Source organism: Podarcis bocagei (genome assembly GCF_964188305.1).
Source record: "Podarcis bocagei genome assembly, chromosome: 12".
Lineage (NCBI taxonomy): Eukaryota > Metazoa > Chordata > Lepidosauria > Squamata > Lacertidae > Podarcis > Podarcis bocagei.
The window spans coordinates 37068541-37178303 of record NC_138137.1 but is presented as its reverse complement, the minus strand read 5'-3'; the positions used below and the strand labels follow the sequence as shown (position 1 = coordinate 37178303).

General features: G+C 41.6%; 3 protein-coding genes and 1 long non-coding RNA gene across 7 annotated transcripts; 2 read left to right on the top strand and 2 right to left on the bottom strand.

The window, feature by feature from the left end:
* Positions 1-228: 228 nt before the first annotated feature.
* LOC308569354 (macrophage mannose receptor 1-like) lies at positions 229-49261 on the bottom strand. Its single transcript, XM_081163136.1, has 30 exons — positions 49106-49261; positions 43483-43884; positions 41077-41250; positions 39303-39467; positions 37940-38053; positions 37241-37387; positions 35218-35400; positions 30450-30607; positions 30229-30342; positions 28202-28317; positions 26345-26493; positions 25198-25397; positions 24208-24332; positions 23307-23394; positions 21568-21712; positions 19502-19543; positions 18966-19129; positions 18142-18209; positions 16503-16603; positions 16192-16334; positions 13917-14031; positions 12730-12887; positions 11956-12058; positions 10829-11058; positions 9251-9416; positions 7248-7397; positions 5977-6093; positions 4495-4662; positions 2589-2630; positions 229-772 (listed from the first exon to the last, which is right to left on the bottom strand). Exons 1-30 carry the CDS (start codon positions 49164-49166, stop codon positions 522-524), a joined length of 4359 nt encoding a protein of 1452 aa, XP_081019262.1. The 5' UTR covers positions 49167-49261; the 3' UTR covers positions 229-521.
* A 12410-nt stretch (positions 49262-61671) lies between these two features.
* Positions 61672-84943, bottom strand: STAM (signal transducing adaptor molecule). Its single transcript, XM_081163228.1, has 14 exons — positions 84716-84943; positions 77208-77292; positions 74161-74236; positions 73972-74067; positions 72797-72943; positions 71060-71150; positions 70582-70774; positions 69897-69991; positions 67560-67648; positions 65225-65312; positions 64934-64988; positions 63888-64041; positions 63183-63358; positions 61672-62872 (listed from the first exon to the last, which is right to left on the bottom strand). Exons 1-14 carry the CDS (start codon positions 84753-84755, stop codon positions 62632-62634), a joined length of 1626 nt encoding a protein of 541 aa, XP_081019354.1. The 5' UTR covers positions 84756-84943; the 3' UTR covers positions 61672-62631.
* Positions 79932-84344, top strand: LOC308569430. The gene is made up of 2 exons (XR_014000725.1): positions 79932-83407; positions 83463-84344. It is a non-coding gene; the product is annotated as an uncharacterized lncRNA (long non-coding RNA).
* A 485-nt stretch (positions 84944-85428) lies between the features above and the next one.
* Positions 85429-108453, top strand: HACD1 (3-hydroxyacyl-CoA dehydratase 1). Of its 4 annotated transcripts, none has more exons than XM_081163300.1 (7): positions 85429-85454; positions 93472-93589; positions 96997-97015; positions 97097-97185; positions 102028-102149; positions 105425-105603; positions 106371-108453. In XM_081163300.1, exons 1-7 carry the CDS (start codon positions 85444-85446, stop codon positions 106451-106453), a joined length of 621 nt encoding a protein of 206 aa, XP_081019426.1. In that variant the 5' UTR covers positions 85429-85443; the 3' UTR covers positions 106454-108453. The 4 variants fall into 4 exon arrangements, with proteins under 4 accessions (XP_081019426.1, XP_081019425.1, XP_081019424.1 ...); XM_081163299.1 differs by lacking the exon at positions 85429-85454 and adding an exon at positions 88424-88662 and having other exon boundaries at positions 97103-97185; XM_081163298.1 differs by lacking the exon at positions 85429-85454 and adding an exon at positions 88424-88662 and having other exon boundaries at positions 97100-97185.
* The last annotated feature ends 1310 nt before the right edge of the window (positions 108454-109763 follow it).

Below are 109763 nucleotides of genomic sequence, written 5' to 3'. Positions count from 1 at the left end.
TCCTGAATGCTGTGAAATCAACCACACAACCATGAAAGAAATTTCTCCAGCTAGTTGAAACTTTTCAAACCCCCATGCACTGAAAGAATATCCCTGTGCCATGAGAACACAGGCATTTAAGGTCCCTCTGCACTATACATGTAAAGCAGTGCTATACCACTTTAAACAGTCATGGCTTCCCCAGTTTGTGAATATGCAGATATACAAATAAGCATAGCCATTTCTCCATTATTATTAATTCAGCATTTATTTGCTGTATCCATCAGCTCAGTCGTCAACTCAGCGCGGCCATTGGGCAAAATACTAGCTTTGCCTATTTTGAATACAAAGCTGCTGAATTGCCACAAATACCCAGCGAAACTATTGCTGCTTCTAGCATGCAAACAAAAGTTCTGAATCAGGTGGCATTTGGGCAACTATTTTGTAAAGGAAAAACCAGGTTTGGATAGAATGCTTGGGGATTTCAATATGTGGCATCGGTGTTGTTTTCCTGAATGACGGACAGTTTGTATTATCCTGGACTAAATGGCAGCGTGCTCATTGCACTCCATGTTCATCACCAAGTCCTTTATGTCGCTTGTTTCAGAGGTGGAGCTGCTATTGAAATAGAGAGAGTTCTCGAAGTTGTCATCTGTGAGGACGAGCCGGCTCCTTTTCTTGTAGAAATAGTAACATGCAATGGCCGCTACCATCACAATCAGGAGAGTCACGACAATCGCAGCGGTAACTTTCCTGTTGGAAGGCGCAGGAGTGTCGTCTGTCTTTCTCGGTTCTGTAATTAATGCACAGCAGTTACAACAACAGAATGGTGGAAATTATTATTACTATTGTATTTTGAACCCGCCCATCTTCCCAGGAGCTGTGTGTGGCATTCAAGGTCCTCCCCTCCCCATGTAACCTTTACAACAACCCTCTCATGTAGGTTACACTGAGACCAAAGGTCACCTATGAGCATCGTGTTAGTTTAAATTTGCTGAAATGGGAATGTTTAAAGTATATTGCCGTGGATGTTTACAGAAAGCCCTTTGAGTTTTGATTGGTTAAATAGCTAATCCCAGTATGTTCTCTAGTAAGCTCTCATGTGATTGGTTAACTTTGGTCACAAACTCCTTTTGTGTTCTTGAGTTCTCTGTGATGAACACAGGGAGCATAGGAAGTTGGCTGTGAGTCAGTAAGATGTTATAAATACTGCTGTGAGAGAGGGCTGTATAATGAACAATGCTGAGAGAAACAGCATTAATGTTCTTTTTCTGAATGAAGAAGACAGAAAGGTCTCTCTAAAGGAATAGAGAGAGAGCAGTGCCACAGTTAAGGAGGTCTCTGAAATTAAACACTGAGAAAGACTGAAAGAAAATGGATTTATTCACACAGCTGCATGGCCTATATGGTAAAGTAGAGGCTGGAAGAGGAAGTCAGAAAAATATAGCTTCTGATTTAAAAAAACTGTCTGAGTGAAACCTGGATAAGCATATGTCTTGCGAATGCATATATATTATTCTTTACCATCTGTTCTGCAAGTAAAGCTTTTGAATATTTAAGGAATGTCTGGACGATAATGTATTTCCTAAAAGGGAATGGGTCTCATAAATATCATTCCTCTGCAACACATCATGGCTGAGGAAGCATCTTAACATTGGTTCTCCTCAATTCTTGTATGGTACTAACACAACCTCCCCCAGCCTGGCATTTGCTCAGTGTTTTGGTCTTCAGCTCTTATCATCCCTGACCTTGACCATGTTGGCTGGGGATGATGGGAGCTGTAGTCAAAAACCTCTGGGCGGCACTAGGTTGGGAAAGTCCACTTTAACCACTATGCAGCACTAAGAGACTAAGAGTCACTCAGGCATAGGAATCATTAGGGCAGGGCTGGCTAATCTGTGGCCCTCAAAATGTTGAACTACCATCAACCCCCGTCAGAATGGCTAATGCTCAGGGATGATGAAAAATTTATCATTCCCTGCATATTCTAAATTAACTTATTCTTTTATTCATCTATTTTGATTATATATTCTTTTGAAACTGCCATTTATTACAGTAATCCTGCCAATGTCTTTATCTGTTTACAATTTGTTTGTAGATATTCAATCAACCATTTCCATTCTTTTATTAAAAAAAAGTTTGTTATCTTGTTTTCTTATTTTTCTGGTAAGTTAGCTCAACAACATTTATAAAGCACAGCTCCCCCACCTCTGCAGTAGGGGATCAATAAGGGAGTCAATTCAGTGTAGGAAAAAGTAGGGGACCAAATATTATTTACTTAGGTCATTTTCTATCTCCAGAATATAAGGTGGTATAAAGGATCACCATACATTTTTGACATTTCATTTTTATTTTATTTTTTTGAGACAAAAAAACCCCAAAACAACAACAACCAATATCAAATGCCAATCTAATTATCGACTGAAAGATATTTAAATTTTAGAAAACAAGTAGAAGTGGATGAAGGGAGGCTGAATTGAAAATGTTCTATTCTGCTGGAAATATATTGGCTTTTTATATAAGATACTCAAAAGATAAATTCCACCACGGTATATCCTTAATTTCTCAATTTATTTTTTCTTTATTTTGATTTTATTTCAAAACCTTACCTTTATTTTCTGGAACCTTCTCAGTAGACACAATTTCAATAACTAAAAATTGGAAGAGAAAAACCAAATGACCATGTGTCAAAAGCCTTTTTATTGCATATTCTGATTCAACTGAATTATTCAGCAGGGTTTGAAATGATCTTGGGCAATGTTTTGTAAGGGTATGGGAGACTCCCTCTGGATTTAAAGCATTGGTTCAAAGCATTAAAAAAATATCATCCAAGTTTGGTATAGTTCATTTCTGGAATCACTCTTAACTTCAGAAATTCCCTGTTAACTCCCACCAGTCTCTCTCACCTCAGAAAGCCCCCAACATTTCCACAACCTCCTTTCCCTTCCCTTTAAACTAGTGATGGGGAACCTCTTCTGGCCATTGGGCCAGATCCTTATCTCCATGAACCCGGTGAGCCAAATCGGAGAGATGGTAGAGTTTCCCACCTGTCAATCTTCTGGCACTACTGTTTGAGCCTTTGGTTTCCCGGGGTTAAGGGAACAGTGTGGGGCTGTTTGAAGGCACTTTTGCAAAGTGCCCCATGCTGCTCTTTAAACGTTGAAAGCCAGAGGTTAAAAGAGCACTACAAGGCTGTCAACGAGCTCCACACTATTCTTTGAACCTTGTTCCAGGAGCGGGTAAGTGCTTTCCACTGAAACTAGAGTTAAAATAGGAGGAAACATTCTCCCATTTCAGCAGCAGTTTCAATGGAAACCATTTTCCTCTCCTGGAGCAAGGTACAACCATCATGATGGGTGGGGGAGCATGACTTGTTCCAGCAAAGAAATGACAGGAAGCTCGCTGCAGGCTCCTGGTTGTTCCTTTAATGCCACACCAGTACATACCCCACCACTGATGTAATATATGACAATAGGTGTGGGGTGAGTGGACATGTTTGGGGAAAACGCCTTGTGGGCCAAAGTGAGAATGCTGGCAGACCAAGATTGGTCTGTGGTCTGGAGCTTCCTCCTCCTTCCTGAAAACTCTTACATATTGGCTCTACAAACTGGCTGAGCAAGCTATGGGGGCAGTGGGGGCAGCAGCACTAGCCCCTCTGTAAAGATAGGGAAGGAGGAAAGCCCACCCCCTGTTCCCCAAGGAGAAAGGTCCCAGTAGTCCTTGGGAAATGGAATTTCCCCAAGGCCTACTGCAATGGAGATGGCACTCCTTTAGATTGCACTGTGGTCAGGAAAAGACCTCCAGTAAAAGGCAAGAATTGATGCTTTTGAATTATGGTGCTGGAGGAGATTCTTGAGAGTCTCATGGACTGCAAGAAGATCAAACCTATCCATTCTGAAGGAAATCAGCCCTGAGTGCTCACTGGAAGGACAGATTGTGAAGCTGAGGCTCCAATACTTTGGCCACCTCATGAGAAGATAAGACTCCCTGGAAAAGACCCTGATGTTGGGAAACGGAGAAGAGGACGACAGAGGACGAGATGGTCGGACAGTGTTCTTGAAGCTACCAGCATGAGTTTGACCAAACTGCGGGAGGCAGTGGAAGACACACTGGCGTGCTCTGGTCCATGGGGTCACGAAGAGTCGGACACGACTAAATGACTAAACAACAACAACAACAACAAAAGGCAAATCTCAACCCCAACCAAGCAACCTCTTGATATACAAGGTCTCTGAGGAAGCCGGACACTTCAGCTTCATTATAGAGTTTCAGGCATGCAGTGAACTCCCCTCACTTTTCCCTGTGGGTGCTTGCCACCTCCACTTGGTTTTTAAGAGATGGCAACTGGGTTGTGGGTGGGGGACAAGCTGTGAATCTTTCTCCAGATTGGATTTCATTCAAGATCAAAAAGAATTTGGGCCAAGGCTAAGGTTCACTGGCATCGCTTTTTGCAATGTAATGAATATTCCCCAGGAACTACTAAACAAAGTAAAGTATAATAACTGTATTACATACTTTTAGGTCTTTTGCAAATATATGCCCTGTAGGAACTGCAGTAAAAATTATTCCAAGTCCCAGATGAAGAATACATTTCCACACAGTCTTCATTAGTTTGAGGAGAGGGCTCTCCTTCGTTCCAGTTAACAAAATCCACTACGCTGTTGTCGAGCCATAACCAATTGCCTACGGTTAAGTTAGAAAATAAATGAGAGAAAGAGCTCTAGCAGGTCTGCTTAGTATATGTTGAACAGGGTTTTCTGAACAAGGATGTGGAATTTTCACTGTGTATAATATATCGGAACTGCTGGGCATGCTCATTGAGAACTTGATTCTTAATGATGTCAATACACTAAAATAAATGGGTGTGTGATTTTCAATTATGAGACTAAAACATGGGAGCAGGTGATTTCCTGGCCTTGTACATATCTGTGCCTGGAGGACATCATGCATGATGCAGTGCTTGGGCTGGGCACCAGATTTTTATATCACTGTGGCAAATTCAGCTGCTCCCCCCACCCCCGATCACTTTGGAGCCTCTTCCTACAGAATTCCTCAGCAGACAACTAAGCAAATATAAAATGAAATTGTGCACAATATTGATTTGCTTCTTCTCTCAGCTGAGTTACTTGCCAGTAAAGATGTTGGGACAAGATGGTCATGATCTCATTGGTATAGGGTAGGGGTGGGGAACATTTTTGGCTCAGCGGGTGAGATTATCTTTTCCATATCTTGCACAGTAAGCCATCCACCTGCCAATCACCTGATGTCACAATCACGTTAGGTGATCTTTTCGAAGCATTATTTTGTGCAGCGCTTTGAAAGCGGCTCCAGAAGATCAGCTGATGGTATAGCCCTTTCCAGGATGTCTGTACACATCCTTTCAGCTGAGCCAGGTTTTTACCTGCTCCGTATCTGGTGACATATATGGCATCAGGTATAGGGCAGATGGGCGCACCCTTTCTAAAACGGCCTCATGGGCCAAATGGGGAGGCATATGGAGGTTCATTAGGCCCACAGCCTGGAGGTTCTCCCACCTGGTACAGGCCTTCAGAGAGCCTAGCATAATTGGTGGTACAGTCAATAAAAGACTTATTTAAATTGTAAACCCAAATGTCTGCTTGTTCATCTTCCTTAATAACTTTCTATCTGTTTAAATTGTCAGTTAGCTAAGCAGGATATACTTCAGACTTGAATTTTGTAACTGGTTCAGCATTAAAGCAGTGCAATTTGTAGAATCTAATTTTTTAAAGAAAAGCTTACATTTTGGGCTGTGACCAGGATGATTGCAAATACCAGGTCATCTACCCTGGTTTCCTCAACTTTCACTTACAAAGGATGATGTGCTGGTGAAAAAGTGGAGTTTTTAAGACGGTAGAGTTAAATTTCTGTCTTTTGAATTTGGCCAGATATGATTAACATTTAGATTATTTAAGTGTATATGATAAAAACATTCACTGATTACATAAGCATACACTAAAGATTAAACAAAAAATTTACCATGTATATTTCTGAACATTCCTGTCCAAAACGTTCGCACTTTACTTTCAAGAGGTTCCACATTTTCTGCCAGAAAATGTGATTCAACTGCATCAACTACTGAAACCAGACCACCACCTGCAAAACATGAGTAAGAATTTAGGTGATTAGAATGGCTAATTTCTAATTCTCATGCTCTGAAGACTAACTCCTGGGTGGGACTGTTACTCGGGCAAAATGAATTTTTGCAATTCAGAACGCTAGATAATATTTTGACATTAAAGGAAAAAAGATCATCTCCTTCCGTATGTTTGATACTATTTATTTTTCAAACACTTACTGACATCAAGATGGGCTGACCATGGCAGATTCTACACACGCCACTGAAGTATTTTTATTAACCCACTCACTGTGTTTTCTATGGAGTTACGTATATTCACAAACCGCTTTTTCATATTCTAATCTCTTTTATGCAAGACATACTCTCTTTCACTAAGCTGAGGTTTGCAATACCTCCATCACTTGTCTCTGGGGGAAACTGTTGTAAACGTAAGGATGGGAAAGTTGGCAAATTAATCACAAAGCTTTGAAAGATGCCATATATACACTAAAATGTTCACCCAGCACCTGCACAAAGCACTTCAGGTTTAGAGTCTGCATTCATCATATTTCAGCTATCCCAACCTTCCTCTGTTGTCTTTCTCTCTACTTATCACTACTGCTGTTTGTTGGGACTCAGCCTTTATAATGGTCTTTGGAATTAAGGAATAGGCCTTAGACAGCTGCTAGAGAACAGTTAGGGCCAGAGGTGCCAGCTTGCGAGGGCAATTGGAGCTGGGGGGACGTCACAAACATGAGCATTGTGCCTCCCTCCCTAAACCAGGCAGAAGCTTCCTGGGCTTTGGGAAGGAGATGCCAGCTTTAATACTTTAATACTCTACTTTACTGGGAACATTTAGGGGACTAGCCTAGTCCCCCTAGTCCACTGATTGCTAATAATCCAAGGTTTTTGGATACTCAGGTACATATTTCTCAGGTCAAGATATACTAAGTCCCACCTTAGGTTGAAGTTTCTGTTTGTACTAGATCTCTCTCTCCTTCTCTCTCTGATCAACAGAACAAAGCTTTCTAAGATGCTACAGTTTAGTGTATGATTTGCTACTAATCTTGCATTTTGTATAGGCCTTTTGCTGCTAAAAGCCAACTCACTCCTAATGGAAAGGGGGAGATTATTGTGTAACTAAACAAGATGTAACATCTTGTATCTTGCATCTAAATGGAAAGGTACTTACCTAATTGTAAACAAGCTAAAGAAGCCTGAGGCCAAGATTTTTTAGTTGACGTCTCAAAGTGGTAGCAGTGGCCACGGAAAGGAATCCACGGTGTCTCCAGTGATTCTGGGCACTTTCCAGGTAGTTGAGGTGGCTCGGTAGGTGCCTTCACTATTTTGGGAGCGGGGAGGGGGAAGCAGCAACTTGTAATTCAATTAATTTTCCATCAGATTCTCTATGCTACATCACAGATAGGTTTCTTGCATGAGGAACTTAATAGAAAGTCTGCTGGCGCAATTGAGACAGTCCTATAACTGGTTATCAAAATGCCATTTTTAAATTAAACCATTCATAGTGCACAGGTACCAATGAATTACTAGTAATTCAGTGAACTGGAAAATCCAAAAACGGTGATTCAAAAATAAAGGCAACTAACATTGTATTTCAATATCTATACTCTGCTTGGGATAGTAGACTTAAAGATAGCTGTAATTAGATTCTGAAAAGAGAACGTGGTTACCTGAAAAAACTAAGGGTACTTCCACACACTGTGTTTTAATGTGGAATTATCACTCTTTGCCTTGTTAAAAGTGAGGAGAGATTGGCATGATACTGAATAGGGGATGTACCTGCTGAAGTGTAGAAAACAATGCAGCTTACAGTAAGGTAAAGGTAAAGGACCCCTGGAGCCGGTGTTTGTCCACAGACAGCTTTCCAGGTCATGTGGCCAGCATGACTAAACCGCTTCTGGCACAACAGAACACCGTGTTGGAAACCAGAGCGCACAGAAATTCTGTTTACCTTCCTGCCACAGCGGTACCTATTTAACTACTGGCACTGACATGCTTTCAAACTGCTAGGTTAGCAGGAGCTGGGACAGAGCAATGGGAGCTCACCCCTTCACAGGGATTCAAACCTCCTGATTGGCAAGTCCAAGAGGCTCAGTGGTTTAGACCACAGCGCCACCCACGTCCCTACACACCTTACAGTGGGAGACCAATGACTGGGCAATCCTAAAAACAAAAAACCCCAATCCCAACCCAGTATGGAAACATTCAGAGTAAGAATGGAAAAGTCACTAACTCAGCTCCTTTCCATGTTCTCTTTGAATGAATCATGATATTTCCCCCTCTGGCTCATGGTAATGAGCCAAGATATGACAGGCTGCTTTCCACCATGTGACATGAGCAGGAAAGACTGGGCACTCGCTTCCCCTACCCTGTCCAACCACATTCACCCAGCCTTCACCCTTGTGGGAACTTCCTGGCCATCAGACTGATGTTGAACCATGCAGGAATTTTTCCCGTACCGGGCCTAGATTGGACCAAGGTTTTATGGAGGTGGTGGGTTCTGCCCCACTGAGTGAGGTGGGAGTTCATTATTAATTCGTTAAAGTATTTATATAAGACCATTCATAAAAAATTATCAAAGTGGATTACAATGACGGTACTTAAAACCACACAATTAAAACCATATAAGAAGCTTAAAAACATGCATCAGTTAACTATTGTGGGAAAATGTATTCTTAATCTCCTATTTAGGCCTGGCAGAATAAAAAAGTTTTCAGCAAGTGTTTAAAAGTTGAAACGGAAGGCGCCTGCTGAATCTCTGTTGGTGGAGTGTTCCACCATACTGGGCTGATGACACTTAAGGCGCCATTACTTGTTGTTGTCAAATAAACCTCGTCAGTTTAGGGAATGGCATGTGATGCTCCCGCAGATGGATCTCAGCGATCAAGCTGGGATATAAGGGCTCACGAGGTCCCAAATGGGTAAGTGGGATAATCTTAAGGAATTAGCAGGTAGAAGAATGCTACAAATTGAGTCCTTTGAAAAATGGCTCAAGTTACACAGGGGTGGACCTTTCAAAATGTTTTTTATTTATATAAATGTATTTTGAAACCTCTGTGAAATGCAAAAGCCATGCTGTTCACTGCAAAAAGGCTAAATTATCTTGCCTGTGAGGCGATGCTTCAACGTGAAAGACAAGTAGTGAATGAGAAGCATTGCTCTTCATTTGCTTACCGTCAGAGTGTTTACAGAGTGGGAAATAATGTTCATTGCATGTTCCTGTCTTCCAGGTGCCATCCAAATCCAGATAAACACAGCCAAAATTTTGTTTTGGTTCCCCTGGAGCCCATTTTGTGAACTTCATTTTGAACTTGTCAATCCATGTATATTGTCCATCGGTCTGAAAAAATTAGCACATTAGCAAAATGCATTGAGTATACAGGTTGAGACGCAGACCATTACAATGGTGTCAAGAGTCACTGCCATCCAAAGTACAGTCTCTAGGTTTGTTCTGGTAGCACATTCTATATATAGAAGGAGAAGATGAGAGATTGTAAACAGCAAAGTCAGAGGACAGGAAATGCAAAGATACAGGCAGTGATAACGACCTTTTTAACAATGACTGTTCTCAAAAAAATCCCCAGTGACTGATAACATAGAACTCCTGGCATTGGTAAGCCACTTTACACATGTAGTATGATATAAATCCATTGTGTCAATTCATCCCACAACTGATAGCATTGAATATCTTGATGTATTGCAATTCAGTGGAACATAACAGATAGTTTGGTGTCAACAAACCCTGTTCTCTGCATGTGATTCCCACTGCATGTGATATTCTGAACAGGGCTTTTGTCCTTGTAGCATAGGACAGGAAAATCTAACTGACTCAGTATATTGGAAAGTGAATTTAATATTAATGTCCTTCACCTAGGCTTCATTTGGATTGAACTTACTTACTTTGCCAAACCTATATTAGGCATTACAAATATAGGCCATCATAAAACATCCATATATACAATTTCAAAATATATACAAATAAACAGCCATGTAAAAATATGTAACTAATGATTTTCACTGGAGTTTCTTCCTGCTAAATAGTGCCATTCATCACCCTAAGAGATACTATTGATAAAAAGTCAGCTTCCAGGTTAATATCAGACAGATAGAATCTGATATTTTCATTGTGCCATGATGTTAGACTATTCAGGAAAGGGGATGGCATATGTTTGCATAGCTGGTTGTACAATGGACAGTAGAAAAGAATATGTTCTACTGTGTCCAGCACATTCAAAAAACATCCACAATGTCTATCATTTCTGGGGATGTTTAAATATCTGTCCTTGACAAAAGCTGAGGGGGAAAGTTTCAGTCGGGCTAACATAAAGGCCCTGTGTTGGACTGGAATTAGTAATTTTGAAATATGGGGTGCTGTTATCTGTTGTGTTTAAATCATAAAACTTGGGGGAGCAAATTTTATTTACAGCTGACTCGTTTTGTTTTTCAATGTCCCTTAATTTGATTTGAATATTACAATACATATATTGGTCACTTGAATTGTACAAGAGTTCCAAGTCAATACCGATACGATTTTGCTATGTAAGAGTTGGAACCATCTGGGTTTATAAGAGTCCTTAAGTAAGTTAGAAAGCAGACTTGAAATGTTGGCTGGATTGAACTGAATGTGTATTGTAACCTATTGTCCTATTTTAATTGCATGCTGATTGAATGACCTGAGATAAACAAATAACTAGAAACAAATATAAGCATCCATATTAAGGCCCCTTCTAGATAAATATGTGATGTACTTACCACATTAGTATTGAGGCCAATCCACACTGGGCTTTTATACTTCAGCAGCCGCAACCAGAGGAATGAGTGGGTGAAAGGGTCTAAAATGCTAGCAAGGTTAAAGCTTTGTTGTTCACAACTTTTCTGAGCATCTTTCCATGCCATTTTGCTTTCAAAGAAGAAGTAGGTATTGTTATTGTAACGGATGCGATATGCTGTTGTGGGTGTTGGAAGAACAGGAGTTTTGGGGTCTGCAAAAGGGAAATTAAAACCAATGCAGTGTTACTTTAATTTAAAGAAAAAAATATAAAGGAGAAAAATAACTTTATAGACATGGGGCACTATCCAACTAACTTGCTCCATCAATTACGTTTTCCACTCATGCCACAGAATACCCCCCTCTCTTCCCCATGCAGCCTCTAAACCTATTCTGGGGGTTCCACCAACCCTCCAGGGCAAATTTGGGGAGGATTTGAGGTACATGTGGAGAGAGGGGAGGGGACAGAATCCATTGCGCAAATGGAAATACATGCGCTGACAGAGTAAGTCAGTTGGATGCTGCCCATAAGCTTGTGACAAGATGTAGATTGGATAAGTCATTGCATGGAGGTAAAGGGATGGAATGGAATGCAGCGGCCACTCCTTTGAACTAGGATATCATATGCAGAAATGTACGTAAGGAAAAGCCACAGCTCAGTGGTAAAGATAACTCAAACGCAGATGGTCCCAGGTTCAGTTCCTGGCACCCCCAGTTAAAAGATCTCAGGTAGCTGAGCACTGCAAGAAAGACCACCACCTGTGACCTTGAAATAGGATGCCCATAATATTTTTCTGTACGCATATTATACAGTATACTATATCACTGGGCCAGAGGTGCAGAAAATGACCATAGCCATGCCTTGAGGTATACCTTGGCAACCTCCAAGATCCAAACTCGATGTGGCAAAAAGTGCTCTAAAACTGTTCCATGTGTCCAAAGGCCCCCTTGCTATCTGGCCCACTTTAAAACCATCAAATTGGAGAACTGGAGATTACCTTCTGCAATGCCCTTTACTGAAGCACAGAGGAAACCATGAAAGCTTAATCAGGGCTTGCATGAGATTTTCTTCTAATGTAAGCAGGGGAAACAGATTAGCAGAAGTACCCACCTGTATCTGTCTGGCAAATGTAGCCTTTTTTCTCAGAACAGTGACAATGTCTCCATTTCCCCGATTCTTGAAGAGGCCTGTTTTTCATTGCGACACAATCTTCCTATGAAAGGAGGAGGAGGAGAAACAAATACTAGAAATAGTAGTGGGATATTCAGAGCATCTTTGATTTCTTCCCGAGCTATATAAATTTAATTGCAGAGAGACACCAGGAGTAGAGTCGGGACATTTCAGATCTGTACGCTGTTGCCCCTTATGAAACCTCTTATTTATTCCCATGCTCCAGGGTGATCCCACTAACGCAACAACCTATTCATTTTCCTTAACATCATCAGGCTTCTGAGTCAGGCTTGGGCTTTGGCCAGGCAAAGTGTCAGAATTGCCCTTGCCTTCCTAGCAGCTACCATAGGATCTTGTTCCCCTACCTACTAGATGTCCCTCTGCTACAATTCCTTCTTGGAACTCCTGCCTCAAGTTCAAAATACAACTTGCAGTCTGTGGTGCGTAGGGCCTGGTTTTATGGCAAAAAGTATCTGAAAAATACTGATTTTCAGTATTATATTTTTCCAATTCAGTATTGCTGGCAATTTTGCTGTTCCTATTAACGATTAACTTACTTTTTGCTCCTTCACATTGCCTCTTTTTTCCTCACGGTATGGTTCTGACTTGAGGCCACGTACTGGAGAAGCTTGTGGAAAAGGAAGTGTTGAGGGGATGATATGGAGCAGTCTCCAAATTAACATTTGCCATATTGTGCATTCATCAAATACCTACCCTCTCTGCATCGTAATTAGATGATGGGAAGCCTTTTGCCCAGTTGGTGTAACTGACTCTGCTTCCATCTGTCCAGAGGTACATCTCTTCTGAATTGATATCATTGAATCCTATCCATGCATCCGTTGGGAAATTGTTCAACTGGGAAGTAAGGAAAGCTAAGGAAGGAAAAGGAAAAGTGGAAGGAAAAGCTGACATCTCCAAAAACTGAGACACTATTCAAAACCAAACAGCCTTGAAAAACACTCATTTTTCACTTCCTTTCATTCATTTTGGAATGAATGAAAGGAAAGGGGAATGCCTTGAAAATTAAATATATACACTATTATTATACATTATTATTATTATTAGAAAACACAGAGGACTATGAGAAATGTTAAAACCACAACTGTAAGTTTTAGATTCTGCTTGAGAGTCCAGAGAAAATTTCAGTGTTTCATAACTTCAAATATTGAGCATTATTACACACTCAGGCATCAATTGTATTCAGATAGTATTTTGAACACAGGCAGACTCAAGCCTACATGCATATATATTTTGTTTGCACATCTAAAGATGTGAAGGTCCTTCCACTCCCCACAAAATGGAAAAATTGTTGAAAAACCAAAAATGGGAGGATGGGGTTTCCCACATTTCAGAAACAAATGGGGGAAGTGTCCTCCCCCCAAACACACCTGGAGAAAACTCATGGTTCCCCCCTTCCTGCTCCCGTTTCCAGGTGTCCCCATCCCTACATGAAGAAAAGAGCTTTGAAGTTTCCGTTTTTGGCTTCTTGAAATTGTTGCCTTCCATTCCCAGGTCCCTGCAAACAACAGTGTTTACAATGTTTGTGCAAACAATATTTGCCTCAGGATCTTAAAGCAGGATCAAGCTGTGATTTGGGATCCAAGCTCACAGGCAAAGTATGGTTTGCCATTATGTCTAAATGAAGTAATGGGCAGGTGCCCATGCTGCCAAAAACGTTTTTGTAGACTTTATTGTATCATTGTTGCATTATACAATTCACATTTTGTTTTGTAATCAATAGAAGATGAGTATCAGTATACGATAATATACAGCCTTTCCTTGCATACTGAAAGAGATGGGTGTGCAGACTGATGGCACATTAGTTCCAGAAAATATAAAACTGAAGCAATATTTTGCAAGTATTACTTGTGGTTGCATCTATAGATGCAAATGTGGAGTACCTTGAACCCTTTCACTAGATATGGTAGCCAGGTTTCCTCGTAAGCCTTTGCAAACTGTTCGTGCAGAATCCCAATTATTTCGGTCTTCATCTGCCAACCCAAATACTTTGTAGCACTAAAGAAATTGAAGAGAGAATGATTAAAAAATAAAGAAATCTGAGTATAATCTAGGTCTAGGTAGGATTGTCATCTTCGAAGTCAGAAAACAGACATTGGCATTTAATTCTCCCTTTACTTTAAAGCTGTGTTCTTTTTTGCACTTGAAATATGAACATTTTGAAATGCTTGCAGTTGCTTTCCTCCCCTATCCCTCAAGCTAGTGAACCAACCATAAGGGTTGGTTCAGATGTCATGCTAAGCCACTGCCGGGCACATAAATAGGACCTCTGTTCACATGCTCCATCCTTCCATTTGTAACTTTCTGGTCCCAGTCAACCATAGTTTGCCATTACTTCCAAATCAGTAAACTGGCTCCAACAAACCAGCATTAGAATCAAACTGTGGCTTTATGTTACATCTGAATTAAGGGTATGTTTACATTACTGCTGGAGAAGTAAGATCTGAAAACATCCAGAAATATTTGTAAGAAGAACCTTCCCAAAACTCAATATGGAATTTGTCTTTTTAATTAAACTCTTTATTAAGCATTTTCTTTTTCAAAATAATTGGTGAAATTAAGTTAATTGTACCACAATTGTGGTTACCTTAAACTATTTGTGATAAGTTATTGAACCTCATATATATAGACTCATCTTAGCTCAAGCATGCAAATGTCAGCTTCAGATATTTAGGAATTCCAGCTTTTTCTCTGCTAGGCTGTTTTCCTGGACACAATAAGTCAGCAAATTAACCTCTGATTTCTTTTGTACACTGTGGCTATTACAACTCAAACTTTAGACATTGTCAAATTGGGGTGAAGACGGAAACGACGATTCACAGGTGACATCACTTTCAGTGCAGGATTGTCAAAAGCAAAATTTCATGCAGAGCCAATCTGTTGCCAACCTTGTGCTGTGAAAGGCACAACCTTCTCACATGCTTCTCTATTAACACAGAACGTAGGAAGTTGCCTTAAAAGGTAAAGGTAAAGGACCCCAGACAGTTAAGTCCAGTCGCAGACGACTCTTGGGTTGTGGTGCTCATCTCGCTTTACAGGCCAAGGGAGCCGGCGTTTGTCTGCAGACAGTTTTTCCGGGTCATGTGGTCAGCATGACTAAGCCGCTTCTGGCGCAATGGAACACCGAAACCAGAGCAGCACACGGAAGTGCCATTTACCTTTCCGCCGGAGTGGTACCTATTTATCTACTTGCACTTTTATGTGCTTTCGAACTGCTAGGTTGGCAGGAGCTGGGACCGAGCAACGGGAGCTCACCCCTTCGTGGGGATTCGAACCACCAACCTTCTGATTAGCAAGCCCAAGAGGCTCAGTGGTTTAGACCACAGCGCCACCCACATCCCATAGGAAGTTGCCTTATAACAAGTCAAACCACTGGTCTGCCTAGTTCAGTATTGTGGCTGCTGAGGTTTCCGGGAAGATTCTTTCTCAGTCCAGCCTTGGGGACACTAGGAATTTAACTTGGGACCTCTTCCACACAAAGCATACCACTGAGCTAAAGCCCTTCCCCTGTAAATTTATATAAACAAAAACTTTGCAATTAGAGAGATAAGAGGGGGGAGGGAATTATTAATATTACAGACACAAGGCCTCTTTTTATTGTGCATTCCAGATGATTTGTGCTCATAATGCTGTAGGAACTGTGACACATGATGCTGCTTTCAAACTTTTGCAGCACTCACACTGCTTCATTTCGCATTAGCACACATCCTATTGAAATACCATATCCTTTTTCTTTTTTTTACCACAAATGTCCTGCTTCATTTCTGTCCCACTTCTCTTGTTCTATTGCAACTTCCGGCAACAATAATGTGGTAGCGCTGGGGAAGCACCACAGAAACAACTGAAGCAGAATGAAGCCACCACTCGTGCACAATTATAGTGTCCATAGCATGTTGGACCACATACCCACAACACCAACCTGGAGGTGCCCCAAACAAATGATAAACAGCGCAGAATGGAAAGTACCAGAAAGATGAGATCCGTGCTCATTTTGATTGTGACCAGCTGCATAAGCAGAGCTCCATTATGATGGGGGTCTGCCAATACACATTTTGAATATACAAAAAATAAAAACAGACAAAGCCATGTGGGGCAGTATTGTACATATTTATAGCTGTTTCCCAGTGTTCCTTTGAAACAAGAACATTATAATGGTACCTTGTTTTCAAACGAAAGCCATGATTCTGGACATCCTCCTGGAACAGAAGGGGCTGTAGGAGCAACTGTTGCATTGATTGAACTGTTGTGTCTTTCACATATGAAAGGATTGGGGTGGCCACAGTTTATATCATTCCAAAGTCCTAAACAAGAAAGAATAAGTGAACTGCCATAAAAGTTAAACCACGCATTGCATTTCGGAATACCGTTCACCCTGTACAAATAAGATGCCTTATTATTTTTCCTGGAAATTTCATGTGCACGATGTGTTGCCGCAAAAATAAAATGTCGACAATCGGCAGACTACCCACCTGTCCTTCTGTAAATGACCACACAGTTTTCATCATTGTTTGCAAAGTTGGGTTCATGCGGTGCCCAGGCTAAATACTGCACGGGGGTTCCGTCCATCCAGCTTAAAGACAAATTATTCGGTTATCTTGATTTGTTTTCAACATGGCTTAAGGTGCAAGGGAAATTCAAGGGTAATCTTTAGGGAGCGGGGAACCAATAGCAGCTTCGCAATAATGACTGCATCTTAAAAATCCAAGCTGTGGCTCTGAGAGCTGAACTAGATACAAAGGAAAAACACTGTGTTTGATGAAGATTCCTTGTCAAACAAATATAAAGCAGGATTGCGGAGTCCTGTGAAGGATGCTCAGGGGTTGGTGTGGATGTGAATCCTTCCTCTGCTTGCAACCCCTTCCCTATCTGCTTCCATCATAATTTGTATTTCAGTTCCACTAAGCAGCCCAAATATGACCTGGTTTGGAGTTTGAGGGCTGGGTGTCATCAGGATGTGAATTCCATGTTAACTTCCTTTAGTCTGCCCATGAGTCAGCTTCACTGGATCAGTGGCAGACTTTGGGCTTTAATATTTCAGTGGTGCCTTGTGCAACGCCAAAATTCACCCCCCTTCCATTATTCATCATTTTTGCTGCACCCCCTGCAGCACCCTCTCGGCTTTGCACCCAGTGCAAGTGAATGGATCATGCTCCCCTAAATCTGTCTCTGGCTGGAACTAGAACCTTAATTCTAGTATTCTAAAAAGAGAGGGAGAAGGACTTCCCTCTACTTTTTTTCTACATCATACATCATTTTATAAACCTTGATCTTGCACCCCCTCAATTCCATGCCCTTTTCAAAACTAGAAAGCCCTGCATGTTATACAGTGGTACCTCGGGTTACATACGCTTCAGGTTACATACGCTTCAGGTTACAGACTCCACTAACCCAGAAATAGTGCTTCAGGTTAAGAACTTTGCTTCAGGATGAGAACAGAAATCGTGCTCTGGTGGCGCAGCAGGAGACCCCATTAGCTAAAAGTGGTGCTTCAGGTTAAGAGCAGTTTCAGGTTAAGAAGGGACCTCCAGAACAAATTAAGTACTTAACCCGAGGTACCACTGTATCTGTGTTTGCACCATACATTTAAAGCACATTCAAAGCATATACCCCTAAACACAAAACTTTCAGTTTACCACTTACACAGCTACCCTTCCCAGGATGGGGAAGAAGGTTACTTTAAATGTATACAGCATACACATTATATACATCCCCACTAAGTTGCTGCAGCCTTTTTCCAGCTCTGCAATATGTGTGCACATGCGCAGAGAAGTTACAGAATATACTGTATTGGGCTTGATTCTCTATATAGTACTACAATGGTACCTCGGGTTAAGTACTTAATTCGTTCCGGAGGTCCGTTCTTAACCTGAAACTGTTCTTAACCTGAAGCACCACTTTAGCTAATGGGGCCTCCTGCTGCCGCTGCACCGCCAGAGCACGATTTCTGTTCTCATTCTGAAGCAAAGTTCTTAACCCAAGGTACTATTTCTGGGTTAGCGGAGTCTGTAACCTGAAGCGTCTGTAACCTGAGGTACCACTGTAAGCATATTTATCTAGTGTTAATAAATTGAGTCACATAATAAGCGCCAATGTTTTCTGTTTACTTACCTGACGTCTTTATCAAGGCTCAGTTTTAAGCCAATGTAGTAAGCGTTGGTCCAGTCGTTTTTTGAGATCTAAAGCATGAAGATGAAAATGCTATGTCTGAGGCAAACATTAAGTTTTTATACAACAAATGGCCATTGTAAATGTAATCCCTTCAAAAACACATCGAGAATAACTAAAGTCCCTAGCTACCCAGTTAACTGGGCCTTCTGAAACTTATTTAAAACACTGAAAAGAAAAGAAATTTGTTATTCCAGGTCTCCTTCTATTGGACTGAACCCTGTGGAGGCCTCTAGGCAGTCAAAACCTTGGGGGGGGGGCTTGTAAAATACCTCCTAATATGTTTTTGATTTTTAGAGAGAAATCAAGCAAGCATCTTCACTGTTCTCTTCTCAATGCTTGCTAAAAACATTCTTGTTTAGACAAGCCTACCCAAATACATAGAAAGCTTAGGGAATTTTAATCTGTTTTAAGTATTTAAACTTTTGTATGTTTGAAAGTACAGTTGTGAATCTTTCTTGATTTTACTGTTTTATCTTTCATAAACTGTTTTGAGGTTTCTTACAAATCAAGCGGTGCATGAATCTTACAAAATAAATAAATACATAAATAAAATAAAATAAAGATGTTTAATTTAAATGGCAAATTGCTGTTACTCAGGGATAACAACATGAAAGGGAACAAAAGGTATGCCGAATTTCTAAAGCCGAACTTCTAGAGCAAGTGTTTCACGAAATGAAATTTCTGAAAAGGCATAGTCTTTTATAACAAAGAATGCTTACTACTCTGAAGTATTTATTTGAGGAAATAATAAACTAGCGCCTTACATATTTTGTTAAGAATCTTCTTTCAGTGTAGCTTTCAATGACTGCAAGATCTCCAAAGTTCTTCTTGCAAAACTCACGTCCTGTTTCCATAGGAGCAGTGTAAGTGCTGAAATAATACTGCTTGTCTCCATTGATGAGCCATCCATCACTGCTATATTGAAATTCTGAGAGAGAGGCGGTATGGATTAGGGGCGCGCATCGCTAAACACCCCTACCTGGGTCACTTCCTGCATCAGATCTGGGCTTTGAATAAACTTCTTAAAGCAATAGGGCACAGTAGGGTAGAGCAACGAAGGGGTGTGTAAAAATTATCTGAGTAGGTCAGATCCATAGATGCCTGCCCCATCGTTTCTAGTTTTGGACTCTGAGCAACTGATGTGGGAGAAGCTGTGCTTGATAACCTTATTCCTGAAGTGCAGCTCTCAAAGAAATTGGAAACCTCCATCTGCCTGGGTGGAAATGGCAACACTCACTCAGCTTCAATCCCTAGTTATTGACATGACATGATTTCTTCAAAGGAAGCAATGCAAACTTACTTGGTAGAGGTGGTTCTGTTGGTTCAGGCTTTGGTTCTTCTCCTGGGGGGGGGGGAAATGTGATCCACACATGCATTATTCTATTAAAACCAATAATTAAGCAATGCCTCGGGGTGATCAAGGAAGCAGGAGCCCCTGTGCTGGTGGAGTTTGGTGAAGAGGAAGTTCAACAATATCTTTTTTAAAAAATATATTCTTAGTTTTTAATTTAACTATTTGTACACATGTTCCATTTGTTCTTCAAAACATGTTATCTTATTCACAAATGCAAACCAAAATAAATCAGTATTTCTTCACATGTGAGTTCCCTCCACCTCCTTGCGACTCCTCACTTCTTTCTTATCTTTTAACTGTGTTTTTTTCCCTTAGTTCACTTCTCTTACATAAAGTATACATTATCTATTATTTACTTTGCAAAATTTAGTCAAAACACATCAAAGATTTTGTTTGAGAACAATGTTTTTCCAAGTACTCTTTGAAGCAGTCCCACTCCTTTTTAAACCTTTGGTTTGGTTGATTCCTGATCACCTCTGTCATTTTTTGCTAATTCCAAATATTTGCACAATTTAATTTGCTGTTCTTCCTTCGTTGGTGTCCTATCCCCCTTCCAATTTTTAGCAACCAGCATTCTCGCTGCTGTTGTAGCATATAATAACACCCTCCTCTTATCAATTGAGATATCAATTTTCAGAATGCTCAGAAGAAAGGCTTACGGTTTTTCCACAAATGTTTGTCTGAATATTTTTTTTTTAATTCATCGTAGAAAATACCCCCCCCTTTTTAAATTATATCACAACCCCACCACATATGGTACATTGTTCCTTCCACCTGCTTATACCCCCAGCATACATTTGAATTTGTTTTGTATATTTTGGCCAATTGGGAAGTTCAACAATATCATCCAGCATGTTGAACTGGGGGTTAGGATTGCTCTGCCCAATTCCCACATTATTTCCAAGTGGTATTTTAATATTATTAAGTTGAATTTGGATTTCTGTGTCACTCATATTTCAAAAGCATCTCATTTTGTAACAAAAATAATAATAGAATGACTCTTCACAATGGATTTTGAATTTGACAAATGGTGCCAAAGAAAAAAATGGCATAACTTTTTTGTATAAAAAAATGAAGTTCACAGCGATCCCTGTGAAGGTGGCTACATAATATGTTCAGGCAGAGTGGGGAATTTGATAGGTTTGATAGACTGCATACAATAACTGAAAATGTGAAAACTGGTGATCATATTCTAAGGTAGTGGTCAAACTATTGGGTTTTATTCTTTTGCAACTTTTTTTAGCACATCCGCTTACACTTAATTCCTCCCTAATGCTTTCACCTTCCTCTAGTTTGGAACAGTGGTCTAAGGATGCTTCAAGGTGGTCTGTTTATTGAGATTTGTTTGAAAGGTAGGTTGGATGGCATTTGCTATTTCATGAGCATTTATTTGTTGGTTAAGGTTGCATCAAAGCAACCTTAACCAACGGAAGCAAAAAGCAAGTCATCTTGCTAGAGCTAAAATGGAAGTCTGCGAAAGTTGATAGAATTTCAATCAAAATTTTGAATTTAGAGTTTGGCTTTTAACTCTGAAATTCAAGAGGATTCCAACAAAAGGGGGAAAGAAATTTTTGACTAGCTCAGCTGAGCAGGGTTACCACCAGATATGCAACATGACCAATACCTTTTTTTTTTTTTAAGGATTTCAGTACAATTAGGGCATTCCTTGGAGAAAAAATATCCAAAGGTTATTCACTAGCAATGTAACCAATATTTCTTTTGTCTCTGATCAATCAAGACTCAGGGCTGATCCCACTCGCTTTGCTGCCGACTGTATTTCAACTCTGCTGACGCCTGGTATGAAGTATTTATGGCAGCTTTCACACCATAAACAGCCACAGATTTATTATTGTCCACATCTTTGAGATATGTGTGTGTGTGTGTGTGTGTTGAATTAATCAGAATGCTGATTTGTTTTAAAAACATTTTTAGTATTGATTTATTTTTAAATACCGTAGTATCACAAGCAATCTTCTGGTTACGTTACAGCTTAATAAGGCAAGAAATCTTACCTTTTTTAATCTGACAAATCCAGTTGTACAAGTCCTCACAGTGTATATCATTCCAGCGCATCCGATAATTTGCATTCAACTCTCCACAGTGCTCAATTTCATTGTAGTTATTCGGCTCTCCATACTCCCAGTTTGTATATCCAAGCTGAGGAGAAATAAGTTTGTTACATTGCTTGTCTGGAAATAAGGTGGTTTCATTTTAATGAAGGGCGCCTTCACACAGCAGGTTATTGCATACTCAGCACTGATCAGGCATGCAAATTCTTTCACAGTGTCCACACTGCATTGTCCTCATCAAAATGCCATCTACAGCCTAGGACTCTCGTACCTATGGGACCGCCTCTCCTGGTATGCCCCACAGAGGACCTTACAGTCTGCAAATAATAACATCTTGAAGGTCCCGGGACTCAATGAGATTAGACTGGCCTCGACCAGGGCCAAGGACTTTTCAGCCGTGGCCCCAGCCTGGTGGAACACTCTGTCACAAGAGACCAGGGCCCTGCGGGATCTGACATCTTTCCACAGGGCCTTTGGTCAGGGTTCAGTTTGACTCCCCTTTCCCCCATAAGAACTTGCATGAAAGTGGCCTCCCAACTTTTCGCACAAGCTCATATAAGTTCAGCACAAACAGCAGGGCCTGGTGAGCATTGAAAGTCTAGGATGATTCTAGGATGTATTTTAATTGATTGCTTGATTTTATCTTGATGTGTTACATAATTGATGTTAGCTGCTCTGAGCCTGGTTTTGGCTGGGGAGGGTGGGGTGTAAATTTATTTATTGATTGATTGTTGTTATTATTGTTATTATTATTATCTCCCCCCATTTTAATATGTATTTACAGTGCAGGGGGTTACACAACAGACGGAAATGTTAAATCCAGATGAAGTAGGAAATTAATATGGGATGGCATTTTGTACAGATGATTCAATGTAAACGCTGTGCAGAACCTGCACAACATAAGCAGCACTAAGTCTGCAATAAAGTGCCATGTAAAAATGCCTATTATTATTATTATTATTATTATTATTATTATTATTATTACCCCACCCATCTGGCTGAGTTGCCCCAGCTCTCTGGGCATCTTCCAACACATAAAAACACAATAAAACATCAAACAATAAAAACTTTCTGATAAAGGGCTACCTTCAGATGTCTTCTAAAAGTTGTATAGTTGTTTATCTCCTTGGCTGGATTTATACTCACTCTTTAAGCATTCTAGAATGATGTTTTTGATATCATTCTAAAACAAATACATCCTACTCTTCCTTTTCTACAAGGTCTACCCACTTATTTCACACGGGGAGAACTCTCAGTGTCCTCTGGTGTATCAACTTAATAATGCATTGTTGATGTCTTAAAATAACATCGTATGACTATATGATTATCATAATTATCCTTAAAAACCACAAGTATAGACGAGTCCCTTGAAATCTAATGGCAGGGCGTTCTACAGGGCGGGTGCCACTACCAATAAGGCCCTCTGCCTAGTTCCCTGTAACTCCTTGCAAACTTCTCCTAATGGAACTGCCAGGAGGCCCTTGGAGCTGTATCTCAGTGTCCGCGCTGGTGGGGGATGGAGACACTCCTTTGGGCATTTAGCATTTTGCAGTATTTGGTTTCAAAACTTTATTTTTAGCATAATTTTCAGGCTCTGTATGTTCATCTGCTTCTCTTGGTTTTTGGCACGTAAGTAGTAAAATTGGAACCACAATATTTTAAAAACAGTGCAAGTCACTCACTGGAGAGCCATCGCTCCACGAAAATCCTTCAGTTGGACTTTGTAAATTTAAGCCTAGCCAGAAATGTGAAGAGCTGAATCCTTGGTCCCTAAGATATCACACAAACATAAGGAGACATGGGTAAATAGACATGTTGCTTTATGAAATCACTTTTAAACTAACCCAACTATGTTAGCTTGTAATTGTAATGCTTAGTTTCCAACTAAGCTTCTTGGCTTGTCTTTGAAATAAGATTCACTTTATGCAGCTCAGTATTCCGCCTCAAAGACCATCTGCTTATTACGACATATGTTATTTGTCACACAGTGTGTTGTTTGCTATTTTTCCAATAGTCAAGTCGTCTACTGGTCTTATTTCTGTCAGATCAATACATTTCCCATCTGAGGCAGAACCACAAATATTTCCCCTTGCCTGCTCTCTGCCCAAATCGAGGTGCATAATGCTCAAGATGAGTCACGTTGTTTAGGCACCTTGATGCAGAAAATCCCACAAACACAAATCTCCCCTCCTTGACTAAAATCTATAGTTATAGTTACATTGAATAACTAACAATTCACCCAATGGCACCCAAAATCAGCTGATTGGAAGGACTTCCCTCATTTGTGGATTCACACAAAACGGTACTGCACAAGGGACTAAATGGCCATTTCCATCTTCTTCTATGTAACATCCACACCATGGATGCACTCTTCTGCCTCTTTAATAGTCATGGCTTCACCGCAAAGAATCCTGGGAACAGTAGTTTACTCCCCACAGGACTACAACCATCAGCATCCTTAGCAAACTGCATTTCCCAGGATTCTGGGGGGGGGGGGGAGCCACGACTGTTAAAGTGGTACAAGAGTGCTTTAAATGTGGGTGTGAAATAGCTATGATAACATGGATAAATCAATTTACTCACGATAAATAGCGCTGCAGTGAACGTTCCTCTTGTGAGCTACTAATGGAGACCAGCTCACCTCCCATGGCTCTACAAAAACTCTGAGAATCCACCCACGATTTTTTATCATCACTCCTCATGAAAGCCTAATGGTGATATATTATTTTACAGTTAGGCACAATAAGATCTGCACATGACAAAAGTAAGAAACATTGCTTCATAATAAGGGAAGTTATAAATTATGTTCATTATAACAAAATAAATGTAATATAATTTAGATATTTTCAGTTCAGCTCAGCCAGTGCTTTTCTTCTAGAAAAAAAATGGTGATGGAACTGTGTACCCTTGAGTACCCTCAGAAAAAGAACCACTGAGTTCAGCTAACGTATTGTTATCATCATCTCTCTTAAACCAAGTCAGATGATTGGTTCACCTAGCCTATTATTATCTATTCCAGCTGGCTGCTGCTTTCCAAGACCTCAGACAAGTCTCTTTCCCTCTAACCTTTTTTCAACAGAGAGGCTGGGGATGGAAGCTAGAACCTTGTGCATGCAGAACAGATGCTCTATCATCAAGTCATCTATGGTACTTCAGCTATATCTGGAGTGAGAAAGGAGGACCACCTGTGTTACTGAGCTAGTCCAAACTTCACTTGCAATTTCTCAGGTATTTTCCCTCCAAATTGTATCCAAGCTTTTGCTCTATACGTTCTTTAATGGCCCCATGGCAAAGTTGCCAGGCACAACCTTTCGTTAGGGAAACTACAGGTGCTGTGTATATCCGTAAATGAACACAATTGTTACAAAATGGCAATAAGCCTTCAGTGACCTCTTTCCTAAGTGCTGTATCTCTGGACTCTCCCCACTGCTTGGAAAAGTGGGAAGAACATAAGGATGAGGGAACACAACATGTTTTTAACAAACGTTTCCTGTGCTAACTACAAAGACAAATAGATGTAAACAAACGGCAGTACATATTTGGTAAGATTCATTAAAAAATTGAATGTCATACTTTGAAGCACAAGTTCCTACTGTCACTTGGACTCCAGCCGTCAGCGCATCTGGGGGCAGCAGTTGTCGTTGGTATCGGCGGAGGAGTCACTCCATCAGCAAAGCGCTTGCAGAGGAATTTTGCCTTTGTCTCACATTTCAGAAGATCCCATAAGCCACCTGTGATTCCAGTCCTCATGGCAACACAGCCTGCTTTCCTCCCTTCGTGGGACATGAAGAGAGACACACAGGGCCATATAATTGACACAAAAAAAGGAAAGGGAAAAACACATCCACTGCCAATTAGCAACTTAACCCCTAGATTTGTTTTAGCATAAAATCTCAAGGGCTGAAAAAAACAAATTGTACAATCAGCACAGCTCTTTTCTTGAGATCTGTGCTGGAGGGGTTGCTCAGAGGTGCCCAGCTGTGGAGATCCTGGTTTGGTGGCTCCAGTTGTGGGACTCTGCCTTTTAAGAGATTTGGCAGGCCTCATTCCTTGCAATCTTTGAGAAGTGTTTGATGTATATTGAGGGTCTTGCGTGAGCCTCTTGGATTTCAATTTAATGCGGTTTCATTGTTTTATTTTGATAGATTAAATATAGAATTATTATTATTATTACTGCTGTTATTCATTATTACTATTTCATTAGCCACCATTTATGAGCTGATCCCAGGGTAGGCTACAACTATTTAAAATGCAGAATTTGTAATGCTATAATTTTAAATATAGTTGTAAGCTACTTCCTAGAGAAGTTTCTCTAGGAAATTCTCAAAGAACAGGGAATAAATTTATGAAAAAAAATTGAGAAATTCTCAAAGAACAGGGAATAAATTTATGAAAAAAATAAATTCCTTTTTTTCTATACTGCAACAAAGCTGAGGTTTAAGCAAGGGGCTTTCAAAAGTAATACATTTTCAGATCTAACCAGGTCTGCAAAAACTTAACAAAGCAACTTACTTATACCTTGAGCAAGCAGAATGGAAAGTTTAAATGGGGCAAGGTAAGTTCCAAAGGACAAATATATTTATTTGTTCTTATGTCTGTGAGCAGTTCTGTCTACAAAACAGACAGAACATTCTGTGTAATAAGGAGAGTAGTCAGAATTTTGCCTTTCTGCGGAAAATCCAGGCATTTCACAGTATCTCTATAGAATAGGTCTACAAACCTGGCATTTCAACATTCCAGTGGGTATATTCAACAGTTTCCCCACTGGCCCACAGGAATGTTCCTCTTTCTTGTATGTCAGAAAGACCAATCCAGAAATATTGTTCTGGCCTGAGCCCAATCAGACTAGTAAAATACGCTTGTTCGTATCTGCAGAAAAGGAATAAAAGGCAAAAGTAGCATTTCATGTCTATGAAATGTTTTGTAACAAAACCCCTGCAAATGTAGCCATGAAGTAGCATGGGCTTGTATATCTATCTACTGTACAAATAAACGTGTTGGCTCCACTGAGATGGCACATTCATCCCTATGGGAATAAAATAATGTCTTTTTCAGGAAGGAAATATTACAACACCCAAGAAGGTGCAAGGGACCAGAGGAGGATGTTCAATGTTCAGACACTGCAGAATTAATGCTCAGAAATAAGTCTGGATCCTGGGGGCATGCTCTGCCCTAAGCCTCCATATGCTAACCATCTAAGCCTACAGGGCTTGGATCCTAAATTTCCATTTGTGAATTGAAGATTTCATATTTATGGAATGGACCTTTCCCACATATCCTTTCCCTTTGAAGCCCTCCACCCCATACCCCTTAAAAATGTTCTCCTGGGGGTTAGAGAACAGAACCGAAGATGTTGTGGGTGCAGGGGTCCTATGGAAGAGGGAATGGGCAGAAATTACAAGAATGGAGGAGCAATTTTAAATAATAATAATAATAATAATAATAATAATAATAATAATAATAATTTATTATTTGTACCCCACCCATCTGGCTGGGTTTCCCCAATCTAAGGTATGGGTTCTCCAAGTTTGAAATTAAATGTTCAAGTTGTATACCAATGACTTCCTAAGTAAAACAGCATAACACTATCACTTTGAGTGGATGCAGTTAAACACACCTAAATTCCATGCTCCCACCTTTCTAACCCTTCCCTGGCATGTTCCCGCCTACCCTTCTCTTCCTGGCCTTAACAATAGCCAAGGTTTATGCTGCTACTGCTCTAAACTGTGGTTAATAGACACCACAACTACCATTTTTTATCTGTGATATAGCAGGGTGAGCAACCTCTGGCCTGTGGGCTAGATACAGCTCTCTGGACCGTATCCTGCCCATACAGCCCTCCTGGTCCCCTCCCATCCATCAGTTTTTCAGAGGAGAGTAGCTGAGAGGGAAAAGAGCTGTGGCGTTGTGCAAAGGGTACAATTGCAGCTCCTTCCTCTGCAAGAAGGTCTTGCTTCAAGAAGACCAGAGCACGGAGAAAATATTTCAGCAGAGACGGGTGTTCCCTGCAAATACGCCAAAAAGTCATCCATGAATTTTGCAGTTGCGTGCATGCATACAATTTTTACAATGCTTTTCAAAAGCCCTAAGACTTGCAGTTGAGCTTGCATTTATGCTATGTACATATTTTTGCTGGGATTACTGAATTATTTTTGACTTTTGCATATTCAGGACAGAAAAGGGGCAATGCAGTGCTTTTGCATTTTATAACCTATAAAAAAATGATGTAAAAGACGGAATGTGCAACTTGAGTGAAATTACTAATAAATCAATGCCTCTGTTTCCATGAGAAATAGCTTTGTTGCATAATATTGAGGTATGGTGTATGAATCTGGCTCCTCCCATTTTTATGTCTAGTCCCACCCACTATCGGCATGTAGCCACTGGCAGCTTTCCAACAGAATTATGTGGTCGTCCACCTGAAAGAGGTTTTTCATCCTGCCTTAAATAGAAGACGTTTTAGGGAAGAAAGAATCCTGAGATTTCTGCATGATGGCACCAGGCCTTACCTTAACAAAAATGTCATATTTTCACTTCAGACAATTATTATTATTATTATTTTAAACAAAATAATTACCTGTCTGCAACAGAAGCTAAATGAGCATTGTCCTTTATACATGTTTGATTTGCTTCTGCAAATGTTGAATATACATTTCCAATCATGTAGCAGTATAAACCGTGTCTTTTCCAGCCCTGTTTGGAAGGAAGAATAATGTACTTTACAGACAGCCTGTGAGGTCAAGTGTGCATATTATAACCTTTTAAAAACTCTGTTGAAGACTGATGAAGGTTGAGGAAGACACAAAAACAGAATAAAAGGAACAAAAACTGGGTGAGTGCAGAAAGTAATACAGCTAAAATACTTCCTTAAATGAAATAGGATATTAGGAATGTTTAATCAGTAAAAAGGCGCTTTCCTGTAGGGATATCCGTTTCATTAAGAGTCTATTGTTTTATAGGGATATTAAACCAATTTAACTTATTATTGTATTTGCTCTGCTCCCTTGTGCAATTATGTTTGTTTGTTTTTAACTTTCTAAGCATGAATTCTGTTGAAATTATTTTTTGGTAGATCTGACAATTGTCTACTGTTGATGTTGGAAGATGGTCAGTTCCAGCTAATCAAGACTTTATTTTCCCAGATTAAGGGTTCATCCAGACTGCCTTCTGTGCAGCTTTTCTAAGCACACATCTGGGATTTCCTTGTCTGTGCCTGAGAGGGTTTGGGTTTTTTGCCCCACCACTTTCCCCGGGAAAGCCCATGTTTTACCCCTGAATCAGAGCAAATAGCAACCGGGTTGAGAACTTGATTTTATTTAATTATGCCAAGCGAATAACAACTGTTTATTCCTGTGTTTTACTATTTCCCTTCCAATAAAATAGCTGAGAGAAAAAACTCTGTACAAGAGTGAAAAAGACCAAAAAAGGAGGGGGAAAGGTTAGGATCCTGACAAATGCCTGGCGCATAAAACAAATTTACAAAATACCACTAATTCAATCTGCATTTTCCTAAATTAATGCTTCCATGGCCAAAATACAAAACTTACAGTGAGATGATTGGTTTAATTCCACCACATTGATAGATATGGTTTTGGGTTGTTTTTTTTAAAAAAAGAAGGCTTACAGTTACAAAACAAGTAAGATAAAATGGCACATAAAGACACATAACTAAAGACACATAACTAAAAAAAGGGGGGTAGCAGGCAGATAACATCAAGACAGTTAAAGGTCTCAGATTCCAAAAACTTCAGCCAAACAACCACCACCGTAGACCAAACATTAAAAGCCTGGATGAATAAAACCATTTTTACCCTTGACAAATATCCGTAAGGCTAGAGGCCAGGAAAATGGACCTGAGCAAGCCTCAGACAAGAGGATGTTGTGCATGTTTGTTGCATGTTTGTTGTGATACGCTTTTTTAAAGATAGGCTGTTCACTTGCTATGGTTCTGCAGAGCATTTCGGAGGTGGTTGGAAGAGAACCTGAAGAGAAGGGGGAGCCTGGGGGATTTTTTTCAAATGAAAAACCACAATATACAGTAGCTACAAAGGGACGCGGGTGGCGCTGTGGGTTAAACCACAGAGCCTAGGACTTGCCGATCAGAAGGTTGGCGATTCGAATCCCTGCGACGGGGTGAGCTCCCGTTGCTTGGTCCCTGCTCCTGCCAACCTAGCAGTTCGAAAGCACATCAAAGTGCAAGTAAAGAAATAGGTACCACTCCGGCGGGAATGTAAACAGCATTTCTGTTTTCTGGTTCGCCAGAAGCGGCTTAGTCATGCTAGCCACATGACCCAGAAGCTGTACGCTGGCTCCCTTGGCCAATAAAGCGAGATTCACGCCGCAACCCCAAAGTCGGTCACGACTGGACTAATGGTCAGGGGTCCCTTTACCTTTTTACAGTAGCTACAAGGTTTCCAGAATAACTAGTTATTATGAGCACTGACTGGTGGCAACAGCAGATGACCACCCAAGTGTTAGGTAAGCAACCTGCAGAGGACACAGGAATGAGGTTTTATCCCTTGTTGCATTGTAGGTGCTGCTCACTGAATGTGAGCACAACAGTGGGCCAAAGAGCCACTGGGAATTCTGTATTGATCTACTTACTTTCTGGCAGCCTTCTTCGACTACATCTGCATCTCCCGGAGTTTCTTTTAGTGGTTTGCTTTTGCAAATGTATCCATGTTTCACATCGCAAGGTTGATCTGCCCAGAACCCTTGCTGCATTGGACAAAAGGAGTTGCTTGGATAAGATTTGTGACATATTTAGACAGGAATATACTTGGTATAGTAGAAGCACATTGAATGAACCATCTGCTTCACTTTACCTTTCCTTTCATAACCACACAGTCTTCTTGTCTGTTGTTAGCATGTGTTGGCTCTCCACGCAGCCAGTTGGTGTATGTTACAGGAGTCCCATCCGTCCATTCAAAGTACATTTGAACCTTGCGGTCATTCAGCCCAATCCACAATTCATCAGATGAGCCTAACAGGATGAGCATAGGCAAAAATGACACTCCGTTGGATGCAGATGAGCAAGGGGAAATGTAATTTCTGTGCAGAATGTCTAAGGTCCAGGCACTTTGCTATTGAAGCAGCACCACTCAGCCACTGCATACCTAAGAAGAACTATTTTCTCCAAGGCCAACCTGCTGGCAATAAATGTTACTCTGGTGTTCAATAATGGGATCTCAGTTTCCTCTACCCACACATGAATTAAAATCTGCCCATTATTCTTAGCTTGCTGTTCTGAACTATTTCCTGTAAACTACTCCAGCTCTCCCCAAAAAGGAAAAGGTTTCTTTAATAGTGAAAAGGGACATTACACCTCTTCTTTAATTAACCAAAGTGGGGGGAATGAAAAAAATGAAATGTCCTTTATGCCAGCTTTCACTAACTTGATGTGCTGGCTGGGGCTGATGGGCATTGGGAAAGCAAGCAAACTGAGAAGAAATACAATTAGGTTTTGGTAATTACCGTATTACTGTTCTTATCCTTTGAATTATTTGTTCTCTTTGGACCAAGCTTCCTATGAACATCCCATGGGATGCGAAGCAGAGTCTCTCTTACAGACTTTAACATCTGGGCATGTTAAGTACATAAGCATGCAAAAGCAGATCAGTTCAGTTTAGTATCCTGTTCCCCACAGTGGTTAAATCAGATACCTCTGGGAAGCCCACAAACAGGGCATGACAGCAATACATCCCATTTGCCACAATGGTCCTGTAGTAGCTCGGCTATCCAATGTCATTTCCAGCACTTGGTACTAAGTAGCGCACTACTTCTTGTACTCAGAGACATATGCCTGACCTCATTTTAGATCTTCAAGGATTTGTGCTTGGATGGGAATCCAGTGGAAGTGGGCAAGAATTGCTTTGTACAGCCAGAAGTGCCAGCAACGAAAGCAGAACCCGCCTTCTGAGCCAGTGCAGCTCTCAAATAAATTTTGAAGAACAGCTGCACATAAAATTGTAGAGTTGAAAGGGACCTAAGGGTTACATGCAGGTGACCCATATGGGGAATCGAACCCACAACCTTGGCCTTATCAGCACCACACTGTAACCAACTGAGCTAACTTTGGGGACCCTAGACAAAGTGTCTGCTATATCTCAAACCTATTACTGATAGTACTTTAGTGTGGTGGCATCGTTCTTTAACTCTGAAATCTGCCTTGGGTTAATGAATAAATCAGAATATAGATTTCAAAAGCAGTAGCAGTGGCGTGCAGGCATTGGACTAGGGGGACTAGGCTAGTCCCCTAAATGTTCCCCTGGCACCTCCCTCCCAAAGCCCAGCTTAGGTAGAGAGGTGTGATGCTCCAATGGGCCCAAGAGCCCTCCCGCCACCTTCCCAAAGCCTGCCTAGCTTTAAGAAGGAGACAGCAGGGCTCCAGCATACTGCCAGAGCCCAGGAAGCTTCTGCCCAACTTAAGGAAGGGGGCACGATTCTCACGGGCATGACATCACCACACACACCCCAATCACCCTTGCAAGCTGGTGTCTCTGGCCCTAACTGTTCCCCTATGAAAATTTTCACCGCACGCCACTGAGCAGTAGCAACAAGGAAAGGGAAATTATAAGGAAGGGGAGACAATGCTCTGGGACATGAGAATTTGCACAGAGGGATGAAGGGACACTGAATGGGCTGGATGAGAGACATGCAGAGACAGCTGATTTCCTGCAATGATCTCTCACCTTCTCTGTGCATATATCCATGCATACCCATAGACACAGGAGCAGAGATGAAGCGGGAAATGTTGGAACTGGTAGGAATCTTCCACTCATGGGCCCTAGCACATCAGTCATAGGCTGGATGGATTGCTCTTCAATGATAGTTTCCCAATATTTTTTTTAAAAGGCTACATCCAGCAATATTCAATTGTCACCATATTATTATTTTTTTAAGAACCAGCGGCAAGTTAATAGCTAAAAGTGTGCTCATGGAGTTTCTTGCCCTTAACTGTAAGAGATGTCACCACTGAGGCTGAATTCTGAACCCGAGCCCAAACATAACAGGTGTTTCCTTTCCACTGACCTGAATCACTAAGAACAAGATGGTGCTGCCAAGATGTGTACACAGGACTTCCTCTGACTAATTCAACATTCAAGCAGAATGTAGTACACTGTTTGGTTTTTCTGGCACCTACTGTCATTATAACCTCTGCTTCATGACAGAGATATTGCTTTTAAATGAGATTTTCCATTGCTCCTGGTCCTGCATTCCTGACACTTACATAATGTTTTTCCCCCCTGTTTGTTCCCGCAACAAGGTCTTCTCCCTCATTTTTCCACTACAGCACATCTGCATTACGCTGCAAGACACAGGATCCAGCCAGCTAGCACAGAAAGTTATGGCAGAATCCTCAAAACATCACCTCTCACTGAAACAACTTTCTAGACTGGTTCTCAAACAGCTTAGTTGCCGAACAAATCAGCTCCTGAACGCCTTAAACCCAGAAGTAAGTGTTCCGGTTTGCGAATGTTTTTTTGAAGCCGAAAGTCTGATGCGGCTTCCGCTTGAGTGCGTCTTGGTTTCTGAATGGTTTCAGAAGTCGAACGGACTCCTGGAATGGATTAAGTTCGAGAACCAAGATACCACTGTACACACAGTATTGACTAGTATCTACATACTTTTTAAAAATCCCAAAGGTCTGTATTGAAATAATCCCAGTTCTGCAGCAAGAAAAGATGTATTTTGTGATCTGTGCAAACCACACAAATTTTAAATTTTGTTTTGTTCTACAGTGGTACCTCTGGTTAAGTACTTAATTCGTTCCGGAGGTCTGTTCTTAACCTGAAACTGTTCTTAACCTGAAGCACCACTTTAGCTAATGGAGCCTCCCGCTGCTGCTACACCGCCGGAGCACAATTTCTGTTCTCATCCTGAAGCAAAGTTCTTAACCTGAAGCACTATTTCTGGGTTAGCGGAGTTGTAACCTGAAGCGTATGTAACCTGAAGCGCATGTAACCCAAAGTACCACTGTATTATTATACCCACGAAGAATGCTAACAAGTTGTTCAGGGTTTCTGATGTCCCACCACTGAGCATGATATCTTATTCAGCAATCCCTTCCAGCAGGCTATCTTATACCAGGTCAGACTGCTGGCCTATCTAGCCCAGTATTATCCTAACTGACTTGTAGCAGCTCTCCTGGATCAAATGAAGTTGTCTTCCTCAGCACCTGCTACCTTATTTTTGTTGATGGCAATACCAAGCTTTGAATCTGGCACCTTTTTCAAGCAAAGTGTTTTCTCTACAGCTGAGCTAGATAGAAAAGCTTCCTCATATTGAGTCACACCACTGGTCTACCTGGGTCTGTATTATCTGCATTAGGGGTGAGGAACCTGTGGTTCTCCAGATGTTGCTGGACTACAACTCCCATCAGTCATGCTGGTTGGGGCTGATGGGAGTTGGAGTCCAACAACATCTGGAGGATTATAGCAGCTCTGCATGGTTTCAGACAGAAGACATTAGACATCTCCATACTTGGAGATGGTGGGATTAAGCCTGGAATGATTTGCATGCAAAGCATGGACTCTGCCACAGAGTGATGGCCCTTCACTGCCAAGCCTTCTCTCCCAGCTGTACTGCCTGCTGTGCATTTTCTGCCCTTGAACAAAATCATAGCACTGGCACAGTCCAGTCAAAGCCGTTATTCCAGGGGTTGTCAACCTGGTCCCTACCGCTCACTAGTGGGTGTTTCAGGATTCTAGGTGGGCGGTAGGGGGTTCTATGACACAAGCTGAATCCTCCTTCCATTGAGCACTGGTGGGAAGTAAGGAAATTTTACCGTCATGAAAGATGCATTAGTGGGCGGTAGGTATAAAAAGGTTGACTACCCATGCGTTAGTCCTTGGAGCCTTCTGAGCCAATGCCTTATCTTTTTCCCACTGGCTTAGCATTGACATTTCATTAGGTCACTACAGATAACAACAACAACAACAACAACAACAACAACAACAACAACAACAACAACAACAACAATTTATACCCCGCCAATTTGGGCAGCTCCCAACAGAATATTAAAAACACAATAAAATATCAAACATTAAAAACTTCCCTAAACAGGGCTCCCTTCAAATGTTTTATAAAAGTCAGGTAGTTGTTTATTGCCTTGACATCTGAAGAGAGCGTGTTCCACAGTGGCTGGGTGCCACCACCGAGAAGGCCCTCTGCCTGGTTCCCTGTAACCTCACTTCTCACAGGGAACTGCCAGAAGGCCCTCGGTGCTGGACCTCATTGTCCGGGCTGAACGGTGGGGGTGGAGACGTTCCTTCAGATATACTGGGCCGAGGCCATTTAGTGCTTTACATCTATTGTCGTACCTCAAGCAATACAACCTCTCCACAGATGCATCTTAATTCCCACAAGCCTGAGAAATTGCTAGGCTGACACATATGAAATCAAAGACAAAAGGAGGCACACTAGAGAAGAAAGCTTTACTGAGTTGAAAAATGCTGCGAAATAGCCACTAAAATTCTTGATACCGTTGTAATATTTATTAATCCTAGATGGAATGAAGCAGGTGCCAGTTATGTAAACTACTGCTGCTACACAAACATGCTAATTGTTAAGATACCATGTACAAGTACTCACTGAACCCAAGCTGGGAAATTGTAAAGCTGTACTCTTCAACGTTGTGTATACTCGCCAGATCTCCACCTTCCTTTCTGCATGATGCTAAGGCATCATTCCACAAGGCCGTTGTTCTGTGAATCTTGTAACAGTGGCCTGCATATGATATCCATCCCTCAGGACACTTAATATTCACATTTGTTTCTGGGAAAACAACAGCCACAAACAATGATCAAGTAGGCACCTATGCACACAATGCTGTATAGATTCCACATAATGTTAGGGGCATGCACATCAGAAGGTTGGCAGTTCAAATCCCTGTGACGGGGTGAGCTTCCATTGCTCTGTCCCAGCTTCTGCTAACCTAGCAGTTTGAAAGCACGCCAGTGCAAGTAGATAAATAGGTACCACTGTGGCGGGAAGACAAATGGCGTCTCTGTGTGTTCCATCACAGTGTTCCATTGCATAAGAGGTAATTTAGTCATGCTGGCCATATGACCCAGAAAGCTGTCTGTGGACAAATGCTGCCTTCCTTGGCCTAAAGTGAGATGAGCACCGCACCCCATAGTTGCCTTTGATTGAACTTAACCATCCAGGAGTCATTCACCATCTTTTACCTTACATACACACACCTTTTCCTCATCACTTAAGCCCCATCTTCCTCCAAAGATTTCCTTTTAGTCCCCAATCCAGCACACACACGATATTGGTGATCGAAGCCTCCTTCACAAGTTTGCAAACCATCGTAAATTAAACAGGTGCATCAGCAGGGAAACTCTGCTAAACAAGCTCCCCACTTTAATTAATAAATATAATGATTGTGTCGCTAAAAGGAGCGGGGAAATCTTTTAAGTAATGTAGAAATGCATTTAGGAAACACCTGGGCATGTTTGCGTCGAATGCTGAAAGGGAGTGGAAGGAAACTGTGACAACGCTTTGGCGTAGCACACAGGGATATTTATCAGAATGTGCTTTTAAGAGCAAAGTGGTGTTTTCCTGTCTCTCAGTAACAGTGTCTCTGTTACAGATAATGGAATTTGCTGCCATAGCTGTCTAGAATATGGATGCTTCCTTCTCACACTGAAATGTAAATACAATGTTTTAAATTCAAACTTCTGATGCCGAGGACATACACGTTCTTACATTTCAGGTGGGCTCTACCATAAAGGGACCCAGAATTGTCTCGTCAACCGCAGACTCCTTTAAAATAAAATACTTTGCATTCTGTTTCCTCTCATGTTCTCTTTGGATAATACAGCAATAAATAAACCTGAAGCCATGGGCCAGTTCATAAGGAAGACTTTGAGCATGCAGAACCCTTTGGCTGCCAGCACAGAGAAGGAGGCACTACTGAAGGAGAATGGATTATTGAAAGTGGAAGCAGCTGCTACTGCTGAAAGGGCAGAAAAAGGTTCTTCATGGACGGCTGCAGGAGCTGTCAAAGCTATAGTTGAGATGCTTGCACATACTAGGGATGCTGACTGTGTAGACGCCTCTGTTACGCAGCCAATAGACCCTTTTGAAACAACAGAAAACAACACTATCCTCTTCAATAACTGGGTGTTTTGAAGACTCCTCTTCACGGAGCTTTTTGAAAGAGCTCCAAAATACATGTGAAGCTTTCCCTTTTTGCATCAGCCTACTGCCACTGCGGGTGGCGCTGTGGGTTAAACCACAGAGCCTAGGGCTTGCCAATCAGAAGGCCAGTGGTTCGAATCCCCGTGACGGGGTGAGCTCCCGTTGCTCGGTCCTTGCTCCTGCCAACCTAGCAGTTCGGAAGCATGTCAAAGTGCAAGTAAATAAATAGGTACCGCTCTGGCGGGAAGGTAAACGGCGTTTCCGTGTGCTGCTCTGGTTCGCCAGAAGCGGCTTAGTCATGCTGGCCACATGACCAGGAAGCTGTACGCCGGCTCCCTCGGCCAATAAAGCGAGATGAGCTCCGCAACCCCAGAGTCGGCCATGACTGGACATAATGGTCAGGGGTCCCTTTACCTTTTTACTGCCAACTTCTTAAGTACACACTGTTGTATATTCATCAACCTACCTGAAGAAATAGTGATGGAATTCAGACTGGAATTCTCTTTTTTACAAATGTAACCAAGTTTCTGACTGCATTCTAGAGTTTCCCATTTGCCATTTTTACTGGGATTAAATGTTCCACAGGTTTTTCCAGGCTCTGGAGAAGGACTCCCTTTAAGAAACGGGCACAAATAAGAAGGATATTCACTTTACAGAGTTCAAGGTCTTCGTTACAAAATTCCAATGTAGCCAACAAGCATGTAAGAGGCGTTTTCTACATAAAGTCAGCTCAGTAATCAGATCAGCACATTGAAGTGATCCAGGCTGCAATTTTGCTCATGGCAAAAGTGCTCGGTTCAGTGTTTCGCCTCAAGATTTCAGGCCTTCAACCTATATTTGTAATGAACATATGAATGATTTCTCACAAGTCATCATGGCCAATGATAGAGATGATGGTATGTATCATACATACATATGTTCATATCTGGAAAGCAATAGCATATTGGACCCAAGAACACATGTTTTGGAAATCTAAACAAAAATTTCAGGATGAGAAGATGAAATGGGGCATCATGAATTGCATTCTTAGTGGGGAAGGGACATTTGAAATTGTGTGGTTTTTTGCTGTTGTTGTTCTCTACTGCAAAAAAAGAAGAAAAACTAACAGAAAATTGAAAAGATAAATGCATTTAGAATATATAAACACCCAAACAACAGAGGTTACCTGGTGCCCAGTTTAGGTATCTGAAAGGATGGCCACCACTCCATTGCCATCCACGGTTGGGGTCCAAACTGTTAAGACCAAACCAGAGTTCAGTAGTCAAAGTGGAAGTTAACCCTAAATGAGCATGCAAAACACAGCAAGGCATCAGTCTCAGGAATGCGGACTCCACAACAAGCAGTAGTAATTACAGGTAAGTGGGTAAGGATGAGCATAAAAGTTGCAGAGCGGAGGAGAATTTCAACAATCGAAAACTTATTTTACCACTGCAGCGTTAAGAAGGGAGAAGCACCATCTGCCAAAAGTTTCCTTTGTGGGCACAAGAACAGCTTACTGAATTTGGTAAGTCTACCTCTAGACCTGCCTTTCATGCTTACGACAAGAAGAACCAGACAAGATGGAGCCAAGTTCTACCAGGCTGAAGTTTAAGACTTGCAGAAAATAAGCATTTGCAATCAGTCTCATGCACCCACTCTCCTGGATCGTGGTTATCAAATACATGAAGTAAGATTTAAAATGTGCAAAGTGCTTTTGGCTCACCACTAAATCTCCATAACCTGTTCCTATATATCTGGTGTCAAGAAGTGTGACTCCCGTAGCAGAGGGTATGAAACATTGGCTGGTTGGACTGGGGCATCCGTTTTCAGAGATTAGGCAATAAATTTGATCATTTCACATTGAAATTGAAAATGTGAAAAGAGGATTGAACAAATAGTTCCTGGTGAATGAAAATCAATTTTTCAGTATGTGCAAGAGAGTCAATCAACAAACAGGACTCTATAGTATGAGTGCATGAGTTTAAATTTCTTCATTGCTGTGATAAGGCAGTGCAAAAGTAGGATTCTTGGCGAGCTTGCTTTTGACATTTATGAAGCAAAGCTACAAGATCACTTTTCAAATGTTACCTTGCACACAGGGGAGGCAGAAAACTTAGGAGTGCCATTCTCACACATTCAGCTTATTGTGTTCATGTCTAGATATTATATAGAATCATAGAATTGCAGAGTTGGAAGGGACCCTGAGGATCATCTAGTCCAACCCCCTGCAATGAAGGAATAGGCAGCTGCCCCATACGTGAATCGAACCTGAAACCTTGGCGTTATCCGCACCACACTCTAGCCAACCCAACTATATGGATACACTTCTTTCTGTGCGATTGGGAATCCTGCTTTTTCAGAGTTCTCAGTCATAAAGACAAACAGACAGGCATCGTAGAAACATAAGATCTATGCACCCGTTAATGCAGAGAAATCAGGAATGGGGATAATGCAAGTTCTGTTGTGCAACTTTCAAGTCTTCCACTTTAATTTATTTGGGATATAATATATGACATGCTACAAAATATCCGCGCACGTGGATAACTTACCTGTTAGGTACATTTGCTCGTGTAACTCAGTAATTCCCAACAAGCGTGCACCTTGTTGCTGACAACTTTTACTCGCTTGGTACCAAGTTAGAGCAGCGTTTGAGTTTATCTGGTACTGAACATTGGTCAAATGGTCTGTATTCCACAGCTTGTCCATTCCGTCAGCTATAGGGGGAAATAAAGACAGGCTTCCAATGTTCGTTACGATGAAACAAAAAAAGCATTATTTAGTTATAGAGTCTAAATCCATAGTCCTGAAATTAACATAGACATATGTTTTCTGAACTGAACTAAGGGACCTCAGAAACACACCATTTGTGGTAGGTGACTTCTGCTTTGTTTTTTCTAAGGTAGCTTGGACATGCCCTCTCAAACAATGGATATCTAAAGTGTATAATAATATTTTCCTGTTTCTGTCTGGATGTTTCTGTCAAATCTTCACCTCCTGTGGTCTCTATTGAGCCAGACAGTTTGTGAATTACTTCTACTCAGTGACACAGACTGCTTTCTGAGCTGGCTGGATCTATAGGTTTGGCCATTCCTGTTAGTTTTAGCTGTTATCTTTCTGCTTTAAACATCAATAAAGATTTATTTAAAATGGAATGACAAGCTACAATGCGACCCCAAGCAGTGGGACTGTAATAATATAGTGCTAAAATTCATAGGAAAATTCCTCCCGAGTTGTTCTTGGGCTTTGTAGAAAAATGCAAAGTTTTGACATTGGGACAGTCAGACATGTGATCTTCTTTGATTTTGCCTTTATGTGTTTCTTTTCTTTTTGTTAAATGTGGTGACTTTTAACCCTTTGCCCACACCATGGTCCTGATAGAAACTGCCACATTCCCCCCACCCTTGCTATCCACAATGGAAGCTTTTCTCCAATTGCAGATAACAGGCACAAGGACACCCTAGCTCCAGTCAGGACCCCGGCCAGAACAAGCAGTTAATGTTTGTTAAATCATTACATCCCTGCCCTTTTCAGAAAAGTTGCCTATCTTCACAGTTCGATAATATGCACATTTATGTATGTTTTATTGACTAAATGATCAATTAAAACAGTCAGTGGTTTTAGCAATCCACATTTAGCCATATATTTAAGGCACAAAACTTCCACCAAGGAATCATGGAACTAGAGTTTGTTAATGGTTCTGAGAATCGCAACTCCATGATGTAAACAACAGTTCTCAGGATTCTTTGGGAGAAACAGTGTACAGTGGTACCTCGGGTTAAGAACTTAATTCGTTCCGGAGGTCCGTTCTTAACCTGAAACTGTTCTTAACCTGAAGCACCACTTTAGCTAATGGGGCCTCCCGCTGCTGCTGCTGCGCCGCTGCTGTGCGATTTCTGTTCTCATCCTGAAGCAAAGTTCTTAACTTGAGGTACTATTTCTGGGTTAGCAGAGTCTGTAACCTGAAGCATCTGTAACCTGAGGTACCACTGTACAGTCGCACCTTGGATCCCAAATGCCTTGCGACTCGAACGTTTTGGCTCCCGAACGCAGCAAACCCAGAAGTAAGTGTTCTGGTTTGCAAACATTCTTTGGAAGCTAAACATCCAACACGGCTTCTGCAGCTTCCTCTTGAGTGCAGAAAGCTCCTGCAGCCAATTGGAAGCCACGCCTTCATTGTCGAACGTTTTCGGAAACCGAACAGACTTCTGGAACGGATTCCGTTTGACAACCCAGGTGTGACTGTACTTTAAATATATGATGTGTACATAGCCTTAGATAGTGACATTTCATGATCCAGGCTTGAGAAACAACTACAGAACTTACATTTCAGTGGGCAAAAGCCATATTTCCTGTCTGTATCATATTGTCTAGTAGTTGAACACCACAGCCAGCTATCAGACCTGCCAGCATTTGTACACTCTGCGTACCAGTTACCATCATACTGGAAAGGGAATACACAGGGTGCTCCATTGGCATTGCCGCTCAGAGTGAACATGTCTGGAAAGAAAGAGGAAGAGAAAAGTGTAAAAACAACAAAAGAACCAGTAATAAAGTAATCAAGTATACCATTACTCTGGTATACTTTAAGACAAAGTGTTAGCCAACTAGCCATGGCTTACAGGAGACATGGAACAATAATCGTGTAATACTTTAGAAGCTAGCAGATGCATTACAGTGGTACCTTGGGTTACATACGCTTCAGGTTACAGACTCCGCTAACCCAGAAATAGTACCTCGGGTTAAGAACTTTGCTTCAGGATGAGAATAGAAATTGTGCTACTGCGGCGGCAGCAGGAGGCCCCATTAGCTAAAGTGGTGCTTCAGGTTAAGAACAGTTTCAGGTTAAGAACAGACCTCCGGAACGTATTAAGTACGTAACCAGAGGTACCACTGTATTCCATAAGCTTTTGTGGATTATCAAAATGATGCACCTGATGAAGAAGACTTTAGCCAAAAAAAAACCCACTTATGCCATAATAAATTTGTTCCTCTTGAATACCTTACTACCTTAGTCTTTGATACAAGCACTGTTCTCTTTGTTGTTTTGCTCAAATTGTATCATGGTCTACTTTACAGCATTGTCACAAGGATAAAAAGACTAAAACACTTTGGCAAATGTAAAAAGCTATTCCACAAAAATGGGATAGTGCCAGAAATGGTTTAGAACAAAGTGTGCAAAGTTCATATGTAGGATGGCAGTTTACATATGCCTATGCAACCCAACCAGCAAACATACCATTATAGGCCTGAATATCCTGTGTTCAATATTCTTATTTCTTTTATTTTTAGAGTTTTTTATGATTTCAAACATGCCTCCTTGCCCTAGTTCAAAACCAGAGACAGGCAGACTGGAGGGAGACATTTCATTTCATTTGTTTGTTTGTTTGTTTGTTTGTTTGCTTGCTTGCTCTTTATTTATGCTTATATCCCTTCACTTTATTCCACATTCTGGAAAAAGGTATAGAAGTGAATAAGCTGGGAGGGAAATAATTTTCTCCCCTAGGGCTGGACTTTTAGAAGACATCTGAAGGCAGCCCTCTTTCGAGAAGCTTTTAATGTTTGATGGATTACTGTATTTTAATATTTTGTTGGAAGCTGCCCAAACTGGCTGGGGAAACCCAGCCAGATGGGCAGGGTATAAATAATAATTTATTATTATTATTATTACTTATTATTATTATTATTATTATTATTATTATTATTATTATTATTGACAGGCATGTGTGGGAGGGAGCTAGGCTACAGTTCATAATAACATGAAGATGGTGCGGCGAGGCGGGGGAGAGAGAGGATGGCTGAATATGGCTTGGATGCTCTTCCTGTCTCCGTGTTGTCATGGTTACTGGCTGGTATGCCCTGGTTCATAAACTTGACACCGAGTTGTCACAAAGGAGAGGAACTGTCTGAGCACTTCCCCTCAATGACACATCCAAGTGCAAACCTGGCATCACTTGCACATATTAAATTGAGTAGAGGTTTCATAGAATTGTGGAGGGGAGGGGATCCCAAAGGTCATCTAGTCCAATGCAGGAATCTCAGCTAAAGCACCCATCACAGACAGCTATCTATCTGTGCTTTGCTTTTTAAAAATGGAATTAATAACATTTTGAACATCTCCACAACTGGATATTTGCACGTTGGTTCTGCCTTACCCTAGATGTTATCTATTGTTCATATAATTGGACATGGCAATTGAGTCATGCTCTAACTCAGGGGTAGCCACACTTCAGGTGTTGCTCGACCACAACTCTCATCCTAGCTGGCCACTGGCCATCAACCAATTGGGTTGACTGTGGCAGATGGGAGTTGTAGTCTAGCAATATCTGGAGGTCACCATGTTGGCTACCCCTGCTGTGACCACTTGTTGCTTATTCTGACAGAAATGATCTTACAGCTTGGCATTTCATTATACTTAGGCATTCGATGTGTGGCTAAATTCACCTTGCCTATTGGGACAATTCAGATAATTATGCTATCCTGGTTGTTGAGCTTTTTTAAGGAAGCCAATTTTTGATTGACTTGATGTATAGCAGCCCTGTCCTAGGATGACAAACCTCTAAAGGGGCAAGTTACTTTATTTGTATGGGTTCTTAGTTCTGTGCATAATAATAATAATTTATTATTTATACCCTAGCCATCTGGCTGGGTTGTTGGCTTATATAACAACATGACTAAAGATTCAAGTAGCCAACTCAGAAGGAAAATGAAACAACAACCAGGAAGATTTACCTTCATAGCCCCGGGAGCACAAATCGTCTCTGGTTCCATAGACCCTCCACCGACTCCATTCGCCAGATCCCCGGTACAGCATAATTCTTTTTTCATTTTTGTTGCCATAGTTGAAATGCAGATCTGCTCCTTGGATGGCGAAAAGTGTGTCATTTTTGCATTCCCATCGCTGGAGATCGCTTGTTGAGTCACATGGGTACAGAGTAACTGGTGTCCAGTCAACCTTTGAAGATACTCCAAAACATAACTTCAAAGACACGCTCATCAGCTGGTGGCTGGAAATCCATCTAAATTTTTGTTCATCGCTTTCATGGTTGCAAGTACTGGTAGTGACATAGCTTGCAGACTGTACATGAACACAAAGGTTGTGGTTTTCGTTATATATTAAAAATTTGCTGGTATCTGTAACCAAAAACAAAAAATGTAAGTTCTATGGCACAGAAGACCAACTAGTCATGTGTATCACAAGCAGAAATCTGGTTCAAGAAGCCCTTGAACCAAATTTGCACATTAATATGGAGTGAATACAAAACACAGCTATTAGGGCTCAGTGTGATCTCTCCAACAGATCTGTCGAAGCTCTATGAAAGTGTTTAAAGGAGAGAGAGAGCATTCTGGGAAATGATATATAATGAACTGGAAAAAAAGTTTAAAATAACTTTTACAAAAAACCCAGAAACTTTTCTATTAGGAATTCTAGGTGCCAAAATCTCAAGGGAATGGAAGAGATTGTTTATGTACGCAACAACAGCTGTGCAGATGCTGCTAGCCCAGAGATGGAAAGAAGACAAAGTCCCCACCAGAGACGAATGACAGATCAAGTTGTTGGACTATGCCAAAATGGCAAAAATGACCAGAGAAATCAGGAAGACCAAAATTTTAATAAGGAATGGGGTAAATTTATAATTTACCTTGGAGACCACTGTAAACAGTTAAAATCGTTAGCGGGATTGCAATAACACTTGTAATGTAACGAGAACTGTTGATACAATGGAGATATAAAAAGATCTGGATTACTATAAAAGATACAGCAGAAAATGTTTAATAACGGGACCCACAGAGGGAAGGAGGGAAGTCCAGAGATTCATGGGAATCTTGTATTTATGGAAGGTGTTGTGGTATGATTGTAAATTTTAATATGTAAAATCAAATAAATAAATCTGTTATACACACACACACACACACACACACACACACACACACACATACGCCAAATAGATGGCTCCACAACTGTTTTAAGATGCAATAGCTAGCTCTTCTGCAAACTGGAAATGAATGTTTTTTTTGTTTCAGTGAAAAAGCTGACCTACACTTATCTAGAAGCTGGTTTCTTCCTCTTGTCCTCCTTGGCTTCCAACCCATTAGGAAGCAGCATAAAGTTGATGAGTACTGGAGACACAAACCCTTGCAGTTTATCAGTCAGTTTTCCTTACAGACAATACAAGGAAATGTACAATTATCACCAACGGTGATAAAACCTTTTACTATATTGTTGTACTAACAATTGCTCTGCGTTTTTGTATGTGCAATGCTTGCAAATTCTTCCTAAATACTTTTAGGGGAAGTCGAGCACAAAGTGGAAAAAAAGAAAAGGCTACTACTAATTGAAACACTTTTTTAAAAAAAGGGGTAAAACTTTTCCACAGTTGCTGGAACTAAGACAGAATATTTGAACCACGTGCTTAAAAACATATTTATACATTTGTATCAAGGCTGCATACCTGCAGTTGTATTTTTTTTTATTTTGTTGAAACAGATATTTGACATTTCCTATGGTCACAACACAAATACGTGAAGAAATTTTTAAGCATATGATTGAAATGTGGTTTTGAGATTTTGGACTTATCATGCATGTGCATTGAAGTATGAATGTAACTAATGCCATTTTTTAATGTGTTTATGTTGTCCATTGTTTATAGCTTCCAAAGAAGGATCATTTGTATTCCTCAACCAAACAAGCTTATGCTTAAGATTGTCCCAGTGAGCATAGGCTTCTCCCCCCCCCCCATGGGAGCTATAATCCAACAACAGGAGGGCCACAGGTTCCCTTTCCCTGCTCTGCCTGCTGCATGCCATATTCCAGGGGTGGAAGGACCTGTGGCCCTCCTGCTGTTGTTGAATGACAGCTCCCATAATCCCTGTCCACTGGCCGTGCTGACTAGGGCTGACGGGAGTTGGAATTCAACACCTTCGGGAGAGTCATAACTTCCCCATCTCTGTTCTGTCCCTTTATTTTGCTTAACTCTGTACTTCATCTGTTGAAGGAACCGGAACTAGAGATGTGAGGAAAAATAAGAAGCAAAATGCATAGGGGTGGGGAATTCAATTCAGTTCACATTTAAAGGTGAATCTACCTAATTCTCACTTTTTGAAATAATATTTGTAAATCACTTTTTATTATTTTGTAAAAATGATTATGATAATAATTTATTATTTGTATTATCTGACTGGGTTGCCACTCTGGGCAGCTCCCAACAAAAAATAGTAAAAACACAATACAACATCAAACACTAAACACTAAATGCTGAACAAGGCTGCCTTCAGATGCTTGGTTTTTTTTTTAAATCACGTAGCTGTTTATCTCCTCAACATCTAATGGGGGGCTGTTCCACAGGGTGGGCGCCATTACCGAGAAGGCCCTCTGCCTGGTTTCCTGTAGCTTCACTTCTCACAGTAAGGGAACCACCAGAAGGCCCTCAGAGCTAGACCTCAGTGTCCGGGTTGGACGACGGGGGTGGAGATGCTCTTTCAGATATATTTTACAGTCAAATGGAGTATAATTTTTTTGAAATAAATAATATGCGAGTTGAAACACAGCCATACTTTGAAATTCACAAATTTCTCTGAATGTTGCAATGCAGTTCTTTGGCCATTTAATATTTACGAAAATGTATGTAAACTGCATAAAACCCAAGTATTACTGAAAGCAACATTAAAAATGTGTTATACTGGGGAAAATACAAATGTTAGGGAAATATGCTTTGCTATAATATGTACATTAGGCAAAACTGCACAGACAAGTTATTAGAGGAAATAAGCACTAAAACGTTGAACTTTCATGAATACTTCTTGTAAAAAAGAATCACAAGCTGGAAAACAGAAATAATGAGAAACCCAGAGAAAGGAAACAACTCTAGACAGGAATGAGCAGCAGCATATAAAGCAGGGATGGGGAACCAGCAGGCCTACCAATGTTGCTGAACTACAGCTCCCAAAATTCCTGTTCCTTAGCCATGCTGGCTGGGGCTGATGGGCGTTGGAGTCCAACAACATCTGGAGAGCCCATTCTAAAGGATACAAAACAGCAAACTACCAATCCCAACACAGTATCTTGCTGCAGAAGCAGCTACTAAAATAAAGCAGCAGGACTGAGCCATAGTTTTAAAACCCTACAAATTTAAGGCAGGTAGGGTAGTATAGCAGCCAGAATAGAGTCACAAGCTCAAGCTCCATCCCTGATATGGCACCCCTGTTGAGCATGGGGCTTCCTGTGTTGAGCATGGAGCTCCAAGGAAGGGATCCTTCTTGTAAGGATCTGCTCATGCCTAGGGGCTCCATACAAGTAAAACACCTGGTTGGCCAGGTGTCCTGCTTGCATAGAGTGGCTGCCCATGCAGCTTTTCTCATCCTTTGGGTTCTATCTGGAGCAGCTGGAGAAGGAGGAGGAGGAGAAGAAGAAGAAGAAGAAGAAGAAGAAGAAGAAGAAGAAGAAGAAGAAGAAGAAGAGGAGGAGTTTGGATTTGATATCCTGCTTTATCACTACCCTAAGGAGTCTCAAAGTGGCTAACATTCTCCTTCCCTTCCTCCCCCACAACAAACACTCTGGGGCTGAGAGAATTCAGAGAAGTGTGACTAGGCCAAGGTCACCCAGCAGCTGCATGTGGAGGAGCGGGGAAGCGAACCCAGTTCCCCAGATTACAAGTCCACTGCTCTTAACCACTACACCACACTGGCTATAGGGTGAAGAAAGAGCTCATACCCTCCAACATTTCTCCGATGAAAATAGGGACGTCCCATTCCATAATGATAATTTTACTATTTAAACCCCACACATCTTACTGGATTGCCCCAGCCACTCTGGGCAGCTTGCAACATATATAAAAGCATAAAAATTTAAACATTTTAAAAACTTCCCTATACAGCAGTGATGGCCAAACTTTTTTGGGACTACAACTCCCACCATCCCTAGCTAACAGGACCAGTGGTCAGGGTTGATGGGAATTGTAGTCCCAAAACGGCTGGAGGGCCAAGTTTGGCCGTCACTGCTATACAGGATTGCCTTCAGACGGCTCAGGGGTCGGATAACTCCATACCTTCCAACATTTTTCTAATGAAAATAGGGACATCCTAAGGGAAAGTGGGACATTCAATCAAATCAGAAACTGGGGTGGCTTCACTAAATCAAGGATGTCCCTGGAAAATAGGGACACTTGGAGGGTCTAAGAGCTGTAAGTGGAGGGTGTCCTTTTTCCCTCATTTGGACCCCCTGGGAAACTCAACAAACCTGCTGTACCTGGAACTGGGTGTGGAGAATACAGCTGAATGGACAGCCTGAGGAAGTACCATCCACTTTGGGCCTGCCCATAAAAAGCAAGCCTAGGGTGAAAGGCTAGGATGATGCTTGCTCTTTCCAGGAACCCTACTCTTCGTAAGGCTTTTGTGGATGAGCTGAGAGTTTTATTTGGATCCTGGGTGAGAACCCGGAGGGTGTGCCAGAAGGAAAATGAACTGATACTGATTTTTATATATTAGTAACATGCTATTAATGTAACATTTTAATATGTATATGTGTATTTTTGTAGTTGTTTTTTTTAAAAAAGTTGTCTGTTGCTTCAGTTTTCTGTACACTGCTCATAGATATTTTTAATATATTAAGCTGTACAGAAATTAAATAATCACTCAATCAATGCAGAGATTCTCTTTTCAGGAATTCATGATCAACGCAAAAATTTAGTATAAGGGTCAGAAGTATAGCCCACAGCTCCTGCTGCACATTAGTGTGCTGCATGCAACTAAATGTGTGAATAGGCCAGGGCATCTAATGTACTAAGCAGCTAGTCACATGAAAAACGAACTATTCTTGCCTTCAAAGCTAACCCCCCCCCCCCACAAAGAGACAGACTTTTACGTAAAACCAGTACATTGCCAGATGCCCTAAATTACATCCTCAGTCCTAATTTATTTATTGCATTTTTATGTGTATTGATTTACAACAACTAGGTAAAACCATGAGCTAATTTTATTTTCGAATCTGCATATGAATATTATGCAACATGGAGAAGCATTCAATATATTCTGCACTCACAGCAACAACAACTCTGACTATTTCAAACTTGCAATTGTTAATTCAGGTATGAAAAGTTGCATATCAAAACTGACAGCTGCAGTTAGCCTCAATAAACCTAATTTGGAAGGTCAAAACACCAAGCAGCAGGAAAAACCCAGTTGGGCTGTTTGCACATGCCGAACCAGATTACAACTCTCTCGTAACACTCAGCATGCACTTCCAGTCGCTATACTAAATATATACAGTATTTGAAAGTTTTAATGATCTGAAATAGAAACCAGATTTGCAATTTAACATTGAAAGCCAGTTCTTGGCAAAGAACTGATTGGAACTTACCTACTAGTGAAAAAACGCAATGTTGTAAGGAAAGGAAAACCAGAAGCAAAGAAACAGACATTTTACGCAAGTTTACTACTGTCTTCCCTTCCGCCAGAATGCGCCATGCAGGGTCTCCCTTTTGTAGCAGATCTTGTTGAAGCCAGCAAGGAGGAAAGCCGTGTTCATTTCTGAGAACTTATAGTTGAGGGAGTGAATTCTGGTTGCCTAATGATAAGGAAATGCCCTGCCACACAGGGCATTGTGAAATAACAGGAATTCACCGTTCAGACTTTGCCTCCCTAAGCTAATTTCACCGCTGAAGGAAAAAGGAAGGAAGAGCTTCCACAGAATGGCAGGTGATAAAGTGATGAATGCTCAGCATTATTTTTTTTTTCTGGGAATGCCTCAGTTGCATGTGGGAAACAGATTGGCTCATCAAATGTCTCCAAGAATTGTGTGTGTGCGCGTGTGTGTCTTATGATAGCTTTTCTACTTGTTGTGATTGTTTTGCCTGTACTTGTTAATTTTTATTTATTATTTCTATCTTGTGTTTCAACATGTGAAACCAAACTTCAACATGCAAAAACAATGTAATTTAAAACAAAAACATATTTAAATAGAAATGCCTCAAAATGGACTTTACTATGTTGACTCATTCCTAGATGCAGCCCTTAATGTAGCATTATAAAACAGCTTAAAGCAATATTGAACATCCCACAGTGGTTCATGTCTTCAAGGGGGAAGATTGGAATAATTAGTCTTAAAAAGCAAATAACAGCAACTCAGCAAAACACCAGAGCTATCAAGAACAGCAAATGAATACAAATCAAGACAAGTGATACCCCATATCATTAGGCAGAGACTGATAGTTGCCTCAGGTGGCAAATACTTTGGGGCAGAAACTACTCAGAGCTATGTCAAACTCAGCCAAGAGCATAAGGTCAAACAGATTCCTCACTGGCCTTGCAGACAACTCCATTGTCCAGAAAGTGGGAGAAGCAACAAGAGGAACAGCCATTTTAGATCTGGTCCTAACCAATGTTGATGACCTGGTTAGTGGGGTAGAAGTGGAAGGATCATTAGGCGCGAGTGATCATGCTCTTCTGAAGTTTACTATACAGCGGAAAGGAGCAGCCAAGCATACTAGGACTCAATTTCTTGACTTTAAGAAAGCCGACTTCATAAAACTTAGGGAAGTGCTGGGTGAGATCCCATGGACAGTAATACTAAAAGGAAAGGGAGTTCATGATGGCTGGGAGTTTGTTAAGAGGGAGATAGTAAAAGCACAACTTCAGGCAATACCAATACCTATCTAAAGAACTTTTAACTGAGTTAAGATTAAAAAAGGATGTGTACAAAAAATGGAAAAGGGGGGAAACCACCAAAGAGGAATTCAAACAAATAGCCAGCACATGTAGACACAAAGTCAGAAAAGCTAAAGCACAGAATGAACTCAGGCTTGGTAGAAAGGTTAAAAGCAACAAAAAAGGCTTTTATGGGTATGTCCGTAGCAAAAGGAAGAACAAAGAAACAGTGGGGTCACTCAGAGGAGAAGATGGTGAAATGCAAACAGGGGACACAGAAAGGGCTGAACTCCTCAATGCCTTCTTTGCCTCAGTCTTCTCCGATAAAGAAAACAATGCCCGACCTGAAGAATTTGGAGCAAATGATTCAGCAGAGGAAACACAGCCCAGAATAACTAAGGAGATAGTACAAGAATACTTGGCTAGTTTAGATGTATTCAAGTCTCCAGGGCCAGATGAACTGCATCCAAGAGTATTAAAAGAACTGGCAGATGTGATCTCAGAACCACTGGCAGTCATCTGAGAATTCCTGGAGAACAGGCAAAGTCCCGGCAGACTGGAGGAGGGCAAATGTTGTCCCTATTTTCAAAAAGGGGAAAAGAGAGGACCCAAATAATTATTGCCCAGTCAGTCTGACATCAATACCAGGGAAGATTGTGGAGCAGATCATTAAGCAAACAGTCTGTGAGCACCTAGAAAGGAATGCTGTGATCACCAATAGTCAGCATGGATTTCTGAAAAATAAGTCATGTCAGACTAACCTGATCTCGTTTTTTGACAGAATTACAAGCCTGGTAGATGAAGGGAACGCAGTGGATGTAGCCTACCTTGATTTCAGCAAGGCATTTGACAAGGTGCCCCATGATATTCTTGTAAAGAACCTGGTAAAATGCGGTCTTGACTATGCTACCACTCAGTGGATTTGTAACTGGCTGACTGACCGAACCCAAAGGGTGCTCATCAATGGTTCCTCTTCATCCTGGAGAAGAGTGACTAGTGGGGTGCCACAGGGTTCTGTCTTGGGCCCGGTCTTATTCAACATCTTTATCAACGACTTGGATGATGGACTCAAGGGCATCCTGATCAAATTTGCAGATGACACCAAACTGGGAGGGGTGGCTAACACCTCAGAGGACAGGATCACACTTCAAAACGACCTTGACAGATTAGAGAACTGGGCCAAAACAAACAAGATGAACTTTAACAGGGAGAAATGTAAAGTATTGCACTTGGGCAAAAAAAATGAGAGGCACAAATACAAGATGGGTGACACCTGGCTTGAGAGCAGTACATGTGAAAAGGATCTAGGAGTCTTGGTTGACCACAAACTTGACATGAGCCAACAGTGTGACGCGGCAGCTAAAAAAGCCAATGCAATTCTGGGCTGCATCAATAGGAGTATAGCATCTAGATCAAGGGAAGTAATAGTGCCACTGTATTCTGCTCTGGTCAGACCTCACCTGGAGTACTGTGTCCAGTTCTGGGCACCACAGTTCAAGAAGGACACTGACAAACTGGAACGTGTCCAGAGGAGGGCAAGCAAAATGGTCAAAGGCCTGGAAACGATGCCTTATGAGGAACGGCTAAGGGAGCTGGGCATGTTTAGCCTGGAGAAGAGGAGGTTAAGGGGTGATATGATAGCCATGTTCAAATATATAAAAGGATGTCATATAGAGGAGGGAGAAAGGTTGTTTTCTGCTGCTCCAGAGAAGCGGACACAGAGCAATGGATCCAAACTACAAGAAAGAAGATTCCTCCTAAACATTAGGAAGAACTTCCTGACAGTAAGAGCTGTTCGACAGTGGAATTTGCTGCCAAGGAGTGTGGTGGAGTCTCCTACTTTGGAGGTCTTTAAGCAGAGGCTTGACAACCATATGTCAGGAGTGCTCTGATGGTGTTTCCTGCTTGGCAGGGGGTTGGACTCGATGGCCCTTGTGGTCTCTTCCAACTCTATGATTCTATGATTCTATGTGTGCCACACAGCCTGTCCTTTGCCCCCAAAGCCAGCCTGCGCCCCTCGGGTGCATTTTACTTCCTGGATTGATATTGCACCTCAAGAAACCTGTTGCAGTCAGCAAACAGCCAGAGTATGTCTATGCTCTATTTTCAAAGTGCAGGTTTAAACCTTTAAAGCACTTTTGTAACCTTGGCCGAGCTCATCTTAAGAGAGTAAGCTTCTGGTCCAAGGGCCACTCACTCCAGGATTTCAGCTGGCCCTCTGTGTCTCCACCCATCAGCTCTTCAATGGAGAGCAGATGAGAGGGAAGTTGGCTTTGATGTTGCACAAAGAATGCCATTTCAGCTCTTTCCTCTGGAAGATGATCTGCCCCAAGTAGAGGGAGAAACACCTTAATAGATTCGTTGCAAACATGCAAGAAGGCATCCAGGCATTTTGCAGCTGCATGTGTACAGGTTCGGGGTGCATCTGGATTTTGAAGTTTACAGCTTTGAATAGTTGCAAGGCAGAGCTATTTCAAGATCAAAAAAGACTGAAAGGCCAGCTCGCTCAGCCCCAGCTGTAGTGTCTTCCCTCAGCCTTGCCTCTGCAGAGATCTGGCCTCATACACTGCAAGGTGCATTTAGAGTGGTCATGTGTCTTATTTTACTGAAGACTGTCCTGAATTTAAAATGTTTTATGGTCTAAGACTCCAATGAGTTCAATGGGACTTACTTATGAGTAGACATGGTCAGGACTGTAGCCCAAGTCTGTTTTAAAGATCAAGATCCCTAGGAACAGAAGGCAACATGAACCCACCTGGACAAGCATACAGATACCTGGCAAGATCTATTGCGTTGTTGTTGTTTATTAAAGCTATATACTGCCATTCATCTGAAGATCACTGGAAGGTTTACAAGATAAAAAGACAGAATAAAACGACAAAATACATGACATAATACCAATACCCCCTAGGCCATCTTTTGTCCTTTCATAGAATCACAGAATTTTAGAGTTGGAAGGGACCCCAAGAGTCATCTAGTCCAACCCCCTGAAATGAAGGAACCCTGCCCACAGCTGGGTGGACTCAAACCACCAACCTTCTGGTTAACAGCCAGATGCACTGACCCATTGGACTCTGATGATTCATTTCTTGAAAGGGATGTTGTGCTGGGCCCGGGGGTAACCTGAGCAACGTGGTCCAGGTCCAGTCCCAAATCCACGAGGAGCCAGTCCGACAGGGCCAAGGCAGGACACGAGGCAGGAAACCAGGCAAGGTTAGGCACAGGGTCTCAGGCAAGTTCTGGCAAACAGCAATGTTGCTCCCGCTACCTGGGGTGGGGTAACGGCCGGTCCTGATCCCCCGGTGACTCACCTCCCTGTCTCGCCCAAAGGTGAGCACTCCTCCTGTGAGTACTCAGGTCTCTCCTTTTCTCAGACCTTAGTCGCTGCAGCTCGGGAGATGTCGGTGGGTTACTAGACCCAGAGGCCGCCTCAGCCTCTCCTGACCCAACTGGTAGTGGAGCAGCTGTGATTGCCCAGCTGAAGGCAACAAGGTAATCCCTGCATCTGGAGCCAGGGCAGGTTCAGGCCCCTGACTCGGCCCAGCTGGTGCTTGTTGCAGGGGAACCTGTGCCGACTGGGACTCTTCAGAATCAGGCCCCAGACTAGGTTCAGATGCCACCTGAGGCAAAGGATCCGGTGCGGACTGAGACTCCTCTGGTTCCAAGTCCCAGGCCATCACAGTTGCAAGCATGCAAGAAGGCATCCAGGCATTTTGCAGTTGCATGTGTTTTGGGGGGCATCTCAATTTTGAAGTTTACAGCTTTGAGTAGTTGCAAAAGAGAGCTATTTCAAGATCAAAAATTATTTGCACTGTTCTGTTCACTCCTGCCTTAAAACAATGTCTCAGCCTGTATAAAAACCCTCCTTCCTGCCACACAAGAGTCATCTGAGCAGATCCTGTTTCTGAATTCCAAATATGCATCTCCTTCTACAGAGATGCCACCCACTTTAATTTCAGATTTTTTTGGGGTGTGTGGGTGTTTATGATCGCTGTTCTAGTAGGCCTTTGAGAAGTGGCACCTTGTTGATAAATGGCCTGGTGCACCAACCAATCCTGGGGGTTTGGAAAGAGTTCTTGCTGTGTGGGGAAGCCTTGCAACAGGCTTCTCCTAACAACCGGAGCCAGAACTTCAATAGCTGTACAGATGTACCTTGGAAGTAGAATGGAATCCGTTCCGGAAGTCTGTTTGACTTCCAAAATGTTCGGGAAGCAAGGCGCAGCTTCCAGTTTGGCAACTGAAGGAAGGCTAATTTAAACTCTGGCTTAAGGCAACGTCCATACACTTTAGCTGAGTGCACAGATTTATTAATTTCATTTGCTTCTCCTTTTAAAAAGAAAGCTTTTAAATAAGAAACTGTATCACCTGTAACATTACTTATAAATGTAATTATGTCTGGGTTGGTATTTTGGGAATCTAGCAATCCCTGAGTCTCAGGAAGTTTTCAAAGCAGATTTATTGGGTTTACAGGAATCAGAGTTCTGGAGAAGTGAATGTTTTCACATGCCTCCAATCAAAACCTACAAAACCCAACATGAACCTTTCCAGCCACACCACATGTCTGTACTCTGGAAGCCTACACGCCCGAAAGGTCAGACAACTGTACAAAACAGGTGCCGTTTCCAGCAACAAATTTGTCCGTTTTGAAAACAATGTGTTCCAGTCAGTGTTGTGCAGTTGTTGATATTGACATCTAGGCTCTTTCAATTTTCATTCAAAACGTGATACTCATTGCTACATAGGAGAAAGCCTCTTTAAATTCATTCCCAACTATCAATTGTCTTGAGATCTTGACTGGTGTGACTGTATACACATTCTGGCTATGTATCCATTCTCTTAGATCTTTAAACAAGTGTGTTTTCTATTAGTGATTTGTGGAACATTTAGAAGACTACGTGTGATGGGAGGCCTCTTCAGGGCTAAAACTGTGTAGGTCAGGGGTCAGCAAACTTTTTCAGCAGGTCGGTCCACTGTCCCTCAGACCTTGTGGGGGGCTGGACTATATTTTTTGGGGGGGGGATGATGCAAGCGCACCACAAACCCCAGTGGCTGCTTACCTGTGACTTATGAGCGGCAGGGGCTGGCAATGGCAAAAGAGCTCTGGAGAGGGGCTGCTTAAAATGGCGGCCACTTAAGTGCTGCTGCTGCTGCTGGCACCAACAAAGCCTAGCCCCCTTCCTCCTCTAGGCAGGGCAGGGAGAAGCCATGAGGAGGGAGGGGGGATGCGGCGGTGCCGCCGCTGTGTGAGGGAGAGAGAAAAAACATGCACTGGTGATCCATGCGGTGATTCCCGGACTGTCCACAGGCCAGATCCAGAAGACAATTGGGCCTGATCTGGCCCGCGGACCTTAGTTTGCCAACCCATGGTGTGTAGATGGAGAGGGAGTTCACACAAGCCCCGTCCCCAATGTTCCATGTGCACAGGCTTTCCTGTGCGCTTCCTAAATCTGTTCTAGGGGTTCCTCTGACCCTCCAGAGCAGATTTGAAGAGGATGCAGGCAGAGGGAGGCAGGGAAGGTCCATTGTGCAAGCAGAAATCAGGAAGCAGAATGAAGCCAGTTGCTTCCACTCACTTCCTTCCTCCATGGGTGGAGTTTGGTACAGTCATACCTTGAGTTGAATGTGCGCATTACTTCCAGGTTTTGCCACTCGCGCACGCGCAGGCACTCAAAATTACGCGCATGCACAGAAGCGGCGAAACACGACTCGCGCAGACGCACCATCGTGTCTTGTGTTCCGTTCGGGATGCAAACGGGGCTCCGGATCGGATCCCATTCGCATCCCGAGGTACCACTGTATTTCAAATTTCACCGGCGCCCTGTGTGAGGCCAAAATTCAGTACCCCGTCTCTTGCCTTTCATTCTGCTCCATTCACTACATCATAGTTGCAATGCCCTGCAACCAGTGTGACAGAAACAGTCATACTGCCCTAAATCCACCTCTGTCCACTACATACCCCTTCCACTCCTGCCTCCCACCCCACCCTGCCCATCAACCTCCGCTCTTGTTGCTGCATTTCTCTTTCTCAGGGAAGAGAGGTAGCTAATGGAAAGGGCACTCAAAACCACCAGCCTCCTCCTCTGCTGTGTGCCTGCTGCCCTGTTTCCTGTTATTGCAGCAGCCCATCAAGTGGTGAAGGAGCTGCAGCATCTTGTTCACATTATAACACATATTCCTCCATGTGCTGGGGTGGTTGGGAAAGACATGAGAATATGCTTTATCTTCTTATTATTTCTATTCCCTCCCCTCCATACCTCTGACATAAATCAATTAAAATTGGTGGAGATGTCAGGCACACACACACACACACACACACACACACTGTCCTGTCCCTTTTTTTGGAAATGGGAGTCTTTGCTCTGACTGCACAATTTAAATGGCGAGTTCACAAGATAAGCATTTTGAAGTACAGCTTGCTTATAACATGTTTCTATGTTTGCAAGAATGCATGTGCCTAAGGCTTGGATCTAGAGGACAACATACATGTTTACGTCATGTGAATACATAGAAGACACTGCTGCATACAATCAGCTACAAAAACAGCTTCATGTTTATATTGAAATGTTTGCACCCAGTGAAGGCAATGATGAATACAAAACACTTTGTATTTATCCCTTATTTCAAAGGAAAATGTCACCAATCCACTTCAAATTCTTTAATTGCAATGGTTCAATATCCTGCATTTTTTTTTTTTTATGGAGCATGTGGAGTGTTTATTCCTTTATTGCAAATTGATCCTTACACTGCAAGCCTCTCTGAGTTTAATGGAGCTTATTCCCATGTAACTGGGTAAAAAAAATGCAGCCTTACACAACAACCCTAAGCATTTTTGCTCAGAAATTAAGTCCCACTGAGTTCAGTAGGACTTATTTTTATTATTACTATGTTTACTTAGATTCCACCTTTTTCCCTGATAGGGATTCAACGCAGCTTGCAGCTAAAATAGAAACAGCTGGGTGGGGGAAGTAATCATTAAAAACGATCTGTCTGTCTGTCTGTCTGTCTATCTCAACAAACAAAGCATTGCAATAAAAATATCACAGCACCAGCCCTTTCTTTAATAAGTAAATTCTTAAAAGCCTGTTGGAACAAGAAAGTCTTCACCTGCTGGTGGAAGGATAGCAAGGAAGGAGGGAGTCAGTTTAATTTTAAGAAACCTAATCAGAAATGAAAAGTCACTGCGATTTACAATACCCCGAAAGCAAGAAATCCTGCTATTAAAGATTTTTTTTGTCCTTCAAGGGGGAAGTTCTGTGAAGATATTTCATAATAGCTGGTTCTCCATTTTTTAAAGAAATGGTGCAATAGCTCCATCTTTGCAAGAGAGGGACTGACTAATATTGTGTTGCAAATACATCTTTAAAAGATTTAATTAAAAAAGGTGTATTCATATTCACAGACTTGAATCTGAACATCAGGAATTGCAATTAGATCAGCTTTTGCCCAGATTTAGAGCTGAACTAATTCAGTAGACAATACTGGGCTGGTTTTCTATGTGCTTAACTTGAACCCTTAGAAATCAATGTAACTTAGTGAATAGCATGACCTATGGATAGCTCCGTTAGAGTGTGGTGCTGGTAATGCCAAGGTTGCAGGTTCAATCCCCGCATGGGACAGCTACATATTCCTGCAACGCAGAGGGTAGGACTAGATGATCCTTAGAGTCCCTTCCAAATCTACAATTCTATGGTTCTGAGATTGATTTCAGTGGAACCCAAGTTCACTTACTTGATCTGGTTCTAGCTCATAGTATTTTTACATTGGGTGGGGGCACTGCAAGCAAGATTTGTACATAAAGAAATGAGTTTTATTTCAAGAACAGGACTCCTGAATTATGCAATCCTGAATCCAATTCTACTTTAAAGCACTTAATCCACTAATTGCCATTTATATGCTGCTGAAGACCACTAGCTAGATCTTCATCTGAAGATCATTGAATCACTACTCAACATCAATACTGACCATAGTTTTATTATGCCATTTCAGAATAACAATAGTATTTTGCAAATGTGTTTAACATTTTGCATTTTAGACATTGGTTGTTGTTTAGTAAACTGCGATAGTAAACCCAAGTAAAAATGTTTTTATTATATATTGCAATAAATTGTCACTCCTGACAATTTGTACCATGCAAGACCAGTATTTCCTGCTCCAGATGGCAGTGGCTCAGAGGTCTCTGGTGCAAGTCTTTCCTAGCTCTTCTACTTGAGTTCCGTAGCCAAAAATGTTTACGAGTGATTTATGGGTCTTCCATCTTGCTGTATTCAGTAGATATTCTCCCAAGAGTCATCAGGCAGGTGTCCTCGTCACTATTCTCCTCCAAGAGTCCTTGCCCACCTCAGGCAGAGCAGATGGTAGGGGTACTGCTAAGTTGTGGTTAGACTGAACACACAGGAAGACTATGTCATTGACAAAGGATCACGACTGCTGTTTTTCTGAGGATAAGAGACAATCCATGGGGTTTACTTGTTCCACATATAAACATAGACCATCACTGAGGAAAGATGAGTTAGACAACAGTTTGGCAGAAGCTCCAAAGCTCTATCTGATGTGATATGATGGGCCTAGAAGTTTATCATTAGTAATCCATTGAAAAACAGGAAGCAGGTGACTGTAAGTGAACACTTTTTGAAATGCAAGACAGACACATATGGACTTTCTAAAGATCTGTACTGGAATCAGTGCTAATTAACTTGTTCCTAAGTCACCTGGAATTAGGGGGGAAATGGACAAGCTTGCACATGACACCAGTTTAGAATGGTGACTGCACAGAGCTCCAAAAGGGCATCTCCAAAACGGGGAAATGGGCAATAATAAGGCAAATGAAGCTAAATATAAATGAAGTTATGCATACTGTAGCAAACAAGCTGCATGTGGCTGTGTGTACAGGCTAATAGGGTCTGAAAGACCTCCGGGTCATGATGAATAGCTCAATGAAAATAAGTGGGCAGCAACTGTGAGATTATTAATATAAAACAGACCATATTGTAATGACCTTAGAGAAATCCATGGTACAACTGCATTTGGAAAATGTGACCCAAAAAAGGCAACCAGAATGATCATGCGATCGAAGCAGATTCCAGATAAAGCCAAACTGGTGTTTGGGGCTTTTCAGTTTTGAAAAATACACTGGGGTGGTGGTGGGGAAGACATGAGAGGTTGAGATTATTATTTGCATGAGAAGAACATGGTTTTTTTTGTTCCTTGCTCATAATACCAGGTGTTGGAAGTAATTGGAAGGATTCAGGATGGACACAATAAAGCACATCACATAATTAAGGAACAGATTGTCCTAGATGTGATGATTACTAGGTTTAAAATAGTATAAAGGAGGGAAGACGAACTAGTGGAGGATCATTTTATCAATGAGTATGAGCCATGCTAGCTACATCCAAACTCCAGGGGGCAAGAGAATATGCCACTGAGTATCAGTTGCTTGAGGATAGCAATGGGGAAAGGTTTTGCCTTCCCACCCTACTTTTCGCTTCCCTAGAGGCATGCGATTTGTGACTATAAGAAACAGGTTATTTGACTAGATGGACCTTTGGTTCATTCAGCAAGGCTCTTAAGGTCTACCTAGTAATGGGAAACCTGCACTCCTCCAAATGCTGCTACACCACAGCTCCCGTCATTCCTGATCACTGGCCATGCTGACTGAGGCTATTGGGAACTGGAGTCTGACAATCTGGAGGGCCATAGGTTAGCCAACCCTGGCCTGCACTTATATGAGAATCGCACTTGGAGGGATAAGGTAACAGTCTACTTTGTTCAACGCTAGGACCATACAACACAGTGGAGGATACACATCAAGAGCAGGAGTAAAGAGCTTTGGAACAAAAGAAGTGGCTACCATAGCAGTCAACAGTGACCTTGGAATCCCCACTGTAGATACCAAGAAAGAGCCAGTTGTTGGATCAGCCAGAATTGGAAGAAATGCTGTGCAATTCTATTATATAAAGGCAAGTCACTCAAGTTCAGTCTTGGTTATTCTCAATGCTGCATCTCTGTAAGGTAAGCAGGAAAATGGTGATGCTTTAGAGGACCAATCCTAGTCAACATCATTGGGATCTTGCTCTTCCCAAGCCACTAATGTGATAGGTGATAGAATCTGAATGCTGATTCAGCATTCCAATTGTGTCTGAAATTTGGATTTGTGGTCCCAAGAGCTAAGCGGAGTGGCAAAGCTCAGAGGTTCCCAAACTGTGGTCCACAAGCTTCATTCAGGTGGTCCATGGCATGTCTATAAAAATACAATTAAAAATCACACAGCACTTAGCACAGCACATTCTAATTGCTAGAACAGATAGAAAATCCACAAGGACTCTCAGCAATGTTCAAATGGTCAGAGTGGGGGGAAGTTTGGGAACCACTGACTTAAACAATATCAGGCAAAAGAGAGACATAGGTGCCTCTGGCCGAGAGCAGGCAGAAGCATTCTCAGCATTCTCCTTGAAGACCAAGATGAGCACATGGACTTATGGAAAGTCATCCTGTAGTCCTGGGGAGGAAAAGTTACTGTCCTCCATCCTGTGTGTAGGTTCCTGGTTAGTCTGAAGGTCATTCACAATCTTTATTCATCGCCTATTAGATATTGCTTTATTGAGGCAAACTTAGAAACCCAAACCCAAAGCAGCTATCATGCTGGCGTCAGAAGCAGATACAACAGCAAAAGGGATAGCAGAAACAGATGTGGTGGGTACCACAACAGGCGTCAAATGAGCCAATAGTGAGCAGCTTATCTCCTCTGTACTCACAGATCGAAGATCCATTGTTTGATCTGATCTCATAATGCCCAATATTGTTTCCTGCAAGGTGGGAAATTCTTAAATGCATACCAGGCACTACTTCTAAAAAGCTATGCCCTAAGTGTGCAGCAAAAGACAGAAATAAATACCTGCAGGGAAATAGCAATACCTGCAGGTAGAAAGAAATAAGTGGAATTTTTTAAAAAAACACAACAGAGAGAGAAAGAGCTACCCACTATTCTATGTTCAGATAAATGCTAAAGTTCGCTGATGAATTCTACAGAAAATGTTCCCCAAGCTGCTGCGAAGAGAGAACTAAGCTTGCTCCACTGCTCAAGGCACGAACAGTTAATCAGAAGTCTCCCCATGAAAACAGAGGGCATAAACACCATTTCCATGGCTATAACTTCAGGATGTACTTGGGAGATGATCTGCATTAGGTGCAGTAGACATACTCTGGAACTACACAGAGACTATGAAGGATAAAAAGGCTACAATATTTTAACACCATACACATAACGAAGCAATCTGACAATTATGGCAGTCCTTAACAAGACTTTAATAAATGTAGTGTTTCTTCTTGTTCCAGTTTAAAAATGCCACTCACTCACATCCAAAGTGCCCCCTCTCTGTCTTTGGTGTGATCTCCACCAACGTACACAGAATATAACTATTCAGCATTCAGGTGACACAAAACTAGCATGAAAATGTAAGTTACATAATTTAAACAATAAAAGATAAAATGGTTCAGATGTGTTTCATGGTCCCATATGTTTAGCAGCTTGCAAGTTATTATTTTGAAACCATTATTCATAAAAGCAGAATCTTTTCTGAATGCAGAGTGTCTGAAGTTCTAGACCCCTTACTTTGGTAGATAGTGTCATCTAGTAGCACCCAAAGGCTACAGGAAGGAAGGACACACTCACATTCAATGTACAATTAATGAAAAAACTAGGCAATTCAGTTTCAAGAGCATATCCATAGCCAGTAAGTATTTGTGATATGCAGGTTAGAGCCTTCTCCTACACTTTGAACAAACATCCTTATAAAATCCATGAACATGTTCCATCTGTTCATGATTAATAAAACAGTAAATTATTTTAACACTGTGTTATATATTCACATGATCACCATAGTAATTCAAAACGGCCACTAACACAAACACACTATATGTACATAAACATATATGCCACAACAGTTTGCCAAGTTGACTCGTCACAAACTAGCCAGTTTCAGCAGACATAAATAACCTTGTACCAATTTTAGGCATTTTTAAAGGAATTAAATGTCCTAAGTATTTTAATTCCTTTGCAAATTAAAAAAATAATAATCCTAAAAAGTCAGTGCAAATAGAATCATTATACTTGTTCACCAAGAAAGATTCCTATTAAGCCGAGGATAACCCACGTTTAAGATATTAAAGGAATAAACTCATAACATTGTAAACTGCCGTCAGCAGAGGTTAGAGTAGATTAGGAATCAGAAGTCCTCTATCCTATAGTAGTGCCTTCTGGGAATAAGTGTTTTGTTGTGATGATGGAGGTTGTTGCTGTGGTGGTGGTTGGCTGCCTGGTGGCTGCGGCAGGGATGAGGCGACTAAGTTATAGTTTGGCACCTGAGATATAGTTCCAGAATTCTGGTAAGCAGCAACATCAGCAGTAGCAGCAGTTGGGGGTGGGCTGTAGACTGAAGCTTGGCTAGAATATGTGCTTCCTGGAACAGAACCAACCATTGTGCTAGAGGTAAGGGTGAGAGGGGAGAAAAAAGAGTAAGTAGACTGAAAAGAGGTACAAAAAAAAAAATTGAAATTGGATCCTTCATCTTAAAAAACAAACAGGTCTCCCCACCCCACTGCACGCCTTGAGCCTGTTTTGCAAACCTAAGGAAAGCAGAGGTTTCTGTAACCTGAAACAGAATGTCCAATCCAAACATACTGCAGGTGTCACAAAGATAGCTTTAGTGAACAAGTTGTCAATTATTATTTCCCTTGAGCATTTCTAGCTAACATTACATGCAAGTTTTGGATATTTGAAGTTTCACAATTACTTTGTGTAAGATGTCTGAACTGGCTGACTAGGTAATCCAGAGCTTGCTGCTGGAGTAATTGTGCCTTGATTCAGAGGTGGTAGCTGCTCTGATGGAAGACTGTAGGCTTGAACATGACCCATCTGTGCATTTCCTGCCACCAAATATGCATTGCTTTGAGGTTGCCCTGGATAAACCTAAACACACAAATATTGGGAAGAGATAAACACAGGAATAGGCTAATGTCAAGTGACGCTTATTATTTTGTTCCACTTAAAGCCATAAAAACAGGATTCGAAACCATCTTAATAGTCACCGCTTTAAAAGCTAGTTTATGTAAACAGTGCTAACTAATGACTCTATCCCGCCCCCAATTGTGAGCACCCCCACACCACTGGGCTTAACCCCACCCCTACAAACTCCAGAAGCCTGGATCAGTTCCTCCCAGAATGCATGGAAGTTGCAGTTTCTTGTGTCTCTTGATCATATACAGTGAATTGGGAGGCATAGTAAATGATGTTTTGTGAAATCTGTTAAATAATATAACCTCATTATATTTGGGTGCAGGAGCCCTCACAAGTTATTAATTTATAAATGTTAACGTTGAAGGGTTCAACTATACGTAACTGGCTTTATCACTTGAATTGTGCATTATCCACCAGTTTCTTGGATCAATGCCACAACACAATTATCTACCTCAGATCTTTACATCCTCCAAATACATACCTGAGAGCCAGAAACACCAGACTGAGCCATATAATATTGTTGGTTTTGTAGTTTTGAGTACATTGAATACATTGGATCCTCATTCATCAACTTGGTATATAATGAGAGTGCCTCCATCACTTTCACATTGAGCTCTGACAGCTCAGAATGTTTCCTGAATGAAACATTTCAATATCAATGAACATTATTTTACACAAAACAGATACTAGCTTTATAGTTTATCATTGGGTGGCTGGACCTCCAGATCCTTTTGGAATACAACTCCCAGTCTAGCCAATGATCAGGGATGATGGGAACTGTAGCCCAACATTGGGATGGCCACAGGCTCCCCAACCTTGACTTATCCATGGAAGGAGGCATCATTTTACTGCAAATGGAGGAAGGGTAAAGTTGCAGTCAGAGTCTTTAAAAGAGAAAGAGCGCTCTCATGCTTTTTGACAGGAGCAACTAAGGCAACTTCCATCCTCTTCCTCCAACCTCCTAAAGAACCGAAGTGCTACACAGAGACAGCGGATGTTTCAATTTATGCAAGGGAACCAGGTATGGAGACTTCATGAAAGGGAGTAAGACTGAGAATTGAATGCCTGCCCTAAAGTAGTACACAGACACTCAAAGATAACTAACAGATAGCTGCCAGGGAAGCCATCCATACCTCCTACTATGAGAAAATGACCACAATTTTTTTTGGGGGGGGGGGGGGTTGGAGACAGGGAATTGTGATCCTTACCATGAAGAATTAGTACAGGATATAAAGAAAGTTGTCTATGTACAAATACTAGTCAAATGTCTGGTCCATAACTTTAAAAAGCTGCATTAGCTGTCATTACTGAAAATGCACAAGACCTTCTGTTTTGAAATAGCTACCCTATCTCTAAAGATAAACCCATTTCATTTTAAAGTTATTTATTTAATTTAAAGGGTTTTTTATCCCATTGTTAATCCAAAGAGTAGCTTACGAAGTTCAGAAGTAAGACACATAAATGGTTAAAACAAAACAATTGCTGCTTTGCAATATCAGGTGTTTCTCTCTTGATATCTGTTCTTACCTGTCAATGTCTTCTAGCTTTTCATCAATGAGAGGTCCCATTTGATGGCACATTGCTAGAAACACAATGTAAATAGAAAAACTATAAATCTCAATAATTTTTTTTAATAATGAACATCAAGCTAGCTAAGAAAAAGTTATACTAAAAGAGAAAACTTTCCACAAAACAAACAAGATGACTTGAGATAATCGAGTAAAGATTTTAGAGAAATGATGAAGTTAGCATCCTGTAGTCCTTAGGTGGGAACTTGTTTGTGACTATGAGGACAGAACAGGGGGAAAGAAATCTTACTTTCAAGGTGGATCAGCTCTGGGAGGTCTGGCTGGTCATCACCTGGATCTGCACTTTGCAGCATCTGCAACAGTTGGTCCATTTTATCCTAGAATAGGACACACACATTATTTATTTGGGTTCAGATCTATGAGCAGTCCATAATTTATGTTTCAAAGAATTACTGTAGGCACTCCCAGCAACTTGAGCACACGCAATGACTTCAGCACAGCCAACAGCATTAAAATTTTTTTTTCCAACAGCAGACCTCCATGACATATCAGAAAGTGCTTTCAAAAGATCAGAAACTTTTAATTCTAAAAGTTTTCTGGCATGTAGCATGTGGGTGGCTGCTGAATCGGAAATATTAAATCCAGGGTCCACTTCAGCATGAGAAACTATTTGCATTTTTTCTACGGGTACAGCTGAAGTGTTACAATAGTTCTAATAAAAACATTACATGAACCATTTATTAGTTGTTAATGTTCTGTCGTTCTATGAGAGAAACAGTGCCAGAACTGACAACACATTCCACAAGCAGGTTTGACAATAGGCATGTTTTCCTCTCAAGGTCTTAACAATAAGGATGTCCCTTCTATGAACAGCCTGGTGGAAGTTTTCAACTAAAATTTTTATAATGCATATACTGTGTACTGGAGTCACCCAAACAAATAATCTAAAATTATACGGACCTCAATTACTTAATTCACTAAACTGCACAGCATTTTAGTTCTGAAGGGGGGAAAACACTTTATTTTAAAAGTGCTGCAAGCAGCATTCCCTCTTCGAAGATGCTGCCTCTCATCCACGGTTTTTGTAAGTTTGTACAATAATAAATAAATGAGTCAATTAATTGGAGACTTTTCTAAATATTTTAAATTGATTAGTTAACTGGAATACAATAGAAATAACAGTCTCTGGAAACTGCACATCTACCAACATGGTTCTTAGCGACTTTTTATATGCAAGTCTTTTGATATACAAGTAAATAATAATACACCCACATCCACAACACACTGTGGAATTAGCTCACAATGTCTATATCCTTCAAACACATAAGCTGTTTTCAACTGTCACTCTGTAAGAATTTCTGAAGTGGAATGCCAGTAGTTAATGTTACTTATACTAGCATCACTGCCACCTAGTGGTGCATCTGCAAATATTTATGAATGTGACAAGGATTTTTTTTCTGGCAGAAATATCACAGGATATGATCTGAAGACACATGAGGCCACTACCTTGCTGAAACTAAGCAGATCTGGGTCTGGCCAATGCCTAGATGGGTGACCAAATCTGGGAACCAACTTGGCTTCCATGACAAAAGAGAGGCAGGATATAAAAATAAGAAAATAAAAATAGAAACTACACAACACAGAACACAGCCATTCAAGCTCATAATCCAGAAGGCAAACACTTCACAAAAGACAAGAATTTGCTATGAATACACTGTGAGAGTAAGCTGGGCCTCATTTAATAAAACAAATACAGAAACACTGTAAAAAAAAGGTAAAGGTAAAGGACCCCTGGATGGTTAAGTCCAGTCAAAGGCGACTATGGGGTTGTGACGCTCATCTTGCTTTCAGGCCGAAGGAACCGGCGTTTGTCCATAGACAGCTTTCTGTGTCCTGTGGCCAGCATGACTAAACCGCTTCTGGCACAACGGAACACCGTGATAAAAACCACTATCAGGTATTCAGCATGTAATATTTGGTGGTCTCTGCTAAGAAATGTTTCAACAGAATTCAAGATACAGGTGTTTTCCTTTCTTTTTTCAAAAATCTTTATGCAGAAAAGTAACACACTGGACTTTTAAGATTTATAATCTTCCCTTTTTTGTACTTCACCTGTGCAACACTACAAAGGTTTACCTGAAATAAGTCTTGCCATTCAATGGGAATTGTTCAGAAGTAAGTGTGTTTAGTATTTCTAATAAAGGGTGTGTCTGTGTCCAACTAAGTTCTACTCAGAATGCACCCATGGAAATGTTAGCCATGACATCCATTTCATTGGGTCCACTGCAGGTATGACTAAAGCTGAACACAATTCAGGAGACCTGGTTACTGAATACAGGAGAAGTCAGAACAAGACAGTTTAAGGAAGTCCAGACAGTAGTGTGGACTACTTCTTTAAATTAAGACAGAAAGTGAAGCACAAAGATGGGGAGACACAATAAAACCATTATATTCTGCTTCAAAATAAAAATATTTGAAGTTATTATAAAAATCTAATCACATTTTAAAAATGAAGGAAAGCATTAGTATTTGTGTAAGTTGAAAAAAGTGCTTCCAAGTCTCAAACTGAAAAGTTTTATAAATATTATCATATACCCCTTGTTGGTCTACATTTTTATACTTACTTCATCAATATAAACTGGTTCAGGCTCCGGTTCAATTGTTTCAACTTGAACTTCATCACTAAATTGCACGGTTTTCTTCTCAGTTTTCACTGCGAAAATATAAGTTGACAGAATACTGAACAGAAACACAAAATTTTAGACTGAGGGAAAAAAATGTAATCGAGGCATTTTGTTTATAAGGTAAAGGGTAAAGGGACCCCTGACCATTAGGTCCAGTCGTGGCCAACTCTGGGGTTGCAGTGCTCATCTCGCTTTATTGGTCGAGGGAGCCGGCGTACAGCTTCCGGGTCATGTGGCCAGCATGAATAAGCCACTTCTGGTGAACCAGAGCAGCGCACGGAAACGCCATTTACCTTCCCGCTGGAGCGGTACCTATTTATCTACTTGCACTTTGACGTGCTTTCGAACTGCTAGGTGGGCAGGAGCTGGGACTGAGCAACAGGAGCTCACCCCATCGCGGGGATTCGAACCGCCGACCTTCTGATCAGCAAGTCCTAGGCTCTGTGGTTTAACCCACAGCGCCACCCGCGTCCCTATTTTGTTTATAGTTTATATTTTGTTTATAGTTTATAAACTATTTTGTTTATAGTTCATGACATAAAGGTATTTGGTCTCAATATGATTCTGTGGACAAGATCCTGCATCATCACCAGCAAGTGGAAAACACTGTTCACACATGGTGGCAAGAACAACATTTATTTCTGTTACAGATAGGTAGCCGTGTTGGTCTGCCATAGTCAAAATAAAAAAATTCCTTCCAGTAGCACCTTAAAGACCAACTAAGTTAGTTCTTGGTATGAGCTTTCGTGTGCATGCACACTTCTGTATCTGAAGAAGTGTGCATGCACACGAAAGCTCATACCAAGAACTAACTTAGTTGGTCTTTAAGGTGCTACTGGAAGGATTTTTTTTATTTTAACATTTATTTCTGACAGTCACCTCTTATGGTGCCACTCTGAAAAGACCTCAAACCTTGGGTGGGTGTGACTTTGGGAGTATAATAAGTGGGACCTCTGTGCATGAGTGCAGCAGTCACTCAGGATCCGGATTCTAGTCTATTGATATTTGTTTATATGTTTCTGTGGTTTTTAACAAATTATCATCACCATCTTAACATTTGCAAGGTACTTTCAAGTATTCGTAGCACTTCACATGCGTTCTTATAATTGTTATAACAGTCTTAAATCGATATCGCTATCTCCTGCATTGCAGATGGGGAGACAGGCTCAGAGGGAGTGTGCTGGGTTAACCAGGTAGGGGATGGCAGATTTAAGATTCAGGCCAGTGAGTTGTAACTCAAGTCTCTTCACTGTTATGCTAATATTGAAGTTTTCAATAACTGGAATCTTCCAAATGGAAAAAGGGGAAAAAAGAATGAGGGGATCATTTTCAAAAACGTATTTCATGTACAGATGTACAATACTGAAATTACATGCAGTACTGCCTCAACGCACATTTAGAATTAAACAAAGGAAAGTAGAAGTACCCACCTAACACACACACCAGTAAAGCCAATGGGGGAAAATAAGATTGAAGATAAAATGGGTCATCGTCACATAAGTTTAGACATTCGTGTTTTATTCATATTATACTCAGACTAGAAAAGACTTATGTTTTGGATATCTAGGCATTCTAAACCAAGGGTTGTAGACAACTAAGTCTACTCACAGTAGACCCAATGAAATTAAGTTTGTCGCAAATAATACTTTCCGTGGGTCTACCCAGAGTAAAACTTATACAGAATACAACCCTAACTTGCCTTTGGACTGGCTCTTGGGGATAGCATGCTAACGTAATAAGATTAAGTGAATGGTGGAAGGAGGAGCCTTTTACAAAACCTGTCTGACTTTGCAAGATGGCACACACGATCAGAGATTCCCACATTAAAAAAATTACAGAATACTTTTCTTTGATATTTCATTTCCCCCTGCATCAAGGGATCAGTGAAGGGAATAGGCCATATCTAGCATAACCCAGGGTATTCTCTTGGAGACAAAAGGCATCCTCTTTGCCTATCTGAATTTGTAACAATATTAGAAAATACGCAGAGGCGGGAATCAAGATTTCTATTACATGAGTTAGCTTCAGAACTCTCACATAACTAGTCCTTCTGAGAGGGCTAAATTATGAAATTATAAATTATTCTAAGAGGACAAAATTATGAAACGTTCCTATCAAATAATAAAGCTAACAATTCAAGAAATAACTATTAAGACTGTTTGTAAAATGATATAATCTATGTAGAGGGGGGTGTAAAACAGGGACTTGCATTTGATGTATTAAGCTTTAATGTGCTAAAAGCAATGCACTTTTCTATGTGAACATTACATTACTCACTCATTTCTGGTTCAGCAGTAAGATCAGCAGTTACAAAATTAGAAGGAAATAATCCTGTCCCTTGATGCGTTTCACCTTTCCACCAGTTTGGATCACTATAGGTTAGGGGAAAAAAGAATTAGACATAAAAGATTGGAAAACATGAGCCTCATATTCTCAGGGTTGTGGGTTCGAGTCCCGCATTGGCCAAAAGGATTCCTGCATTGCAGGAGGCTGAACTAGATGATCTTCATGGTCTCTTCCAACTCTACAAGTCTATGATTCTATGCATGTGAGAGGAAGAGTTCAATGGTCAAAAACATTAGGCCAATTCCATCTCTATCCACCCTGAAGGACAAATTTCAAGAGGCCTTTTCATCATTCTAGCAGCCATTTGGGCCTTTGATTTTTCTTCTGGTTCATTACAGTATGGAAGGAAAGACAATACAGGGTCCACTTTTATGGGAATGACAACATACTCTCGATCCAATCCAATGAAGTTAAGATATAAAACTCCTGGGTCTCTTTGGAAGTAAGCATGCAAAAAGGGCTTCAAGATTTATATCACAATCCTGTACGGTTGACAAAATAGAAGCGATAGTAAATGGAGCTTGCAAGTGTGTCAACTGTGAATTGCAGCTTCATGAGTCTGCCTGTCCCAAGTATCTACTGTGCAAATGTGATTTGTGGACTCCAGCAGATTTACCTGTCATCAAGTACAGTGATAAGTTCTCCAGCTTTAAATGTTAGTTCATTATCTTCAGCAGCTTCAAAGTCATAAATAGCCCGAACCTTTCGGCCCTCATGCTTGTGATTAGTTAAGAGGCTTGAGGTGCTTGGATAAAGAGTGGAAAGCGGCGTTTGTTGTTGTCTTTGTTCCTTAAGTGACAATTCAATAGCTGGAAAAAAGTAATAAATCCAACTTAAGTGTAAGCAAAACAAAATAAGGATTTCTCTCTGAATTTATTCACATGAGGGAAGCCTATGGGACAGCACTGAGGGGATGATGGAAGCTGCAAAGGGCAGGGGGAATCTGCCATAATCACCTCCCTCTTCCGTCTCTATCAGAATGGTACTGTTCTATTCACAGTATGTAGATCCAGCCCATGGGGAGAGGGGTTGAAATCTGGAGCCCCAATCATCAGCTGTGATCACCTGAAGATTCTGATCAAGCAATAACCAACCTTTAGCTAGATCCTCTTCCTCCTTCTTGTTGGCTACTATCCCAGGATCTTTGGCTACTAGAGCTGGGCTTGCTTTTGCTTGTTCTGCAGCCTTACAGGAGCAAAGAGGGTAGATGTTATTTGAAAATTCAACGCAATATATTAAATCCAGCATTTGTGGCCATATCAGAAATATATTAGTAAAAAAAATCAGCTTCTTTTGAGGAAGGGGCGGGGGAAGCTGACCTTTTAAGAGTTCACCTCGCAGTAATGGTTGGTGGTTGCATCAGCGCACACAAATGAAAAACCTTCCTCAAAATGAGCCGTGTAACTCATCTCATGTTACATCTGAATTGGCAACTAGAAACCATGGGTAAATTACTGTTACAGTATTTTCTTGGCAGGTCATAGAACATTTTGTGAATGGCCTGTTAAATTAGCAAGGTGGTATTAGGAAAGGGAACGGGGAACCTCTGGCTTGTGGGTTCCCCATCTGGTTCAACAGCCTTTTCTGTGGCCCTTTTACTTCTCTCCTTGGACACATTGCTCCCAGATGCTGTAATCTTTGATCAGTGAAGAAGTGGAGGGGGGCAATCATGGGGAAGCTTACTACACAAGTTTTAGACATCTGAAGGCAGCCCTGTGTCAGGAAGTTTTCAATGTTTGATATTTTATTATGTTTTTATATTCTGCTGGAAGCCGCCCAGAGTGGACAGGGTATTATTATTATTATTATTATTATTATTATTATTATTATTATTATTATTATTATTATTATATTATTATTATTATTATTATTATTATTATTATTATTATTATTATTATTATTCTTCCATATTCCTCTTCTCCCAGGCCTGTGGCTAATTAAACAATCTATGGCCTTTTAAATTTAGAGGGGAGGCTCCTGTTTTGTCTGTTATCTATTTCTTTGTTTTTATATTGTGAACTGCCCTTGGCTGAATTTAATTATTTGGCAAGCAAGCAAGCAAGCAAGCAAACTTATTTACTTACTTATTTTAAGAAGCTGTAGTCCCCCAGATACTGCCAGACTACAACTCCCCTACCATTGAATATACTGAATGGGGTTGATGGGAATTGCAGGCCAACAGCATTGGAAGGCTACAAATTGCCTACCACTGCTTTACACACACGTCCCCTTGCCATGAAAATAAGCAAGAAAACATGGACTAGTACTTTGCACTTATTGCCTTCCAAGATGTAGGCTTGAGCCATTTTCAGATAACAATTTAAACAATTACAAAGGATATGAACTTGGAAGCCACGTGGATGTTCTTCATAATGATGGGTAGGGATGACATTTCCACCACTCAAAAATTGAGACTATATGCACTTTCAGAATCATGTTGCCCACCCATATATTAAATTAATGAGCTCAAACTTATTTCAATGAAAGCCTTTGACATATCAAAGCTCTCATCTTCACTCATGTAAATTAAGGCTGTAATCTGGCAACACCATTCTGGCACACAAAAGTGTTTGGACCTTCTTCTCTGACTTTTGCAAGGCTACCAAGTGGATTTGGCATTGTAAGGGTCTGCATCAGAAGATGAAAGTTTTAAATTGAGAAAGAGATGTTTCATTGAAAACAATGACTTGGTGTGCATTTCTATGAACAGTGACATGGGAAAGAATCAACAACAGCTATATTCAGGAAGCAAAACAGCAGACTGATAATTCGTAGGCCTTCTTAGTATTACATCTCACATTAACCACAGTTTTTGCAAATTAGCACTTTACCTGTGAACCAATAACTGGAAACATAACACCCTGTTCCTTAAGGTTCTTTATCATTGCAGATATCAGACTAAGCTGGGGATCATTCTTGAATTCGTCTGTCCATTCCACCATGAGTGCTTTCAATTTTTCACAGACTTTTGGATGACCCTGTAAAAAGGATAATGCTAATATAGTTTACAAGTATATTTATTTGTAAGCAGTCATTTATTTATAAGCAGCCAGTCTGGACGATGTCCACTGAATGAGGCAAATAAAATACAAGTATAAAAATAATGTAATAAAATTTGAACATAAAAAAATTGAAAAAACCCTCCAAACAAATCAACTAGCAAAAAACCATTTCCAGAGCCATAGCAACAAAACTGGGTCTAGTCCATGTTAACTGCACTTGGGTCCCACTTAAATCAGTTTGATGTAACTTATAACAACTAACTTTTCACACTGATTTCAGTGCTGTTTACTATAACCCTCAAAAAGAAGCACAAATTGTTTTGCTATGCTTGTTCATATCAACCCCAAACCAGTTTAAAATCTATCCCCCACCTCAAATCATTAAGTGCGCCTTTAAAATATAAATAGAGCCACCATGTGAAATCAATACTGGGATATATATTTAAGTTAGCAGCTTTCGGGATGTTCAAAAGGCTTCCCATTTATTTACCAACTAGGTCTAAAATGGCTCAGATTTCCCAAGCCATAGGTGTGGCCTGCTTCCCTAAAATCTGAGAGTCCTCTTAGTCTTAATCCTCACCCATCTAAGCACTGTATTCAGATGACAAGACGAAAGAGAGATGAGATTCTGTCTCTGGGAGATCACCCAAACCCAACTAACTCTAGTTTGGGCCAGCATTTGACAACAAGAAGTTAAATCAGAAGAAAGAAGGATCTTCTGATTATCTTGAGGCAGAGGAAGTATTATAGATTAACAACTTTATCTCGGAAACCACTCTAAAGTCACAAGCCTGTGGTAACTTAAAGGCTTAACAAATTTATGGCACAAGCTTTTGTGGACTGAAGGGCCACAAAATGCTTCTTGTTTTTGTAACAACAGACTAACAAGGCTATCCCTCATTTTGTCCACATGTATATGACTCCATTACCCAAATGTATTTCACCCCACTTCAGGAATCATTTAACTTGACATAACCAAATTTAAAAGACTCAAAACAGAATACCTTATTTAGCACGTTGCTTACTTCACTAGCAAAATCTCTTGAACATACTTCTAAATGAAATATTTTACCGCAGTTTGAGACACATGCTCCTAAAAGCTAGAGAGAGAGAGAGAGAGAGAGATTAGAACTAAAGTATTTTATAGTAGAATGTGAAAATTAAGCAAAATTATTTTTTCAAAGGCCACGTACGGTCAGCGCTTGCATAGCAACATGGGGATCCTTGTGGTTCACTCTCTTCATAATAGACCGAAGACAGTCCTTAGGCCTGATAAATAAGATAAGCAGTTCTTTAAATATACTGGCATAAACAACAATATGCATTACAATGAAAGGGATGGACACACACAACAAGAGAGTAAGAGCAAGCTTTTGATTCAGCTACTTGGGAGGTAGCAAAACCCTCTCTTACAAGCTAGCAGCTAAGGAAAATGTGTTTGAAAATGACGGAGGCACTCCATAACATAATTTGCCTGTTTTCCAGTGGCAAGAGTCCCTGTGGCACACCCTTAATGCAATGATCCCCTTTCTCAAGGGCTTTTGCAAGGTTCTGATGTTGCTTTCTCAAAAAAAAAAAAAAAAAAAAAACCTGTGCAAAGAAAATACAGTACTCATTTCCCTTAATGAGATTTTTCCGCTTCCTGAGGAAAGAATAATCCAGTGAAAAAGGCAATGGCAAGTAGCAAGTCTTGGTTGCTGGAGAGGAAAATAATGACTGGTTCAATGCACTAAGCCAAAATTGGTGCACTTCTACCCTATGTATATCCTCCTATGGCATCTCAGTTCAGGAAATTTTTGTAGCACGACTTTCCATAACAAATACTTCAGTTTTTTCTAGGCAAGATGAACAGTTCAATTCTGTATCAAAGTTAGCTCCCTGCAGAACTTGGGAAGATTTGCTAGAATCTGGAGTTTCTCAGCACACATAGTGCGCCACCTAACTGAAAAACAGCAAGAGATCAGTCGTTTACTGGCCCAACATCTACAGCAAAGGGCTTGAATGACAAACAACTCAAACAGAAGGATGAATAAACTTAAGATTCAGAGTTTAGGTACAAAGCCAATGTTCTAGCTATCCCAGACAGCAGCCTATTTACAGAGGTTTCAGCATCGGATAAAGTATGAGAAGACACAGGTCACTGTAGAAGACCAGAAGCTAACAGACTGCATTACTGTCAGTCAGAGTGTAACTAACTGCTACCAAGAGATATTTTGTATATGAAGGAAATAGATACTGTATTTCTTGAAGTATGGAGTTGCAATTATAGATGCCATGTTTTAGTGAGAAACAGGAGAGTAAATGTGGCCCATCTTCACTACATAACAGAATCTACTTGTTCAAAAGACTGCGGTGAGGAAATTTAGCTGTTTCACACAATATTGACTAATGTGACAAATAGCAGCTAACATTTAGATTTCTATCTTTAAGAGATTACTTAAAAAAAAAATGCTTGCAGCTTTTTTGGGGGGTGTATCCATTTCATTTTAACATAAAGCACTGATACCCAGCCACATAAAGGAAGCTGTAGTTTAAGTTACACTGCAGCTTTCAGTAATCTATATTTGGTGGTGTCTGTTTTACAAACCACTGCTTCATACGTAACACTACTAATTATAGAAAATGCTGTGACATAGCATGGTCACTTCACTCTGCACAAAACGGTGAACTTGTCTTATTCCAAGAAGCAGCTGCTGTCAAGTTTACTATCAAAATAATTAGGAGGAAAATGAATAAATTGCATTTGTGAACTCATATGCAAATAAATAGGGAAAACTTCAACAAAACTTAAAATACTTATCAATATAACCACAATCAATCAATCAGTTTATTAGGGCCATAGACCAGCAGTTTATAATCACAATCTGTTAAGGTAGCACTAAAAACTAGCATTTATGGTGATACTTTAATTAAAATATATGCTCTATTCCATAAGCAGCACATATTTCATTTTCTTGCAGTCAGCTAACCTGTTGAGTCTTCAGTTATAAAAATAATATGACATTCAAGGCCTTATATTTAAAGAGTTTATCAAATCATCAAACGGAGTCTCAGATGGCTGTATTTATATGTCTGAAGCTGCCTTGCGTTTGACCCTAAAAGGCAACCTAATAATATATTAAATGAAATAAACTATCATGCTGTAAGGCAAAGTTGATTCATGGAGTGACAAGATTTGAAGGGATCTGTTTGCCATCTGTCCAATCTGTAAGCTAAAGGATAATTCTCATATCAACATCCATCCTTCTCCCCCAATTCCCAGACTGATTCAAATTGCTCAGGTTTAAGTGCACTAAATAGGACTAAGTCCACAGAACACTTGCAGATAAGAAAAAGTTGATAATTATTGGCTGAAGGGAAATTAGGCAGATCATAAGTAATATTCTCACTAAAACTCTATATAGGGAGACAGTAGCACAGCATTTTAAGGGAGGAATTAGGCAAATCCATCTTCATTTTCAACAGTTGTTTCTTTGAATAATGCAGACACTAGACTTAGAATTAATTAATTTAGGGCAATTTAATCATGTCAGTAATGATGGGTTTGAGTTACATCCCAAACATTTTGCTTAAAAACTCCTACAATATTGAACTGCAAAAAAGTTTCAGAACCAAGTTGTAAAGCGCACTACACTCTTACACATGCCGATACTATGACACATTGGTACAGGGGAGAGGAAAATGAGTTGATAAATTACATCAATCAACCAAATGGTTCTGCTAAGATGAGGTGTGTGCTCTAAGCTCTCTTTCTAAAGTGCTTTTAAATGGTATGAGAAATTATTTTTAAAAGAAACGCTTTATTCAACAGGTGACAGTATTTAGATAACTCAGAGGAAAAATTAGATGATAAACTGCTTGATCATTTCAGAAAGAAGATTCCAGAAGAGGGAACTTAATTTCTGCCAAAAAAAAGGTGATGAAACAAGATTTCAATATCCAACTGATTTCAGCAGTGCATTACACAAATACAGCAAAACACAACATAAAATTTCTAATGATTTTTTTTAGAAAATACTATGCATTAGCCACATAAACAATTCTGCTGAAAGCACTCTCCAAATTTCCAGTGCCTTTCAAAAATTCTAGGGCTATGAATGCAGTGTACATAACTTGGAATTAACACATTTGGTTTTCTATTTTTTCCAGCAGGTGTCATGCAGTTTGATCTTATCTAGCTTTATTTCTGCTTCTTCCAAATGAAATAACAAAGTGTTTTAAACAAGAAGCGTATACTTACCCAGTTCGTGACTGTCCAACTTTATCACAAATATCTAAGATGAGCCCCCAGTCTTCAGCAGTATTCATTTCACTAGTTGCTTTTTCTAAGTGACACAAAAATACTTGGAGTGAACTTTACCAAGTAAGTGAAACTTCAGTATCAACTCTAAATAGAAATGCATCAAAACGGATATGGTCATCCTACTCTGAATTATGTTGACACATTCCTAGATGCAGCCCCAATGTAGCATTGTATGAAATTCGGGTTGAAACAAAGCAATATATGAACTCTGAAGAAAACATAGCACACTTGTAGTTCTGAGGGTGTGAACATGTTCAATAGCGGCATCTCATTACTCAAGACATTAGCACATTGGTTTGTCAAGTCAACACATTTCTGCTGCAGCCGCTCCAGTAGATCCTGCAAGCCAATAATAATCATCTACACTATCATGTACTTGCTTGAACTTTGCCTTGAAATGTAGCTCAAAAACACCATTCCTCTGACTTATAGTCAGACCCAAAGGTGGGGCTAGGAAGATTTGAAACAAGTGAGAACAGGCCAAATCAGATTGGGCTTTACCACCTTACCACCCACTGTGTAATACCTCTGCTGCTACCAGCCCTTCCTTCCTTCCAGATCTAACCTTTACAACAGAGTTGAAGAACCTGTGGCCCTCTAGATGTTGGGACTCCCACCATTTCTGGCTCCGCCTTATGAGAATTAAGAGGTCAACATCTGGTGGACCACAGGGTCTCCATTGTTGCCTTACAAGCAGGGACAGCAATGGGGATCAGCTCTCAGCATTGGAGGCCTCAGGCTAGGCTTGAAACTCTCTATTCCCAGGAGTCCTCCATACTGTCGTTCTCTTTCCTAAGGATATGTTTGGAAAAAGGGGAAGGAGAATGACAAATCAATCATCTTTCATATCAGTCCTGCAACGGGCGAATGGAATTGATCCCAGAGGCAGTAGCAATGAGCAAAACCTTCAGTTTACCATTTCATTCCTGTTTCTGAAATTCAGTAGTATCACTACTCCCAGCTGTTTCAACATTTTATAACTGATTGGGTAATCCCGTGCTATCGTTAGCTGGCCAGTTTGCTAATTCAACCTTTAAATACATACAGTTCTGGGGGGGGGGGGGAGAAAACAGTTTTCCTCCAAGTCACAACACTTGGCTGTGCATAATGAACTTAAGCCCTTAAAGATTCATCTGCAAGATTCATTCTGCAATACATATGCTATGGCATCCCACATAGCTACAAGTGGAATGAAACTACCAAAAATAAACCATTTGCTGTATGTCCTGGAGTAGTGTTAAGTTGTAAAACCTAAGTTTGTTATATACCCAATACACAATCCTAAATACGCATTAAAAACAGAATTAAGGTGATAATAGCTAATGTAAAGGTTTGATTTGCATAATAAACTCAAATTTTCATGTCTTTCTACAATGAAATCAAAGATCTGGCATCAGTATAATGTTAGTGCTGCTTCTGCAATGAGCAAGACTATTTTTATGAATTCATTGACAGATTTATTTTTTTGTAATGTCAGCTGGCTAGAATGCTTTCCAAACAATCTTGGACACAGTCTTATATGGCTCTGGTTCTTCAAGAAACCTCTGGTTGACAGCTATGCACACACATAATATTTTCCTTTCCAAACCAGTTCCCTCCTACTAGCACACAGCCAGATGAAGCTACATCTCTACTAAAAATTAAACTACACCCCCATCCACCCCACCAAAAAAAATCTGGGAAGAAGTCAAATCAGAATGCTGTCTTATGACTTGTTAGAACTTCCAAGACTGATAATCTGAAGAATGTATTAGAGTTTGTCGCCTGCCTTATTTCCAAGATATAGAGCAGACTGAACAGTATTACAGGCACAAGAGACATGTGGGGTCTTGGCAGGGGCTGGGTTGAATTAGACTGCTTTCTTATCATTACTGTTCCTTCCCTTGAAAGTCTGCTGAGGCAGCTGAGACCGTTCTGCACATCCTGCTCTGCCAGGAAACCAGCAATTCAGCACTATGGCAGTTGGGCACATGCTTTCATTCTCATGTATCTTTCACAAGCTGACCATTCTTTTGCTTAATCTTCCAATATAATATTTCACACACAACAAAGTTAAAAATATTTTAAATAAATAATTACAGGAATTATAAAACTAAACCATTTTGTACTATGTGCTAGGGCCTTCGATAACTTTAATATCCAATACAGCTTTTGCATCTAAATATCATCATGGCTTGCCCAAAGACAGACATTATCGCCATTTAAGTTAAAGTAAATACTCACTAAACAAAAATGCTTACCTCCCTCAACCAGGACTAATGACAGAAAACAGAATTTCTGCCTTTGAAAGTTTCCAGACTATAGTAAACCTGCAAGATGCTAATACTGCTATCAGCCCAGACTGAGAGGAAGAACAAAGCACTGTCCTGTCTACCAACACTAATACATATCCAACAGTAATTAGGTCAAGCACCAGCTGTCCACAATAAACAAACCTGTAACAAAATAAATCCTTGCAGTAAAAAGCCACCTTAAGTATTCTAACTGCAAGTTAAAACCTATACATTTTTTAAAAAATGTAATATAGCATTCAAGGACCCAGGAATAAGGCATGTGAGCCTTGTGGGTTTAATAGCATTTGACTGCCATCACAGGCCTAAAGTGCTTGAACACCAAAAAAAGGCCAGAAGCCCAATGGTGGTATAACGAAAAATATGTAATACAGGGGTGCCCCGCAAGACGAATGCCTCGCAAGACAAAAAACTCGCTAGACGAAAGGGTTTTGCGTTTTTTGAGCTGCTTCGCAAGACAAATTTCCCTATGGGCTTGCTTCGCAAGACAAAAAACGAAAACGTCTTGCAAGTTTGTTTCCTTTTTCTTAACACTGTTAATACAGTTGCGACTTGACTTCGAGGAGCAACTCATAGCACGCAGTGTGGTAGCCTTTTTTGAGGTTTTTGAAGACCTTGGTGATTTTTGAAGCTTTTCCAAAACTTCTTTTGCAGCCATTTGGTAAGTTAAACTTTTAAAACTTTTTGGGGGGTTTTTGGATTTTGGGTTGGGGTGTTTGGAATTCAAGGACTTGGTGTTGGGGAGGGGTTTGCAAGAATTTGGAAGCTTATGGTTTTTTTTCCCTGCATTTTTATGATTTTCTGTGACCATTGGGCCACTCTGCTGTTTTTTAAAAAAAATTCTGGATTTGAATTTCTGTGTGGTGGGTGGCTGGGGGAACAGTTGAGGAGGGGGTTCTTCAGCAAGAAGGAAAGAGTGGAAGAGGAACCTTCTTCGAGTTGTCCTCCAGAGTCTTAGAAAATGTACTGTACACTTTGTTGATTTTTAAATGTTTTTCTGTCATGTTTAGAAACTTAATTTATTGTTCCTTCAATTTTTGAAATGCTCTTTACAGTATATGTGACTTTAAAGAGCACTTAATAAACTCTTGTTGTACCAAATTTGGCTTTGTTTGGACTTTTTTTGACCATAGGAACGCATTAATTGAATTTCAATGCATTCCTGTGGGATTTCGTGCTTCGCAAGACGAAAAATTCGCTAGACAAAAAAACTCGCGGAACGAATTAATTTCGTCTTGCGAGGCACCACTGTACTGCATTATTTCTATAATCCCTGGTATTAGTAATTTAAAAAATAATAAATGCTGTATACTATGGTAACACCAACACATTATTCAAAGCAGCACTAAATTAATTTGTGGCTTTATTTTATTTAATTAAAATAATTACATTAAAAAGGATCAAACTCTGCCCACAAGCTTGTGATCTAAACTAGAGGTGGGAAGACTTCAGGCCTGTTGGACCTACTTTGTTTGTTTTACTTCCACACAAGGATCTACCAGTGCCACATGCAAAATATATACAGTGATAATTAAATAACAGGGTGCATTTCTGAATACCTTTTGGGCTTTGAACTTTATTTTCACTACCAGAACTGAACTCCCAGTCCTTTCATATGAAACCCCAATCCCACTCAACTTTTTTTATTAAAGCAGCCTAATATAGGTGGAAAAGACATTTTGTTGTTGCAATTAACAACCAAGTAAGGAATCCTTGCCAATCTATTGCAAATCCTGATCTACTTTCTGCCCTCTTCTAACCTAAACAACTGTATTTTTTTCACTGATCAGATTTCCTGGTTTAGCCCAGTTCGCAAACAGCAACTTTCTCTGGTAAGAAAGCAATGGCTTCCACACAGCCACCACCACAATGCTATTTCAGTTGAAGAAAGAAAAAGATAGTCATATTGAAGCTACATGACTTCTCTTCTAGCTCCTCCATGGAATTCATTCTCAGGAATAGAATCTGCAGTGTTGCTTCCCAAACAAAATTAAATACTTGCTATTAATGCAAGATGCAGCCTTTTACTATGAATGTTCACTCAAAAGTAAGGCCCACCATGTTTACTAGAACACACACAAAAGTGTGTGTATTCAGTTGCAACCCAAGTTTTGACAGTGCTGTAGTTAGCTTTTTGAGTTCAGTGACTGTGCTCGCAAAGTAATGTTAAAAACTATGGTGGAAATGAAGTATCCTTTTCAAAGAATGTTGGCTTGTCACGTTGTTTGAACAAGGAATGCTGACAGGTTAATTACATAAGTCACCTTTGCAACCAATGATTTGAAGCTGGCATGTTTTAGAAACTTACTAGAGTTTATCATAAACTGTGTTTTCTAGCATGTGTAACGGAACAAGCAAAAATTATCTGAAAGGGAAACAAATCTCTGAAAAGTGATATGGATGAAAGCTTGTAGGCCCAATGCTTTGCTTGGACTCACTGCAGTTCATCCATACAGCACTACACAGTGTGGGAGAGAGGGAGAGAAGGAAGAGAAGAGTTTGGATTTGATATCCCGCAGTATCACTACCCTAAGGAGTCTCAAAGCGGCTAAAATTCTCCTTTCCATTCCTCCCCCACAACAAACACTCTGTGAGGTGAGTGGGGCTGAGAGACTTCAAAGAAGTGTGACTAGCCCAAGGTCACCCAGCAGCTGCATGTGGAGGAGCAGAGACGCGAACCCGGTTCATCAGATTACGAGACTACCGCTCTTAACCACTACACCACGCTGGAATTCAATGAAGCACCGTGTAAGCTCTGATAAAAACAAACATTATGTTTTTACATGTCATCAGTTTATTCTACCTTCAATTCAAACATTACTAGAGTGCTGGACAACTTCATTGGTGAGCTACACCAGAAACACTAAACAAATCCAATGCATTTTAAGGTAGTGCACAATCCTTCATTGCAATCCATGATGAATCAGCCATTACATCCATCACACCTCATTTCTGAGGTTTGCAGCAGCATCTGGTTGACCACTTCTTGGGCCTATCTGGACATCCCTTTGACACATATTGTGAAACTGGAAGGTCTTAAGGCTTGTGCAAACATATTCACTCCCTCTCCCTGCCTCTCTGTACTGTGGGAGAAACAAACATTTGAACCTTAACATTCCAGTTCTTTTAACACAGGAGCTCCCCTGATGCTGGCACATTAATCTTCCCCTGTGGGAGGAAAGTGCAGGACAGGCAGGAAAGTTACTATATGAACTTGTCTGTTCCCAATCTTTCCCCAGGGAAATCTTGATACAAAAATAACATCTGAATAAGACTGTGTGCTCAGCTATCCAGTGGCCCCTCTTTGGTGTGACAGAACAAGGAAGTTCTTATTTGCTGGACATTCTATGCTCAGTCTCTTCAGAAACAACCGTTTCCCCTGGATTTCTGCATCTGAAGAAATAATACAAAAGCTGCATTTTGCATTCATACTTTGTTTCAGCTCCTCTCAGACTATCCCACAATAACAGGTGTGGCCTTGTGACAAATATCCACATGTTTTTATGAATCACTGATGACTCTACATAAATACTGAAGTCAGCCAGTCATGAGCTGAATGAATTCCAACTTACAACTGACAACAATCTTGCTAAAGCTCTGTTGTCATCAAACTACGACTGCAAAAGCTGCTCCCTCTCTACATATTATATAGCTGCTTCCAACATATTAATGTCTTTAGTGTAAAGTTCTGTGTAGTATTGAACCTATCTACCCCAAGCCTTTTGGCCTTTAGTTCCCCTTTCTCTTACCAAAAAGAAAAGATATTTTAGAGATAAGCCAAATATGAATTGGCTTATTCATTCATTTTCAACAGTTCCTACAATGAAGACACTGTAGGTTATGAATGTACCATACAGACCATAATATACAGTGATCCTGTGTATGTATGTATGTGGGAAAGGGAGCTGGCCATATATATACAGTATACACACTGGTAGGTCAAAGATGGCTGTAACTTCCAAGTGCATAGCTAACCCTATCCATGATGAGTAATTTTAATCAGGTGGTAAGGATTTTATAACCCACAAGGCTTTCTACAAAACAGTTTATAACAGCAAATACCACCTGGCAAACCACTAGAACTGGAAGCCGCACACAGTTAAAGCCCATGACTTCCCCTTTGGCGGACCTTGGGAACCATAGTTTGTTGAGGATGCTGAGAACAGCACCTGCGCATGAAGCAAACTGCAGTTCCCAGGATTCTCCCCTGTCCCAGGAGGGGTTGTCAGGGCTTTAAATGTATGATGTGTATGCAGCCTATTTAAAAATCACATCCGTCTTATTACAGGAATTCTGAAGCAGCAACAACAAAAAGTTACTGGACAGGCACTCAATGAGGAATTACTTTAGTGGGAGAAGAGGAGATAGAAAAGGCTGAGAGCTACCAAGTGTAACCAACTTATTTAAAGAAAGAACACATAACTTGTGAATGTACTGTGGTACCTCGGGTTAAGAACTTAATTCGTTCCGGAGGTCCATTCTTAAGCTGAAACTGTTCTTAACCTGAAGCACCACTTTAGCTAATGGGGCCTCCTACTGCCACCGCGCCGCTGGAGCATGATTTCTGTTCTCATCCTGAAGCAAAGTTCTTAACCCGAGGTACTATTTCTGGGTTAGCGGAGTCTGTAACCTGAAGCGTCTGTAACCCGAGGTGCCACTGTACTTATCTTTGGGCAAGTCACATTCTGTCAACTTAAGCTACCTCCTAAGATTTGCTGCAGCGATAAAAGGGAGAACCAACCTACACGTTTCCTGAGCTCTGGGGTGGATTTTAACCTTAATTTTTTTTATAAAAAACCCCCGGAAAATAAAGAAGTGTGGCGTGGTGGGGTGGGGAAGAGACCCCTTGTCCTCTCTTAAAACAGCTTTAAAGGATGGAAATAAAGGCGATGAAAAGACACATGACGCGCCTTTCAAGAGCTAAGCCCCACCCCGCCTGACATATGGGAAAGGGAACTTGACAAAGGCGAGGCGGGACCCTCGTGCAGGGAGAAGAAAGGCAGGTGGGAGGCGGGTCGACCCCCGAGGGGAGATGGGGAGGGGGTCGCACCCAGGACGGAGGAGGGAAGGAAGGGCTGGCGATGGGGCAGGAGGGCGGGGGGTAATCTGTGGGTCGGGCCCAGACTGACTGCCCGGGCCTCCTTCCTGACTCACCCACATCCTGGTCGAAGGGGTTGCTGGTGAAGAGCGGCATCTTCCCAGGGCGGCGGGGGGAGAGCGGCGGCGGCGGCGGCGGCTGAGCAAGGCGAGCTTCCCTGCCGCCCCTCCTGGGCGGAAAACAACAAACAGCCACAGACGCCTCAGCACAGCGATTGACGGAGCGAGGCCCCGCGGCGGCTTAGGCTCCGCCCCCACTCGCCCTCCTCCTCCTCTTCCTCGCGCTCCCTCTGTCCGTTTGGTTCTCCTCTGTCGCCGACGCTTCCGGGCGCGCGGTGCATGACGGGGAGCGGCGGGGAAAAAGAGGTGTCTACCGCACTTGCCTGACGGCGAGGCGGGCGCAGCGAGGCTTCCCAACGGGAAGCGCCTGGGAAACAGCGGTCGTTTTTATCTCTCCCCCGTCCCAAGTTTCCCAACCCTGCTTCTGATTGCCAGACAGGGTTGTGTGGATGAGTCAATGGAGTAAAAAGCCCTTCAGGCGCGCTTAGGAAAGCCGCTTACGTGCCCCTCCAATGAGATCTCCTGGGTTCCAGGTGTGTAAGGATGGCTGGTCTGCCAGGTGAGGATGCGGAGGCTGGACCAGGCAAGTGGGACCCGAGTCAATGCATAGCAAACCTGTATGCACACACACACACACACACACACACACACACACACACACACTCAACAATCAGGAGAAACTATGACATCAGGGACAGCCACCACTCGCAAAGAAAATGGGCTAAATGAATATATGGTAGGATATTCCACTATTGGGCAAAGCAAACTCTGGCTGGGCTAGGCAAGAAGGAAGCATGGAAACTCCAGCCCCATCCCTGGCATAAGCTAGTGGCCAGCAGATCGAAAGCTGCAGCACCTGACATTTCTGGGAGCTGTCCAGCATGCCTGAGCCTCAGGGATATGGCCAGACAGCAGCTTACATTGTTGCCCACAGTGCTGCTGGATCATGGACCAAGGAACGGGTAAGAGACACTGTAGCCTTACTGTTATAGGATATTGAGAGGAAGGGCATAACTCTCACATGGAGGTCACAGCTGACTTGGGTTCAGCTTACTCAGGACAGGACAGGTATATCCTTCTCCCTCTTTCTCTTTACTTTAGCAGTGGGTACTGTGGCAAATTGCCACACTCACTCTTCAGGCTTTAGGTACTCTCACAATTAAGGTAATGTAATGACAGAATGCGGGTTGCGGGATGCGGGTGGCGCTGTGGGTAAAAGCCTCAGCGCCTAGGGCTTGCCGATCGAAAGGTCGGCGGTTCGAATCCCTGCGGCGGGGTGCGCTCCCGCTGCTCGGTCCCAGCGCCTGCCAACCTAGCAGTTCGAAAGCACCCCTGGGTGCAAGTAGATAAATAGGTACCGCTTACCAGCGGGAAGGTAAACGGCGTTCCGTGTGCTGCGCTGGCTCGCCAGATGCAGCTTTGTCACGCTGGCCACGTGACCCGGAAGTGTCTCCGGACAGCGCTGGCCCACGGCCTATAGAGTGAGATGGGCGCACAAACCCCAGAGTCTGTCAAGACTGGCCCGTAACGGGCAGGGGTACCTTTACCTTTACCTTTAATGACAGAATATTATGAATTATGGAAAGGATTTGCTGTGACAATTATTAATCAAGATACAAGAGATGCGAGGAGGAGGAGGTCATGGAAAGAAGGTAATGAAAGTGGAGAATTTGAAAATGATGGTTTTATTTTTTCTTTTTCTGTTTTTGTCTTTTTTCTTTGTAATTTAAAAAAAAATTCTTTTTTCAATAAATATCATTTGGAAAAAATAGGGTACTCTCACAATTAAGGTGTGTGCTGAATGATTTGCTACCTGCCCTTCTTATTGGGCATCAGCTTAAGGGCAGAAACACATGTTCAATGAGACAGAAGAGTGCCAATTTCATTCTTCAGCAAGGATGTCTGAATGGTCACTCCTGGAAATACTATAGGAAAGGAACTTTAGGATGAGCCAGAAACAAAAAATCATGAATCTGTTTTATATTAGGATTACTTTGCACATTAAAAAAGAGTATTTGGCACATGTTCAGTCTCTCTGGGTGCACATGTATTCCCAAGTTGTGGTCCCTTATCTTAATTCAGGTGATCTGCAGCATGCTGATTTTATATTAATTTATAAATGGATTTGTATTCCTTTTTTATTTCTCATATTGCATTTTATTGTATTACAATTTGAATTCTACGGAATCTAAAGCTAAGACAATAAAATTTAAGAAACAGAAGAAGCAATAAAAATACAGTTAAAAATCATACAGCACCTAGCCCAGCACATTATGATTGCAGAAGAACCAGTGAGTGGTCTGCCAAGACCATCAAGCGATTTTCAAGAGGTCCATGGGGGGAAATGGTTTCGCAACTATTGCATTAGGAACAAAAGAAGGGTCCTGCTAGTCCGACCAAAGGCCCGTCTTATATGTTGCATTCTCACAGTGGCCAACCATATGCATGTGAGAAACCTTGATATTTCATATGGGTTAGTAAGTTATAAATATTGTGTGTTTGGGAGATTCCATTGTTGAAGGAGCCAGGCAAGTTTCTTGGTGAGTTAATCATCCTAAGTAGTGGTCCTTAGTCTAAGAAAGGTAGTTTCTTTCTACTGGATGGCCAATGGGTGGCTAGTAGTGAGAAGGACAAAAGCCAGAGTTGAGTTGGGCTACAGACAGGCAGAAACTGGAGAGTGAGAGCCATGCCTGATTTCTGCTTGAATCCAAAGCTGTGACTATGGGAGAAGCAAGACCTTCTGGGATGTTAATGCTGTGAACCACCACAAGTTGTTGTTGTTGTTTAGTCGTTTAGTCGTGTCCGACTCTTCGTGACCCCATGGACCAAAGCACGCCAGGCACTTCTGTCTTCCACTGCCTCCCGCAGATTGGTCAAACTCATGCTGGTAGCTTCGAGAACACTATCCAACCATCTCGTCCTCTGTTGTCCCCTTCTCCTTGTGCCCTCCATCTTTCCCAACATCAGGGTCTTTTCTAGGGAGTCTTCTCTTCTCATGAGGTGGCCAAAGTATTGGAGCCTCAGCTTCACAGTCTGTCCTTCCAGTGAGCACTCAGGGCTGATTTCCTTAAGAATGGATGTGTTTGATCTTCTTGCAGTCCATGGGACTCTCAAGAGTCTCCTCCAGCACCATAATACAAAAGCATCAATTCTTTGGCGATCAGCCTTCTTTATGGTCCAGCTCTCACTTCTATACATCACTACTGGGAAAACCATAGCTTTTACTATATGGACCTTTGTTGGCAAGGTGATGTCTCTACTTTTTACATCACAAGTTGTATACATGTGTAAATAAACCATATATCCTAAAGACAACACAGTCTCTACTGTCCCTCATTGCAAGGAAACCAAACTCTGGGCGTGCAACAATATGTTTTATTCTTAAAAATAACAAAAAATAAAAAAAATGTATATTTCCACCACAATTGTCAAGGAGGATGGTCCAAGAGGATGGTCCTGTTAGAGTGAAAGAGCAACGTGGCGCGGGGAGGGTGCGGACGAGTCCCAGCTTGAGAGGCGAGTCTCGTCATCCTGGCGCACAGAGGCGGCCGGGTCTCTGGTATCCTCCGGAGCCCCTGCGCGGCCGGGAGGGGGCCGGGCGAAGCCTCCGAGCAGCTGTCCAAGCAGCAGCTGCCGCCGGGCTCAGCGAAGACGGATGGGGCGAGCGCCAAAGCCAGCTGCCCGCCTGCCTGCCTGCCTGCCTGCGCGCCCGACCCCGCCTCCGCCTCGCCTCCGCCTCCGCCTCCTCCGGCCGCCCCCCACGTGTGTCCGTCTGTCTCCGCCTGGCCTCCGGGGAGGGAAAGCATGGCGTCCAGCGAAGAGGACGGCGGAGCCGGCAACGGCTCGCTGGAGGAGAAGGAGAGCGGCAAGGCGGCCGCCCCTCGGCGCCGCGGCTCCGTCACCACCGCCTGGCTCATCTTCTACAACATCACCATGACGGCGGGGTGAGTGAGGGAGAGCGCGCGCCCGGCGGGGCTGGGGCTCGGTCGCCGGCCGCTCTCTCGCTCGCCCGGGGAGGAGAGAGGGGCAGCCGGGGCGCCCTCAGACCAGGGGGGCGGCGGGCGGCACAGAAGGGCGGAGGCCGCGGGGGGCGAAGCTCTGGCTTGCCTGCATTTCCTAATACGGTGCAGCCTTCCAGCGAGGCGAGCACGTCATGCCTCTAACCCGCCGCAGAGGTTAAGTATAGCCCCAGCCCGGAATGCCGGGCGGGGGTGCACTGGGGCGGCGGCGGCTGCATGGGGCAGACTGCTTCCCTCGGCATAATTTACGGCGGCTGCCGCGCAGGGCTCATCCCCGCTCGGCCACTGGCGGCCGCTTGCTTCCCCTGGCGAGCCGCGCTCCCCTCCCACTCCCGCAGGAGCGCAGGCTGCTGGGCCCTGCGAAGAAGAACACCTGCCCGCCGTGCCAGAAGCTGAGCGGGGACAGACTGCGGGTTACGCCACAAGCCAACCCTCAGCCACCCTCCAAAACGGAAGAGCCGTGCGCCACCTTGAAGTGTGCTGCCCAGCTTTCGACGTGGACTCAAATCAAAGAGCAGAGAGGCGGCAAAGCGCTCTTGTTCCAGGGGCAGCTTCTTCCGGAGCCAAGTAGACGTGGCTGCTGCACTAAGGATTCTGTTGCAACCCCCACCCCACCCCGGCCGTGTTAAACGTAAAGATATATTTGGTACAGTGGTGAAAGGATTGGGACCTTGGAGAGCGAGGTTCAGCCACGAAGCAGCCAGCGCACTGGGCGACCCTGCGTCCCTGTCCCTCAGTCTAACCTAACCCGCCTCACAAGGTTCTTGCGGCCATAAAATGGGAAGGGTGATCTCCTTGGAAGGAAAAGCGGGATATAAATAAGTGGAATAATAAATGCACGGCTTGTCTGGCACTTCCACAAGCCACAAGCCATGCATATGCTAAACGTGTCTTGCATTAGACTTAACAACACAGGGGTTCACAGTATTCATTTTTTTTCCTACTTGAAAGTGCTCTTCATATACTGTAGTGTGGTCATATACTAAGTGTGGTTTTTCAGTATGTTTGTATTGTGAGGAGTTTCAAAGCATGTGAGTGAATAGGCATTAAAATTGCAAATGTGGCTTAATGTAAGCAAATGTAAAGTGATGCACATAGGGACAAAAATAAACAAATCCTTACTTCGCATCATAATGGATTCTGAACTGGTGGTGACTGACCACCAGAAAAGAGAACTTGGGGTGGAGGGTTCTTAGCAAATAGTGTGATGAAAATGTCAGCCCTTTGCAGCTGTGAATAAAGGTGAATTCTGTGTTGCAGATCATTAGGAAAGCAATTGATAGGGGCAGTAGGAAACTACCAATAACATAATACTGCTATACAAATCTGTGATGCAACTACACATGAAATACTTTATGCAGTTCTACTCCCTGCACCTCAGAAACAATAGAGTTGAACTGGGGAAGGTATGGAAAAGGGTAACCAAAATGACCAATGAAGAAAGGTTACGACCTTTGAAGCTTTTTAAGTTTAGGGGGGAAATGAAAGGCTTGATAGAGGTGTTTAAAATTATGCATGGGATGGGGTCAAATAGACATAGTTTTTCTCTCACTTTCCCATTGGGTCATCCAATGAATCCGAATATTGGAATATTCAGGACAGACAAAAGGAAGTAAAATACCTAGTTAAACTATGGAATTTACTGACTGAGGGTGTAGTGATGGCCACCAACTTAGGTGGCTTTAAAAGGGATTAGACAAATTCATGAGTGATAAGGCTATCACTGACAACTAGTCATGATGGCTAAGGACCAACATCAGTATCCAAGGTAGTATGCCTCTGAAAACCAGTTGCCAAGGGTCACAAGTGGGAGAGGGCTCTTGCACTCATGTCCTGCTTCTTGGCTTCCTGTAGGCATCTGATTGTCCACTGTGAGACCAGAGTGCTGGATGAGTCTCTCTGGTTGGGGCTCTTCTTTCATTCTTTTGCAACCAGGAGGACTAGGGGAACATGCTGGTGCCTTTCGCCTGGCACATCTTCAGTGTCTGTAGGAGCTGGTCCATCTGTGCTATGTCAGCTAGTAAGCAACAGCATTCTCAGAAGCGCCTCCCACATGCAGATCACAAGACCAAGAGGGCTGTATATGTGAAATTTCAGCCTGAAGAGGAACTACAGGAGCTACAGAAACCAGGGTAGTTGGTATAGAAGTGCCATAGACATTCATCATTGTAGAACAAGGTGTCTTGTGTTTGCATTTTGTTTTGATCATGGACCTTCTGAATGCACACCACAGTCCTGATAAAGAACAGCTGCCTTAGCAGGATGGATCTTGAAATCCTATTGCATGCTTATCATAGGAAAGTTGAATTGGAAGAGTGGCTCTTTGTGTTGGATTGGCCATGGGAATTTGAGCAAACCCTGGCCTCAACATCTTATATTCCAGAACTAGAGTAAAAAGCCCTGTTTGGACTTTGGAGTGGGGTTGAGACCATGGTTTCTAGATGTTTCACTAGGAAACCTACATGTGGAATGAATTCTTTTTTTAAATGGTGGCAAATACGATAGCTCTTTTTGGGTGGCCAGATGAACACGTGTAGGTCTAAAGGGCGGGGGAATTATACTCACAAGCCTCACCCCTCAATGTCCACACATGTTCTAGCTCTGCTTTCAGCATGTGAAGGTCTGAAGGGGGATTTCAAATGTTTTGGGTTGAAGGTGCTTAGAATCCTCATTGGGATCAGGAATTCTGCATAGTCAGGCTTCCCCATTCCAGGGTGGGTTCTAACCATATTCAACAAAGCACAGGTCAGGAGAGGTGTGGCCAGGGCTGGTACGCACATACATGTTCAGCGCAGACCCAGTACAACCTCCTCCATAAGTCTGAGCTCTCACACATTCCTTTGAACACCTAAGGGGTCTTTATATCAGCTATGGAAGGAAATTCTAATTCATATATAAATTCTAATTCATATATATATATATATATATATATATATATATATATATATATATATATTACATTTATATCCCACCTTTCATTCAGTAGTGCAAAGCAACATATAATTATCCGACAAACTTGTGAGATAGGTGAGCCTAGGGCTTTTTTTCCAGGAGGAACTCACAGGAACTCAGTTCCAGCACCTCTCATGTGGGCGCCATTGCCATTTTAAGAGAATGAGGGAGGTGTTCATGGTGAGTTCTGGCACCTCTTTTTCCGAGAAAAATAGCACTGGGTGAGGCTAGCGAGCTCTATGGCTGATCTCCCTTTCTGTAGCCCTCCTTTGCGCAGACGCCCTCCATGGTAACCTCTTACATTTTCCTCCTGTGACACATTGCAACAACTAAACACCCTTTTCATCTTCTGTCCAATTATAAAGCCACTGTTCCCTCCTATTCTGCAGCCCCTTTTGTACCCCTGCTTTCATCTCCACCTCCCTTTTCATGTTTCCTGCTCCCTCCTTTTTGCAGCCGCCTTTGCACCCCCCCCCCATTTTCACCTTTACTTTCTGTTTTCTCCATCCTGCCTTTTCTCAACTCCCTCCCTCTTGCCTACAGACCCCACTCCCCGCTATTTCCATGCCTCTTCCTCTCTTCCATTATACAGTCTCCTTTGCACACCCACCCACCGTTATGTTACTGTATCTTTCAGATGAATACAATCTTAAGAGCAAGAGGTAGAGATGGAGAAAGTTCAGTTCAGTTGACGGATGCTGTACATATACAGGTGTTTGCTTGGTAATAATTTCTACATTGAATCTGGAACTTCTTGTTGGACAACACATGGTATTGGGTATGAAAGTACTATGGAATATTTGAGGGTTCTTAATCCTTTATCTCCCTCATGTGAGGCAACTGAGGAATGGAAGTTTGAGTACAGCAAAAAGGAAGTGACACTGAAATAGTCCCCTTTCACTCCTTCACAGCATTGCACATGTCCCTTTTAATTCAATTCACTTCCATCTGCCCCCTCTCCAATTTTGTGTCTCCAGTTTTCTTCCCCCATCACCAAAGCCTTAAAACTCTTCTCTCACACCTCCTTCCCCTACCTCTCATATTATCCCACATTCCTCCAAATGCCGCTTTTACCTCCACTCTGTTCCACCTGCCCTTGCTCCAATTCCTCTTTTCTCTTCTCCCAGTGACCAGAGGTCTAAAACTGTCACACACAGAGACACTCTTTTGCCCACAAGGCATTCTCTTCACCCCTGCATCAAACCATTTACTACAGACATGAGTCCACTCCTTTTTCTTCCTGCCTGCTCCTTCTTCCCCTGCCTCTACTTTCAATCCTTGGGAAACAGCGAATAAAAACAGTGTGATGACAGACCAGTGCAAATATAGTATAGAAAGAAAGAATTTTGCTGAACAGAGTTCTTGAATCCATGCCCCACCCCCATTCTTCTGAGGCACATTGGGGTTCTACTCCTACCACAAACTACGCGGATGAGCCTAAGTATCTGTGAGGATACTTTGGTAATTGTAGCAGTTCTATTAAATGTGGTAAATGTCAGCTGAGGTAGATTAGATTTTGTGTCAAGGGTGCAGTGAGGTAATTTAAGCTCTTAGGGTTTATAGGGGAGCTGCTGTTTCAATGACAACATATTTTATGTCATTTACTTCAAAATGTGGTAAGCCAAAAAGTTTGGGAGGCCATTCTGCTCCTGCTTTGGAATGGGGTGCTGGACTCCTGCCTCAAAGGCCTGACTGGAAAGTAGAGCTGCTTGGTAGAAGTTCTAGTAAGAAATAAGTTAACTGCATGAATTCCATTAAGAATACTGTTTCTCCTCTTTCTAGGTGGCTGGTTTTGGCTATTGCCATGGTGCGGTTTTACATGGAAAAAGGAACACACAAAGGCTTATACAAAAACATTCAAAAGACACTTAAATTTTTCCAGACTTTTGCTTTGCTTGAGGTAAGTTTTTTAAGCAATGCATTTTTTTTATGGGACAGTGGTGGTCTGGGAATATACTTTCAACGAAACATTAACGGACCCAAAGAAGTTTAGTCTGTTGTCAAGCTAACAGAAGTTCCCATACCTTCAGCCAGAGGGAATGGTTTTCATAAATTAGGCAGCCTAAGTTAACTGTCTCTGGACTGCTGAGTTTGAGGTCAGAAGCTCCATATATGGAGACGGGACCATCCTGGCAGCTACCAGTCCATGTGACATGCTGACTCTAGGCCTGTCTGGAGGTGCTGTTTGTATCAATGGGGGCCTTCTCATGGAGGCTGTATTTTTAGCTCATGGAATATGATTTGTGTGGTTGCGGTGATCCTTTATCTGAGCTGTCATCATTATGCAACTTTATTATTCATTTATTTCATACACACACACCGACACCACTTCTTCCACGACATCTAAGATGGCTTACAATTTTAAGATATTAAAACATGCTCTGATGGCACTCAGTGTGGTTGGCTGCCAGCTAGTATGAACCAGGTCGTACAGATTTATTCTTGACACAAAGCTAGCATACAGATTTGCTAAACATTATTAAAAATAATAAATTTTTAAATAATTTAGAGTGACTATGAGCGCTTTGTGAAATAGCTTGCAAACTATGCAGAATTTGGAAGAAAGGCACTTTAACTTGGGCTTTTTGTAAATCACCAGTCTTTTGAGTTTCCAACTGATTTGAAATTGAATTTTAAGTTTCTCACCCTCTTTTCCATATAGTTCGCTGGCAGTTATTCATGGAACCCCTGCTGTTTTTCTATATCTGTTGCCTACACTTTGTGTGTGACTGCAGCTCCATGAGTTCCCAAGGTGGTGTTGGAGTTGCCTCCCCATGCTGTGATTCTGTCCCATAGTATGATCCTGGGCATGAATATGTTTTACAGGCCCAATGGTGTGTTCATCAGCTAGCTGAGAGGGAGGGAATTAAAGTGCACCACACAATGGCATTTGTCTCCAATAGGGGTGGGTAGCTACATCCACCTGCACTTCTCCTGACAGTATATATGGCAGCAGGTGTGGGGCAGTTAATGTGGGGCTTTGCAGGCACCGCTGATTGGCACTGCCTGCAAAGCCCCATGCACAGCACTTCCAAAGTGTCTACTATCAGCTGATTGTTGGCGGTTGGAAAGCACTGCACAGTTTTTTGCCTGAATGGATTGATTTCAAACTGTGCAGGACAAGGAGCCAGCTTATATTATTGTGATGAATGATCGGCAGGTGAGTGACACCAGCCACCTGTCAAACATGGCCCTCTGTGTGTGTGTGTACATAAGAATCTTCCCCACTGGCCAAAACCAGTTTTCTTCCTCAGGTGTGCAACATTGTACAGTACAGGCAATGTATGTCATACAGCTTGCATGCATTTGATCTCAGACTTGCTCCAGCCCTCCTGACCTCCGTGGAGTTTGGAGGATGGCAATTTTTTAGGAAACCTCATAGACCCAGATGTGGCCCACCAGCCATCCACTGTTAGTCCCATGTACAATGTTTATTTAGTTGTACCATTATTTTCAGAGACACTCTCTTGTGGTTTTGAAACCATAGAATTTTTATTTTATTTTTTTAAATATCACTTCCTCATTTGGAAATCCTATTTCCAAAATAGGACACCAAAATAAATAAATAAATAAATAAAATTCTGAAATAGTCCCACGAGGTTCCATTTTGTCCCCCATGCTATTTAACATCTATAGGAAGCCCCTGCGAGCTGTCATCAGGAGATTTCAGGTGAAGTGTCATCCATATGCAGATGACATCCAGCTCTATCTCTTTTCCATCTGAAGCAGGAGGGGTGAGAGTTGAGGTGTTAGACAGGGGCTTGGAGGCAGTGATGGCTTAGATGTCGGCCAACAAACAGAAGCTGAATCCCGAAAAGGCAGAGGTGTGGTATGTCTAAAGCAGGCTTTCTCAACCTCAGCCCTCCAGATGTTTTTGGCCTACAACTCCCATGACCCCTAGCTAGCAGGATTAGTGGTCAGGGATGATGGGAATTGTAGTCTCAAAACATCTGGAGGGCCGAGGTTGAGGAAGCCTGGTCTAAAGTCTTCATAGCCAGGAGGTAGGAAGATGGTCTGCTCTGGACAGGGCTGAACTTCCTTGGAAAGAGCAGGCCTGCAGTTTGGAGGTGCTCCTGGATTCAGTGCTGTCACTCTCTAGTGGCCTTAGTGGCTTGGGGTGCTTTTCCCCAGCTCTGGCTGGTTTGCCAGATGTGGCGGCGGTTCGAATCCCCACGACGAGGTGAGCTCCCGTTTTTCGGTCCCTGCTCCTGCCAACCTAGCAGTTCAAAAGCATGTCAAAGTGCAAGTAGATAAATAGGTACCGCTCCGGCAGGAAGGTAAATGGTGTTTCTGTGCACTGCTCTGGTTCGCCAGAAGCGGCTTAGTCATGCTGGCCACATGACCCAGAAGCTGTGCGCTGGCTCCCTCGGCCAGTAAAGCGAGATGAGCACCGCAACCCCAGAGTTGATCACGACTGGACCTAACGGTCAGGGGTCCCTTTACCTAATATTGTAATATCCTCTGTGTGGGACTGCCCTTGAAGAAGAAGCTTCGACTGGTCCAAAATGTGGCAGCCAGATTACTGACTGGGGATCCATTTAGATCTCACATAACCCCTGCTTTAAAACAGCTGCACTGGTTGCAAGTTTGTTTCCAGGTCTAACTTCCAGACCATTAATTTCAGTGGCTCTATTGAGAATATGACTTGTGTTGCATATACAACCCAATTTAAGCAACTTAAGGCAGCAATCAAAAATTGAAATTGAGTTACGAGCCCCTTTAACATTGCAAATGTCGTGAGCTGTTTGGCTTCTGGGTTCTAGTGCCATGGCTGGTCAAGGGGTGCATGGCTGTACACGTAACAGCAGCCAGTTCGCGGTCATAGAAATATATTGAGATAAATAGCAGAACATTGTACAACCCAAATAGTGCAGCTAACAATTCTAGTAATTTTTATTTTATTTTTATGCTCATTGTATTCCAAGCCTTATGCTTTCCAGTGGAGTGGTTGAAACTTTTGCCAGATGTTTTACCTTTCCTGCCCCTACATGTGCAACTTTTTTTTAAAAAAATATTTTTATTGTTTTGCTGTTTATGAAGTGCCTAGTTTTGCAACAGGGTGGTGGTATTTTCCATGCTGTCATGTGCCCACCTGCCAGTAGAGTCATCTCCTGATGCTCATTTCTCCATGATTGCTGTGAGTCTTCTATAGTTTGCATTTTCCATGTTAAATTCTATCCCAGCCTAGAAGTTCCATTTCTGTGTTTTATTCCTCACATGACTATGATGCTAATAGACTTGTTACGGTTTTGCTTTTGAAATACTCAGTTGTTCATCCTCCCCATCTCTCTCTCTTTAAATTTACAGATAATCCACTGTGCATTTGGTGAGTCATGGCTTCAGTTTCTCAGTTAACTAAGCAAAATCCTCCCCTGTGAGACAAAGGTGACCTGTTTCTCTTTTTAAGGAGTAGTGCACACTTCTATGCTTGTGACCGGGGTCCAAGTGAGTTCCAGGATCTTCATGGTGTGGTTTATTACGCATAGTGTAAAGCAGGTAAGTGTCGTGAAACTGTTTGTCTCTTCAACTCTGCGGGTTTTGTGTGTGACAATTCGCAGTCTTCTAAAAGTCAGCAGAGATGTGTCTTCAGCAAGGCTGAAGGAACCTTTAGAGGGCTGAGGCTGACTTGTAACAGCACACAGCTCTGCAGGCAAATCTTAAAAGTTCCTCATTTGTGCCTGCCTTACGCTTGGGAGATGAGGACTTAAAGGCCATTGGAGATGGATATCTGAGCTAGGTTGGCCTCCTGCCTGGTTTGCTCTCTCTATGAAACAAGATCAAAGGCTGACACATCTCTTTGGCAACCGATTCACCAAGCTGTCGGGCTGTTCCTGTTTCAGAGAGGACTTAAAATTAGCACATGTTGAATGGACTAAGTGAAAGTAAGCCTTAAGCTAAATGCATGTGAATTAATCTTTCATGCAGGTGTTTTCCTAGTTAGCATTAATGTCATTGTTCTTAGGTATGTGCAGCAAGTGCTTATAATAGGTATAAGGAAAGACTCCTACCATTCCTTTATAAGCTCCCAGGGGAAATTAGCTGAGGCTGGTGAGGTGTATATTACAAAGTTAAATTGGACCAGAGTGATTTTATGTGAAAGCCTAGTGCTTGATGTTAATTACCACTAACTAACATCATACTGATTTCCATTGGGGTCAATGTTAAGGATGTGCTTCCATTGGAAATTTGTGCAGGAATCCTAAGCATTCCTACTAGGAAGGCAAGTTGCACTCAACCAAACTCAGACTTAACTTCTGCTTAGGATTGCCCTGGAAAGTGTGGCATTTTAGCTGGACGATGCCCAATCTTTCACGGAGTGTAGAATGTGCTTTACAACAGTTCATAATTTCAGGCTGTGATAGTTGCTCCACAATTCAATTTTGTTTTGAATATCTTAATGGTTACAACCAAAATTAACCCTAGCTTTGCCCCCCATTTCATTTCTGTATTCATTTGCTGTAAAGGGCCCAGCCATTAAACTGTATCACCAGCAGGTGGCAGTTTTGACTATCTGCTTATAGTCATGAACGGCATAATTTCTTCATTCCTTTTTATGTTTGTTTTAAACATGTTTGCAGGTGAGAACTCTTGGGCTGATTATTATTTTTTAAAATTTGTATCCCAAACTGTGTGCAGTTTGCTCAGAACCACAACAGCTTGTTTTTAAATGAAAGAACAGGTTTAACATTCAAATTCATTTTTCTTTATTTTTATGCCTTGGTACAAATGTTTTCCATTATTTCCTAAGATGCCATGTCCGCATTTGAGGAGAAGGAGGAACTAGATTCATGCAGTCATTGGCATATATCAGTGCGTTTGGGAAGAGGCCCTGTCTAGTAGGAAGTTCCCCCTAAGTAAAGGTAAAGGTAAAGGGACCCCTGGCCATTAGGTCCAGTCGTGACCGACTCTGGGGTTGCGACACTCATCTCACTTTATTGGCCAAGGGAGCCAGCGTACAGCTTCCAGGTCATGTGGCTAGCATGACTAAGCTGCTTCGGGAGAACCAGAGCAGCGCACAGAAATGCCATTTACCTTCCCGCTGGAGTGGTACCTATTTATCTACTTGCACTTGACGAGCTTTCAAAATGCTAGGTTTACAGGAGCAGGGACCGAGCAATGGGAGCCCACCCCGTCACAGGGATTCGAACCGCCAACCTTCTGATCGGCAAGTCCTAGGCTCTGTGGTTTAACCCACAGTGCCACCCGCATCCCATCCCCCTAAGTAACAGTCATATAATACATTTACTAGCACAACTGAAAAGCAGCCTTTTGAGATAATTTAAACCTGTGGTGGAGAACCTCTGGGCCACAGACTGAATAAGGTCTGCTGGGACCCAGATGATGGTCCATCAGGGATGCAAAGGATTCTCCTTTGCAGATGTGACTTGCACTCCAGCAGGGGATGCAAACAAAGAATCTCCCTTTTCAGCCCTTTGCAGCCATCTTGAATTTTGAATCACCTGGTGTCATATGACATCAGGTGACTGACAGGTGGACAACCCAGCCCACCCGTCAGAGTGGTCTGTGGAGGGTGGCCAAGTTCGAGGTATGGCCAGCATCAGAATCTACTTCCGCACTCCTGATCTAAGCTCTTAAGAGGCTGAATTTTAAAGCAAAAATAAACCACGATTAAGGTCTAACATAAAACAAAGAAAGAAAAAAGGTCAGATAAATAATAATAATGTTGCTAGGTATGATGAATAAGTCCCAGTCTGCAACTGATAATTAAAATGAAGGAGGGAAGGTGTTATTCAAACGCAATTAACTTAGATTGCGCTAGGTGTAAAAATGGATTTTTGATTCTACCAAGAGCAACATAAAAGACATGAAACATAAAAGACAGCAATTCCGTTCTGCATCTAGCACTAATCGAAACGCAGGAGTCTCTTGTAGGGCAGAGCACAGAAGATGCTTTTTTGCTCACAGAAGATGCTCACAGAAGATGCTTTTTTGCTCACAGGGAGTTAAGCTGATAACATTGGCATTGTAGAAAGAAGTGTACTGTATCTGCCTTTCTGCATCTTTGCCAGGTTTTTTTATTGTGCTAGGATATTGGTCTACATGCTTTATGCTAAGCCATTATTTTTCTGGTGCAGAGAGTTGCGGGATGTGGCTACATATGAGCTTAAGCTCAAATGCTTAACTGTAACTGGATTGCTAACAGAACTATTATCAAGCTCATCATCCATATAAACTGTCAGCTCGCTCTCTTTTTGTAACAGAATGGACAAAATTCAAAAGATTAGATCCCCACACATAAATGAGCCTTATTACCTGCTGTGGATAAGACATTGCAAAGAATCCTTCCGAAAACCCATGCTCATCAATTTGCTGAGAATGGAAACTCTTTGAACAAGCGCGAAGTTTGATCAGTCAAGGTTTTAAATCAATTTTTGTATATATTTGCTTGTTAAAGCTGCTCTTTCTTCAGAATTTTAGGTGGGCAACAGCACATTAAAAATAGAAAGCTGTGTATAAACTGTTAAAAAGCAACAACACTAGACTGCAATTTTGTGCACACTTACCTGGGAGTAAACCCTTTACTGAACAGAGTAGGACCTGCTACTGAGTAAGCATGCATAATGCAACACATTTTTTCCTTACATTTTTCTTTTATTTTGTTTTAGGGATTTACAAAGTACAGCTACCTCTTAATCAAGTCTGCATTGCCATTCCTCTTATAAACCAAATTAGTTTGTCCATTTCTGCTAATTCTAAGCATTTCAGAAACCATTCCCATGGAGATAGAACATAAGGATATTTCCATTTTCTGGCCTGCACTACCCTGGCTGTGATTAACAAGATTTTCACTAAAGAATCTGTTCTGCAGACACATCATCCTCAATCTTACCAACATTGGAGAAAGACTAAAATTTGCTCCTATCATCAATGCAATCTGTTGTATAATATGTTTCCAAAACCCATTGGCAAGTTGACATTCCCACCAGTATGTTAGGTGAACATCAATACAAAACATTTGAAGAGCAATAGTAAACACTTGGTGCTACTCCTTGACCTTATGTGGTACTTGAGATGTTCACCTGTCTAAAAACTTCACGGTCTTTGGATTTTGTCAAGTAGTTGAGCACGGGTTCCCCTTCTGGTCTTGTAACAAAATCTGTGTTGCTTTATCTTATTTCACAAACACCCACGGAGCTTTTATTAGTTTTCAGTCACTTTAACGAAAAATAAAATTACTTATCTGTAATTCCTCTTCTCAAAGTGCAATAAAAGAGATCCCTGCCCCTCCTTTGCAGAGTTAGAAATTAATCTGTTGTTGCTTGTTTCAACAGCTCTGGGTAGCCTCTGATATCTTGAAGTGGTTGGTAGATGTCTAGAACCTGCAAAGACAGTAGAATGACTTGGTTGTTGACCAAGCTGCAGATGAGCATATAGTCAGCTACAGCGCCTAGTTCCTTGCACCATGTTGTACATTTGGAGATCTTACTGCCTAAGTGATCCTCTTGCAGAAATGATTCCAGCCAGCATTCTGGCATTGGGTTCTTTTTGCAGCCTGTAGCCTCCTTTTGGTTGCACAAGACAAAGTGAAATTATCTTAATTTCTTGGAAAATAAAACATGTGGAGAGGAAAAAGCTGCAACGGCCTGTTGAAGAGGACAGGCCTGGCACCAGAGAATGGGAATATTAGGCCTGGAAAGGCCAGGGCCCCAGAACCAGCAGATGGCTTATCATGGGCACAGTGGTACCACCTCTACTCATCCAAGAAGGTCAGATGCAGCCTAAGAGTGTTCTCACTTTGTATGTCCAGCCTCTTTTTCTGATTAGGGTTGCCCAAGGGCCCCCACCCCCAACTCTTAGATCAAGCACTGTAAAGAGGAGACTATAGAAGGTTTACTATACTAGACGAGGCACGAAGGCCAAAAAGGATGTGCAAGCAAAAAAGTAGCTGGGTTGAAAATAGATGTGTTTTGTCAGTGATTTAAATCAGGGGTGGGAACCTGTGCCCCTTCAGATGTTGTCAGATTCCATCTTCCATCTGCCCCAGCCAGCATGGCCAATGGTTCGGAGTTATCAGAAATGTTGTTCAGCAACATTTGAAGAATAACAGGCCAAAGAAGAATTATTTGGGAAGGTAACTAAAAAGGTTGTAGGGGAAGGGGGAAGAGAACTATGTGCATATGTGAATTTGCTATATTTAGTTATTGCTCTGTTCCATAGGCAATCTCTCAGTTTGGTGCGGGATGTTTAGCATCATGTCCTTGCACCATTGCATTCTTCTTAAAAACATTGATTTGGGTGTACTGCCTTGCCATTCTGTTGCCAGCTTTCTTTACAATTTAAGGATGCAGAAAATGTTGGTTCTTTATACTTCTACAGATCCAGAATGAGGACAGCGTTATTCTTTTTCTGGTCGTATGGACTGTGACAGAGATTACTCGATATTCCTTCTACACATTCAATATGCTCAACCACTTGCCATACTTCATAAAATGGGCCAGGTGGAGAATGCCTTGCAGTTTAGTCTCTCATTGTTCTGTGCATGCTAATTTTCATGCATGCTGAATCGGCAAGGAAATAAACAGTGTGTGGTTTGTTTTTAAAGCTGAGAAGTTGTGTTTGTACTTTTGGGTCTGCTTTTAATGTAGAGTTTGCTGGTTTTAAAAAAATAACCTGTCCTGTGTTCATGCCATTAATATTTCTAGAAGGTTCTTGTGTGTCATTTGAAAATTGCATATTGAATAAGATAGAAAAAAATGTTTGTTCACAGGTGCTTTGCTTTTGCTTGGATAATATGCTATTTTGGGATTGCCTATAGATAAACAAGGCCTTTTATAAGTGAAAGTGCAAAAGCTTGCAAAATGCAACACCTGTGCGAGTCTTTCTGTTATGTCAATTTGGTGATATAATTCTGCTGGAATTCGATGCAAAAGTAGACTAGGTAAAAGAAATACAAGGGGTGCAGTTTGGGGGAAGGCAGCTGCAACCTTAACTGAAAATCTTCCTACCCCAGGGGTGAGGAACCAGTGGCCTTCCAAGTATTGTTGGACCAACTCCCTCCCTGATACATTGGTCATGCGAGCTGGAAAGTTGGAATCTGTTGGCAACTGTGGTTCTAGCCTTTTGCCATGTTGCTGCTGTTGGCCAGTGTGCTTGTATTGTAAACATTGACCAAGTATTTTGGGTCAATCATAGACATATTTACTTGGAAGTAAGGCTCGTGTGTGTGTTCAGTGGGCTTCTCCCTGGTAAATGCATATTATTGGCAGTTTCAGTGGCTGGTGCTGTCGCCATTTTGTTTAACAGCTTGCGTCAACTGAAGCAGACACTTTCAACTGCACTCTGGTGGTGAGCATGTGATAGTTTAGAGACCCAGTCATACTCACATACATGGCAAAAGCTTCTGCAATTGCAACACCTGCAGCTCTTTTCTCTCAGGATAGATATTTTTCCTTTTTAAATAAAAAAAATACTGCTGGATAAGTGATCAGATTTCACTGATTTAGAGTTCTTTTCTAAACTGAGCTTTCAGTTTCATACATGGCATGTTTAATGTTACGCAATGTGTATGCCAAATCATAACAAACTAATGTTTCTCCTTTTAGCATCATATACTCTTGACTAGCAGTCACTATCCAGTGTCTTGCTGGAGCTCCTTCCCATCACTTGCTACTTTTAAAGTAGAGATGCTAGGGCTTGATCCAGGATTTTCTGCATACAAACATGAGCTCCATCACTGAGTTTTGGTATCTCTCCCCCCCCCCACCACCTGCTGAGAAAACACTACAAAGCAAAGCAGACAACCATATTCTGATTCCACCGCCCCCCTCCATTGTGTATTATCTCTTAAATGAGATTTCAGAATTCAAAGGAACTCATTTAGCACCCTGCCTTTCAGCGCATTAAAAAAAACGTGACAAACTATTATTCTGTACTTCTTTGTAATAGTTTGGGATTTTCTAATCCTCTTGTGTTTGCTGCCAGAGGAGCTTTGCCGCTTTGTGCATAGGAGAATATGTGCAGCTTAGCTATATGAAAACTCTCCTTTCATTAATTGGCTTCTGATGTGCCTAGGCAGTATTATTGAGTTCTCTTTCTTTCTTTTTGCATGCCGCTAATGTGTTTGGTTCTCTTGTGCACCCCATACAGTCTACTCGAGTTGAGTTCTTTTGAGGGTTTCGGGTTCCCTGGCTGCACCAGTTTTGGTCATGGAATGCACATGGTGCATTTACTTCTGACCCTGGGAGTAAACCATCTTTGGCTTTTCCAACCAGAGTTCCAGAGGCTGGTTCTTTATGAATGGCTGCATTTGTATGCTTTTACCTTGTGCAAAAAAAACCCCTCTGTCAAAGTATTTATAGCTTTAAGTGTCCGGCATGTAAGGCGACAAATATAAAAAAGATAATATCATGTTTATTAAAGCCAGTACTTTTTTTGGGGGGTGTAAAAAATGAGGTGCAGATACCTGTATATTGATAAAAGTGCCCAAGGTAAAAGTGCTCAAAATTGCTTCCATGGCTAGCAGGAAAAAAGAGGTTCCCGTATTTGGTGAATACTTCCTCCACAAAATGCTCTGAATAAAGCAGTTGCGCCTTTCAAGACCAGTGTTTTTTATGGTTCGGAATTGACCATGGGCTCTGCCAAATGTCCATAGTAAAAGGTAAAGGGACCTCTGACCATTAGGTCCAGTCGTGGCTTTATTGGCCGAGGGAGCCGGTGTACAGCTTCCGGTTCATGTGGCCAGCATATTTCAAAAGGATAGTTCCCAACGTCATTATTTTTCAGTTATTTTTGAACACAGTTGTACTATTAACTTTAATCAAGCCAGATGAGTGTACTAGGGTAGAATCTAGTTAGCTTTCTTGGGCTCATGGAAGGGCTTTTGATCCAATGGATGCCTTCTCAAGAGGATCTTTTGGCAATTCACCCTTCCCCTTGCATCCCTCAGTGACTTCCAAAAACCAGTCCCAGAGACTTGGGAGACCCTCCAGAACAGGGTGGAAGGTGGCTGGGGGCTTGAAAGATTGCAGGGGGGATAGGCAAAAATCACTTTGCCCCCTTTTCCATTTTGGAGGCATCTACTTGATCAAAAGTTCTTTCGTGAGCACAAGCACACCAGTTGAATCCCACCACTGTATGCTGCTCCTTTGTCCAAACAGCAGCAGCAGTTGTATACACAAGTGCATTGGCTGATATTTCTCTACTTAGGATGTGTGTGTTTTTAGTATCCTCAGGGTAAATGTTTAAAGTCTGATCTTCGGGGCCAAAGTTTAAATTCAGATCTTGATCGAACATTTCCATGTTCAATAAATAAAAGTTCTGACTCTGCCAATGAAATGAAATACTAGGCAAATCAGACCATCTTTCCCAGTTGCAGACTTAGGTAAACCTGATTGCAAAGGGAGAAATAACAATATATTAATAACCCCCCACCAAGGAATTCTTCATAGGCATTAAAAACTCCATCCCAAAATGGAGTTGTTCCATTGGTCCCTGGCGATTGCTGACAGCCAACACAATTGAGGAAGACAGTAGGGAGACCCATGGCTGCCCACAGTTGACTGAGGTGTGTATTCAGCTGGCTGGCTCATTCACCCGAGTTTATAGCTTTTGAGGAATTTACAGCATTTTGCTCAACCAGAACACATGGGCAGCAAGCATGGTAAGTTCCATTGCATCTAGGGGAGCTTACTCCCAGGTAAGTGTTGTAATCCAAAGCAGAAAATCAGAAAGATAATGGTTGGAGTGATTTGTTTAGTTATATTGTTTCTTCCAGGTACAATTTTTTCATCATCTTATATCCCGTGGGAGTCATCGGTGAGCTTTTAACCATTTATGCTGCCTTACCTTACGTGAAGAGATCGGGGATGTTTTCAGTGAGACTTCCCAACAAGTATAATGTCTCTTTTGACTACTACTATTTCCTTCTCATCGTCATGGCATCCTATGTACCACGTAGGTATCAATAGAGGCATATGGAAACATTTGTCTTTTAAAAGTGCCATTCAAAAGCTTATCCTATCTTCTTTTATTACTCAGTTACCATACCTTGCATCTTTCCATAACAAAGTAATATGTAATAAACCCAAACCATCCCCATACTTCCAAATTCAATCACGCTAACCACCCTGTGCTTTCCGCCTTCAATGAATTGCTCAGGATGAAACACAGCTTTGGGCTACATGTTCTTTCGGCTTATTTTCATTGAGAACTGTTCTCTTTACGATTGCTCTTTTTAGAAATTGCTTCCATCATTCTCTGGTGGAGGTTTTAAGACTGCTGCTTTAGGACTTGGCTGATGTATGCATTTTAAAATTATTGCATGATTGTTTGTAAGCTGTCTTGAATCCTTAAAAAAGAAGAAGCTGGGGCATATGGCTGAAATTCAGACTTTGAGTGGGGTGGAGCCATTCCTCTACCAAGCCCACCTCCACCCCATGGAGCGATGCCCCAATCCCTCTGTGATTCCCTGTTCTGTCCCTATAAGAAATGCTGTGGTTGGATCCCTGAAACTGGGCATTCCAGGTGTGGGGACAGATTGAGCCAGCCCCATTACCACCTCTGATTTGCCTGGCCCCTCCCTGCCTTGCTTCCTGACCAATGTGAACAGCAAGGCAATGGTGACCCTACTGCAGCTATGGTGGGGGGTTTGGATGACATAAAATACCCAATTCCGTTCGCTACAGTTACACATCTCTGCTCTTTCTTTTCTTCCCTAATAGTGTTTCCACAACTGTACTTCCACATGCTTCGTCAAAGAAGAAAAGTGCTTCACGGCGAAGTGATTGTAGAAAAGGACGATTAAAAACAAGCCCTTTTAACCACGGTGCTTCTTCAGAGTAACAAACCAAAATCCAGAAAGTGTTGCACGAGTCCAAGTGTGAAATCATGGAACAAAAATAACTAGTGCACAAAACCAACATAGATCATATTATTTAGTAACGCTAATATTTTTCGGACTTCGCTATTTCAAGTCTGCATTAATTTTTGGTACTGTCACCATCCCCACTTGTCAAATTTAGGGTCCTTTTCATATGTTCAAAACACTGCATGTACTTGGAGGGGGCTCCTTTCTTCTGCGGAAGGGTCCTAGCCATTAGGAGAGCTTTTCAGGGGAATGCAGGAATGCTGTTGGGATCCCTTGGGATCCTGGCCTGTGGCTTCCTTTAAGTGTCATCATAGGCCTATCAGATTTCCCGCCTGTTAATATCTTACAGGGAGAATTAATAAAATGTACCTTTTAACTGTGTACATATAATAAATTAGAAACTTAAGACCATTTCAATGGCTGCAAAAACAAAAACCTGAATGCAAGAAGCATCTCCTTGAAACTGATGCCAAGTGGGCTGTTCACTGTAAATGGAGATGGGAATGAGCTCAGTCTTAAATGCTGCAATATTATTTTTTTTTAAGCTCCTGGAAGGCAGTTGTCCTATTTAAAGGAATTCACTACTAGATACCTGCAATATGTTCTACACAAAAAAGATCAGATCAAAAATTCAGCTGTCCAGATAATTTAAGGACAAGGGATATTTTTGTTCATTTTGAGAAATGTTTGTGTGTCAAAATACAATCAAAAAGAGAAAAGTGTATGTTTGCCCTCTGCACATTGGCAATCTGTGATACATGAAATTTTGGTTTACTTTGGTTTACATGACTGTTTAGCAGTTTGCTCAGTAGACAGGATCCAAAGAACCACACAACTAATATACCCATGGGACCTTTGGGCTTTTATTTTTCAAAAGGCGGTCCTCTATGTAATACAGAAAACCAGTTTTGAAGCTGAAGGTTTTCTGCTCAAAAACTGGCGGGGTGGAGTCAAATGATTGCATGTGCATTATGCAGATCTTTAGATCCCAGCCTTTGTGCCTTATTGTAAAAGAATGTAAAATCATGATAAATAAAGTGCAAGTAAAGGAAATCCAGGGGAAGAAAAACACTGGATATCTCCACCCAGCACCTGCAGTCTAGTCTCACACATCCTGAAATCTGACTCAAGGGTCAGGGGATTCTACAGAGCACCTGACCTTGGGAAGCTGCCAATAGGGATGTGTGATCCCTTTCTGCTTTCTGCTTGTGCTATAGGATCTTTGGATCCAAGCCGTGATGTGATTAGAGCTTGTGGTGAACTCTTTCTTCAAATATACTTGAGTTTATGTGTCTAGTCCTTTCAAATTGTGTATTAGCAAGGTTTTAGCTGGGGGGTGCAGCTCTTTACTGTACACTTTTTACTGTAAGTGCTTTTCCGGCAATGTAACAATTTTATTTTGGGGGTGGGGCCTCTGCAATTTAAAAAACTCACAAAGGTGCTCTAACCATTTTTCATGTTATGTAAAGCTTTTAAAATATAGTATCACACAAAATCATTCAGCTGTGTTTAGATTAAAGGGTTTCAAGTTGCATCAATTATATTTTTTGCAGTTACTGTCTAAGCCTGATTTTTTTTTCCTTTTAAGAACGTCAAACTATTTCTTACAAAATATCCAGGCAGCTCTTTGGTACATGTTTCTGAATTAGTATGGAGAAGAACTATGTGAGAAGATCTACTATTTTTTCAATGGTTAATACGGTTACCTTTTCTAGCATTTCAACTTCTTAATGCCTAAGTATATTATGTGCCTCATCCTGTAATTCTTGCTGGTCTAAATTGGATTTTCTGAAGCTGTTCTTTAAGTAGAAATATTTGGTTCTCATGTATGCTGTCGTTAAACCTGAGGATGTTGTCATGCAGTAAACAAGGAAATATTGTAGGTATTTTTTTACCATTTTGTACATCCAATATTAAAATAATACAATTTCTTGCAATCATGATTTCTGATTTTCCACAGAGGAGCCATATAGTATCCCTGGGTTATATTTTAAGGAAGAAAACATTTTAAGGTGATTTTACTCTGCTAATACTCTGCAAAATGGCGCTTCAAATAAACTATTAAATCCACACCCAAATGTTTTTATAGTTCTGCAGTTTCCAGATGTATAGAACACAAAGGTTTTTCAGTGCAGGACTGATGTGATATTGTCACTAATATGTTATTAGCTTCAAACATAATAATATTTCTAACACACCACCCACCTGACTGGGTTGCCCCAGCAATTCTGGGTGGCTTATAAACAAAAATACAGGGAAAACAACACTTTGTGTCTCCAGATTGACTAGGAAATTATGAATTCAATACATCCTAGATAATCTGGAGATAGTTCCATTTACATAGAATGTATTGCTTAATTTTGGCAACAGATCCCACCAAGAAAAGATGATAAATGTAAACAATGTTTGGTTGCATTCACACAATATTATTCTCATAACTATCTCATTGTCTTAGTTCTGAGCACTGAATGTATGTGGGGTTACTCTAGTTATAGAATCCCTTTAGGCTGTGGTTGTTCTCCATCTGTGAGAATCAGGTCCCCAAGTTAAGTGGCAGGGGTGTGAACTTGAATAAAATATGGGGGGGGGGGAGAGATAAGCCCCGACCTGCATAACCGATCACAAGACAGGGTGCGCACACACTGTTTGAATGGCAAAACCCATCAACTCCCCCCCCCCCCGATATTTTATTGGGTGGGGGGCAAAGGGACCTCAGCTCCTAGGAGTTGGCTCCTATGCTAAGTGTCCTGTATTGAGTATATTTTGTGGCTTGATAACAAATGATTTTCCCCTTTTTGTTTTCAGAGGTCTTCTGCTTAGATGTAATCCAATCATTTCATGTAAAGGTATTTCATGCTGTAAACATAACTCAGTCTATAAACTTGAAGTTCACCAAGGTGTATTTCCCCAAATACTGTTGTACAATGTCAGTTCTCAAAATGGGGTGGTTTTTTGGAGAAAAGCAGAAAAACAGAACTTTTAAGCAAGCTAATTTCACAATGTTTACATAGCACCATTTTTGGGATTTGACTTCATACTAGCCTGCAAACTAAAGCATATTGTATCTGGTACTGTGGCTAATTAACTTAACAATTCAGTTAAAATTTGTGTTTCCTGTTAATTTGGATATGTCTGCTTTTACCAAGCATTGACCAAAGGGCACCAGTCGGTTTATGCAGCTGAAGTTTTTCAGAAGGTTATAGCAGTCATTGCATGGATACAAATATTATGTTTCCATAACCAGGAT

Excerpts from the sequence above, each read along its gene's own strand:
- LOC308569354 (XM_081163136.1), bottom strand. The coding sequence starts at position 49,166 with ATGTCTGTTTCTTTGCTTCTGGTTTTCCTTTCCTTACAACATTGCGTT. Across the intron at positions 30,608-35,217 it reads AATTTCCCAGCTTGGGTTCA|GCTCATCTGATGAATTGTGG; the intron begins GTGAGTACTTGT and ends TCATCCTGTTAG. Across the intron at positions 18,210-18,965 it reads GAAGATTCTTAACAAAATAT|ATCTCAAAAAACGACTGGAC; the intron begins GTAAGGCGCTAG and ends TTCATGCTTTAG.
- STAM (XM_081163228.1), bottom strand. The coding sequence starts at position 84,755 with ATGCCGCTCTTCACCAGCAACCCCTTCGACCAGGATGTGG. Across the intron at positions 69,992-70,581 it reads ATCACTGTACTTGATGACAG|TGATCCAAACTGGTGGAAAG; the intron begins GTAAATCTGCTG and ends CCTAACCTATAG. Across the intron at positions 65,313-67,559 it reads AACCAGTTTATATTGATGAA|GATAAAATGGACCAACTGTT; the intron begins GTAAGTATAAAA and ends GTCCTATTCTAG.
- HACD1 (XM_081163297.1), top strand. The coding sequence starts at position 88,523 with ATGGCGTCCAGCGAAGAGGACGGCGGAGCCGGCAACGGCTCGCTGGAG. Across the intron at positions 88,663-93,471 it reads AACATCACCATGACGGCGGG|GTGGCTGGTTTTGGCTATTG; the intron begins GTGAGTGAGGGA and ends TCCTCTTTCTAG. Across the intron at positions 102,150-105,424 it reads TACTTCATAAAATGGGCCAG|GTACAATTTTTTCATCATCT; the intron begins GTGGAGAATGCC and ends TGTTTCTTCCAG.